Here is a 144,179-nt window from a genome sequence, read left to right as displayed (position 1 = left end):
ATAACCCTATTGATGTCTTTCAAATTGTGGTAAAAAAAAATTTTGTATAAAAATTTATTCTGCGATCAAGTCGCATGGATGTCTCATCCTGATTTTAAAAAATTTCTTATTGATGGATGATGTTCTCTTAGAGATGGTAATCTTATGATCAAATTGTCTTCTCTAAGTACATTTCTTCGAGGTTGGAATTATTTTGACTTTGGCCATCTAAATCAGTTGAAGAATTCTCTGTTTAACAACTATTTCGATTGGGGAATTAACCAGAGATTGAATCTTAATTACTTAGATCATGGAGAAGATATGCAGAGAAGGTATTAGAATGGTTGAGAGAAAACTTTTTGGTTCAAAAAAAAATCTAGGCATTTCTATATTAAGGATGGTGATCAAAATACTAGGTATTACCATGCCATTACCAAGCATAATCTTCGACAGCGTCGAACTAAGTTTTTTTTTTGATGATGTAGGCAATAGAGTGTTTCAACACTAGGAATTGCTAGTGATTTGCTTCTTAATTAAGGAAAATATATAAAATCACAAATCCTTTAGACTCTTCTTTTGTAGAACCTCTATTTTCACCGTCATTAATGCTTCTCTTAACCAATATTTATGTTGTCTACCCTTGTTAGAAGAAGTTAAGGAAGCAGTGTTAGCATTGGAGCTTTTAAAGCTCTTGGGGTAGATGGTTTCTAGGCTTGCTTTTTTCAAATAATAATAAAAAAACTAGGATGTTGTAGGAAGTCATATTGTTCATTTTGTCCTCGATTTTTTCACTTATTAAATCCTTCTATTTGGAGCAGTCATACTTTGTTAGCTATGATCCCTAAGAAGAATGATGCAGTGTATGTTGGGGACTTTCGTCCTATTATTGTGCAATGTATCATATAAGATCATTCCAAAACTTCTCTCTAAGCTCTTCATTCCCATTTCAAACCTATTAATGTCTCCCTCTTAAGTAGCTTTTGTTCCTGGAAGGCAAATTTCAGATAATACAGTCATTGCTCATAAAATCTTTCACTTTCTATCCCATAATAAAGGCAAAGGTAGTTTTATGACACTGAAATTAAATATGTCAAAAGCATATAATAGATTAGAGTGGGGGTTGATTAGAGGGATTTTTTAATTTTGTAGGATTTACTAACAAATGGTCTGATTTATTTGGACATTTGATTTCTTCAGTTTCTTATTCTATTAAATTGGAGGGGAGCAGTTTTGAGAATATTGAGTCATCTAGAGGAATAAGGCAGGGATGCCCTTTAAGCCCCATTCTTTTTATTATTGGAATGGAAGTTCTTTCAATATTATTGAGTATTTATAGAGATCTAGGCTTCTTTCAGGGAATAATAGTATCTAGATATGCTTTTGAGGTGTCACGTTTATTATTTACAGATGATACTTTTATCTTTTATCAGGCAAAGGAAGAGGATGTCTTATCCATTAAAATTGTATTAGATCTCTTTGTAGACTTATCAGAGCAGGATATTAATTTTGCCAAAGTGGAGTCTACTTTAGTCATAATGTATCACGGGAGGATAGGACTAGATTGGATAATTTGTTAGGAGTAAAGCAAATGGATTTGGAGGCAGTGTGTCTTGAAACAAATCTCCTCCACCATCGGTCTAGAGTGAGAGACCTATTGTCGATTGTTAATCGTGTGGATACAATACTAAGTAGCTGGAAAGTTAGACCCCCTAACTTATGCAGATCAAACTATTTTTATTTAGTCAATATTGTCCTCCATTTCATCATATTGAATGTCAGTTTTTGCTTTCTCCCAGAGTGTATCCCAACCACCAAGTTTGAACCAGGTTCTTTGTGTAGAGGTTTTCCAATTGTGCCAGCTTGGAAACTCCACTCGTATGTTTATTCGCTTAGCTAAGTCATCTGTTTTTTTTTTCCCTTGTAATGAGAAATAAGTTCTCTGTTTAAGTCGTCGTAAGTGTAAAATTTTTCAGTGCCTTTGAAGATTAGGAAGATACTCACCATCCAAAGTGCGGAATTAAAGAATGGATGGGCATAGTCCCAAATTAATTCCGTTCAGTGTAAGCAGCAGCTACAATTTTTCTGTTTAAGAATGTCATATCTAGAGGACAGTTGGAAAACTAGGTTTTGACTGAGGCGAGTCATCCAACTCAAGTGAAAAATTTCGAAAACCTGGTCAAGAATCATGTAGACTAAGCCAGGGTAAAAACAACAAGATTTGGTCACAACTTGTCCGAGTCAAATGAGATTCGGTCTTTTCACCCGAGTCACGAACAAAACCGGCGAGTCTAATCATTTTTAAAAATCCCATTAAATTGTTCTACTTGAGTTGAGTAAAATGGTAAAAACCCATGAATCCTCTCATTTGATAGTTTGTTGGGAGAAAATTAAACCTAAGTCTCTCTGCAACTTTTCGACGGATAACAACCGTGAAGCTTCCCTCTTTCTTTCTTTTCTTTTTTTTTTTTTTTTTTTTTTTTTTTTTTTTTTCTAGTTTAACAAATTATTCCTAAATGGAACAGTGTAAAAAAATGGACCCGTACAAAAGCTATACTACAAAAAGAATACATGTCTATTTAACCAATCACATTGGTCCTCATGATTGAAATCCCCATCCCTTTTTTTGGGAGGGGGTGTGAGGATGAGGGAGAAGATTCCATTTCTGTTTTCCGATTGATGAACCACTATTCACTTCTAAACATGAAATTTAGATGAACACTGAATTCGTAATATATGTAATATATACAACAGAAGCTTCAAGAAATTTCTACCACACTTTTCAATGAAAAACAAAAAATTCATGATGTGTTTTTTTTTCTTTCATATTTTTCTGTGATTTTTTCTAATTTATATATTTGTTATATTTAAAAAAAAAAAAAAAAAAAAAAAAAAAAAACATGTCTCACCTTGACTAGGTTTGATCGGGCTGAGTCACCAAATTTTCTAAAAGGCAAGTCGAGTAAGAAAACCTGGTTTTCCAACTACTCCAGAGATGGAGGAAGCCAAGTGAAGACATAAGAGTATGAAACTTAGGCTCTCTTTGGTATGATTTTATGAAATGTTTTATGGGGTCATAAATTGAAATTAAGATGTTTGGTATGATTTTTTCACCTTATTTATGAGATTGAAATCAATTTCATATGAAAAGCTCTTCGAACAATTTCACTTATTTCATTGAAATCACTTCAAATGTATTTTGATCTTTAGTATTTGTCTATTGATTTCTGCATAAGAAGAAGAGGCAGCAGCAGACCCCCAACCCCTCTCTTCTTCAGTGTCAGCCCACCGCTCTCTCCTTCAAAGATAAATTTTTAAAAGGGCGTACCAAGTCCATGAGGCTCCCATCACTGCATGGTTTGGGGAGGGTCATACTGTACACAGCCTTACCCCTCCTTTGCAAAGACACTATTTCCAGACTAGAACCTGTGAGTCTGTGACCATTAGGAGCCTATTCATGGAATTTTTGAAAAAAAATAAAAATTCATGAATTCTCATGAGGGAGAGAATTCTATTTTCAAAAATTAGAGTTACCAAATGAATTTCCTATTCATGAAAAATTTTAATGTTTGCAACCAAACAATTTCAATTTCTTGACCAAAAATCTATTTGTTGACTTATTTCAAAAAATCAATTTAATTTCGAAATTTAAATCACACCATAGAGAGCCTTCATTACAAACATTCAAGAGGAAAGTTTTGTTCAGTACTCCTCGCCAAAAAAGGGAAAAAAGAAAAGAATTTATACAATCCGGTACCACCAGTGTGTCACCATACTTTTTGAAAATAAAAACTCCTCCACCCCTCTCTCTTTTCCTTGCCTCTTCTCTTTTCGTCAAATCAAGACTACACATACATCATTTATCAACAGGAACTGACCCAGCTTATGCCACTTAAAACATTTACTCCTGAATGTCACCATCATCTGCTCGCCGGCCTCGTCCTTGCTCATCTGCAGTGGTTCTCTTGCTCATGTTTGCTCGCTGCACCAGCCTAACAAGTGCTTCCACCACTTCGGACATTGGTGGTCGGAACTCTGGCTCCATCTGTCCAAATCAAGATTTATGATATGAGAAACTCAAAGTGAATAAAACAGGTAGTAATAGGAGCAGCACTAAATAGGTGTTCAAGATCTTTGCTGATATATTACCTGGACACACAGAGCCACCACATCAGCAAAACGTGAGAGGGACTTAACAGGATATAGCCCTTCGAGAGCTGGATCAACCATCTTAGACAAAGCATCAATATCATGAAGCTGAGGTGTTGCCCACCGAACCAACGATTGCTCAGATCTTGGCCTCAAGCTGCCAGAAAAATCCAGATAATATAATAATTAAGAAAAAAAGAAAAGAAAGAGAAACCAGAATATAACTTTGGAGAAAAACTAAGGAGACTATTATGCTTCTGAGATCAGATGGTTACTTTTACCTGTCAAATGGTTTCCGACCAGTAAGAAGCTCCAACATGACCACTCCAAAGCTGTACATGTCACTCTTCGTGGTATACTGACCAGACATTGCAACCTCAGGTGCACTATATCCAGATCCCATGTCATGGTTCAATACCTGAAAATGTGGTGGAAAAGTCAGGGTAGAATGTCACTCCAATTATTGATGAACAGGTTGTAGGAAACATAAAAGTTGTGATGGCTGAAGTCGCACCAAGACGTCAGCCTATGAAATAGGTAGATCATCAGTATCTTTCTACTCTATTTTGTTATAACCAAGACAACCAGTTTCAAAGAGCTCTAATGCCCTATAAAAGGCAAGGATCTAAGGTAAGTATCTGGTAACTTTTTCTTATGCCATCATTGGTTTTCTTTGGACTGAGTATCAACCCACGATCAGTAAAAGAGGTAGGGTGTTAGTCGAGGTACATCCAGATGGAAAGAGTTTGAAAATTGTGGTGTGAGAGAATAGAAGGACTTTCAAAGATTCTTATTGGGATAACCAAGTTATTAATGGCATCCAACCCAAAAGCCTGAGCTTCAAGGTGGAGAGGACCTTCCAAGGTGCCCAACATCTGCACACTACCCGACCAATGTGGGCCTAAAACTCCTCCCATTCCTGGCCATGGAGCACACTCATTGCATCAACTCCCCTCCCCCTCCAACTTTAGGCTATGGGCCCCCACATTGTTGGTGTCCAACCTGCTTTGAAACTACTTCATGGGTCATAAGCCCAAGAGCCGCACTACCCAACCAATGTGGGACTAAAACCCCTCATTCCTGGACACGGAGTGCACTCACTGCATCAACTCCCCCCCCCCCCCGCTTTGGGCCATGGGCCCCACATGGCCGGTGTACAGACAACCTACTCTGATACTACTTAATGACGTTCAACCCAAAAGAACGAGCTTCAGAGTGGGGAAGCCCTTCCAAAGAGACAAGTCCAGCAACAACACACTACCCAACAATGTGGGACTAAAACTCCTCCCATTCCTGGGCCATGGAGTGCACTCATTGCATCAGTTATTGATCGTCACATCCTTGTAAGAGCATCTTGGCAGGCATTAAACTATGGAGAGTTCATCAAGAGATAAGCAAGATTACTAACATCCATTATGAACATCTCACGTAAATGTGGCCTAGATCAAGCAACAAACTTGTAATTAAGATAAGGACACCAGATGGATGGATTAGTGTACATAAGGTCTTGTCCCAATTGCATCATGAAAAGCTGATATAACCACTTTATTGAGACTGTGCTTTCATGTTTCTTGGGTGTTACAACTGCTTATCCTAAAAGGTCAAGCTGTTAAGTAAAGGCAACAACGATGTATATCAACACCCTCCCGGCATATGAAATGCACTCACAGGGATACACCATCAAGTGAAACTGAGGGGAGAAAGTGTCGGGAAACACCGTTGCACTTCCTAGGGATCAAACACTTGAATTCCCTGATCTAATACCATGTTACAACCATTTATCCTAAAAGCTCGAGCTGTTAATTAAAGACAACAACGTATATCAACAGTGGGTTAGTTTTTTTTGTTTTTAAATGCTTGTATACTGATCACGGTGATTTTATTAATGAAAATGTGTTTATCCAACCCCCCCCCCCCCAAGAGAAAAAAAGATTCACAGCATTCATCGGGGCAGAGGTCAGAGTTATGTACTTCATGCTAACACCCTAAATCCTTCCTCTGTCCAACTCATCTGGCAGTATGAGGGGACTAATGATGAGAAGACTTGGGATAAATGCCAAAATAATCATGTAAATTCAGTGTACTTCAGATTTCCTTATGATAAATCACAGTATAGCTTTGTGAATCTCAGGAGTCTCACCTGATCAGCATTCGGTATGAAGTTCGCCAAGCCACAATCTGAAAGGTGAGGACTCAGCTCCATGTCCAGTAAAATGTTGGCAGACTTGAAATTTTTATGAACAACAGATGGCGAGCAAACTTCGTGTAGATACCTGAATAGATTCTTTGTAAGTAAAGGAATGCACCCATAAGAATCATTGCAAAAAGTAGCACTAATTCTTTGAAGGGGAACATAACAATGTTCAGATCAATACAGCATTCGACCGATTCATTTGGTGTGATGATCAGAGGACTACCAAATTTGACACTTTAAGAAGACTTAGCCAGTTAGAGCTCAGTTGAAATTAAAAAAAAAAATAAAGAAAAGAAAGATCACAGGCAGCACTACAGTTTAAAGGTTATGCCCTTTTGAAGGGGGGGGGATTGCTTGGAGTTTTTCTGACCATTTGTCACCTGCCACTGTAGAACAGAAAGATGGCCTAGTCACTGGTGGAGGGAAAGCTTGCAATTTTATGGAGTATGAATCCCTTTTGTAATTGTGTGCAGAAAGGAATGCATGTGCTTCTGAAACAAAGAACCAGCATGCAGAGTAGCAAGGAAAGTTATAAAACTTGTTTCAAATTGCTGTTATATGGTGCCAGATTAGAGGGGCAAATAGCTATAGGATACGATATAATTGGGAGGAATTTATAAATAGGTAGTGTAGGGTTTTTTGGTTGTCTAGGTTCTGATTTAATAATATGGGTGGGGACAAGGGTGCATTTGGTACCTGTCTTTGGAGTGACTCTAAGGTTTCACATGCTTCAACAAAAAATAGTTTCCAGGATTTGTTACAGAAGCAATTAAAAATTGTACAACTTAAATCCAGAAAATATCTTAAATTTCAGGATTCTGTTTCCACAAAGAGGTGGTGGTATCTTAGTGATTGATGCACTTGACACTTTTGGAGGTAAACACCCGCATCACATGGCTGGATTCTTTCCCTCACTCAATGAAGCCCAAATATTTTCCATTGTCAAGTATAACCAGCGGGGAGGGGGGAAGACAAATGGTAGAAAAATACAAAATAAAATTTATCAACCGTAGTTGATTTTCAAGGGAAACATTTTTCGTTGAAACAAACAGAGCCTTGTAGGGGTTTTCCTCCAGGGTTATTTTGACTGACGTCATCTTTGGCACAAATTTAATTCTTCGGGGGTGATCTTTCCCTCCCCCCTCCCCCCCTTTTTCCTCTTTTCTGGAGTGGTTCTTCTGAAGAGAAAATTATTCACATTTATTTTTCACACCACGAATCACATCCTTTATTTTTTATTTTTTTTGGGGGGGGGGGGGGGTGATCATTTATGGAAATATTTGTTTATCAAATCTTTTGATGATAGCATTTGTATAGTATAAGAATACTTGTAAGAATCAAAGAAGTGCTTCCCAAATGAATCATTCGAGCAAATCAGGAGTCATACTAAATTCGGCCTAAATTCCACAATCCTAGAGAACTTGATAGAAGAAAATCATATAAGAGCTCCTGCATGGTGGCCAAAGTGGTCCCTTGCAGGTTTCAAGTGTTGGAGAACCCAAAAATATCGATATTAAGGTAATGCGATGTAGTCAATAGACTTAACCTACATGAAACCAGGTTTCAGACCTGGTTCATAGATTGAATTTACTTAACCTACAACCTAAGACCCCATGAATTTAAAACCCTCCCAACACCAAAGGGGAAAATGAAAAAATTTAAGGGCAAATGAGACCACTTAATGGTTTGGAAGCGCTACCAAATTGTTTCCCCCTGGTACCCTCAAGTATTGGTTTTGACAGAACAAAGATCAATGAAATAAATATTCAACAGCCAAACCTTCATAGACATTATTATTAGGGTGCAAGGAGCCTTTGGTGGGTTCGGGTTCCTGTCCAAATGCCCCAAATTTTGATTTTAAAGCAAAAGCTCTTATATTAGATATAGTATCAAATGTAGAAAAAAATTCTTTGTTTATATACCCTAAATCACTTACTCTAATGCACGTGCAGTCCCCAGAGCAATCTTGACACGGCTGTTCCATGTTAATGGTTTGCTGTATTCATCTGAGAGGTGGAGAAAATCATGGAGTGAACCATTCCTATGAAACTCATAAACTAGCAGGTGCTGCCCATGCTCAGAACAGTATCCCACTAGCTCAGTCACATTTGGGTGATGCAACCGGGAGATGTTAGAAACGACTTCTATGAAATCTTCAGATGATTGGGAAGACAGAACAGACGAATCTATTTTCTTCACAGCAAGAACCTGCAGAGTATCATCAAAATATTGGAAGTCAAGACCAAGAACCAGAGGCATTCAAACAAGGAAATCAATGAAAAGGGCCCTAATCACAGCCTACCAAATACCATATTGGAAACTTAGAGAGCACATGTATGATGAGCACCATTATGCAATGAGTCCCAGCTAGTAGATCTACCACGGATAAATGATCTACACCTTATCAAGAAGAAATCTATACCTTCCCATCATTGAATTGTGCTCGATAAACACGTCCAATAGACCCCTCACCAATAAGGTTTTCCACATTAAAGCTGTCCGTAACCATCTGCAGGTCTGCTATTGAATACATTGTAGCACTTATGGGAGCAGTATTAGCTTTCTTGACAACAATTGGCTTGATTGGAAGGTCGTCTTCGTCGAATGATTTGTGCCGATCAATGGGGGGAGGTCTAAGGTTCATCAATGCAGAAGTTTCCACTGTCTTTGTGTCAATCATGGAGGATGTCTGAATAGACTTCGTTTCTGTCACTTCTGCGGTATGATGAAAATTATGCATTTGAAAATAAATAAAACACCTTGAAATAGTAAAGTAAATTTCACTTAATTTGAGGGCACTTAGCAGTGCTGACCTAGCATGTAAGATATATAAAGCATTTATCAAAATTCTTAGAATTAAAAACTTTTGGATGAAGATATGGTTTCACCAGGTTCTTCCCTGAAATCCCGGGATCCATTTCATTGAAACAGATTCTAGAAACAAAATTAGGTAAAGTTAGGCAATTCACATTTTGTTTGTCAACAGTATCCTAGACTTGAGCAACTCAACTTCAGTAATTCTCTGAAATTCTCAAAACTGCACTCTCACTTCAAGAAAAAATACGTCTTTGAGGGGACCAGCTTCCAAAATTCAAGCTTCTTAATTCTTTGAAAATGAAACAAATGGAAATTCGTGGCTACCCCAAACTTTATCAATCAGTCCTCTTGACAGTCCCATTTAAAACCTAAATTTGATATCAAAATACAGTCAAGTGCCTTCCCCCACCCCCCAAAAAAATAATTGTACAGTCGAGTGCCTAACTCTTCTAGAAAAACAACAAGAACTTATGTGCATTTCAAGGCTTAAGATGGTTTTATATACATAATCCTAACCCAATTTCTCTCCAGAATAACCTGTTTTTCAAGATTACCATAACATTCTTGGTTAGAATCTATTTCAATACTTCTCAAAGTAAATTTTTTGGGGGAAAATCAAGAAATATTGCATTTTAAAGTGTTCTGGTCAACAATAGGCTCAACCAATCAGCTCAGTGATTCATCAGAAAACGTAAATACTTCTTTCAAACTGACTTAATTGTAGATCAAAGGGTCAATCAACGTTTGCCAGGCATTCTACAAACCAATTTTTGTTTCAGAACTGAGAACCTTTCTAATTTTGATCCTAGGTTTTCACTTCGAAATACCTAACTCTGGATTCTAGGGGTGGGGAAAAAACTTTCCAACTATTCTAGTTAGTTAAATCAGTGCTGTCAAGGTGATGCCTAGGGAGGCGTAGAGGATAGACTAGGCAAGGTACACCTACGCAGGCATATTCACGATGAGGCATGTACCTAGATGGCTATCTTGGTTATGCAACCATCCAGTCCATAGAAATATATAGGTACTTGTTTTAGTTTGTCTATTTGTTGTGCCCGTCACAAATGTGTTACACATTATCATTTTTTTTAATATATGAAAAAAACTAATTTAAGTTAGATGTTCTCTTACTACTCTTTATTGCAAGACAAGGATACACATCAGTATCAAGACCAATATGCATTGCCGTGTGTGACAGATATGTTCAAAGATAAAGATTATATAGGTGAAGCAAACTACCTTTAACGTCGTTCAAAACAAGAGGGGTGAAAGGCCGATCATTGTCAAGCTTTTCAACATCCGACGCTGACCTTTTGGATCTCTTTTTCACTAAGAAGAATGCTACTATTGAGCCAACGACCAAAACTGATATTACTATTCCTGCTACACCTCCACCTCCGATACCTGATTTACTACCACTAGGTGGGCTGTTTTGGTTGGAATATCCACTTGGTGGAGGTGTATATGGTGGAGGTGGTGGTGCAGGCCCATATGACCATGGGTTACCTCCAGTCCTGGAGCGAAAATCATAAAGCTCAGATCCAAACAATAAATAGTATCTTTCCACAAAGAGAAACTCAGGGTTGTGTTTCTTACTGCAAACTTCTTATGTTTTTCAACCGGTTAGGAATCCAGCCACTGAATTGGTTATTTGCAACATTTCTGGAAAAAGAAAATAGTGATGATGCATTAAATGGTTTGAAATGGAGAAGTCTACTAGCAAAGAAAGGAAAACATGCAAGTTTTTCAATTACTTGACATAGATCACTCACAAAAATTGAATTTGGGGAAGATTCGCAAGGACATTAATGGATCCTGTAAATTGGTTGTTTTGTAAATACCTGCATGATTATAAATAAGAAAACTAAGAAAGGAAATCCCAGTTACTGAGTATTGATATCCAAAAAGATAACCTATTGTTTTACTTACATGGTAGTCACACTTGAAAGGGAGCTAAAACTCCCAGGAAGGTTACCTGTAAGTCCATTGAAAGAGAAGTCCCTAAAGCACAGAAGGAAGATCATCATTGTCATTATTATTCAGAAGATCTGAGACCTACAGAACAGCTGCAAGGACAAATACCTTTCGCTACAACACAAGAAAAACAAGTTCATATACATAGTTTCTTGATTGTTTTTGTTGTTGCTATCATTATTTGGTTCTGATATCAATTTCTTTTCCTCTTTCTAATATAGTTTTGATATCAGCTTCACCTGGGAGTTCGAATGTACAGGATTAAGAAGAGAAATCCATCCAAAAATGCAAAAATATACTTCCAGGAAGTGTAAACCGTACACTTTGTAGAAAATGGAATACTTGAACTCTATAAGATTATTGCTGTGATTGGTTAGAAGTGAAGTACTACAAAAAGGGAGAAATAGAAACCCAAGGTGAAGCGAAAGAAAGCAAATTTTACATTGGTTGTCCTGATAAGGATAGTGGATAGAGTTTCTACTCTCTCATAGCTGGAAGGAGAGAATCAAACAAGACAGCTGGATGGAGGAGGAAGTCAACCTGTTCCCAATCGGGGATTATTTGAGTGAAGTTCGATGAACTTCTTGCATCACATCCAAACGCATTGGAAGTTATTTGTGAAAGTAAAATGTGCACATTCTACTTTACCTTCATACAAGTTTACTTTATATCTAATCAAACAGTGTCTAAATATGATTAGCAAATTCACATGCCATAACAAGGCCAAACTTTGAAATTTGAACATTAAAATAAGGGAAAATGATCTCCACGCTGCCGGTATCATGTGCACCCTGACACTCTCTGATACACGGAGAAATTGGCTCACAAGCCAAGCCCAACCTTGCGGATAGGCTGGCCAAGACCTGGCCCTGTTGAGTTTATTTTATTTTATTTTATTTTTTTTGGGTCCACTTAGGTCCATTATTTTGGAACAATTGTTGGAGAAGATTTTTGGTATTCGTAGTGTCTTTTAGGATTCTAAGAGTTAGTTTATTTTCTTAGTGTCTTTTAGAATTCCAAGAGTTAGTTAATTTTCTTGGTTTATGTTTCCTATGTATTGGGGGTGGGGTTAATGTTTTGGGTTTAAGGGTCTCTTTAATGTTATTTTGCTGTATTCAAGATTTCCATCTCTATAAAATGCAAGTATTGGCTGCTCTCAAAGGCAACCCAGACTTTTGAAGAAAACATTCCTCTTTTGAGAACCCTTGTGAGAAACAAGAGATGTGAGACTCAGCAACCCAGGTGGGATTCCTGAGGAATGGCCTAGGTGGGACTCCTATGGCTGGTAGATTAGTGGGACTCCAGCTCTACAATCTAGCTATCTATTTTCATACCTACCTATTCTCTTCCAGATTCGATCTTGGCCTGCTTACACTCTCAGGTTTGCATCACTCTCTCTCTTCCCTAACATGTGGACCCCCTGTATATGAACCGTGCGGTGCCCCATCCTGTGTTCCCATTGGCTTGGCATGGGAGATCCATCCCACACCAGCAGTGTATTGATCCCTTGCCCTTAAAATAATTTAACAAAATGATAAAAATAGATGATGCAACATTTTCTTAATGATATTATCCAATATGCAGCAATTATGATAGCTTTCAGAAGTTAGAGAGATATCTCACAATGAGGTAATGGCAGAAAGCTGTCCAAATATGTCACCCACTGGGCCATTAATTTGATTATGACTGATGTTTCTACACTCATCAACAATGCAGTTGTTTAGTTCTGAGTCATCTAAAGCATTTTGCACAGAAAATGAACTAAATGGTTGCTATCAAATGGTACTCACAGGTATGTAAGAGAAGTCATCTGAGAAATTGAATTAGGGATCGCACCATTGAAGGAGTTTGCAGCGAGATTTCTGTGGTTCATAATCAGTTGTTACTCTTTCTCTTTCTTCCTTTATTTTTTTTTTTTTTTTGGGGGGGGGGGGACCAAAAGAATGTAGAGCCATGAAAACTTACAGTTGCTGCACATTCGGAGGGAGTTGATAGGGCATATGGTTTGCAAGATTATTGTTACTCATATCCCTGGATGGATTTTTGCAGGTATAAGTAATCAACCAATCAAAGCTAAGATAAAATGTGGAACAGTTTTAAAAAATATATATAAAATAAAACCACACTCACAGGATTGTTAAAGAAGTTAGACTTGACAGCTGGTACCCCAATGACCCAGAAAGTCCAAGGCCTGATAATTTGCTGAAGGGAAATGGCATAAAAGTATATATACAATTAGGAAAAAGCAGCACTAGGGAATATATAAGCATTTGAATACAAAGGGAAAAGAGGAAGAGATAAGAAAATCACATTTCTGTAACTGCAGAGCCTGAACAAGATACACCTCTCCAGGACTGACCACATGGATCACCACTACTGCTTGAGCTCCAACCCGTTAGCTGAGATGGGGAATTTAGGCTGCTGTACATGACTCTAAGTGCAGAAGCTGTGCCTCAAAGAAGCCAAATTGCTATAGTTAATAAGTAGTCACTTTGAGAGACTCCAAAAAGCACGTTTCTGTCAGAGATTAAACTTTCTTACGACTTCTGACACAGGTTATGGTGTCTTGAATAGGATAATTAAGCTCCTAAAATGTTTAAGGAACAATGTATGACAGTATCCAACCCCTCCTCCCACACCCCACCCAAAGAAAATATGACAGTAGATCTAAAAACAATGTGAATTTTGCTAGAGTTCTTTCAACCGTCCTGTGCTAGCTAATCCAGCAAAATAGTTACATAAGGGGAAATCAATATTATTAAGCAGCAAAATACCATTTCCAAGCTGCTAGAGGAGTTGTTACTAACTGCTACCATAATGAACAAAGAAAAAAATGAACTGCAACAATAACTTCCACGAAGAAACCAAAAGCCCAAACAAAACCAATTCAAAACATCCATAAATTTTAGAGAATGAAATGAGGGAGAGGTATAGCAAGAGGAATAATGTTTGAACCAAGAGGTCATAGCAAGGACAATAATTCAAAAGTGAAAAATAAAAAATATCGACATGATGATAGAGGAGAGAGATATTCATTTATTAGGAGTGCAATACATTGACAACCCATTTTGTATGGGTTAAAAAAATTCCCATTTTCACACATCTAAAACATGCTCATCAAGGTCGGATACAACGGATTTACAATATGACATCCATAACTTCAGTAAGATTTACTTCTAGCCACAAAAATCACCCTTTTCCAGTCAAATGTATATCTTGAAGCCTTAACAAATGCAGTTCAAGATAGAAAAGAAAGAAAGCACCGTCGTTAGAAGGAAACCAGCCTAGGACACACTACAAGGAAGAACACAAGTTTATAGTATTCTGAAAGAAGAAAACCGTCTATTGAATCTCTTTCCTTTTCCCTCTAATCCATAAAAAGAGGAAACTAAAAGAGATTTAAGTAAACATTAAGAAATGAAAATACACTGCAACTACATCCAAATTCCAACCAAAACAAATTGGGTAGACAAAACAGAGTTACTGCCATAACCAGCCATTATATGGGATCAAAGTCTCAAATTCTGGGTATTCACTCAAATTGGAAACAAAAAGACAATAATATCAGAATCTATTTCCATAGTCCAGAAAAGTCAGCAATCATAATTAAACGCACTACTTCTTTTTCATATTTACTCAATATCAATCTACGGACAGCAATCTTTTATTACTTTACCATCAGCATTGTCAAGAAGAGGGAAAAGAACTCACATCCCCTGAGTGTAAATTACACCATCCACACATCTTCTAACCGAAAACAATCGGATGTAGAATGCAAAAAAATAAAGAATAGAAAATCGAAACGAAAACGCAAAAAAAAAAAAAGAACAAAGAAACTCAAGAAGATGAGGTTGCAGAACGATGGTGATCGAAATGCTTACCGTCATTTGTATTTGTGTTGCCATTGACCGAAGCTGAACTCCAGACCGAAATGGTGAGGACGAGCACCCACACCTGCCACATCTCGACCAAAACTTCACAGCAAGAGAAGAGATGGCTCTCAACTCTTTGCCTGCTTTACTTCTTTTCCTCTCTTGTGTATATTTTTTTTTTTTCTCTTTAATCATTACTGGTCCTCCTATACTTTATACCCAGCTTTCAAAGTCTCAAACAGATGAGCTAGAGCTGTCACGAGAAGCTAGAAAGAATCTAAAACTTGAAAAACCTCATCATCAGTAAAATTCCAACACGCTTTAAGAACTACTTATAAGAAAACACTTTTTTTTTTAGTTCTATTGCAGTAAAGCCCCTCACCTTCACTCTCTTTGACTATCTGCTCTATATATGAAAAGACCTCACTGCCCTCTCATGTATCAAATCATTCCGCCTCATCTCATTATGAACTCTATATCCCCATGGTTTTAGTAGGGCACGGTATTGGATTGAGTATCGATACAAATCGTCCATATCGAACAACTTTATCCTTAGATTTCTTTTAAAATAATTTGTTTTTTTTACTATTTTATCCCTTGTTCATACCTTTTCATTGATACGATAGCAACTAGTGTCGCCTGTACCAGCATTGGTCACTTTCAAAATCATGCAGTATCGGCCATATCGGGCAATCAGACACCATTACCTCAAACTATGTACATGCTGCTTGCTTGCACAGAAAACCCTCTTCTATTATTTATTATTGATTTCGCTTTCATTAGCATTTTTCATGGACTGTTTTCACGAGTGTCTTAAGTCTTAACGGCATTATTTCACCAATGGTGACTAACGTACGAAAGCCCTTGAAAATTGTAACTATTTGCTTTCCTTGAAAGAGCATCACCAGTTGGATGAAGAATCATTACATAGGACCCATCTTGGTCGCCCTTCTTGTATTCAAGTTTCAACTTTCTTGTTTTAAAATTTCTTCTTCACATAATTATGAAGAGAGAGGATTCTCCATGACGTTAGTGTGAGCAGGAATTTGCACGCCACACCATTGACAGTGTAAAAAATGGTATCATCCACATGGAGTCAACATAGATTAGAACAAGAGAGAGCATTAGCATGAGGCCCACATCTCATTATGTAAGAGGTTGCATGGTGAAATTTGCACTCCGTTGTACGCTTATTTTCCCAAATCATGAATTATGATCGATCTTTTTCAAATGCAAGGTTAAAAAAAAAAAAAGGGGAGAAAATTCTCTATCCGGGAGTGTGGCCTATGCTAGCACTCCCGTGAATCTATCTCTCTCCTCTTCATATGAAAAGGCACCTTTGCCCTTTTGTTTTGAGAAGGACAGAGATAGACACATGGGAGTGCTGCCATAGGCCACACTCCCAGACAGAGAACTACTTCCCCAAAAAAAGTAGAATAAATCTTATTGTTGCGATCTTACTTTTTTATCCTTTTAATATAACATATTTTTTCTTTCAACGAAGGTAAAATTTGTCATTTCATAAATGTATTCCGAAAACGTGCACAACTCTTGAGAATGACACAATGATAAGCCATTTTCAATTATTTTGAAAACTCTTTTTTACCCTTTAAAATACTTTGGGGGTATTTTTCAACCCTGTCGATGTCGAAAACAGATAGCAAGGGGTTTTCTTCTTTGGTGGTTAATTAATTAATTAGTTTACCCAAAAAAAGAAAAGATTAATTAAATAATTAAATATATCTTAAGCAAGCTCCATGGCCACCCAATTTCCAACCCTCTCTGGATTCCACAAAATTCTACATAATTAAATAAATAGTTATTGAAGACAACTATTATGCAGTTGGTTTGAACCCTTTCAATACTCAATAGCGATAGAAATTATATTTTTGTAAATGAATTTACTTCCCTAATTAATAATAATTTTCTCTTTTTGGGGTGTTAGCATAAAAACCTTCTTATCCATTGATCAACAAATATATATATATATATATATATATATATATATATATATATATATATATATATATATATATATTTGGTATGAAATTGGTCAACAAATATGATGAGAAAGAATAAAAGAGTTCAGATCGTAAAGGATATAATTCATTTGAATACGGTAAGGGGCTGTTTTGTAATTTGCATTCATGTACCTGTTGTGCCCTTCACTTGGTGTCAAAACAGAGCGGCACACAGCACATTGTCTTTATCTCTCTCTTTCTTCTTGCTTGTTGATCTCTCTTACACTACCAATTTTTATTTTTATTTTTTTGGAAAATAAATTGCGAGCTGTATACATGGTTTAATTTAAACCTGATGAAGTCTATTGCAATATGACTGTTGTAATCTAGCTATTATATTATAGCCGTTGGGTTCTCCCCTCTCATCTTGTATATATTGTGTGTGTGTGTTAGTAATAAAGTATGATTTCTATTTACCTGTGGATGTAGGTGTTAACACACCGAACCACGTATCTCTCTGTGCACTCTTTATTTGCTCAAATCTCTATATGGTATCAGAGCAGAAGTTGGAAAGTTTATCTTGCTCAATCTATTGCACAGAAGTTGAAAAGTTTATATTACTTGCTGAAGTGGATCTCTTAATATACTACTTCTTATTCCTTTCTCTCACCGAAGTTGAAAGGATATTGTGAGCAAGGAGGGGTCCTTCTAAAGTCGTTTCACTCTTTCCAATAATAGAGAAGCTGAAGAGTTGGACTTCTTCATTGATTCTTCTAAAAGCCAGCTGTTGGAGACGTTTCTCTCCTCTTTATCAAAGCTAGCAATAAATCTCCAAGCTGAAATATCTGACTTTCTTTTTAGGTAATATCTCCTTCAGAGTTTACTTTTCTCTTTCATCTAGTAATATTAAATTTATCTTTACTATCTCCTCTAACCGTATGTGAGAAAAGCAAATTTTCTCTTCATTCTTCTTCCTCTCTGATTGTGGCTGCCTTGGTGCTCTTCTCCAACTGAGTGACCTTGAGGTCCTCTGAAAAAGAATCGGTTAAAGGCTTATCAAGTAAGTTCTTTTTTTCTTGACTTATTACAATGGGTGACTCATCTATTGTTCAAGATTCATTTACTTCATCTACTTCACATAAAACTAACACTAACATCAAGCTCACTACTACTCTTCTAAATGGATTGAACTACCTACCATGGTCATGGGCTGCCTCTTTAGCCCTCTGTGGTCGTGGGAAGATAGGTCATGTTAACGGACAAATAGCTTCTATATCATCCACTGATCCGAAATTTGAAGAATGGGAAGCTACTGATCGCATGATCATGTCTTGGATTTTGAATTCCATGGAGCATAATATAGCTGACATCTTCATATATGCTGATAATGCCAAGGACCTATGGGATTCAGTCAAAAAAATGTATGGGCAACAAAATAATGCCTCAAGAATTTTTCAAATTAAACATGAATTGTCCCTTATCCCTCAAGGAGATCTGTTATTTCTTGATCTGTTTTGTCTTCTCAAATGGAAATGGGAGGAGTTGCGCATCTATCGCCCTCCCACAACAGACCTAAAAACATTGCAAACCCGAGAAGAACAAGACAAAATATTTCAATTGCTTGCTTGCCTCAAACTAGAATATGATCAACTGCGTAGTCAAATTCTTATGGGTTCCACATTTCCAACCTTGGAAGATGTTTGTGCTATCATTCAACAAGAAGAAACCAGGAAAAAGGTCATGAACCCCTCCACTCATTCTTCTAAAATTTCTCATGAAAAGAATGCCCTTACAGCTCATTCGGATAGCCAAGAACTCTTGCAACCACAAGGGAATGAGAGGAGGATCTTTAGTTCTTCAAGAGGAAGAGGAAGAGGTCGAGGCAACCGACCACCTATGAAATGTGATCACTGCAAAGGCCTTGGGCATCCTAAAGAGAGATGTTGGATCTTATTCCCTCATCTCCGTCCATCTAGAAATAATGGAGAAAAAAGAGCCGCTCAAGCTGCCAACAATAACACTCAAGTTTCCATTGACCTTCTTAACCAACTCCTGCAACAACTGAAAACAACTACTGCTGGTTCTTCTAATTCAACTCATTCTTCCTTGACTCATGATGCTGAAAATGGTATTTCTCCTACTTCTTTTACTTTAAATAATACTAATACTTGGGTTGTTGATTCGGGAGCCACAGATCATATGACCGGTAATCCTAAACATCTCTCAAAATTAACAAATCATTCTCAAATGCAACCTGTGACTGTGGCTAATGGATCTCTTGTTCCTATTAAAGGACAAGGACATACACAACTCCTTTCTACTGAAACTGAAGTTTTATTTCTACCAACATTTTCTTCTAGCTTACTATCTGTTAGTAAAATTACTAATTCCCTAAATTGCAATGTCGTTTTCTCTCCAAAAAATGTATTTTTCCAGGACAGGAAAACGGGGAAGATGATTGGTAAAGGTTATCTTCAACACGGGTTGTACCTTCTTGAACAACCTGCTCATGCCCTTATTTCCCAATCAAAAAAATATGATGACTGTCAGCTTTGGCATAACCGAACAGATCATCCTTCAGACAAAGTTTTAAACTTCTTATTTCCTTTATCTGGTATTAATTTTCATAGTTGTGAAGTCTGTAGATTCGCTAAACAGACCAAACTCCATTTTAAACAATCCTCGCATAAATCTGAATTTTTGTTTGAATTAGTACATTCAGATTTATGGGGATTGGCCCCAATAAACTCTCAAGATGGGTTTAGATATTTTATTACTTTTATTGATGACAAATCACGTGCTACTTGGATATATTTACTAAAACAAAAATCAGAGGCTTTATCTATCTTCAAAGAATTCTCTCACATGGTTCACACCCAATTTGGGACTAATATTAAAATTCTTAGAATCGACAATGGAACCGAGTACATTAATCAACTATTTAGTTCTTATACTAAAGAAGTTGGCATAATTCATCAAACCACTTGTGTTGGAACTCCCCAGCAAAATGGTATTGCAAAACGTAAGAATAAACACTTACTCGAGGTAACTCGATCTCTTCTTTTTCAAAAAAAGGTTCCCAAAGTTTATTAGTCTTATGCCGTATTGACTGCATGCTATTTAATTAATAGAATGCCTAGTAGGGTGCTTGACTATAAGTTTCCAATGGAAATTTTACTTGGAAGACAAATTTGTCTTAATCATCTTCAAATTTTTGGAAACCCCTGTTTTGTTTATGAAGAGGGTAGTGGAAAACTGGATCCTCATGCAACTAAATGTGTGTTCTTGGGCTATTCCTTCACAAAAAAGGGATACAAATGCTTTGACCCTATTCATCACAAACTATATATTTCCCGGCATGTTCATTTCATTGAAAGCGACTTCTATTTTCAGTCCTCTGAAACTAGAAGTCAGGGGGAGAATCTTCATGTTTTTTATTAGGCCCCATTGCCCATTGTAGAGTCAAACCAAAAAAAATCTGGTGAACCTTCCTTGAATGAGCCTTCCTTACCTCAAGAAATTCAAATAAATTTAGAACCACAAGAAGTTCGTAGGTCCTCTCGTATCCCTAAACCTTCATCAAGACTTCAAGACTTTTATACTTATCATACTGTCTCCTTTCCTATTTAAAACTATGTTGGATATAATAAAGTTTGTCTTAAGCATAAAGCCTTTCTCACATCTCTTGAGAATAATAAAGAGCCTACAAAATTTTCTGAAGCCATGACTCAAGAGGTGTGGAGGACAGCAATGCAAGAGGAACTCCAAGCTTTACATAAAAATAATACTTGGAAAATTATCAAAATCCCACAAGGAAAGAAGATAGTAGGATGCAAGTGGGTCTACAAAATTAAATACAATAGTGATGAAACCATTGAAAGGTACAAAGCTAGGCTTGTAGCAAAAGGCTTTACCCAAACCTATGGTGTGGACTACAAGGAAACCTTCGCCCCTGTAGCAAAAATGAATATTGTTCGAGTTTTAATGTCTATTGCTGTAAATCATGGATGGAACTTAATTCAAATGGATGTCAAGAATGCTTTTTTGCATGGGGATCTTGAGGAAGAAGTATATATGAAACTTCCTCCTCGACATCCCCAAGAACATAAGACTGATCTTGTGTGCAAACTCAGAAAGGCCATTTATGGTCTTAAACAATCCCCTCGAGCCTGGTATGCTAAACTTAGCATTGCTCTCATGAGTTTCGGATTTCAAAGAAGTGCCGCTGATTCTTCTATGTTTTCAAAAAGAGGTGCTTCAGGAATTACAATAGTTCTAATATATGTTGATGATATTATCGTCACTGGAGATGATAATGAAAGTATTGCCAGATTAAAAGTTAATTTCATAAAAAAATTTGATATTAAAGATCTTGGGGAGAACAAATATTTTTTGGGAATTGAAGTAGCTTACTCCAGTAAAGGTCTGTTTATTTCTCAAAGAAAGTATGTTATGGATTTATTAAATGAAACTGGCAAGTTGGGAGTTAAACCAGCTAGCACCCTCATTGACCATCAATCCAGACTAAGAACTAATGATGGAGAGCCCCTCACAGATATTGGGCAATTTCAAAGACTCGTAGGAAAGCTAATTTATCTCACCATTACTAGGCCAGATATTGCTTATGCTGTTAGCCTTGTGAGTCAATTTATGCATGCTCCAAAAATGGGTCACCTAGAAGTTGTAAATAGAATTTTAAGTTACCTAAAGTCTTCCCCTGGTAAGGGACTCTGGATGCAAAAGAATGGGAACAATGAAATTCTTGATTTTTCTGATGCCGATTGGGCAGAAAATCCAACTGATAGAAAATCCACAACTGGGTTCTATACCTTCGTGGGAGGAAATCTCGTCACTTGGAAAAGCAAAAAACAAAATGTGGTTGCCCGTTCCAGTGCTGAAGCAAAATATAGAGCCATGGCCTCTACTACTAGTGAATTAATATGGTTAAAATCTCTTCTTCAAGATCTTGGACTTGATCCCGGATCTCCAATTAAATTATTTTGCGACAATCAAGCTGCCATGCATATCGCTTCAAATCCTGTCTTCCATGAGTGAACCAAGCACATTAAAGTTGATTGCCACTTTGTTTGAGAAAAGGTTCAACAAAAGGTCATTGAAACAGTGTACGTCTCAAGCAAGAACCAGTTGGCTGACATATTTACTAAAGCCACGCCTAATGATCACTTTCATCAAATTGTCTCCAAGTTGGGCTTCATCGATATCTTCGCTCCAACTTGAGGGGGAGTATTGCAATATGACCGTTGTAATCTAGCCGTTATATTAAAGCCGTTGGGTTCTCCCCTCTCATCTTGTATATATTGTGTGTGTGTGTGTTAGTAATAAAGTATGATCTCTATTTACCCGTGGATGTAGGTGTTAACACACCGAACCACGTATCTCTCTGTGCACTCTTTATTTGCTCAAATCTCTATAAAATCCTTAACATTACCTTAGTTATATGGAAAGAAAACGCTACCTGATCGCTTGCGGCGCATGACCCTTGCTGCGCTCAAACATAGGATTGCATGAAATGACCACGACATCCTTAAGGATTTCCACTTTTTTATAGAGGTGTGACAGTCATTTTGTGCGGCCCTGTATCTAGTCATATTCTTTCTCCCTTAATTATATTCTAGAAAAATAGTCCTTATCATGGTTTAAAAAATCTATATCCCATGGAGTGTATTGGTCGACTTGTATCAAAATCGAATGTGATATGGGATGGTTGGACGAAAAGGGAATTAGATTGGACCGACTAAGCCATTGACATTAGTTATATTTATTTAGGAAAAATCATTCGTGTCTGTTGGTTCCTACTTTTTTGGCCAAAGCGAGGCTGAAAGATGAAGCCACGTGGCAGGGCATGATGCAAGGGGGCCATGCCCAAAGACCAAGGACACGTGGTGGCAGTGGGCCATGGTTTTGTGGGTATAATGGTCATGACTGCCAAGGAGCCCTTGTGGGTTCCATCTTGTTGGTTTCTATTTCTCAGCCAAGTGAGAGCCAAGTAAGGGCCAAGGAAGGTGGCCACGTGGCAGAGCATACATAGAACCTGGACGGGATATAAAGCCCACTAAAAGCGTAGGAAGGCTGAGGCCCACCATACCCAACAATAGCTCAGGAGAAAGGAAGCGTACGCCGTGATAAGGTGCTCCACTAGGAGTTCGTGTAGGGACACGTGACGACAAGAGACGTGGGTCATGGAAGGAAATGGCAGTTATCGTATTTCCATGTAGGAATCTTTGGAAGTCTCTATCTATAAAAGATAAGAAATCTTTCTCACAAAGGACACACTACTCAACACAAACACTCCAGTTTTTAACTTTATCTTCAGTTATTTGTTTCTATCTTCATGATGTATTTTGCATTGATTAATTCGCCAGTTGTACAGAGTCAAGGGCTCCATTGTCTCTCAACAACGGTATGATTTGGTGCTCTTTTCCTTTGTGTAATCCGTTAGTTATTTTGAAATAGTCATTTTGTTCTCTTCTTCTTCTTCTTCTTCTGTGTTTATCTTTCTTCTTGAAACTACTTGTTGTCACCGCCTTAATTGTGATATATGCTCTCTAGTCTAATCCAAAGGTCCTTAGAGTTACTCAGGCACGAGGGAACCCTAATCCCTTGATTAGAAGTCAGATAAGGCTTACAGCTTCGTTTGAGCCTGCGTCAAAGGTTCTGGCATGCTCACACTTACACCACATCTGTGTCATCTTGTGAGGGGTGTTGGATTTTTCCACCAACAGTATCATTGTTTAAAGATTAGCATCTGATCGGGTGTATCAGTCGATTTGTATAAAAATCAACTGATTCAATACCGATACCTAGGTGATACAGGATGGGGTGTATGGCCTTTACTTCCCCCACCCCCCCCCACCCCCAAAAAAAAAAAAAAAAAAAAAACACGTGGCATTTGCTAAAGAGAGAGAGAGAGGTTTTAGGGTTTTGACAAAAACAAGGGTCTAGGTGAAGCCAGTTATATCCTAGGGATCAAACTCCTTAGAAATTGTCGTAGATGGATGCTGGGCTTGCCACAGTCTATCTATATAGACAAAGTCTTGGCCAAAGTTAGTATGGAGAAATCCAAGAGAGGAAGTGTTCATTTTCGACATGGAGTCAGCCTTTCCAAATCTCAGTGTCCTTAGACTTAGACAGACATTGAAGAGATGAAGAAGATTCCCTATGCCTCAACAGTAGGGAGTCTATGTATGCTATGTTGTGTACGAAGCCAGACATTTGCTATTCAGTAGGTATTGTGAGCCATTACCAGTCTAATCCATGACGAGAATACTGGAATGTTGTGAAGAGTATCTTTAAGTACTTGAGAAGGACTGAGGATTACTTATCGGTTTATGAATGTGATCAATTGTCTGTTATTGGATTACTTATTGGTTCATCAATGATTGAGGTTCTAAGAACCAAAGCTGATGTTCTGGGAATGTGTGAATGTTTTGTGAGTGAAAGACTTACTCATCATGGTTTCCACTGCCCGATTGAGGAACATCAAAGAGAGATTGTCCGTGGATGGTTGAATCAGAATCAGGATCCTATGCCATTTTAGAAATAGTTTGCAAAACTTTTTTTTGGAAAAAGAGAGATTTATATTAATATAAAATAATTTGATACAAGGGGATTACGTTCTGAAAAATTTCTTCTCATTGACATCATCCCATATGAGAGCAAAAATTGTTCTCTGGGAGGCAATTAGGTCTTAGACTGATTTCTTGGCACGAGGGAAGAAGTCCTGCTAAGAAATCAGCACACTTGTTTATCTCTCGAACATGAAATGAGAAACTACAACTTCGAAAACAGTTGCGAAGTCCACGGATGTCTTCAATCAACCCGATGCTGTACCATGGGACCTGGTATATGCCAATTATCATCTAGAAATGGTAAGAGAGGAGCTTTGCACGGGGCTGCTCCGTCCCAGACTTTGATCCCGTTCACGCACAACAGTCGTCATACCGAGTCATGGCCAACTTCAGCTTCTTCTGAATCGTGCTCCACAAGAGCACTGAAACGATTTGTAGTAGACCCAGCCGTGGGTGCGTGTTGGGGTCTCACAACATTAGTTTCCTAAGAAATAGGCTTGGGTGAAGGAGAGGTTGCATGTCACTGAGAATCTCTACTAACAACACAGGAAGGTGATGTGGGTCCCACTCTAGTGGAACCAAGTTGAGAAGCTGACTTAGATGTTGAAGCCCCCACATGAGTGCATGGAGCATGCATCACTAACCGCTCCTTGTTTCTCTCAGAATTCACCTTGGTGCAAGTAGTAAACCTTTCTCCTGCTATCACCTCATTATGTGCCTTGCCATTACCTGTCAAGGTTGTGGTTAGTGCACTAGCATTGGCGGTTATAACTAATTGCACCAAAAGGAGCAAGTTCGCGGGAGTGTGCTGCTGGTTCACCTGTTGGAGTAATGTCAAACTCAGTCGGTAGCGAATGTTTCCTTCTAGAATGTCTTCTATTAGGCCGTTTCCAAGTGTTGTCAATCGCCATCCGATCTTGTCCCTATGATTGAAGCTTCCCCGATTGAACTGCTACAGCATGAGGGCATGGACGATCGGCATGGTTAAACACTTTGGATGAGTTGCAAATGGACAAAGCCCAATGCCCCAATCGCATTCGATCCTTCGTTCCAGAACTGTGCCATCGTCTAGAATAATGTGAATGCTATTTGGCAAGCCATCGGAGGCATTGATAAAAATGTAGAATCTTGGAAAGGATAAATGCTCCCTGTGCGAGGTTCTCCAATCAACCCAAATTGGCTTCCTCGGAATGCTAGGCAATTCTACCCAATGACTGGGATCCCCAGAAGTGTAGGTTAAGGCCATACAGCCTTACCCATAAGGGAAGTTCCGTTTCCTCCTTCTTGGTCAAGGAAATTTCTGGCGACCATGGACGAAGGATTAATGGCCAAGTACCGAGTGTCCAAGGTCCTTCATCTAGGATCTGCCTACTCAATTCCGTGGCCTGGAAATCAAAGATGAAGATCCCACTTTCTAAACAAAAAACTTATACTTCCCCAACATGAGCCCTTTTTTGCTTTGCAAACCGTTCCCTGGTCGAGAAGGACGGTCGAGGTCTAAAGACATATCCAACCAAAGCTGATTCCCACCTATCCTTCTCCTCCACTAATTCTTCAGTGCTATACCGAGCCACTTTCTTCCCATCTACTAATACTGGTTCAATATACGAAATTGAGTCTGATCCATCTCGGAGTTGCCCTCCCGAGAATAGGCTAGCCCACGAACGCAGATTCACTCCGCCTATTATCTATAAGGGGAGTGTTGCTGGCTTTGTGGACCATTGGAGAACCCTCACCGCTGGCCATTGGTTGGCAAATGATCGTCGTAAACTAGAAGAAAAAAATTGTCTATGTTCTCAGCGGCCTCCTACTTGTGTAACCTTCTAGTTTGCAAAACTTATTTTCACATAAAATAATAGATTATATGTATGTTTTGATTGAAATATTTAATCATGTTTTATGGATTCCGATCACATACACAGACATTTTGATATGGATATGTACTATAAAATGGGGTTTGATAATATTAATATACATGCCCTAGATTCCATAACGACGATGCTGATTAGTGGAGGGTTGATACATAATAAAGTGCTATTATGTAAGGGTATTTTTGGGATTTGCTAATTAAATAATTAATTGATTTAACTTTAACTAATATGGTGTAATTATTTAATTGTCCATTTAAATTAAATAATTATTTATTTATTTTCCCTTTAAGATTCTACTTCTTCACTAATTAAAAGCACACCGGGTTTAGAAGTTGGAATTCAAGTCAACTCGGTGGAGAGAGTTAGACTCTCACAAGGATTGCAAGTGGGGCTCAAATTTTAACCAAAAGGGGGGGGGGGGGCAGTCGGCCAAGAAGATTGGCCGAATTTTCTCTCTCTCCTACCCCTTGGCCGAACGTTACTCTCTCTCCTCTCTCTTGTCTCTTCTTGCGCTCTTGCTCTTGAGAGTTAGGGTTTGTTGAAACCTTGGTTAATTTTTGAATTTTTGAAGAGATCTAGTGTTGACTTGGAGAACCTTGGCTGCACCAAGAAGGTTCAAAAACGTCTTGCCTGGTGTGCTTGTTGGGGTAAGGACCATTATCTGGAGGAGGAGCAACACTTGAGGCTTTAGCAAATCTTATTGCTTTATTATCATGCATTAAGGTTTTAATTTATTTGACATCCATGGGATGCGAAAAATCCCGAATCGAGCTTTCCGCTGCACATTCGAGCATGAGATGTTTTCCTTTCTTCATAAGACGAAAGAAAGAGATTGGTTTAATAATTATTTTTATCAAACCAGAAATTTCAATTTATGATCCTATGACCAACAAAATTATCATCCCCAGGTTGAATCCAATCATTATTGAAGGTTAAAGAGTTAAAAAAGAAATCCAAATGTGTCATAAGACCGTGGCAGAATATGCACACACACACACCCATGCATACAGTTTGGGATTCAAGTAAAGGCCAAACAATCCAGAGTACAAATTGTTACACTCTTGAGTCCTTCATCGATTGCCACGGTGACTTGATGTGTGCTTATAAGACTTTGGGCTCTCCCTCCTCTCAATCTAGGACCTAACTTTCCTCCAGCTGTGGTGGGACTTGGAGGATCAAACCCAGCCAAAACAAGGGGGGTTGATGATTTCATAGGGTGGGCCCATTTGTGAAATGACCTAAACACCCCTATATTGGTTGGGCTGGATCCTCCAACTCCCACCATGGCTGGAGGAGAGCCAATTCCTCAAGCTAGCTTTTGAGCTGGGCTCTCCTGAAGTCTTGTAACATTGGTGCTTTCATTGACCCCATCTTCTATAGTTGACTACTCAAAAGGGGCGACCTAGGGGGGAGTAAAAGGGGCTACTTAACAAGAAGGTCAGAGTGGAGCCGTCTCTCTGCATAGTGTGCCACATCGATTGCCTTGGTGACTTGGTGTGTGCTTATAAGACTTTGGACTCTCCCTCCTCTCAAGCTAGCTTTTGGGTTGGGCTCTCCTAAAGTCTTGTAACACAAATCTTGGATTGAGGATAAGGTTTAAACAATTTGGTAAGCCCGGCTAAGTCCCAAAACTGCAGATGCACAAACACAGTTTGAGAAAATGTGAGCAGAATCAACTAACATGGTTGGTTGGACGAAAGCGGCAGCGGATTTGAATGTTAATTCCTCTATCTAAGAGAATGACGACCAAATCTATTATTGAGTTCCTACATATCAAATGTTGAGAATGACCAAATGGTTCCTTCAGTATGGCTCAATGTTTTCTTGATGGATACATAGTAAACAAACCTACAATTGAATATGGCAGCTTTCTATGTTAGCCAAATCTTGGATTCTTGTAGCAAAAATCAACCTCCATCAACTAGGAATGAATCGTTGACCCTCTTCCCTCACAAGATCATGGGAAAAAGAGTGGGGAGGGAAAGGAAAAAACAAAATAATAGGGTGTTAGATATAGAAACATACAATAAGAAATTAGGGAAATTCAAGAAAAAAAAATCAAAGAAACAGTGTTCTACTTAGGTTCAACTTTAGCAGAGAGCATGTATCCACCACTGTAGTCAAAGGCATCACTGTTGTTTACATCCTTCTTCGGCAAAGCATCATCATAGGGATGTCGAGTTTTACCCTTTGTAGTTCCAAATTCTGTAGCAGATGAGGATGCTGAGTTTGAATTTGTGATCTCCCCATCTTGTTGTAATATGCTTTCAATCTCCTTCACAACATCACTCATTGTCGGACGGTCTTCAGCTGATTCTTCTACACATTGCAGGGCCAAATCCACAAATCTCACAAAACCTATGGGATTTTGCAGATTTCTAATTCTTGGATCCAATATCCTCTCTAAGCCATAGTATTCTTTGTCATTTTTATCCATAGCTATTTGCACCTCACGGACAATATACTTCCCCTTCTCTATTGGTTGCTTGGAAGTAACCAATTCAAGCATCACTATGCCAAAGCTGTAAACATCGCTCTTCTCTGTCAATTGTTGAGTCATGTAATACTCAGGATCTAGATAACCCTGTAACAAGATGGCATAGCCAGGTCATCAAATCAAAAATCAATTCTGTAATATTAGAAGCCTAACTGAGTATTTACATTCACAATATAACAGTTTAATTACATGACAACATAGGCAAGGAGGTTAATTACATAAGTTGGGCGATTGGCAACCTCATCGTCTGGAAAGGAAAAATGCCAAGTAAACAACTTAATTTAGACCTATTCATTTTGAGATGATTTTGTTTTACTCGAGCAGATGTGGCTTCACATTCTCACCCACATTGAAACTGAGTCAATTAATATTGTGTTTGGTTTGGCTCTTAATAAATAAATTTAAACAAAAAATGCATTGGGTGTTAACATCATCTAGTACTAAGCTGATATCTTTGACTCTATCTCATAATACCTCTATACACTAGTACCAGATTACTGAAGGGCCCATTAATAACAGTTGTCAAGGGCAGGGGAAGAGGAGTGAGATGTAAAGTTAAAGGAGCTAAAGGACCAAGGAGTAGAAAAAAAAAACTTGGGAAGAAATGGAGGAAAAACGGGAAACAGCATCTCTGCCAAGCGGGGGTAAGGCTGCGTACATTATGACCCTCTCCAAACCCTGCAGTGGCAGGAACCTCGTGCACCGGGTACGCCCTGCCCTTTTTTAAGAAATGGTGGAAAAAGACATGGCTGGATTTGGTTAAGACAACAAACATGGCTTTAACAGCAAAGTTGATTAGTGAAATGGGATCAATGTAGCCTACCCCATTTAGTTAGGAAGAGGCATCCACCATTAATCTCTCGTCTTCAATGGTATCTTCAAGCATCTGTTGCGATATCATTTTTGTTGAAATATATTCTACTCAATTGGCCAAACTAATGTTATATTCTAATATAGGAGAAACAAAGAACAGACGAAAAAATAATTGAATTTACATGGTTCCATGATATGCTAAGTCCATAAGCAAATATTATTAAGGAGAGCTCCCATTGTAAGCAAAGAACATGAGCAGGCCAACTCCTAGTCCTATCAAGTGCATTAGCAGTTTCTAAACCAGAAAATTCTTTATATAATAGCTAATAATACTTACCAACGTGCCTTTAACTTGAGTAGAAATGTGCCCCTTGCCACTATCTGATACTAGTTTTGATAGGCCAAAATCCGCAACCTTTGCAGTTAAATTTTCATCCAATAGAATATTAGTAGACTTGACATCTCTATGAATTATAGGAGGATTAGCCAAGTCATGGAGATAAGCTAATCCTCTAGCTGAGCCAAGAGCAATGCAAAGTCTTCGTTTCCAATCCAAGAGAATGCCTGATTTCCCTACAACAAAAAATTTCTAGCATTATTCTATTATTGCATTCAAGGGACAGACATAAAAATAGAAGCTTTGTATGAACTAAAATTACCAGACAAGCTGTCTCTAAGTGTCCCATTAGGCATAAATTCATAAACCAGCAATTGTTCTCCTTGCTCAAAACAAAATCCAACAAGTCCCACAAGGTTTTTATGATGAACCCGAGAAAGCAACTCGATTTCAGTCTTGAATTCAAGCCCACCCTGCATTGATCCTTGTTGAGCTCTTTTGATTGCCACCACAAGTCCACTTGAGAGCATCCCTCTATAAACCTAAAGACAATAGGAAATAACTCAATGGAGTTACTAAAAAAAGGAAAATCCCCCAGAACTCTAAGTTTCAGCAAATGGACAAGATCACCTTGCCATAGCCCCCAAATCCAATTTCATTGCTTTCAGAAAAATTGTTGGTGCACTTTTTGAGTTCATCATATGAAAACCATCTGGCCCCTTTCAATTGTGGAGGATCACCACTATCTTCACCACTTGGTCCCCAAGATGCTGAAAGGCGGAGAAGAACAGTTAAAATAAACCAAGAATTTTGGCAACAGTGCCATATGCCCACATTCTTCACTTAAAAAGAGAACAAAACACAGTAGCTCCATAACAGTTGTTGCAATACATTACCGAAAGGTTTACTCAACTCAACGGCTCTCTCAGCACGCCATTTTTGTTGAATAGCATAGATTCCAACACCCATGAGTATGAGGATGAGAACACCACAACCAGTTGCTATTCCGACAATTGCACCTAAGCTTAAAGAAGCTCCTCCAAGCTCAACTGAAATATTTTTTGTTTTATTTCATTCAATCATTTGAAAAAGCATAATCAAACAATATTCAAAAGTAAAAATAGGATTGAATTACCTGAGAAAGCATAAGGAGATGCAATGAAATAGTAAGGTCCAAACTCGTGAGGAGGCTTATATGTTTGATTGCTCAGATAAAATCCAATCCTCTGTATTTCTGACCGATTAAAATATTTTCCGACAGACGGAAAAAGTTCTAATTGCACCTGAAGATAGTCATCCATATTGAAGAAGGGGTTCTGAAGAGAGACTGAACCAGGGGTGAGGCCAAGCTTGATCCACAGGCTCATTTCCAATGCATGAAATTTAGTGACGTTGGACAAATCTCGAAAGGAAGGCGCTCTGAAATACAATGTCCCTTCATATGGATAGGCACACTCACAACTCTGAGGACTTAGCCCTTCATCAGAGGGACATGATTTGGTGCCACAATTAGCTAGGCTGGTCGAATAGGGCTTTTTTGTTTGTTCCTGAAGTTGGCAATAGTTTGTATTTGAGAGACCAGTAGTGCAGACCGGGTTACCCATTAGCCTGCATTACATCAACTGAGGAAAATGAGAAGTGGAGAAGGCATAATATATGCACATTCATAAGCATAAAAATTAGAGATAAGTATAATCAGTTTACTGTGGATGCATGTTCTCACATTAGAGTATTTCTATATGCAGAGTTCAGTGTTACAGAGGAAATGTGGTTGTTTTGCAAATCGACAAGCTGCAGTTGCTGGCTAATGCTGTCTCCCATGTCCAAAGTGTTATTCAATGCATTGTTCCTAAGTTTTCTGCACAAGATTGACAAGATACAAATTGATTTCTTTTCCTGTAATGTCAATACTTATTTTTTTTCTGAAATTTTATTATTACTATGACTGCCATTTTCTATCTCAACACTTACACTTCTTGTAGTTCCGGAAAGCTGAAAAGCTTTTGTGGCACTTTTCCTTGAAGTGTTCCATATTCCATAACACTGTCCATCCACCATAAAAGGAGTCCAAAAAATAGGACCATTAGTTCACGGAAGTTTCTTATATCATGTAAGACCATCACGTATTAAGAAAACTTACAGAGTGGTGAGAGATTGTACGGTTGAGAACCAACTTGGAGCTTCTGATTGGTCAAATGAGTTATTGCTCAAGTCCCTGGAGGAGTAAAACCATTCAACCAGGCTTTCATTAGTTTAGGACCAAAACAAATAAGATACATTTTATTTTATAACACAAATTACTCATTATTGGAACTCTGCTGTATTCTTACACGTAATTGAGGGAGTCCATTCCAGTTAGGTCAGGCACTGGGCCTGTCAGTTGATTATGTGCTAAATTCCTGAGAGCAAATATTGGAGAATAAGGGATGGAAGCTGTTTCTGAGCACTGCCAACATGCAACAAAATCACTGCAACTGACAACAGCAAATCAAGAATACTCACAGTTCATTGATGCTTGAGAGGTTGTTGAGGTTGGATGGGACTGGTCCTATTAGAGAATTCCTATCAAGCCGACTGTCGAAAAATGTAAGCAATTTACATGAACCAGTGGTTATAGGGAAAACATGAAGAATAAAATGGTGCAGTTGGCTACAAAACGAGAATTAAACAGATATTGTTGGAGGCCACTCACAGATTCTCAAGTGTTTGAACAAGTCCTAATGTAGATGGGATCCTCCCACTTAGTTGGTTTCCATCAAATAGTCTGTTACCAAGAAACACAAGTGTTGAAAAGAATCACAGAGAAGGAAGATTGAGTGGGCCCTCTTACTTGTAATCATGGTGAAAGTTGTTTTGTTAACCATTCTATTGTTGGCACTTCAGCTAAAGGATTGTCCCAGCTGCCAACCTAAAACAACTTACCTCTTTTACGGTGCTTAAGACCAACAGTGTTAATTAAAAAAAAAAAAAAAGAAATTTTAATTTCAAATAATTGTACGAAGGATACATTTTTGTATCCATTTCAGGCAGATATTACATTGTATGTGTTACAACCGCTTATCCCAAAAGCTCGAGCTGTGAAGTAGGACTACAATAATGTATATCAACACACAACAATACCCCTCTGCACAAGCAGGCCGACACACATACGGCTCTACACGTGACGCCATCCTGTGGCACCAAGAGGCACAAAGCGTAGGGGCCCAACAACACACAACCCTGTGCACATACCAAGGATCGATCACCTGATCTCCTGGCTTTGATACCATGTTACAACCGCTTACCCCCAAAGCTCAAGCTGTTAAGTAAGGGCTACAGTAATGTATATCAACACACAACAACAATACGTTGACCTGGAATCCGATCATTAGAACTATAGTTGCAAAAGTTTAGAATGACAACTACAATCAAGAAAGGATCCAACAAAAGTTGATGGTTCAGAAAACATAAATAATGACAAATTTCCATTTTTTTTAAAATGATAATTCCAACAGTTTAGGTAGAGCTTATAGTTTATATAGCAATAGGAGTCGGACTGGATGAAAGAGGTAACTCAACCAATGTGACGAAGGATGATACGATCCAAGCAAAATTACGTAATTCCATGGAAAATTGAATTCCAGGATCCAAATATAAAATTTCCTACTGGGTAAAACTTATGCTCTTCCTCCTAAGAAACAAGAAAGAAAAACTTCCCAATTTGGGCAAAAATGGAATGGGTCATGTCCGACATCCGCTAGATTTGGATCATTATAAAAAAATCTGGAATAATAATTGGGTTGGTTTCATATTAGACATATTGGGACTCACTAAGATTCTGGATGTATTCCTTTTTAGCGACGCACCTTATTATAAATTACCCTATCGCAAAAAGGCTCGGCTCGGGTTTCTTCTTCGAAAGTTTTCGTTACTGAAAAAATGAGTGCCTATATATCTTCTAGAAAAGTAAAATAAGATTAAGCTTAATAGTTAATAAACAAATTTGATCCATATCCAATCCATATCTAGGAACCATTAAGGTTTTGGATCGGATTTGGATTGCCATCATGGTTTTGCCTTGGCTCTGGATGTGGATCCTTGGCGGTAAAAAAGAATTCAGATCTACATTATGCGGATATAATAACTGGTTCAAGCTCTATGCTCAACTGATCAAGTATGTGAATACTAAGGCCTTCAGCAAGCCTCACCAAAAGAAATACGGGGTGAAGAAAAAAACTGTTTTCACTCCTCACTCCCTACAATCCTATTTTTCAGTTCAAAAATGGAAAAATATAAATGAGCAAGGGGCAGTGGCAGTGGGGATCACAAATTAGATATCATGTTTGTGCATCGGTGTCTATTTGTGTGCGTCTATTTTCTTTTTCTTCTTTTTTTTTTTTTTTTTGACTCTTATTGTTTTGAGGAAAGGAATTTAAGAGATTGACACTGTAGTATCTTGAAGTTCCTTCGTCTCTTCTCTACCTTCCATATCCATAAGTAATTAAAGAATATGATATAACCCATCCGAGAAAAAAAGAACATGAAATTCATTTTAGAAAAAGAAAATCAGATTATATGATAATTAGTTTAATGACCACATGGCTAATAACATTTCTCTTTTTGGAGTGGGTATGTGCACTTGTGTATGTGTGTGTGCATAAGAGTGATTTGCATCTGGAAAATATGATCTAATATCTAATAGTATGTGAAAGTTCTGTTTAAGTGTCATCAGTGAGTAGATATTAGAAAATAAAGCTTAGAAACAATGTTGGTTCCTACAAATGCTGTTAGATAATTGGAGTTACTCACAACAAAATTAATTATAAGGTGATCTAACGGTAAATTCATGGATGGATGTGAACTTACAAATGGATCAAAACCATCTCTGAGCTGAAAAGTTTGGGCGGAATAGGACCAGATAATTGGTTCTTGTTGAAATGGCTGCAAGCAGAATCATTCACTTAACATGGAGAAATAATTTGTATGATATTAGCAGGTAGAATCCCTCCAATTGTTTAAGACTAATGATTTGTATCCCTCTCCCTCTCTCTTTGGGGTGGGGGGCGTATAAAGAAAACGAAAACTCACAAGTGCTTTGCCTTTAAGAGGAGGTCCAAGCCTGGGGTGGTAGAGTTTGAAACAGGAAGAGGTCCTGTCAGTTGATTATCTGCCAGGTCCAGCCAGTAAAGTTTGGAAAGATTGCCTAACAATGGAGGTATACTACCACTAAAATTGTTCGAGTTCAGAGCCCTGAAGAGAAAGTGTTGGAACATAGTAAATTAGAATTTGATTGCATTGACAATTATATAAAGAACAAAGAAACAATAATTTCTTTAAGTAGGCCTCACAAGAAAGACAACTCTCCTAAATTGCCTAATTCTTTTGGGATAGTGCCAGTGAAGCTGCAACCAGCTAGGATCCTGAAAAATGAAAAGAGAAGCCTTAAGGCATTATAGTTGGTGAAACCCAGAAGGAACCAATAAAGATAAGCCACAACTGATGCATAGGTTCTTACAGAATGTTCAGCCTTTGGAGATTTCCTAATTGTGGGGAGAGAGTACCCGTGAGGCCTCTGTTGAATGAAAGATCTCTGCAATGCATAAAATTTCAGTGAAGGGGACATGGGTATTGAGAATTGAGTAAAATAGTAGCCAAGACAATAGAGCTTTTAAAGATGGAGTGAAATTTTCTGCTACTTCACAGTTAAAAATAATGAACTCACTCACAGGGATATTAATTCAGTGAGTTGCCCAATGTCGCCACTACTTAGTGTACCTTTGAGTCCCATAGTTGATAATCCCCTGAGAAACATCAAAGATAAATGGAAAATAAAGGCACTAAAGTTGGGATATAGAAATGCTGCAAATGTCAAGTAGATGAATTGAAGCAAAACAACTCTGAAATCTGAAACTCTGAACAAGACTCACAAGGCGGTGACCCTGGAATTTGTGCAGGTAACTCCTTCCCACTGTGCTCCACAAGGATCGTCTGACTTCTCCCAACTTGGTGGTGTGTTTTGCCATTGTTCTTTTAGAGCTCGTAGTACTGCCGCTGCGTCAGCACCGATTTTCTGTTCTGTTAGAAATTATGCGCTCTCTCTCTCTCTCTCTGTGTGATAGAAAAAGAAAGCTAAAGGAAGCATTACCAAAATAAACACTTTTTTTATCGGCATTTTGGTCTAGGGAGTGTGGTCATTCTTTTGAAACTTCCTTCCCATTAAAAACAAACGGGGGAAGTTTTCATACGCCGTATATCTGTGTAAGCATACACGGTCGTACAAAGAGTTGAAAAAATCATAAACCCTCACCTATTAATTAACTCCTATCCTCTCACATATACGGCTTACATAGCCGTTTACGAAAACTTTCCCCCAAAACAACAAAAAAAGAGTTGATACATAGAGTTTACATCGGCTACGGTTCCCTGATCGATGCGGTTCCCTAGTGCCTCTCACAAGAGGGGGTGGGATCCATTTAGGACATCTGACCCAACACTTTGCCCGGGTGGGGTCCACCCTCCTCTTGTGAGAGGCACTAGGAACCGCACCAGTCAAGGAACCGTATATGAAAAAATTCTTGATACATATGTTCAATTTGATTTTACTGCAATGTAACATTGTAACTGCCAGAGTCAGCTTATGTGTTGGTTCAATATAGTTTCTATCCTTTCTAATAATGGGCACACATTATCTGTCCGGGAATGCATTTGGACGCAAGCTGCATCCAAACACATGAGACAGGTTAGGGTGCAATAATGGATATTCAGAGGGCGGGTTGGTCATTTTGCCCACCCCCATGTGTTTGGCGCACCCTTCGCCCCCAGTGCAAAGAACTTTATCCTTTTAATAATATAGACATTTGTAAAAGTCTTCATAATCGATTTACTATCCAACAAAATAGAAGTTAGGGTGTGCTAGATTATCGATAACTAACTTAGCATTTTGTATATTAGGGGTAAGGGTGTCAACTCATTTCGCATATTGTATACTGACACCAGAATCATACCGTACCAAGTAAAATTGGTATGATATCGATATGAGATACCAGTGTCTTGTATTCGATACAATATCGCTATAGACAAAATGATAAAAATGAATCATATCGTACCGATACCTGTATCGACCTGTACCAAATAGATATGGTACGATATCGATATGAAATACATGTACCGATCAATATGAGATAAATATACAGTGTACCGTACTAATATTGTACCGATTGATACCAATATTAGGGTGGGTCTGGGATTTCAGATACTCGGCCAAGCTCATTCAACCTACACCCAAGTGCGGGTGGCACTATGCCCAAGAAAGGATGTATTTAGGGGTGTAAATGAATAGCCGAAATCCGTTTCCGTATCCATTTAGCACTATCCGAATCCGTCCGAAAGCTAAACGGATGCAGATACGGATAGACTATAGCTATCCGAAAAGCTATATTTACATGTAAATGGATAAGATATCCGACCCGTATCCGTGTCCGTATCCGTTTAGCACTATCCGAATCCGTCCGATAGCTAATCGGATGTGGATATAGCACTATCCGATCCGAATCCGATCCATTTACAACCCTAGATGTATTAGTATCAATGTTTGCATCGTTATCAGCTCATACAGAACAGTGGGAATTGGGCCGTATCAATTTGGTATCGGACGTAATTTAAAAAATTATCCACTTTTTAGCCGATTTAATTGATCCGCATTGGTATCAAAACTTCGACGATATAGACACATATCGACCGATACATCAATACGACACTGATTGTAAATTGATTAACGTTATCCTTATTCAAGAACCCCAAAGGAAAATATTTCAAACATGGGTACCCTGTACATTGTTTTCTTAAACATTTCCTTCTCCTTACCAAAAAAAACAAAAATGTATTTTGTTTTTTAATTTTTATCAAAAAGTAATTTACCTTCGTCTTAAAAGTAAAAAAGTTTTGAAAAAATTACATTATCACCCCCTGAGGTTTGTATTAAATATAGAACGACCTCTTATATTTTTAAATTATACAACCACACCCCTTGAGGTTTGGTTAGTTGTTACAGACAGTTTCCACTCTGTTATATCATTCCCATTAAGTAGTATGGTGTTGATAATTCATGATTTAAAATGATTAATATATCCCTCCACTCCGTTATATCATTCCCCAGTTTCCACTCCGTTATATCATTCCCATTAAGTAGTACGGTGTTGATAATTCATGATTTAAAATGATTAATATACCCCTCCACTCCGTTATATCATTCCCGTTATGTAGTACCGTGTTGATAATTCATGACTTAAAATGACTAATATACCTCTAATTGCTCAATTTTTTTTCTTTTAATTTTACCCTTGAAATAGACTTAACGGGACCCACCCTGTCACCATCCCTTCTTCTTCTTCTCCTTCTCTACAACCCTACTGGTCCCACCACCTGCTGCAACCCAACCCACCCGCCCCTACCCCTGCAACCTAACCCCACCACCACCACCACCACCACCACCACACCCCACCCTCCCTTCCCTCTCCCTTTGTTCCTTCCTCGTCTACAACTCTCCGGCCGTCTCAAATTCAGAGAAAGACACGAGTTTTTTACTGGGTCCGCGTGATCGTCAAATCTCTCATCCTCTACCTCAGTTGGTGTTGTTAATTAATATCATCTGCCTTGAGTTTCTTGTCTTTAACGAATCAGAGACTCTCTCTAACTGAGTCCCCTCTTCCCGTAGCATAAATTCCAAACAGAGACGTGAAGGGTCTGCTGGTTTGATGTACTCTGCGATTTCACAAATTTTATTTGATCAACAAGATTTGCCCTAAAAAGGAAAGGGTAAATTGAAAAAGTTTGTTGTCTCTTCTGGTTTAGTGAGGTAAGAAATGCAGAGGGCGACACGGCTCTTATCCAGATTCATCAACCAATATCCCTATTCTTCAAGACCCATCTCTAAGATCCATCTCAAATGCCAAAATCCAACCTTCCGGATTGTCCTTAGACTTATCTCTCGTAGCCTGTCAAAAGGTTTTTTTCACAACCAACGGCACCAGCAGATCTGAGACAGTCCTTGCACTTTTTGACACCTATGAATTGCCCAAATCCCAAATCTCAAAGCTCATTACCATATATGTACCCATCATTGCTCTTTGCTGATCCTGACAATACCTTACAACCCAAATTAAAAATTTTCTCTAACATGGAGATTTCAGGCACTAATCTTGCAAATATCCTCTGCAGGGACCAAGCATTTTGGATTGCAGCTTGGAAGACCATGTTATCCCTTTGGTCAATTTCCTTAGATTGACCAGATTTGCAAGGAGACCAGAGCAGGCAGAAATCCAGAGGTTGGAGCGGCAGTGCAAGCAGAGATCTGCTCTCGTCTTTGTGCCCTTTACCTTCAGAAAGTTCTTCCCTTGCATATCGCCGGAGAGGATAGTGGAGTTTTTAGAGAAGAAAGAGGGTTTTGTACATAAGGGTAAAAAGGTAAAATTGAAATTTTCCATTGAGCATTAATAGGATATTAGAAAAGGATAAAATTGATATTTAAAATGTATTATTTAATACCGTTCACTTACCGTCCACTCAGAAGGTGTGATTATATAATTTAAAAATACAGAGAGTTATTTTGTATTTAATACAAACTTCAGGAACTAACAATGTAATTTACCCAAGGGTTTTCTACCCACCTAAAAAACCCCTCAAATTATATCGAACTTAGATACAAAAGATGGGTTGAAACAGGCAAAAAAACCCTACTGGCTTACAAGAGAATAAATGCTCATGGAAAACTTCAGCAATTCACAGAAAGATAAGGGGCAGTGGTTTTTGTGGGGGTAGCGTGACATCGGATCCAGATCCTTTACGTCGCAGGCTACCGTGCTGTACAGATACAGGGCCATGCAATGATCGTCTTACTTTTGCTCGAACGTCTTGCCAAAGTGGGGGTAATACGGTCATTATGCATGGCCCTAAGACTGCATAACATGGGTCATTGGAGAAACGTACCATAGAAGATCTGGATTACCGTGACATCTGTTTTCAAATACAAGAGAGGGCAAAATGACCATCCCACCCCTATTAGATGTACTTGACATAAGTACGGACAGTGTAATTGAGAGGATAAAAATTTCACACACAGACACTGGAAACACTTCCAGAAGATAAATAGAAGAGTTTAATAGGAATCTTTACCGTCTCTAGAATCGGTAGGGGAAGAGGCCGCGTGAATTCCTCCTGAACAGCAGCAGCACATCAGAAACAACAGCAGCAATAGGATTTCCATTCTCATATGCATGGGAGGAAATCTCAACCCTCCTCCCCTTAATTGGATCAAAAAACTGAACAAAGGAAGATGGGGGGATTTTCTGGTCAGACGCCCCTGCTCTTCATGACAGAATAACAACAAATTTCCGATCTCATCGGCAACAACGGCAATCTAAATGAACTTGTGATCTGGTGGAGCAAAAGCCTGTAAAGCCTTCTTCGATCTTTCCTCTCTTTCCTTCAACCCTCTCCCCTCTCCTTCTTGTTTGGTTGGATGGATATTGGGTTCTTACTAGTGGAGAGTGTCAGGTGAAGTAGATAATAATGACTCGTACGAAATATTAAAGGGGTGATCATGACTGTTGAAGAGAGAGAGAGAGAGAGAGAGCGTTTGGCTTGTCTTAGAAGTGAATCAAGCTTTGGTGGTGCCGGCGGTTGCCCCTGGATAGGGATAATGTTAGAACGTTCAGTGTTGTTGTGTTTGATTACGCCATGACGTTGGTAACGTTTCCTCGATCTCAGCCAGACCCACCTAGAGAGGATAATGATTTCAATAAATTTCGTAAGATTTAATCATAGTTTAAGAAGATGAAGCAAAAGAAAGAACAAGAATTCTAGAAAGCAGTGTCTTTGAAGTTTGAGTCTTCCAGTTCAAGGAATTGGAACTTATCCGGGTTTGGAAGGCAGTGATTTGGCACGAAAAAAGGTCGTATTGCAGTAATTGCATTCTGAACTACTAATTATCACTTCACCAGCGAGGGCAGCATGCGTGGTTTTCAAGTCAAATGCCCCCACTTCTGAACTCTCACTTTTCCAACTATAAATGCAATGCCCATCGATCAATCTATTCATTTATATAACAATTTAATGCGATTTACGCAAAAGAAAAAAAAAATTATACGCACTTGTTTTATTATTAGTATTTTTTCTTTCTTCTATATAAGGAAAGCAAATCACTTCAACCAGTGGGTAGTACCAGTTTAGCCAATCAGTTTTTCCTTTGTGAAATAATTCATCCAATCAATTTCATGTATAGAGGAAGTATATGTTTTTGTTTGTTTTCTGGTAGATGGAAAATCTGCATATAAAATTCAGTACCAAAAATTAAAATTATAGGGATCTCGATGTTTATCTGTTCACAAAAGAATGGTCCCATCCAAGCTGATATGTGGCAGATTTTGGGTCACACAACTTTTGTAAACAAGCTGCTGTGAAACCCATTTTAATTTAAGTCAGTGTATTTAAAAGAAGAATATATATATTTTAAGGGAACAAGAAGAACACGTCCCTCGTGCCAGACACAAAAGGGAAGTGGAAAAGACCACCCACCATGTAAAATGAAAATCTTGTCCCTGTTGACGGACTTGATGCTCCCGTGTGCTTTACCATTTGGCATGGAACTTGTGATTTTTTGGGGGGCTAAATTGACATCGTGTTTGGTATTAAAATTTTTTTTTTTTTTTTTTTTTTTTTTAGCAACTGCTACCACAATTGGTTGGCACCACTGCAAAATTGTTACGGCTTAGGAAGTCGAGGGATCGTACTTACGTCCCTCCTTTGTAACATATTCCATTTTTCAGTCTTTGGTGTAATATAGTGTAAGACCAATTTTGTGGACAAATAAAACCTAAGATCCTTTACTTACATGTCGAGCTTTAGTCCAAGCAGAGTTTGCCAAGTGATAAAGCATGGCTTTGAAAATCTATTACAAGAGGGTGCATGGACATATATGTGTGGGGATCTGATTGCATTTGTCTTAATTTTGATACGTGGCTATGAGAACTATGGTTGCTAGGGCTCTGCAATCATAATCCATGCAGCAAGACCAACAGCACTCTCCATGTCTCGCCCTAGACCTTGCAGGCATCTTCACTTGCAGGTGAGCATGGATGTAGTAGCCAATCCGTAGGCCGGGAACAACCACTGTTAGCCCACGAGTTGGCCAATTGCTACCCATAGTCAACCCACACAACCCACACACAGGCTGACAACAACTGCTGCTAGCCCAAATGTAGGCCAACTACTGCTCACAACTAGCCCTCAGGTGGCCGATGATCCCTTCCCCTACAACGGCAACTACATTAGCTTGCATGAGGAAAAAGATGTATTGTAGAGTCATTTAGTGGTGCTACTAGGGTTTTCAAAACCCTAAAAGTAATAAACACATCTAGGGGTGTAAGTTTGGCCCTGTCGGCCCGAACCCACCCTGTGCCCGAACAGGGCCTAGGCTAGGATATTTGGCCCTAAGAGTAGGTCAGGGTTGGAAATTTCTGGTCCTGAGTCAGGGTCGGGTTGGGCTAGGGTTGAGGCATCAAGCTGAGCTTAGCCCAACCCGACCTTGTTTAAAGTTATACTATAAAATATATATTGATATACTGTATATATCATAAACTTTAAATGTTACACATATTTTATTATATAATATATGGGCTGATGATCTCTATGCTGCAGCGCAGGTTGTGCCCAAACACATGGGCCTGCCCTTCAGGGGGACAGGGTGGTCATTGCACCCGCCCCCATGTGTCTAGGCGCAGCCTACGCCCCCGGCACAAAGAGCATTCTCCCATAATATATTATATATGAAGATAATAAGTGATAGTATATTTCATTATAGTATCATTTTATATAAAATTGACAGTATTTTTCCCGAGCCCAACTCAGTCCAGTCCATGTATCTCTCCCTTCCCCCACTCCATGATCAGGGCCAATCAGGGCCAGCCCGGCCAGACCTTGAGGGCGGGTCAGGGTTGGATTTTCCAGGCCTTGAGTCAGGGTCGGGTAAGGCCTGGGCCCAGCTAAGGGGACTCAGGGTTGGGTTGGGGTTTTAAAAAGCCCGGTCCAACCCAACCCTGTTGCATCCCTAAACACATCTTTAAGGTCCTTTCATGAGTTTTAAACCCTTATGGGCTTAAGCCCATTATGTAACTTTAAATGGCATTGTTTATGGGTTTTGCTTGCGGGGTTTCTGAAACTCGGCCTGGCCCGGTCCAGCCCGGCCCCGCCCAATCAATTATTTCCTTTTAAAATAAAAAACTACTGAGGCCCATATCGTTTTAAAATTTTGAGCCTGTTTATAAATAGTTTAAGGACTTATATCAGTCCATATTTGGACCATGGCTACCTAGAGTGGTGAGTCCTACCTGTGGGGCCCATCCACATTATTATAACCATGCTTTAAATATTAAAGTGATTAATGAGGGTTTTGTATAGTGGGCTAACAAGTGTAACTTGCTGTTTTAGCTGAACTTGTGGAACCTAACAGTTAATTTTCTAAGAGTTAAAAAATATTTTTAAATCTAAAGAATTTAGAACTAATGTTTAAATATTTTAAATAGCAAGTGTGGCTTGCTGTTTTGTATAATGACCATCTCTCTTTCCCTATCTCTTTCTCTCGCCCTCATATCTTTTGGGCTTTCTCTAAAATTACTTTAATGGATGGAATTTAAGGGTAATAAAAATAACACATTGTTGACATTTGATTCTCGTTGTGCCATGTGGCAACTAAGACGATATTGAAACTTTATGGCCATGTAAACCCCAAGGTCCCCTCGTCAGATGTTAAGGTTCAACCCAAGACCATGTGGCTACACCAACAATTAAAATGCACAGAATACCAATGCAGCACACAGACATTCCATGGCAGGATAGAATTTAAGGCTAAAAATTAAGATATAGCCAATCCAGACACTTTCATAGATATCCAACAGTTGGTTGCAACCCATTATATGTATAAACTCCCATCGAAGATTAACTATTTTGATGGAGCTTTTTTCATACTAAGCAAGCTTCCTTGAACAATAGTTTCCAAATAAAGCCCTTGTCTTGAGTTTTCCAAGGAAAAAATATGCTTGAACAAATCTTTCTGTGGTTGGAATCCTAAACAGGTTGAGAGGTCTTCATGTGCTGAGAATCCTCAACCTGACTGAAATTATTAGTGTATTTTAGATGCAAAGTTTAAAACAAGGATTCCTTCACCGTTGGAGAAGAGGAATCTCTTCCACACTGGTTATTTAACACCATGATTGGAGTCTTGTGCCATCGTTACTAAACCCCCCCCCCCTTCCCATGTGCAAATCCGATGGTACCAATGGGTTGTGGAGAAGATATTCCTTTTCACCACTGGTGAAGAGAAACCTAGTCCTTAAAACCATCACAGACGATGGAAAGTGGTGAACAAGTATGAAACCACAAAAGAATAAAAGGACAAACAGGAAAAAAGAATGAAGAAAACTGGAAAAACAAAAGGAGACCTGCATTTGGGTGTTAGAAACAATAAACCCCCAGCTGTTATATTATACCCCAATTGCACTCCAATAAAAGAGTGGACGACCTTACTCAGTGTGTTTGCTGGATTCTCCCTTAAGGGTTTGCAGATATGGAAATAATCTGGTTGCATGAGGTCCATAATGCATTGAAAATATTTTATCTAATCGATTTATGATTTCCACTACAGTTGACTCACCCAAGGACAATTGAATAGTTGCAAGCTTAACCAACTCATTCCCGATGACAATGTGGTTGGTGGTGTAAAGCTTCTCCAAGATCTGGCAACTCAAACATGTAAATTTAGTCAGACTTGATCACTCTTACATTATATTAAGCCAATAGCTAATGAATTCAAAAGATCACGATAACTCCCATATCCAACCATGAATTAGAAACCACGACATCAACAGCTTAAAACACAAATGAAAGAGGAGAGGTCGACATAGGATAACCAGATATCCAGACATGAATTAGAGACCACGACATCAACAGCTTAAAACACATATGAAAGAGGAGAGGCCGACATTAGGATAACCATTTGCTACTTTTACCAGGGAACAGACCATTAAGATATGAGAAGGAACAGAAGCAAGGATGTTGCGACTGAACAGCTGAAGATATGAGAAGGATTCATATAAGGATATAAGGGTTTCCAGAAAATCCAAATGATGGTAGAAACTTCCAATGAGAAGTTTCCCAATTCTTCAGAAGGTTATTGTAATTGCATCTGAAAATTGATAAATAAATTACAACTTACAAGCAAATTAATGTCATAAAAACATAATTTTGAATGCTTTACCCGTTTAAAATCAACCCGAATTATGCATTGTGTTCTTGGACTGACAAAAAAATGCAAGTTCCAACCAAAATCCTATATCCACCAAACTGAAGTTAATGTAAGACTAGAACCTATATAGGTCTAATCCCAGGCAGGATCAAATAGAAAACCCTCCAATAAATAAGAAATTATATGAGGGAACCAAGAGAACAATGGGAACTAAAATTATAAAAAATTTCCAAAGAACAAGAAAGACAGCAATGGGATCTCAAAATTGGTTGGAGAAGAATGATGAGATCTCAAAAGATAACCAAAAGAAAGAATCTCACAAAATTAATAACCAGTTGAAGCCATTGGAGCTGCAATTGAATGACATTGTAGATGTAAAAAAACTCCCAAAAGCTTGTAGCACTCTAGAACTCAATTTAACAGAAATTAGGATTTTGAATCAAGAACCGATGGAAGGGGATGGGGGAAGGGAATGGCTATCTCAGCCTGGGTATCTCACCCAACCTATCTCAGGATTTTCTCAAAGGCTAAAGCCAGTATTTAATTAATCAAATTCGTGTCTAATGCTGGCCTCCCTTACAAACTTATATAGAAAAAAACTCAAAAATAGACGTAGACACTAAAAAGGAAAGGCCTAACCCTATCCTTAACTAATAAGGTAACCTAAATTGACTAAGAAAGTGAAATAATAAAGAAAATAGACTCAAAATACGACTCTAACTAAACTGAGGAAGTAAATCCCGTTTTCCTACTTTCTACCCCAATTTTAGGCTCATTAAATTGGCCAATTACAAAATAAACCCATGGGACCAAAGTCCCAATACATATGTGACCCAACCCAATAAAATAAGCCCTAAGTGACTTATCTACATCACAAGTGTTGCCCAGTATGTGATTGCATCTCATCCTACTTTGGACAGTAACTTTGTCATATTTGAAATAGATTGATGAAAAGATTACCGAGAATTTTGTATATGATGAACTGTACAACTAGGAAGCAGCAAAGAATGAGAATACTCAGCTCAACTCAATTCAACTCAGCCTTTTCCCAACTAAACAGGGTTGGTTACATGGATCCTTACCCTCCAATCAGCACTATTCAAAGCCATACTTGGTTATAAGGCATACGCTATGCATGTCTTCCCTCACTTCTCCAAGAGTCATTTAGGTCTACCACAGGCTCTGTTAGCTACTTCAACCTGCATCAAATCACTTCTCCATACTGGAGCATGGCCATGCCACTTCAAACGACTTTCTCATAGCTTATCATGTATCGAAACTACTCCCAAATCAGTTCTAATTTGTTCATTTCTTATTTTATCCTTCATAGCTTTACCACACATCCATCTCAACATCCTCATTTCAGCTACAAAGTTTATCTATATGATGTTTCTTAACTGCCCAAGATTCTGCACAATACATCAAGCCGGTCGTATGACTGTCCTATAAATTTTCCTTTAAAGTAACATGTCAATAACACAACACTCCGGACATACCTCTCCACTTTATCCATCCCATAATTTCAAAGTATAACTCATTATGCCTCTATATTTAATACAGATCTAAATATCACGTTTATTTTTATACAACAAAACCAAAATGCTTCTTCTCCATTCATCTGGCATTTTTCTTGTGCTCGTAATATTATTAAACAAATTGGTTAGCCAAGATAAGCCATAGATTCCTAAGTTTCTCCACACTTCTATTGGACCCATCTGGATTTGGGGCCTTGCCTCATATTTTACTTCAAGCATCCTAATTTTTTGTATATATCTACGACATGTGGTGTCCTAATGGGTAATGCAACCTTCTGGGGCACTATTACTCTAAGCCGTATAAATAGTTTTTTCATCTCTCCTTAATGTCCTCATCCCTTATTAGAAGTTTATCCTCTTCACTTTTAAAGCATCTAACATGGTCAAAATCTCTAGTCTTCCTTTCTCTTATCTTAGCTTCATTTCTAGCACATTTATACCTTTTAAATCCTCTACATCCTTAGTCCTTTATTATGTCTTCAAACTAGCTTTCTAAGCCTTAATGGCTGCTTGGACCGCATCATTTCACCACCAATTCTCTTTAGATGAATGATGTTTTCCTTTAGATTCACCTAGGACATCTTTAGCAACCTTCATAATGCAAGTAGTTATCTTGTTTCACATCGTATTAGTGTCTCCATCAAAGTCCAACCTTGTTTGAGCAAATTATCAGTAAATGATTTCAAGTTTTCTGCTTTTAAATTCCACCACCTCATCCAAAGGCAAATTGTTGTAATATGGGTTCAGGGGTAAAATAGTCATAAGGGTATTTCTGTCCTTGTACTCATTCCAAAATGTTCTTCTCTTTATTATAAATAAAGATGGCTGTAGTCACTCTGACTCAAGGCAGTATTCATGGAATTCCACATGGTATTAGAGCAGGCAGGGGTCACGGTATCGAGTTCCTCTGAGAGCGGGCAAGTGTTGAAATTATTTATCCACCCGTGTCCCCCTTTGGATAGTCCGCCGTGTTAGAGCTCCTGCATGATATACATATTGTTTCCTCCCTTTCCTACAAGGTCGGCCTTTTAGAGGAAGTGGTTCCAACATGGCATCAAAGCCAAAAATACTCCAGGAATATGGGAATTGAAATTTTTTCCCCCTCTTTCTCTCTTCTCCTTCGTGCTTCTAACCTAAGTACAGCCACTACCGCCAGCCTCCACCTTCCGCCAACCCTCCGCACCACCACCAACCCTCCTCTACCTTCTGCCAACCCCCGTAGGTCTCTCGACCTCTTCTGCCACCACCGCCAGCCCCCGCAGGGCTTCCCACCCTCTTCCACCACCCCCCCATAGGGCCTTCCACCCTCTTCCACCACCACCGCCAGCCCCTGTAGGGCTCCCACCTCCTTCCGCCTCCACCGCCAGACCCATAGGGCTCTCGCCCTTCCTTTTTTTCTCGTGAGAGGTTCTCTCCCCTCGCCATTAATTTTTCCCCACCCTTGGTGGTGAGTTGACTCCCACCGAGGGTCCTTTTTTCCTCCTTATGATCTAATTTTTTTTGGAGGCCTTGTCTTTGGATTCTGCGATTTATTTCCAGCCAACATGCCTAAAGTTTCAGAGATCACTTCTGCCTCTTCTGGTTCTGATGGTTCGTCGCAACGTGACTTTATTCCGTTTTCAGTGAACACCATCAAGTTAAATGGCAGCAATTATCTTATATGGTCTTGATCATGTTTGTTTGTTATTGGTTCCCGTGGCTTGTCTGGCTACATCACGGGTACCACGGTCAGGCCTACCGAGGCTGGCTCTACACAGGATTGTTGGATGAATTTTAATTTCTTGGTCATGTCGTATCTGGTTAATTCCATGGACCAAGAAATTGTTGGGCGATACCTTCTTGATTCAACTGTAAAAATATGGAAGACAGTCAGATACTAATTCTCAGGTTGGGAATGCTACCCAATACTATGAACTGCATCAAAAAATCCACTCTACAAAACAACTGGAGTTGACACTTTCTCAGTATTACAATACCATGTGTACGATGTGGCAGCAGTTGGATTTTCTGGGCACCTTCACTGCAACCACTGATGTTGACGCCACGGCCTACCGGAAGTGGGAGGATGGTTTACGCGTCTTTGATTTCTTGGCCGGCCTGAATATTGAGTTTGATCATATCCGACCGAATATTTTAAATCGCGAACCTCTCCCAACTCTTGAACAGGCCTATATGATTCTTTCAGCTGAGGACAGTCGACGCACAACCATGGTTTACCCTGTTACTCAGGAGCGCTCGGCTTATATTTCTGGTTCACAGTCTTCCCATGGGGGCTCTTCTCGTTCTAGTACTGATCGGACATCTGGTGATCGCCCTCCCATCAAATGCGATCACTGTGGGAAGGAATGGCATACGAAGGACCGCTGTTGGAAGCTTCATGGTCGCCCTGTAGACACTCGCGGGCATGGGAGGGGTGGTTCCAATCGGCCCAATAGCACCCGTGCTCATCAAGCAACTACTGAGGACCAGCCTGATCCTTCTCTGTCACAGGTTATGGTGGATTTGCAAAATTTACGGGATATGGTGACTCGTTTGAACACATCTTCAACATTTGTATCTCCTTCCTTGGCTGCCTCGACTCTCTCTCTGCCTACTACTCACAATACACCTTCCACACATCTTTCATTTGGTGGGAATTGCACCTCAGTCATGCCCGATTCTTGGGCAATTGACTCAGGGGCAACCGACCATATGACCGGTTCCTCCTCTTTTTATTCCACATATTTTCCTTTATCAGGTCAGAGTAAGGTTCGTGTTGCTGATGGATCTCTTTTTCCTATCTCGGGAAAGGGATCTATGCAGTGTTCTTCCTCTCTTACCCTTTCATCTGTGTTACATGTTCTGAAGTTCACTACTAATTTGCTTTCCATTAGTAGCATAACTAAGGATTTAAACTGCAAGGTAACATATTTTCCAACCCATTGTTAATTTTAGGACTTGGCAACGGACAGTACGATTGCATGTGGTAAGGTGGTTGGTGGTCTGTAAGTGCTTGACGGTTCCCGGGGAACTTTGACATCTCAGCCTGCATCTTCTGATTTTGATTCTGCACTTTTTGAATTGAATAATTGGCATCGTTGTTTGGGCCATCCTCCGATTGGTGTTTTGTCGAATTTATTTCCCAGTTTAGTGAAAAGATGTAACAAACATAATTTTTCTTGTGATGCTTGCACTTTGGCAAAGCAAACTAGAAGCTTGCATCCTTTTGGTTTGATACATTCTGATGTGTGGGGCCCTGCCCGTTGTGTCTCTAGCTCTGGGTTTCGATGATTTGTCACTTTCATTGACTGTTTCAGCCGGACGACTTGGGTGTATTTGATGCATAGTAAAGGTGATGTTTTCACATGTTTTACTTTATTTCATAAGATGGTTGAGACATAGTTCGATACCAAGGTTAAGATACTTCGGTCAGATAATGGGAAGGAGTATATGGATGGTGTCTTTCAGTCATATTTGGACAGCCATGGGATCATTCATCAAACCTCTTATGTTGACACTCCTACTCAAAAGGGGTGGCAGAATGCAAGAACCGACATCTTTTGGAGGTTGGTCGTTCTCTTATATTCACTATGGCTGTTCCTCCTCGTTTTTGGAGTGACGCTGTCCTTACAGCCACATATCTTATCAATCGACTTCCATCTCGTGTTCTGGATGGCCGCTGCCCATTGGATGTGCTCTGTGGGAAATCGACTTTTGTTGTGTCCCCCAAAGTATTTGGTTGTGTTGTGTTTGCCAGGAATCACCATGTACACAACAAGTTTGATCCCAAGGGGCTGCGATGTATATTTCTTGGTTATTCTGCTACCCAGAAGGGGTATAAGTGCTATCATCCTCCTACCCGAAAAGTGTTTGTCACTATGGATTTAGTGTTCCGAGAGTCTGAGGCTTACTTTAAACAGCCGGAACCTCTGCAAGGGGAGATTATAAGTGGTGAAGAGGTTCCGCTGATTGCTCCTCTAGACATTGAGATACCAACTACAGAGGATGTTTCTGTTGAATTTGGAGATGGAGTTACAAGTCAAGAACAAGAAGAGGGACAGCAACAACAGGCAAAGGAAATGTGTACACTCGGGGAACTGATTTTGCTCTGGACGGCCCTTTGTACAAAGAGAGCACCACCACTGATCCTACTCAATCGGCATCTGTTCCTACTCCAAGTCTTGCTCCTAGTCAGATTTCTGGTAAGCCTTCTCTTGATCCCAGTCTTCATTTACCCATTGCTGTTCGAAAATCAAAGAGGAGTTGTACATTGCACCATATTTCTAACTTTGTGTCATACAACTCACTAACTCCTGCTTTCCATGCCTTCGTATCTTCTTTATCCTCTATTTCCATCCCTAACAATTGGTAGGAGGCAATAGCCGAACAGAAATGGAAGGATGCGATGAATGAAGAAATGCATGCCCTTGAGAAAAATCAAACCTGGGATTTGGTGAGTCCTCCACTAGGAAAAAAACCCGTTGGTTGTAAATGGGTATTTGTTGTGAAGCACAAGGCTGATGGCTTAAAAGGTACAAAGCAAGACTTGTTGCCAAAGGGTTTACTCAAACCCAAGGAATTGACTATCAAGAGACCTTTGCTCCTGTACCAAAGATGAATACTGTACGGGTCATTATCTCTTGTGCTGTGAATCAAGGATGGGAACTCCAGCAACTTGCTGTGAAGAATGCCTTCTTGCATGGAGATTTGGAAGATGTCTACATGGAGATACCTCCTGGTTTTACTTCTTCAGAAACTCAGGGAAAGGTATGTAAGCTGAAAAAGACCCTATATGTCTGAAACAATCAGCAAGGGCATGGTTTGGCCGGTTCCATAAGGCTATGATTGCTTATGAGTATAAGCAGAGCAATGCTGATCACACATTGTTTGTTAAGAAGATAGAACAGCAAGTGACAGTGTTGATTGTCTATGTTGATGACATAGTGATCACAGGCAGTGATGCTCAGGAAATCCAAAAGTTGAAGACTTATTTGGGCAATGAATTTGAAGTCAAAGATTTGGGTAGATTAAGGTACTTCCTAAGGATTGAGGTTGCCTATTCAGCTCAGGTCATATCTCTCTCTCAAAGGAAATATACCTTAGATTTATTGAAAGAAACAGGGATGCTTAGGTGTAAACCAACAGATACTCCTCTGGAGCCTAACACACTTTTGAAGAGTAGGAAGGTGACCCGATGGACAAAGGCAGTTATCAGAGGTTAGTTGGATCAACCTCTCACATACCCGGCCAGATATCACATTTGCGGTAAGCCTTGTCAGCCAATACATGCATGATCCTCATTCTTCTCACTTGGAAGCAGCATACAGAATTCTCCGTTACCTCAAGTCATCTCCTGGGAAAGGAGTCTTGTTCTCTCCACATAGCCATCTCCGGATAGAAGCGTACACTGATGCAGATTGGGTTGGGAGTCCTGATGATAAGAAGTCCACATCTGGGTATTGCACATTTGTTGGAGGAAACCTAACTACTTGGAGAAGCAAAAAGCAAGCTGTTGTGGCTCGATCTAGTGCTGAAGCTGAGTTCCGAGCTATGGCGCAAGGTATTTGTGAGCTTATTTGGCTAAAGGGGCTTCTTCAAGATTTGGGGATGCATGCTGATCTGACTATGCAGCTCTGCTGTGACAGCAAGTCCGCAATCAGCATTGCTCATAACCCAGTTCAACATGATCGTACCAAACATGTTGAGATTGATCGGCACTTCATCAAAGAGAAGTTAGAACAAGGAATAATTTGTATCCCATTTATTCAGTCTAGTGAACAGCTGGCTGATGTCCTTACCAAAGGAATCAGTACTAAGTTATTTTTTCCTATAATCAGCAAGTTGGGCATGTTTGATATGTATGCACCAACTTGAGGGGGAGTGTTGTAATATGGGTTCAGGGGTAGAATAGTCATAAGGGTATTTCTGTCCTTGTACTCATTCCAAAATGTTCTTCTCTTTATTATAAATAAAGATGGCTGTAGTCACTCTGACTCAAGCCAGTATTCACGGAATTCCACACAAATAATCTCCCCTTTTTTACAATTTGACATTATGAGACATATCCATGACCACTAATCTCACCTTAATGGCCGCCAGAAATGAATGAGAATGCTGGCAGATAATTTGGCCATGTGCAACAATGACCACTACTAGCACCATTAAGTAATTTGGAGCATGTTGAAAGTCGAAACTGGGATAGTAAGGAAGGATATCACACAATGAATAATGGTTCTCGGTATGGGCAGAAGGTACTATCCTGGCCACAATCTAATACAAATAAAGGTATACAATGTTAAAATAGAACTAAACATCTACTAACATTCCTAACAAGAGTTATACCTCAATTGATGCTTTGCAGTGGTCCATGGCAGCTTGAAAATCTCCAAGCGAACAAAATGCCTCTGCAATAATATCCTCTGCCTGCAATTGCAAACAACATCAGACAGGAGTTCTGTCATTTTTCTCCCCCCCCCCCTTTTTTTTTTCTTCAATGGAGTAACTCCCCATAGTTGTTCATCGACATTACCATTTCTGTTGGTACTGTTATTATCATTATCAGCATTTGTAAGTGTGTTGTAATCACCTCATGAACCACTTCTGTTGCTTACATGAAGGATAGCTAAGATTGCCAAAAATAATATTCTATTTTCCTCGTCCGATTTTCCATTTTTCAAATAATTCACTAAATCCAAATTCATTTTTCAGGAGTTGTTTTGATACAAAATTAGTTAATTATAGGTTGGGTTGAACTCACCTCTGCTATCTCCTTGTTGTATGAATGTATTGTTGATCTCAACAGATCAAGAGATTGCAAAGCATCTGAGAGTACATTTATTGAAACTTGCTTTGAATCTATTGCATCCCGCAATCTGTTAAGAGCAGAATTTTAAATTCTAATATGAGTGTAATCATATTCAAAAAAGAAGAAGCATACACAAATACAGACATAGCATGCTTACATGTATACATGAATGAATAATTACACAAATGAATATGGATGTACACAGTCTAGATGGTGGGCCTTGGTGCAACGGTAAAGGTTGCTCCCAAGGTACTAAAACTCGGGTCTCGGTACCAACTCGACTCTTGGAAAAACCGAGACGAGTCGAGATCTCGCCGAGTTGGTGCATTTTTTTTTTTTTTCAACTCGAAGCCTCAACTTTGGGTCAACCCGAGATCCGAGATCTCACCGAGATATGTCGAGTTTTGTCCAATTAAGTAAGGTATTTAAGTGGTAGGTGGGTTAAAATAATGGGTCGAAACCGATATCCAACCGAGATCTGAGATCTTGCTGATATATTGCACTTTTGAGACTCGTAGGCAGTCTCGTCTCGGCTTTTCCAAAAACCGAGAAACTCGGCGAGATCTCGCGAGTTCTCGAACTATGGTTGCTCCATTGTAACCAAGTGGTCACGGGTTTGAGTCTAGAAACAGCCTCTCTGCAAAAGCAGGGGTAAGGCTGCGTAGACCCCCCCCCCTACTGAGAGGGCGGGCCTTGGTGCAACGGTAAGGCTGCTCCATTGTGACCAAGTGGTCATGGGTCTGAGTCTGAAAACAGCCTCTCTGTGAAAGCAGAGGTAAGGCTGCGTACATTATGACCCTCCCCAGAACCCGTAGTGGCGGGAGCCTTGTGCACTGGGAACTCCCTACAGTCTGCATACACAGTTGACCATATAAATTTTGACCCTAAAATCCTAGAGATAAGCTACTGAAAATATAGGTCAGAAAACTAAACTCAAAATTTAAGTGTATTTAGACCAACCAGAGATAGGAAGCTATGGAGGAGCATAACATGACAAAAAGGGTTATTTGTTTCTATTAAGCATCAAATATGAGACAACAGAGTTTGTAAAGCAATCCCAGACCCCGCAGTGGCGGGAGCCTCGTGCACTGGGAACTCCCTACAGTCTGCATACACAGTTGACCATATAAAATGTGACCCTAAAATCCTAGAGATAAGCTACTGAAAATATAGATCAGAAAACTAAACTCAAAATTTAAGTGTATTTAGACCAACCAGAGATAGGAAGCTATGGAGGAGCATAACATGACACAAAGGGTTATTTGTTTCTATTAAGCATCAAATATGAGACAACACAGTTTGTAAGCAATCCCACAAAGGGATACTATATGTGTCAAGGTACACTTAAATCGCTTACCTATTCTTAAATCTTAATGCAATACATAGAGAAAGGCACTATACCTCTTGACATAAATACGAGCTTGCTTGGCTGTGGCATGTGAAGATTCCAGATCACGTTGAGAACCACAATTCAAACAGTATCCAGGATGAATTCGAAGGGTTCCTTTGTTTTGTTGAAACAACATGTGGGCCACTTTATTGATGTCTTCTACTTTCAGCTTATCAACCTTTAGAGCATGTAAACATTTCAGCAACTATGAAAATAACATTGGATTCTTCATGTTCACACCAAACCAAAAGTACCCCTAGATAAACTATCAGCATGGTTTACCAATGGCTAGAAGTTATTTGATTCACAGGCAGGGGGTTAAACCCACCAGTCCACCACTCAATGGATCCTACATAAGAGACCTGATCAGATGAATAAAGCCCTATTTAAATATGAAAAAGGAAATTTCTTTGAGGTCTTAAATAGCAGTAGCAGAACCAATATTTTTAAAGGTGATGAAAGGCAAGACATTTAGGAAAGCCGACCAGATTCCTGTCCTTCAAGAGTTAAGGCTCAGAACAGTAGTTTAAGGCTTACATTACTTCCCTTCTTATAAGGTCTAGACCTCGGTCTCAGGGTGTCAAGGCTATTCTGAGAGTTGGGCCTATACTAGTCAAGGAAACAACTTTAATATCAATTACTACTTTTAGTTTCAGAGGCATTAACTATGGGAATATGATAATACACAATATTAGTGCATATAAAGGCCAGATGCTTATTCTTAATTCCTCTCTGGTCTCCCCATGCCTCCCCCAAAACGATGTCATTTTGAGTAGTGCAAAAGAACAAGAAGATAAATGACATGGGAAGCCTATGTGTCACAGACAGGCTAACTTGCTTCAGTAGAGTCAATCAAAGTCTCAAGGTTTTGATCCAGCACGACACTTGTTTGTGTGATAGAGGTGAGATAAGATTGGTGTATTTTACATTTTTACATTTCTAATGGTTATTTAAATTGTTTTATATTAATTGTATGCTTGTTACTACTAATTATGCATAGAATAGGGCCTATTAGAGAGTTAGAGACCATGTACGTCGTAGCCTACCAACCTAGGGTCCGAAGTCAAACTCATATTTAGACTTTGATTTTTCAAAATCTGATAGTGCCATTTTGTTTAAATGGCCCAAAATAGGTTGTATACCTAGTTTCATGACCTAACTAGGTCAAAAACCCACCGAAACCAAGCAACGAGTTCAACAAAAAAAAAAAAAGCACCAACTCACCGAGATCTCGGCCCAACTCGGTTTTCTGCCTGGCCGAAACCAGGTCTGAAACTGAGACCTTGAACCATAGTGGAGATGGAGGCCTTCCTTTCTCGTATGACATGGACCTTGGTTGAGCTTCCTCCAAGTAAGGAGGTCGTGTGATGTTGTTGTGTGTATACTATCAAGTATATCTTAAGGGCTCTGTTGAGCAGCTCAAGGTTCGGTTGGTCACAAAAGGGTACATTCAAACGGATGGTGTCGACTATTTTGAGACATTTACCCGTCGCTCAATTGAATTCTGTTCACATACTTATATCCATTGTCGTTAATCTTGATTAGCATTGTATCAGCTCGATATTAAAAATGCTTTCCTTTATGGTGATTTTCTTGAGGAGGTATAGATGGAGCAACCTCCTAGGCATGTTTCTTAGGGGGAGAGTACTGGCAAGGTGTGCAAATTGCATAAAGCTATTTATGGTTTGAAATAATCTCTCGAGCATGGTTTGATAAATTCAGTATGGTTGTTACTTTGTATTGATTTACCCAATGTTACTCTAATCATTCGTTTTTTGTTTGTTGTCGTGATTCCAGGATAGTTGTGCTTGTTGACATCATTATCTCTGGTAAAGACTCTTTTGGCATTGAAGAAGTAAGGTCTTATCTAAGGCACAATTTTCAGATGAAAATTTTAACTGTTCTCATGTATTTTCTGGGAATTGAAATTGTGAGGAGTAGCAAAGGCATTAGCCTTTATCCGAGGATGTATGTGTGATCTTCTGATTGGTACTGGTATGTCAGCTTCTAAACATGTTGATACTCCAATGGATCCATATCAGAAATTTGGGGCAAATGATGGTGAAATATTTGCACATAAACATCAATAAAGGTGACTGAAGCTGAGTACAGAGCTATGGCTCACACTACAGCTAAGTAGTTGTGGGTGAAGTCTCTTCTACAGGAGTTTGGGTTTCTTATTCTCTATATTGCAAGCAATTCAGTATTCCATGAACAAACCAAGCACATTGAGGTCGATTGTCACTTTGTAAGAGATGTTGTTATGAAGCGGTTAATTGCTACAGCGTTTGTTAGTACTGGTAGCCAGTTGGGTATTTGTTCACCAAGGCATTTATTCGGCCTACTTTTCTTGAAGGATACTCCAAGCTAGGCATGGGTGATATATATGCTCTAGCTTGAGGGGGACTGTTGAGATGTGTTATGTGCTACCACAGGGGTATAATGCTTTTCATACCCTGAGGTAGATTTATTTTATTTTTTCTCTCTTTATTCTACCGTAAGTTGCACAACTGTATGCTTGTCCTTGTTCTTGTAATATGTTAAAATGATGTCTTACCCGATAGGGGTCTTTTTTTTCCTCTTCTTAATTTTCCTTCCCTTAGCCGATTCTTATTAGGTATTCCTAATTAGAATCGGCAAACGTAGCTTTCCTAATTTCAATTTGATTGATTGTAACTCTTTGAATATAAATTAAGGGCTTGGTGATCCATATTTATCACTCAAGCATTCAGTTCTACAGGGCTTCTAACATGGTATCAGAGCTAAATCTGATCTAAGAAGAAGTTCTCAAAGTTTTTTTCTGGCTTTTTTTTTTTCTCCCTCCCACGGTTTCTGGTTTCTCCCTTCTCCAGCACTCGCGGCTCCTCTCTCTCACTCAGGGCAGCACCTATGAGGTGATCTAATGAAGATTTAGATGCTGCCCTCACAATCACCTCATTGAAGACTGAAGATTACTGGTGTGGCCTACTGCTGGCAGGTTCCCTCCACCATTGGAGATCGAGTTTTTCCTACAAAGCTGAAGATCGATTTCTGTTTTTTTTTCTTCTTCTGGAGATTGGTTCCTGTTATTCCTGGTACACACCTCTTCCTGTTTGAAGAGTGCAGTATTGGATCAAGCCAAGACAGATTCAGCTCTGCGATCTATCTCCAAACAGTTTTTTGGCCTAATTTTTGCTAAAATTAGGGCTTCCTATCTGCTCATCAGAATCAGCTCATATTTTGAGGACTTGTTCTCTACTACAAGAGGGAAACTCGACCTCAGTTTCAGCCTAGTCTGACGGCTGGAATTTCTGCAAATTCAAAACCCTGTTCTCTGCTCGATTCTGGTAACTGTCCTGCTAGGGTTTTTATTTTCTCATCAGAAGTTACTGATCTTTTGAAGACTTATTTTTCACTACCAGAGAGACTTTCGATCCAAATTTGAGCCTTTTCTGATGGCTAAAATTTTGGGAATCTCAAAACCCATCTATCATACTCTTGACATCATGTCTGATCTTACTACAGCTGACTCAGATGGATCTGCTCGTCCAGAGTACCTTCCTTTTGCTTCTCCCACTAAATTAGATGGGACTAATTACTTGATGTGGTCAAGGTCCACTTACCTCACCATTACTGACCGTGGCTACATAGGACACCTTACTGGCAGCCTTCCCAAACCTGTTGAAGAAGGACATGCCCTGGCTCGATGGTTATCTCATGACTCTATGGTAATGTCATATCTTATCCATTCTATGCATTCTTCCATTGCTCCTGGTTACCTCCACTTAGACACTGCTGCCTAGATATAGAAGGCTGCAAAGGATACATATTCCCAAGTTGGGAATGATGCTCAGGTATATGAATTACGAAAAAAAATTCATGATACTAAATAGAATGAGTTGATTGTCTCTCAATACTATGCTGAACTCCGGAAGTGCTGGCAAGAACTTGATCATTACTCTGATTATCAGCCCACTACTGCTATTGATATTGCTGCATATAGGAAACATGTTGATAAAATTAGGGTTTATGATTTTTTTGGTGGCCTTAATGTTGAATACGATCCGATTAGAGTTCAGGTTCTCAACAAGGATCCTTTCCCTACTCTGGAACAGTCCTATGCATTAGTTCATATTGAAGATCGGCGACGTGCAACTATGCTCCGTACTACACCTCCAGATCGGTCAGCTCTAAACACTGGGATTGCTTCGAATCTTCCAATTGCTGAAACTTTTAAATCTGAAAAGGCAGCCATCAAATATGAACATTGTGGTAAGTTGTGGCACACTAAAGCCATATGTTAGAAGGTGCATGGTAAACCAATCGACTTTGAAGCTAAGCGTGTTGCTTGTGGGAAATCGAAAAACAAAGCCAATCATATTGAGGCTGCCACTACTACTCCTACTACTGACACTGGACTATCCAAGGAGGAACATCAGGCTTTCCGTCGTATGTTACAAGCTTCCGCTCCTACTACATCTACTCCTGCCAGTTCTTCCACCACTCCAGGTTCAAATTTTGCCCACTCAGGTATTTCATTTGCTGGTCATTGTGCATCGGTAGTCTCTTCTCCTTGGATCATTGACTCCGGTGCCACTGATCACATGACTGGATCCTCCAGCCTATTTCATCGTTATTCTCCTACTTCTGGTAAAAATAAAGTTCGAGTGGCTGATGGTTCTCTCTCTTCTGTCTCTGGGAAAGGATCTATCAGTTGTTCTCCATCTCTAACTTTATCCTCAGTTTTACATATACCCAAATTTACCACTAATCTTCTATCCATCAATAGTCTTACCCGTGACTTAAATTGCAAAGTAACTTTTTTCCCTTCACACTGTGTTTTTCAGGATCTGGCAACGGGGGCGACAATTGGATGTGGTAAGATGCATGGTGGATTGTACCTGCTTGATGATGGGAGTCCTACTTCACCACAACTTCCTTCTCCTATTCATCAAAACTCATTAGTCTCTTTTGAACTTCAACAATGGCATAAACGACTAGGTCATCCCCCTTTAGGAATTTTATCTCTTTTATTTTCAGCATTAGATAAACAATGTAATAAGGACGAATTTTTCCGTGAGGCCTGTGTTTTGCCTAAACAACATCGTTCTACTTATTCTATTTCTAATAAAAGAAGTTCTTCTCCTTTTAATCGTGTTCACTCTGATGTATAGGGACCTAATTGTAAACCTTCCCTATCCGACCATTGTTGGTTTATTTCTTTTATTGACTATCATTCTAGGAGTACATGGGTATATTTAATGCATAACAAAAGTGATGTTTTTTCTTGTTTTCAAAATTTTCATAAGATGGTTCAGACCCAATACAATGCCACTCTCAAATTATTGAGAAGTGACAATGGCAAAGAATATATAGATGGTCGGTTCCAAAATTACCTTGCTTCCCATGGGATACTCCATCAGACCAGTTGTGTCGATACCCCAGCCCAAAATGGTGTGGTTGAAAGGAAAAACCGCCACCTCCTAGAGGTGGCTCGGGCTCTTATGTTTGCCCGTTCTGTTACTTCCCAGTATTGGGGAGATAATGTCCTTACTACAGCCTATCTTTTAATAGGTTGCCTACCCGAGTCCTTGACTCACAAACCCCTGCTACTTTATTATAGGGTTCTTCCTCCTTTATAGTTCCCCCGAAAATTTTTGGTTGTCTGTTATGCAAGAGATACCCGATCCCCTAGCAAACTTGAACCCCGTGGCATTCGTTGTATTTTTTTGGGATATTCTCCTTCCCAAAAGGGTTATAAATGTTACCATCCACCCACCCGTCGTACCTTGGTAAGTATGGATGTCTTTTATGAAGCCTTGTCCTATTATACATCTACACCTCTTTGGGGGGAGAATTTCAGTGAAGATGTGTTGGTTGAGCTTCTAGCTCAGAACCGGCCGACTATTAATCCCATCCCTCTTCCCCCTTTTGCTCCTCCCCTACTTCCTAATGAAGCCAAAGAGGATTTTCCGCAGGGGGAGAACCTAGATGCTGAAAATCTTATTGATGAACATCCTATTTAGGGGGAGTTGACTCCAGTCCAACAAACTATTAGGAAATTTTAGAAGAGAATTAATGACTATAACCTCCAAACCTACCAGAGAGGATATTCCAAAAATAAGCAGCTTCCATCCACTGCAGCACCAGTACCCATCCAGTTGTCGGCTCTGGAACCAGATCATTCTCCAGGTAACATCTCTTCTCTCAATTTACCTATTGCTCATCGCAAAGGTATTCGGGCTTGCACTCAGCATCCTATTTCTCATGTAGTATCTTATGATTCTCTTTCTCCATCCTTTCATACATTTGTCTCTTCTCTTTCTTCTGTTCGTATTCCTCAGAATTGGCAGGAAGCTTTTACAGATGGAAAGTGGAAGGCAGCAATGATGGAAGAAATGAAAGCCTTACAAAAGAATGATACATGGGAGCTTGTGGTTCTTCCTCCAGGAAAGAAACTAGTTGGATGTAAGTGGGTATTTGTGGTGAAACAGAAGGTAGATGGTACTGTGGATCGATACAAAGCACGATTGGTGGCAAAGGGAGTTACTCAAACTTATGGGATCGACTACCAGGAGACCTTTGCACCAGTTGCAAAGCTAAACACTGTCAAAGTACTACTATCTTGTGCAGTAAATGTGGGATGGAAATTGCAGCAGTTAGATGTAAAGAATGCCTTTCTCCATGGAGAGCTTGAAGAGGATGTGTATATAGATATTCCACCAGGTTTCTCATGTGATAAGATCAATGGCAAGGTGTGTAAATTGAAGCGTGCTTTATACGGGCTGAAGCAGTCACCCCGTGTATGGTTTGGACGGTTTCACAGGGCCCTATGGTTTCTGTTGGATATAAACAAAGTAATGCTAATCATACTTTGTTTATCAAAGAAATGGTGAAAAAATAACCATTCTCATAGTCTATGTGGATGACATTGTGATTACTGGGAATGATAATAATGAGATCAGCATGTTGAAGACTTTCCTTGGTAAGGAATTTGAAATAAAAGATCTAAGAAACCTCAAGTAATTTCTAGAGATAGAAGTTGCTCTCTCCTCTAAGGGCATCTTTCTTTCTCAAAGAAAGTATATCCTAGATTTGCTGACAGAGACTGGAATGTTAGGGTGTCATCCTTCTGATACACCAATGGATGCTACTACACGGCTCAAAGAAAAGGAGGGTGACTATGTTGACAGAGGTCGTTATCAGCGACTGGTGGGAAAGCTTATTTATCTATCTCATATACGACCAGACATAACCATTGTTGTTAGTATGGTAAGTCAATTCATGCATGATCTTTATTCTTCTCCCATGGATGCCATTCTTCAAATTCTCCGGTATTTGAAGTCAGCCCCTGGAAAAGGAATTCTTTTATCTCCTCATGGCTATCTTCGTGTTGAAGCATATACTGATGCTGATTGGGCTGGATCCTCTAATAGGAAATCCATCTCCGGCTATTGCTCTTTTGTTAGTGGAAACCTTGTCACATGGCGTAGTAAAAAGCAGAACGTAGTGGCAAGGTCTAGTACTGAAGCAGAATTTCGTGCTATGACATAGGGTATTTGTGAACTGTTATGGCTCAAAGGCTTATTGCAAGATCTTGGTGTTCCTGTCCGTCTTCCCATGATGTTGTATTATGACAACAAGGCTGCCATTAGCATTGCTCACAATCTAGTTCAGCATAATCGTACCAAGCATGTGGAGGTTGATAGGCACTTTATCAAAGAGAAGTTGGAAGAAGGGCTGATCTGTGTTCCTTTTGTGAAGTATGTTGACCAATTAGCAAATGTGTTCACTAAGGGATTAAGTGGAAAAGTTTTTCATCCTATTCTAGTCAAGTTGGGCATGTTTGATATTTATGCTCCAACTTGAGGGGGAGTGTTAAAATAATGTCTTACCCAATAGGGGTATTTTTGTCCTCTTTTTATTTTTCTTTCCCTTAGCCGATTCTTATTAGGTATTCCTAATTAGAATCAGCAAAGGTAGCTTTCCTAATTTCAGTTTGATTGATTGTAACTCTTTGAATATAAATAAAGGGCTTGGTGATCCATATTGATCACTCAAGCATTCAGTTCTACAGGGCTTCTAACATAATATTTTACCCTAATATAAATATATATGGGAGAGGACTGACGATAGCTAGACAATTTAATTCTATCATCGCTCTCTTCTCTTCTTCTCTCTCCTCATCTATTTGTCTCTCTCGGCAGTACCCTACTGCCCTTTCTCTTCTTCTTCTTTTCTTCTTCACCATCTACTTTGTTTATTCTTCTTATCAGTTGTTTTAGGTCTGAAACTGCTACACAATGATTAAGAAATGGGATGACACTTAATATTAGATAACTCCTAATGACAGCAAAATTTAACCTAAAAAGACTGAGGCAACATCCATTACATCACTGACTCTTTTAACAGCTCACACTATCCCTTTGATTTTCCAAAAGAGTAAAATAGACTGGATGCTTAAGGCCACACCATTTCATTTTACTTTACATCCGAATCTCTCATATGACAAAGATCCATTGCTGATGGATCTTAACCCCCTGGTTCACTATAAAAATTCTTGAATGAAATGGAAGACCATCATTCAGATCCACCTGATAGGAATCCTAAAGACAACATGGTATCATACATCTAAAACTTGCTAATGCTATGACAAAATTAAAAATAAATAAATAAATGAATTGTGGAATGTAGCATACAGGTAAATGACACTCAAAGCTGCAAATTGTAGAAACACCTTGTACACAGCTAACTTTCTGTTTTTCATGCTTTGCCATACAGATATCTAAGACCGCACCAGAACAGTTTGGTTCCACACACCGAAAAGCATTAGCAGCAAGGTCAGATAGATTAAGTTCTGAACAACCACAGCACTGGCATTTAAATGCATATTGATCTTCCAGTGACTGATGACGATCCATAAGAGTCATTTGCCCAATCTGCAGAATGGAAAAGTATCAAGTTTCAAATTTGGAGGTGGGCACATGCATTAAAATGATAACGACGGTAGAATAAACAAGGTTTATATATGTAGAGGTACAGATAACAGACAAAGGTAGTGTTTGTAATTAATATAAGAGACCAGGGTGGTCAAAGTATTATTAGATGGATGTCAGGTACTCTCGATATTATAAGATAAAGTGTGAAATCCGCAATAAATTTAAACTTTTTGAAACTTGTGTGATTTCAGGTTCCAGCTCTGAGTCTATGGTGGCGTCGATGCTATGGGCTGCATCGGTCGAGGATACAGATGAATCTCTCGACACTCCTATGGAGGATTCCAGGGATTCTTCCCAACTAGCCCTTCTGGAGTTAGAGGACCCCTGTGAAACCCCGCACCAGAGTTACCTATGTCGGATCTGCTGCCTAGAGGCTATGCAAAACCTCTCCCTTAATTAAACTCGATGTAAGTATAGTTTAAATGTATTTTTATAGTGTTATGTACGACCAATTAGAGTTATAGGGGTATTTTGGTCAATTTACCTCTGTGGGACCCACGTCCCCAGTGGGGAATCCTATTCCTAACATTTACCCGTATTCGGATTACCCCTGATGTCATATGACATCATTCTATGGCTAGAACAAGATTATAGGTACGAAATTCTAATTAAAATCTGTTTTAAAAATCTACTTTAGAATCTGATTTTTAACTTAACTAAACAAACAACCCTTAAATAATCCACTATATATGTAAAACTTATTCCTAAAAACCACTATTTACAACTCTAAAGACTTGGGGCTGAAAACGATTTCAGCCTTGGAGAGCAAGGAAAAAAGAAGAAAAGAGAAGAGAAGGAGGGAAAAAGAGAAGGCTGCACTTGGAACTCTGATTCTATACTTAGAATTAAGGCTTGGAACCTCCATTGCAGACTTAGCTGCATAAGGGAAGGCTGCCATCTCCTCTTCTCACTGCTGTACTCAGGTAAGCAGAAATTCCTGCTGTACCCATCTTTTTCTTCTGATTTCTCTATCCCTAATTGATCCTATATCAAAATTCTGCCATTAAACCTTGGTAATTATAGGTTTAATAGACTAAGACCCATCTCTGACCTCTTAAATTGAACCTGTCTATGGTTCAGACCTGAGTTTCAGCTATGAATTTCATGCTGTCTTTCAAATCACAGCTGAACCTCTTATTTTATTTAACCCTAAAATGGTATTTTGGGTTAATTAACTAAAAACCCTCAAATTGAATGTGGTTTTAGAAATTAAACCACAATTTTATGTTGACCTATCCTAAATTAACCCAAATCCTACAATTGGATCCATGCATGTAAGGATCCAAGTTGTAGGAGCAAAAACCCCAAATCTGGCCAAGCAGCCGGATGTTGTTGCAGGCCTAGGGGCGGTCGTCCGGCTCCCTGGAGGTCTGCATCCGGCTGCCTATTTTGGTGCATTAATGACCTAGACCCTATGGGACTTGACCTTGGGCCATCACAGAACCTAATATATGATGTTTTGTGTGTTGTTTAGGGCTGTATCTACTGTTACTTGTCTGTTTTGCTGGGTCTTGGAGGGTAATTTGACTTAGGCTAAGCTACGACTTCAAGTAAGGGAATTTGACTTTAATTTTGGTGTATTTATGACCTTAATTTACTGTTGTTATGATTGCCATGTCATGCATCATCGAAACTACTCAGATGCATTTAGTTTCTTAGCTTGTATTTGTTGCACTAGAATCTGCATGTGAACTAGGCTGCATTGGCATCTTGCATTGCATTGATATTTACTGTTATTGTGAATTTATTTATGGGAAGTACTGTACTCTTTTAATTCAGTTATCCATACATGTGCCATCATGAATAGATTGCACTGGGCTAGGTTGTATGACATCACCCAGTACTACATCCCTTACCAACAGGGGAAGAGGTGTTGGACAACCCGTGGTACAGCCGAAGGGTATGCCGAGGTACCATTCACTGTCCCATGTTAGCGTGTGTACTCCGCTGTGGGAATAAACAGTAGGGTTGGTCTTTGGGGGTTTGCTGGTGTGGTTGCCTGGTGACATGCCTCTACTGATGGGTCCTCACCCTGGTAGAGTGGTTTCGCTCGGATAACCGACGTCTGGTTATGTGTTTCCGGGACCGAGGTTAGCATCTAGCACAGTAGTACTTATACCTCATGAGACTTAGTATCCATGTTAGGAGCATGCTAGATTAGGACATGCATCATAAATTACTATGTTTGTTTGCATGCATTCCCTTGCTGGGCTCAGTGGAGAGCTCACCCCTGTGGTATACCTTATTTTTCAAATGAAGCTACTCTCGTTGGTGCTAGTGTTTCTGTGGGGATTCCTCCTTCTCAGGACTCTCCTGCTGCTCATGGAGCTGATATTCCTCTCCTGGTTGAGCACGATGCTTCGTGTTCCTGTGATGCCTATGCGTTCTCCTGATCCTCCAAAATGATCACGCTCTTTCTTCCTTTTTGATATAACACTTTTGTAGTAGTTATAATATATAGTCTTTTTGGGCCTTTGAGTTACTCTTTTTGTGAATCACTAATGTAACTCACTTGTATATAAATGTTCATATAAATATAACTGTTATCACTAGTTCTTCTTTAATACTGTCTTATTGTCTTATTTAATTGCTTTAGCTGCATTTAAATTCTGATTATTATGAATGAAATTGCGAATAGAGTACTGCACTTGTGATCCTGGTGGGTTGGTTGGGTATCTGAAACATCCAGTCACACTTGGCCCTTAACAACCGTGTCGGGGTGTGGCATAAAGGGTATTCTTGGTATTCTAGAAGACAAGGATATTATTCATATTAGATAAATTAGGTCAGTTTATGGGGGAGTCTTGAGATAATAGATAGAGGAATTCTCAGTATTATATGCCAATTTTATTTTTTTTATGAATAAAAATTCATTGCCAAAAAAGAAGAAATAAAGGGGACCCTAAGAGAGCGGGGAAAACAAAACACAAACAAAAAAAGCACAGCCCTCAACTAGGAGAAGAGGGGGGAGTACAATGAAATGGAGAGATCCCATGATTCAACAATTAGCCTATTTTGAGGGGAATCATAGCACCTCGAAGTGGAGGAAGAAAGCTTGCATCTAATGTCAAAAGCGATGGAGGCTAAAATATGCTGCAAGGTCCTAGATTTGGCAGTTCATCTTCTGAGATTGCAGTCCATCTAAATATGGTCGATGACCACTCCAAATACAAGCTTACAGCCGGAGGTACCACCAAAGGACATGTTCACTCAGTTCCATTCTCAGTACAGGGGCAAAATTCTTCTTCTTGTTGGCCAACATTTGGCAAGGAGGTCTTTCCAAAGCACAGTGGAGAAGGTGCAACTACAGAAAAGGTGATCCACATCTTCCGAATTGTTCCAACAGAGACCACAATTGGGAGAGACTAGAATCTGCCTCTGGAAAAGGAAGGATAGAGTTGGGAGGCAGGGAAGAGGGCACTCCAAACTGTGAAGCTGTGACGGGGAATGTGCCTATTGAACCAGAACAACTTACACCAAGGAATCACTAAGCCTCTAGCCCTGACAAGCTCCCAAGCCGAGTGATGAGGACATCATAACATCCGAGCAAGGATTCCACGTTTACCAGAGGAGACGTCGTAGATCTCAGCCATCCACTGCTTCTCTGTGGATTGACGATGAGTTCCGCGGCTACTGTATTGCTAGAGCGCAGCCTGTGGACCCAACTTGCAGCAGCTTTTATCATTAGCTAGTGTTTCTGATTTATGTTTTCTATTTCTGTTTATTCCTATTCTATTTCTACTTCAATTTATGAGTATGCGAGGAGAGGTGTTTTTTTCATTTCCTTTATTTTTTTTATGTTGTAATTGTCCCATTTCTCCTTTCCCCCGAGTTAGCCCTCTCCTCCCCCACCCCCTTTTTTTTAATTTCATTGTCTTTTATAACCACCCACCCCAGCCCACGGTTTGGCTTATTCCCCCTTTTAATGCCTCTTTGAAAGACTGTAACACAGAAAGATTATTATCGACAAGGAATGAAAAAGGACTGCTCTCTCTCTCTCTCACAGACACACCATGAGTCTCCCCCTCTCTCAATTTCTCTTCTTCTTCTTCTTGTCTCTATTTTCTGCTCTCTTTCTTCTTCTTCTCCTCCTAAATCCTGCTCCTCTATTTCTTCTGTTTCTGTTCTCGCTTTTCTTTTTTTTTTCCCTGTCCACGAATTCTGCTTCCCTCCCCTCCCCCCCAAATGGTATTGCTCCCTTGCTCTTGTAATTTTCTGCTGTACAGTGAATTTAACGGACTGAAGTCACTGAACTAAAACTTTCTGGAAGCAGTTTCCTAACTGTAGCCCTAAGATCTGAATGGTATTTATCTTCTAACAAGTTCTTCAATTCTCCTTTCACCTATGTATGTTATAGTTTCTTTATGTTGAATGTGTTGCTGTCTTAACATGGATGCTGGATGCTGGATGCTGGATGCTACTTTTATTATGCTTAGTCCTATACCTTTAGGATTCTTGAAAGCTCCTGCATGTTAGTATTTGACTAAGTGTTATCTGAGTTCTGACCTCTATAGCATCTAATTGAATATTGTTTAGTTAAATGCCTATAGCCTATGATTTATATTGTTCATTGCTCATTGTTATTGCTGTCCCCCTCATGTATGCGCATCATCTATGTTGCTGCCCTCCCTAACTAGACAGTCCTTAGGAGTGTTTGGTACCTACCTTAGGTTAGCATGTTATAGAGAATCTAGGTTCTAGGTTTTATCCTACATCATCGAGCTGGAGCTAAAGAGGCCCGAAGCGGAAGGAGTACATACAACCAAATCTCCACTACCTTTTCTACTGATAGATGGAACTTGGAAGAGCCCCCAAACTGCCAGAAGAGGGGAGAGGAGGAAAGTAGCAATACCCATCCATCATGAAGAATATCAAACACCAAAGCCATTCTACCGAAACCCAAGCTGTATCTAATTTTGTCACTGATTGAGGGAATAAAAATACCATGGGGGTGCTAGTGATCCAACCAAAGACAAGTAGAAGCACCATCATCAATTAGGGACTTTATAGCCCTAGAAGCAACAACTCTGGGCTTAATAATCTTTCTCCAGACCCAGACGCATCCGAAGAAGTAGGTACAGTCCAAATCGTGTCATACTGAAGAAGTCTAGAATAAACTCAATCAACCCAGATGTTTTTCTTCTTGGCTGCAAGCTTCCAAATCAGATTGAAATTACCTGAGTGTTAGCATCTTTAATTCATCCAAGGCCAAGGCCACCTTCCTCCTTGGGGAGACAAACTGAAACTCAACTGATAGGGTGAAGGAAGTTGGCACAGTCCGAGCCTTTCTCTTTCCAAACGAAGGCACACAACAGGGACTCAATCTTATTGATACAAGACTTGGGCAGCCCAAATATGTCTGACCGGTAAGCATAAGCAGACTGAGCACTGATCTGATCAACTCAAGTCGCCCCGTGTAAAAAAGAAGCTTACCATCCAGGGCTGGAGCCTCTTCCGGATCTGATCCAACATTGAAGTAGCGCGATCTAGCAAGGGTATTTTCATTTCCCAAAGGAAGTATGTTCGGATCTTCTTGATGAGACAGGTATGCTCGGATGTAAGCCTGCAGATTCTCCTATTGAAGTCAATCACCAACTCAATTGTAAAGGGGCTGATTCAGTAGATAAGGAGAGATATTAGCGTCTTGTAGGAAGACTAATATATCTTTCTCATACCCAGTAAGATATTGCCTATGTTGTAGGGGTTGTTAGCTGTTTCCTACAATATCTGAAGTCTATTCATCTCAAGGCAGTATGGTAGATTCTAAGGTACTTAAAATCAGCACCAGGAAAAGGCATTCTATTTTCCAACCACGGTAATCTGAAGTTGGAATCCTTTATTGATGCTAACTAGGCAGGCTCCATTGATGACCAGCGCTCCACTTCAAGGTATTGTACATTTCTTGAAGGAAATCTGGTGACACAGTGAAACAAGTAACAATCAGTAGTATCCAGGTCTAGTGCGGAAGCTGAATACCAAGCAATGGCCCAAGGAGTATGTGAGCTTATCATGCTCAAAATGCTACTTGGTGATCTGGGAGTGACACCTGAGGGACCTATGAGGCTCTATTATGACAACAAGGCAGCAATTAGTATAGCCCATAATCATAGTTCAACAACTCGACGAAATTTCACCGAAATTTCAAATATTTCAGTAATTTCGACCCCCCCCCGGGAGATGAAACATCAAACAAAACGGCGAAACCCAAAAATACAATGTTTCAAACGAAATTTCGAATCAGTCATTTCATTTCAGTCTAAAAATTACACTCTTTTGTTGAAATATTGGTTATTTCAGTCATTTCGTTTCAATATTTCACTCATTTCGGCCTTTTGCACCCCGAAATGGCCAGGCAAAACTCACCAAAAAAAAAACAATGTTTTGGCGATAACTTGGAAGATTCGGTATGGCCGAATAACCCATCCGAGACGAGTTTTCGAACTATGCCCATAATCCAATCCAGCATGACAACACTAAGCACATTGAGATCGACTGACACTTCATCAAAGAGAAGCTTGAAAAGGGTTTGATCTGCATTCCATTTGTTACTACGGAAAACCAATTAGCAGATATATTCACAAAGGTGTTTGACTTCTAAGTCATTTCATCCTATTGTATTCAAGTTGGGCATGAGGAATATCTATGCGCCAACTTGAGGGGGAATGTTAAGGATGAGGGTTATGTATCCATCTAGATTCATTGTATGTGGGCTAAGGACTGTGACTGTGCTGTGACTCAGCCTTAGCTAAGCATACCTTATTTGTAATTATTGTCCACATTATAAATAATAATATCCTCTAATATCTCTGACAACCCAAATCGTTCTCTGGTTTTTCTCTTCTCAACTTATATGCCTTCTTTGTCCAAGAATATACTAATCGGCTCATGCACAGCTAGCAGCTATTAGCCTTATACACCAAAAAAATAACAATTATGAACTAGTAACACAGCAACCCTCCAAACCAACACAAAAGAAGGGATAGAAATTGCATACTATGCATGTCATACCTGTGGGCCATATGATAGCTCCAGGGGTTGACCTGCTGCCACAAACTCTGTTGATCGTATAAAGAGGCTACGTGAAAGGAAATAAGCATGAATGTTCGGTTGACATGAATGGTTAAACAAGCTACCAGTTGCATAAATGGCTTGACCAACTCTGACCTGTAATCACCATACAATCGCAAAGAAGAGATTATCAGACGAAATGCAATATATAACAACTGAAGCTGAATAATGAACATAATTTCCACACAAAAAAAAAGAGGGACTAAAAAAAAGGATAGTCATACAAGAATACCAAGTAATTCATGATGATAGAAAATTCCAAAGGCCACGAAAACTTTACAAGGAAACTAGGTGGTGGTTTATCTAACTGTCCCTCTCAAAGAAAGTATAAGCCATACGAAACATGAGAAGAGAAATCCTAACCTTCAAGGTAATACAAGAGGGTGACTATAACCTAGTCCACGCGAAAGGTAGTACTCGGCTCCCTGAATTCCTTTAAAATCAGTGACCAATCAATCTAACAAATAACTGATGTTAAAGTTTTTGTCTTACGGAGATGTTAAGTATATGTGGTAACATTTGACTATGCTTAACTATACAGGGTGCTGTATATAATTTTTAGTGAAGTTTAAGTTGTACAGTAGAGGAGTTCTAAGAGTATCTACACAAAATGTTCGATAGGGATTTTCTCTACGTCTCTCTTCTTTCTTCTTCTCTTCCTTCTTCGTGTTCAGGTACTGATCTAACCTAGTTTGGTATTCTCACAACTTATTTACACAAAAGTTCTTGGGGAAAGATGGGAAACATAGTCAAAGGGTCCTCTGTTGCACTCTTTCCAAATAACTACACTCTCCCCCCCCCCCCCCACAAAAAAAAAAAAAAAACAGAGGGCTGAAGCACATATCTAATCAACTCAAGACGGGCAACATAAGAAAGCAACGTGCCTTTCCGGACCTGGAGTCTCTTTTTCAAGAGATCCAGAATAGGGGAGCAGTGGTGAGCAGTCAACCTAACAGGGATCAAAGGTAAACCCAAATTCCTAACAGAAACCCAGACTTCTCAATCAGGCAAAACTGAACAACCTCAGAAACTCCAGCTAGGAACAAGATATATCAACTTTTGAGAAAACCATAAGGTCGTCAGCAAAGGCAAGCTGGGAGATCTTAAGGGCCTGACATTCGACATGGGGGAGATGAGCTGTTGATCCATGCAGGATTGAATGCTTCTGGAAAGCACTTCAAGAGCTAACGTGAAGATGTATGGTGAAAGGGGACAACCCTAACGAATATACCAACAGAGTAGGAAAAAAAGCCAGCGGGGCTACCATTGATAAGCATAGAAAAGTAGGGAGAGGAAATGCAATGATAGATTCAATTGACAAAGGCACGGCAAAAGGATATCTTATGCAAGACACTGACAATGAAATCCCACGACAAGGAGTCGAATGCTTTATGAATGTCAATCTTCATGAGAGCAGCACGGGGATGGATTTTCTATCAAAGCCTCTGACAAGCTCATTATAGAGAAGAATGTTGCCAAAGATACTTCTTTCCGAAATGAAAGATGATTGATAGTCACTGACTAGGGAATCAACCACCAACTTCAAATGGTTAGCTAGGACTTTGGCAATAAATTTGTATAGAAGGTTGCAAAGGGAAATGGGCTGAAAATCAGTCAAAGAGGAGGCGCCTTCTTTCGTAGGGATGAGGCAGAAATAGGTTGGGCTGATCCCTATAACCTGGCTAGGGTTGAAGAAGAAACAATGAAGGGCCTTGATGAGGTCCAGTTTGATGATGTCCCAATAGGAGGACAAGAAGCCCATACTAAAATCATCCGGGCCGGGGCTCTGTTAGCTTTATAAGAGAGGACAGCAAAAAGAATTTCCTCCTCAGTGGGGATAGCTTGGAGAGAATCTAAGAGGTAGGAGGGAATGGATTTAAACCATTAGGGATGACAGAGGGGGTAGAAGAGGAGGGCTTAAAAATTTTCGTGAAGAAATTAATTGCCTCAAGCTTAATTTCCTCAACTAAGAAGAGGGAGGAGCCATCACTGCCCAATAGCTTAGTGATGGAGTTGAAAGGTTCTAAAACTCGGGTTTCGACCAGCCAGAAACCGAGATATGGTCGAAACCTGATAAAACCAGTGATTTTTTCCCAGCCAACTTGAGTTGGTGGTTTTGAGGCCCAATAATGCTTTTTTTTATCTGATATTTTGTATACAACCTATTTTTGACATTCTAAACACAATGCACAAACTATTTGCACATAAAAACACTAAAAATGGTACTTGTGGTTTTTTACCCAAGTTTGTTAGTGTATATTGTTCTTGGACATTGGCTGGAAACCAGGACAGACACTTATTGACGCCTAATATCATTTAAGTAAATGATTTCATTTACTTAAAATATTATTCATAAATAAGCAAATGCCCCCTATTTGAATCCAATAAAAATAGTTAAAAAAATAAAATTCCAAAAGGATAAAAAGTCAACCCCCCCTATTCAAGAACAAAAATTGGATTTTCGGCCGTAGGTGAAATTTTCAACTTTCTAATGTTGGGGTTTTTCTCAAATCTAAAAAATCCATAAATTATAATATGGTAAAACAATGCTAATAACCAAAAGTGCGGTAAAATATTCATTTGTTTTTATGTCTAAAAATTATTTTCATTCAAAGCAATTTTGTAATACCCGTGCCCAAAATATAAGGGTAATTTGGACTTTTCACCTTGCGTGCAGAATCTATACCAGTGGACCAATGAAGGGTGGAATCTTGGTTCCTGGCATGCACACTTGAGGTAAGAACCTTGCTGGTATTTTTTTTTTAAAGTGTAAGTGCTTGGTAGGCATACTTGTAATTTTACTATGCATGGTTATAGACAACTGTTATTTAAACATATTTATTTATATGTCTATTAACATCTAAATGAGTTAACTCAGTGGTTATGACTTAATCTATAATTAAAATGGTCTTAAGATTGAATCTTTAAGGAAGCAATCATGGGGTGATTTTATTCTTTTACTTTGAACAGCATGGTGTGCCCCACTTGTTAACTACCAAAGAAGACTTTCGTGGAACTTAAGAGTTAGAGAAAAAGAAGGAAACAAAGAGGCTGTAGTGACTAGGAGAGATAAAAATATATTTATATATAAAAAGAGATATTAAAGGGAGAGAAAATAGGGGATTGGATGAGCTTAAGAGATAAGAAGAAGAAGGAAACAAAGAGAGGGAAAATAGAGGATTGTGCTCCACGCTTAGGGTGATCATGAGATAACAAAAGAAAGGAAAAGTTAAGGAGAAATAAATAAATACAAAAGAAAGAGAGATTGAGTAGAAAAAGGATGAGAAGAGAGAGTTTGATTAAGTTAAAATAGGAAAGAGGGGACATAAATCGTGAGTGAAGAAAGAGAGAAACAGAAAACGTGAAAGAGGAAGGAAGAGAAGGAGAGAAAGAAATCGTGAAAGGAGAAAGAGAGAAGGGGAAAAAAAAAAAAGGAAAAGGAGAAAGGAAGGAGGAACTCATACCTTCTCCTTTGCTCAAGCTTGGTAAGACTAAGTCCTTGTATCTAAAGGTTCGATTGCTTATTTTGGTTCAAGAGCGGTAAGTAAACATCATACTTCTGTATTTTTCCACCTTTCCAACTAGGATTTCCAACTTGATCTTAATCCTCATGTCAATGTTGATTTTAGTTAACCTATGATCTAATTCCTTAATCCATCAATGTTGATTTTTCGTTTAATCTATGATTCAATTCTTAATCCTATCAATGCTGATTTTTGTTTTATCTATGATCTAGTTCTTAATCCTATCAATGCTGATTTTTGTTTAATCTATGATCAAATTCTTAATTATATCAATGCTGATTTTTATCTGATCTATGATCAAATTTTTAACCCTATCAATGCTGAATTTATTTGATCTATGATCCTACTCTCTTATTGATCCTTGTTATATGTTGATTTATCAAAATCCTTTAAATCAAAGCATGATGATTATTTCAATACCATAATTTTCCTAGCATGATTTTTTGTTTTTTTGGTGAATAAAATAATTAAATTACTCAAGGGAAACAAGATTACAAGAGCCCCTTAGGGGCAGCAACAAAACAAGCAGCTCCAAGCCAAGGCCAAAGCTAAGAGGAGGCTGGGCCAACAAAAGAAACAGAAGGGAGACCCCAGGATACAACAATGAGCCTGTTCCTTGGGGTGTCACGACAAGAAGAGGGAAGGGCTGACGACAATTTCGGTTTAATTTTTGAAAGGAATGGAATCTCAAATCTGTTGATAAAACCGAGAGTTGGAGGTCCATTTCCTAATATTACGCTCCATCCAAATATGATTCAGAGTAGCACAAAAAGCCATCTTTCCAACCGTGTCACAGATAGAGGAGCCGGCAAATGTCATATCAACCCAAATCCACTCACGAGAGAAAGGGAGAATTGTTCTAGGGACTGGCCAACATTTGGACAAAATGCCTTTCCAAATGGCAGCCGAGGTAGGGCAGCAGAAGAAGAGGTGATCAGAGTCTTCCACATTGTTCCAGCAGAGGCAGCACGAGGGAGAGACTGAGATCTGGCAATGGCGAAGGAAAGACTGGGTTGGGAGGCAGTTGGTGAAGACCCTCCAGGCCATGAAGCAATGGCGGGGAATCTGATGCTTGAACCAAAGAAGCTTCCTCCAAGTAACCAATTGACCTTTCTGACAAATGAATTCCCACGCTGCTTTAGAGGAGAAAGAGCTTGAGGTGTTAGCCGACCAAGTAACACAATCCTCCCTTCCCATAGGTCTTCTAGAGATGGAGTAGAGGTCATTCCAGATAAAGTTAAGCATAGGAGTAGTAGAAGGGGCGGGGGGAGCCTAGCCAGCCTAATCCAAGATGTCAGACACCAAAGAGAGTCGATGGAGACCAGAGGCATAAATGATTCTAGGGGAGACAGAGTGGAGGAAGACCCCCTTGGATGCCAGTGATCCAGCCAAAGAAAAGAAGAAAGCTCATCCCCAATCTGAGAACAGATGACCTGAAGCACCAAGTGGCGAGTAGCGAGGATCTTGCACCAAACCCAAGAAGCATCTGAAGAGGGCACTGCGGTCCAAATAGAGTCCTGACGAAGGAGACCCAAGGAAATCCAGTCAACCCAGATGCTTTTCTTTTTAAAAACAATTTTTCAAATTAGCTTGATGATGCCAGCCGAGTTCACTTCCTAGCATGAAATTCATTTGAGGTTTTGGCAATATGTATGATATTTTAAGTGATGGGAATAATGTTTTCCTATGGATTCGTATATTTATACAAATGTTTCCTATGACTATGTGATTTTAAAGAATTATATGGTATCTACCGGAATGGGTATGTCATATTGTTTAAGGTTGTATCACGTTACAGGCCATATTACGTTACGGGGCAATATGTCACACTCTTGTAGGTTGTACCAAGAATATTTTTAAAAGAAAGGTTTTGAGTGGAATCTAAATCTGGTTAAAGGTTGTATTACGTTACAAGCCGTATCACATTACGGGGCCATAATTCAGATTGCTCTTTTTATTTTTATTTTCTTTGTGTTGGATTAATACTGTTAAAGGCTGGAATTGAAATGAGATATTTTTATATAACATATGCATGGCATGACATGAAATTGTTCCTTGTCTCGATTCGATTTGTTGTCTTAAATCCTAATTTACTCTTGACTATTGACTTTCGTTTCAAGACCCTTGATTTAATACTTGAAGGGTTATATGCTGTGTACTTGCTAAGCTTTTTCCCAAAAGCTTACCCCTTTATATGATTTCAAATGGTGTGCCTATAGAAATCGAACCTGAAACCCTACTTGGTGGATGGGCGAGTGGAGAAGAGGAGCCCTGTGAAGACATTGATGGACCCTATTATATTTGTTGTTAGAGAATATTAGGGACTGTTATTAGTTTAGAACCTTTTAGAATTAATGTTTTATTTTGAGACTTTATGGAAGAATTTTATTAAGGTTTTACTTTAAGTTTTGGAGATGACTGTAATAAATTAGTTTGATGATTTGAATAAGACTTCCGTTGAATATCTCTGAAAAATGGTTACTAGTGATGATTTTATGAGAAATCATTTTTTTTACCACACTTGTGATTAAATCCGGTTCATTATCCTTAAAAGCGTCGATCCTTGAACCGTTAACGCCATAATTCCCAAACCGGAAGGCAGGACGTTACAAATTTTGACAGCATTCTCACACACGAAATTAACTTTGACCGGAACATATTACCTTCAATATAAATCAGATTTAAGTAATCTTGGATTTGTTACAAACTGATTTATATTGAAGGAGATATGTTCTGGTCAAAGTTAATTTGGTGTGCGTGAATGCTGTCAAAATTGGTCTAAATGAAAATAATTTTTTAGACATCAAAACAAATGAATATTTTACCGCACTTTTGGTTTTTAGCAATGTTTTACCATACTAAGATTTATGGAATTTTTAGATTTGAGAAAAAAACCCAGCATTAGAAAGTTGAAAATTTCACCTGCCGCTTAAAATCCAATTTTTGTTCTTGAACTGGGGGATTGACTTGTTATCCTAATGGAATTTGATTTCTTAACTATTTTTATTGGATTCAAATAGGGGGATATTTGCTTATTTATGAATATTTATGAATAATAACTTAAGTAAATGAAATACTATTTCATTTACTTAAATGATATTTGGCATAAATAAGTGTCTGACCTGGTTTCTGGCATAAATAAGTGTCTGTCCTGGTTTCCAGCCAGGTTTCCTCAACTTTTGATGGGGATAAGTGACACTTATATAAGTATTATGGTCGAAACCAGTCGAAACTATGAACTGTTAAAACGCCTTGCTTAACTCGTCTCGGTTTCTTGCCAAACCGAAATATCTCAGTGGTTTCGGTCGGTTTCGATCGAGTTCTTTTTCCATGTGGAGTTGTAGTTGGTTCTAGCCTTCATAGATCTATGAAAGTAAGCAATATTGAAGTCACCAAGGTCCATTTACTTGACTCTAGATTTCAGATAAAAGAAGCTCCAAGGAAACATATTTCTCATCCTTAGCAAGGGGAAATTGTGAATGTCAGATTGGAGGTTTCTCATCCACAGATTTGTGCTCCAGTCCTCCTACATCTTCGGTTGGGTATTTTTGGGCTCCCCCAATCTACCATCAAGAAGCTTGAGTCCTTGATGTGTGCCATCCTCTAGAAATGCTCTAACTCATCCAACTTTCTTCATCCTCTAGAAATGCTCTAATTCATCCAACTTTCTTCACCCTATAAGTTGGGCTTCAATTTGTCTCCCCAAAGATGGAGGCATTGGCTTGAGAAGAATTAAAGATGTTAATATTTCAAGTATTCTTAAGCTGATATAGAAGCTTGCTGCCAAGAAAAAAGCATTTGGGTTGATTAGGTCTATTCCAGGCTTCTCCATAATGACTCCATTTGGACAGCCCCTCCCCTTCAGATGCTTCCTAGGTTTGGAGAAAGATCTTGAAATTCAGATTCTTTGCCTCTGGGTTCATTAAATCCCATACTAATGATAAAGTTGATCGTTGGCTTTGGTTGGGGACCAATAACACCCTAATGGGATTCTCATCCACTCAGTTAGTGACAGATCCGGATATAGTTCTGGCTACGATAGGCAAGCCATAGTCTCGAACATTCTTTACTTTGATGGTTGGGCCCCTTTTCCTTTTCCCTCCCCCTTGCTGCCTGTCTAGAACGTACTGCCAGACATCAATAGAAGACCCAGATAGAGTGGCAATCTAGTTGTTTGGACTGCTTCCTCGGGTCAACTCTCCTCCAAGTCCGCTTGGGACCTCATCCGTGCTCAGGTCCCTGTTATTCCTTGGTGCAAAATTGTTTGGTTCAAGAGGCATATTCCCCACCACAGCTTAACTGTTTGGCGGACCCTTACACTCTCCCTCCCTACGCAGTCTTCCCTCATTTAGAGGCAGATTCCAACCTCCCTCATTTGCTTCCTTCTCTGGAATTCTCATGAAAATGTGAAGCCCCTCTTCTTCGCTTGCCCCTTCTCCTTTGTTTGGAAGAGGCTTCTCGCCAAATGCTCGTATTCTGATTCTCCGGTTTGACAATGGGAAGGGGTACATGGATGGTTCCTTTCAGTCGTATCTTGCAGACTTGGGCATTATACATCAAACTAGTTATGTTGATACACCGGCCCCGAATGGGGTGGCAGAGCGCAAGAACCGTCATCCTCTTGAGGTGGCTCGTTCCCTTATGTCTGAGAAGCATGTACCGGCCCAATACTGGAGTGAGGCCATTCTTTTTGCTGCTTATTTTATCAATCGGATGCCTTCTCGGATTTTGGCTGCCTGCTGCCCTATTGAAATTATTACTGGGTCTTCCTCTTTTGTTGTGCCCCCAAGGTGTTTAGCTGTGTTTGCTTTGCCCAGAATCATCACACTCATGGGAAGTTTGATCCTCGTGGTCTCCGCTGCATATTTCTTGGTTATTCTGACACTCAGAAGGGGTACAAGTGCTACCGTCCTTCCCATCGCATGCTGGTGACAATAGACATTGTGTTCCACGAGACAGAGGCCTTTTATTCTAGGGTGGCACCTCTTCAGGGGGAGTCTGCTGCTTTACATGAAGATGTGCCACTTGTTGCCCCTATTGAGGCAGGCCGTCCCTTGGTTGAGATGGGGAAGAGAGATAGTGAGCCTCCCATTCAGGGGGAGCCCAAATTGTTACGTGTTTTCTCCCAGAAGAATCTAAAAAGACAACACCAGCCACACCACTCCAACCCCTCAAGAGAAACTACTGCCATTGCACCACTAAAAGTGTTGCCCTCTGATCCTGTGTCTACATCTTTCCCTGGTACTATCTCTTCTTCTCCATCCAATGATGAGATTCTCCCATCTCCTACTCATGATGCATCCCTAGATTTACCTATTGTTGTCCGTAAAGGGACTAGGTCTTGCACACAACATCCCATTTTTCACCATGTGTCATATGAATCCTTATCTCCTTCATATCAATCTTTTATCTCTTTTCCTCGTCCTCTGTTTCTATTCCTTTGAATTGGCAAGAAGCTTTTGCAGACTCTAGATGGAAGAAAGCTATGCTTGAAGAAATGCACGCTCTTGGGAAAAATGACATGGGATCTAATTTCTCTTCCTCCCACTAAAAAATCTGTCGGTTGCAAGTGGGTGTTTACTGTTAAACAGCATACTAATGGGACTGTAGATTGGTACAAGGCGCGCTTGGTTGCCAAGGGTTTTACCCAAACATATGGCATCGACTACCATGAGACCTTTGCTCCTATGGCCAAGATGAACACCATCCGGGTTATAATCTCATGTGTAGTGAATTTTGGATGGGAAATGCAACAACTCGACGTCAAGAATGCCTTCCTCCATGAGGAATTACAAGAAGAGGTGTATATGGATATTCCACCGGGGTTCTCTTCTCTATAGACTCAAGGGAGAGTATGTAAGCCGAAGAAGGCATTATATAGGCTGAAGCAATCTTCTAGTGCCTGATTTGGCCGATTCCATCGAGCTATGGTGTTAGTGGGCTACAAGCATAGCAATGCTGATCACACTCTATTTATTAAATGGGTAGGTGATCATCTTACCATCCCAGTTGTATATGTTTATGACATCGTGGTCACTGGGAATGACCCAGCTGAGATAACTACTTTGAAGGCTTACCTGGGGAAGGAATTTGAGATCAAAGACCTCGAGCAGTTACACTACTTTCTTGGTGTTGAGATGGCTCAATCTACTAAAGGTATATTTTTCTCACAACGGAAATATACTCTAGATCTTCTTTCAGAGACAGGCATGCTCGGTTGTAAGCCTGTAGATACTCCTTTCGAAGCTAACTCCCATTTGAAGGCTAAGGAGGGTGAACTTGTTGATAAGGGGAGATACCAACACCTAGTCGGCCGACTCATTTATTTGTCCCATACCTGGCCGGATATTGCTTTTGTTGTGAGATTGGTGAGCCAGTACATGCACGACTCTCATGCCTCTCATATGGAAGCTGTTTTTCGAATTCTTAGGCACCTAAAATCAGCTCCAGGGAAGGGTATTCTTTTTTCACCTCATGATCACATGCGTGTTGAGGCCTTTACTGATGCAGACTGGGCTGGTTCACCAGATAATAGGAGGTCAACATTTGGATATTGTACCCTTGTTGGCGGCAACCTTGTTACCTGGCGCAATAAAAAGCAAACTGTGGTGGCTCGGTAAAGTGCAAAGGCAGAACTTCGTGCCAGGGTACATGGTGTTTGTGAGCTATTATGGCTACAGGGCCTTCTTTGCGATTTAGGTCTCCCCTGTTCGTGTTCCCATGATGTTATTTTGTGACAAGAAGTCCACAATCAGTATTACTCATAACCCAATCCAGCATGATTGCACCAAACATGTCAAGTTTGATCGTCACTTCATCAAAGAAAAGCTGGAGTTGGGGCTTATCTATACTCCTTTTGTGAAGTCCAATGAGCAGTTAGCAAATGTCCTCACAAAAGGGCTTAGCAGTAAAGTTTTTCACCCTATTTTGTGCAAGTTGGGCATGTGTGATATCTATGCACCAACTTGAGGGGGAGTATTGTAATATTAGTATGGTGTGGTTATAGTTCTACTATCAGTACTATGGTATGGGTGTTACATGGGTACACTGCTACAGGGGTAGTATAGTCTTTTCTTGTTTTTTATTGTAACCCTACTGTAACCCTAGTTCAAAATATTTTATTATAAATAAAGGAGGCTAGTGTCATAATAGACACAAGTCACAATTTCCCAAATCCCAACAGATAAAGAGAAGGGAATTAGGTGAATATGACCTTTGTCGGCAATTTTAGCTGTAACGTAGTGGGTAAGCTCGCCTTTGGCTCTGAGATTTACCATTATCTGGATGGAGCTTAACTTATGGAGAAGGACCTCTAGCACTAGATCCTTCCAACAGAGTTGGGACACAATCCTTTGACATTATAAGCAAGTTATCTGTTGTCTCCTCCCGGTGCATTGACTCCCTAAGGAATATGCTTATTATTGATTCTTGGGGCTCCCCATTCTTGTACCTGCCCAGTTTTCCCTCCCAGCTGAGAGTTTGGCTTTGCTTTGCTTTTTATTGTTTCTCTTCTTCTCCCCTGCCTTTCTTGGGGAGTTCTTGTATTCTTTTCCCCTTCGGAATATAATTTCTTATTCACCCAAAAAAAAATCCCTACCAACCTTTATTAGACAAAAGCCTGGTTGGGTTCGATTTCGTCTGGGTCTGGGTTTCCAGAGCAGGTACATGCTGGTTCAGCCTGATAATGCAACTGCAACAGAATCCTTTCAAGGTATTAGCAGGGTTGAGGCTATGTAAAATACAAGTAAAGATCACATCCAGATACTCTTCAATCATTTAACAAAAATACAGTTCAGCTACATCATTTTCAGTGTTTTCCACTCTCTCCCCAGGCCTTCCTTTTATTCCACTCTTTGAAATAAATTTAAAATGGTGTTAGAATCCTATCTTTGCCTTCTGTACTTTCCACCATGTTAGAACCTGTCTCACCGGAGACACAGCAGGGAGTGCCTTCTTCTTCCTTTCCAATCACTGAAACTGAACTCTCCAACATTCTTCTTCTTTGGTTGCCTAAAATAGAAATCTTGACTATGAAACCTTAAATCATAAAATTTTAGAAGTAAAAAAATGAATCTGAAATTTCAGTGTCACCTGAAACTGATAGAAACCCACTATGAAAAGAACTCATAGAAAGGAAAAAAGTTGCCACACATCACACACACAGAGTAAGAGTCACTGAAGAGATTCAGTGATTTGGAGGGGGAAAGAAGCTCAATCTCATTTGGGTTTCTGTCTGGGAAGTAAAATTGGTTTTTGTCATTTAGATTATCTCCATAAAGAAGGTCGGAAGATTAAAACAAAAAAAAAAAAATCAGGGCATTGATCAGCTGGTGCTACTTTGGTAAATCACAAATGGTTTGAGACCCAAATATATTAATTTGGAATGTGGAAGGGTTCGGTTGAGAATCAGGCAGCTGGGCAGGTTTCCATAGGAACTAAAAGGGTACACTAACCTATTAGGTCTGTTAGAAACATGAAATAAGGGTCTCGGTATTAGCGCCTGAGACTGGTTTAGGATGGTTTAGTAAGGGTGTGTTGGGGTTTTCTCATTCTTGTATTGTGTTTGCCCTATTTTACATATATATATTGGAGAAAGGGGGAGAACTAATCAACCAATTGTCCTCCTCAAAGGATTACAGTCTAACATTGTCTTCTTCCCTCTCTTCCCCTTCTCTCCTTCTCTTTTCTTCTTCAGGTTCATCATTGTTTACATGGTATCAAAGCTTGGCTCTTAGGAATCAATTTAATTTCCTAGGACCTAGTATGTTTCTCTCGCTTCTCATTGGAATTGCGATCTGAAGCTTTTTCCAGGTTTTGAGGTTTTTTGTGGATTTGGTTTGAAGGGGCTGCAGCACCCTATGCTGCGATTTTTGGAGGTTGTTTGAGAATAGTTCATGAAAATATAAGAACTAGGTCTCTATTTTTGTGGTTTATATCGATTCAGGGGTAGTAGTTGAAGTTTGATTGAAGAGAAGTTCAGCTTCAGGTTTCGATTTCTGCCAGCCTTGTTCGAAATTTTTATTTTTCCCTGGATCGATTGCTTTTGGTGTTCAATTTTTCTGGTTTGTGATTTCTGATTTCTTTTCGAAATCAGTATTTATTTTTCTTGTTGGAGGGACATTATTTGCAGCTGCGATTTATTTTGTTTGTTTGAGATGGTTGAAACGAGTGGAGATTCCAAGAAGGTTGTGGCAGAGGTTATTTCGGGCTCTTCCAAATCTATCACAGGGAAGATTGGAAGGTGTTGGTAATTTCCAGCAATTGAAGAAAATTGTCTGGGTGATTCTAACTGGTTGTGGCCAACAGAAACATCTTACCAAGGCCAAACTAGAGGATGATGAAGCATGGGAAATTGCGGATGCACGTATTCTGGGACAGATGCTGAACAGTATGGCTTCCCAGGTCGTTGACTTACTGACCCATATAGATACTGTGAAGGAGTTATGGATTTATTTGCATATTCTGTATTCCGGACAGAATAACTTATCTCGTATTTATGAGCTATCCCAGGAGTTCTATCGGGCTGATAGGAAGGATCGTCCATTGACCCAATATTTTGCTGATTATAAGCGGATGTTTGAGGAATTAAATGCTTTGTTGCCTATTAGTTCTGATGTGAAACAAATGCAAGATCAATGGGAACAACTTGCAGTTATGGGCTTTCGGGAGGTCCGGGTCAGGAATACGACTCAGTATTCTCTACTATTCTTGGAGGTGATAGAGTTGTTTCCCTTGCAGAAACTTTTTCTCACGTTCTTCATGTTTCTCGCAATAGTTCTCATGAACCAGCACCTATTTGTGGTGAAAGTTCATCTCTTGTTGCCTCTAGTCAGGGGCGAGGCACTGGTGGTCGTAGTGGAGGCCGCAATGGTGGCAGTGGTGGCCGTGGAGGTGGAAGAGGCAGTAGTGGTGGTAATAGTGGTTGTAATATTGGTGGTACTGGTGCTGGTTATGGTGGTGAAAATTCTGGTCCTGTGAAGACCTGCAACCATTGTGGTCGACTAGGACATATCCAACATTTTTGTTGGAAGCTTCATGGTAAACCACCACAACAACAATATGCCAACTCAGTGACTAATACTAAGTCTTCTGTTCCATTTTCTAAAGGTAAGATGGTGAGATTGCCGGATGAAGATTATGCTCGATTCAAACAGTTTCAGTTATCTCAGCCCTCTACATCCTCCTCCACAGCTACTTTTGCCCAGAAAGGTAATGCCACTGCAGGTTTTTCATCTTCTCGCCCCTGGATAATTGATTCGGGTGCGTCTGATCATATGTCTAGTATGTCAGGTAATTTTTCTTCCTTTCAGTCTACTGAATTTCCTATTACATTAGCTGATGGTTCCTTTGCCAAAGTCACTGGCACTGGTACTGTCAGTCCCACCAATTCTCTGTCTTTGTCTTCTGTCCTTCAATTACCTGACTTCCCTTATAACTTGCTTTCTGTTAGTAAAATTACTAAAGCCTATAATTGTTCCGTCACTTTCTTTCCTGATTCTTATGTTTTTCAGGATCTTACGACGAAGAAGATGCTTGGTAGGGGACGTGAGAAAGGGGGGCTGTATCTTCTTGATGACTCTCCTTCAATTGCTTGTTCCGGTGTCTGTCTCCAGACCAAGTTCATTGCCAATTGAGTCATCCGCCTTTCAGAGTTTACAAAAGTTGGATTCTCGTTTTCGTTCTATTTGTAGTCTAGAGTGTGAGTCATGTCAGTTTGGAAAACTCCACCGTGTGAGTTATTCCCCTGGAGTCAATAAATGGTCTTTGAACCCTTTTTCTTTAGTGCATTCTGATGTACGGGGACCTTGTCCTGTTACTTCTAAGTTGGGATTTAAATATTTTGTTACCTTTGTTGATGACTATTCTAGAGTCACTTGGGTTTATTTAATGAAGCATTGTTTTGAGTTATTTGCAATTTTCCGTACCTTTGTTAATGAAATTCAGAATCAATTCAATACCAATATTCGTGTTTTGCGTAGTGATAAATGATAATGCACTAGAGTATTTTTCAACACTTTTTACCTCCTTTATGGCTGACCATGGTATGTTACATCAGTCTTCTTGTTCAGCCACGCCCCAACAGAATGGTGTGGCTGAATGGAAGAATAGACATCTCATGGAGGTGACCCGTTCCATCCTTTTTTAAATGAAAGTCCCAAAAATATTTTGGGCTGATGCTGTTTTGACTGCTTGCTTTCTTATAAATCGTATGCCATCTTCTGTTTTGCAAGGGGGGATTCCTCATTCTCTTTTATTTCCCGCTGAACCACTTTTTGTTTTACCACCTCGCATTTTTGGTTGTGTTTGCTTTATTCGTGATCATCGTCCAGGGCTGTCCAAGTTAGATCCCAAGGCCATTAAGTTTATTTTCTTGGGATATTCCCGGACTCAAAAAGGTTATCGGTGTTATTCTCCCATTCTTCAAAATATTTTGTCACTGCCGATGTTTCCTTTTTTTAGCCCACCTCCTATAGTGATGACTCTCTTGTTCTCTCTGAGTTGGACGATGAGATTCCTTCGTATGTGGTTCAGCGGTCTGTCTGAGTTGGAGGATGAATTGTCTGCTTTGGCTGAAAATCACACTTGGGATTTGGTGCCTTTACCTACTGGTGCAGAGGTTGTTGGTTGTCAGTGGGTGTATGTTGTGAAGGGGAATCCAGATGGCTCCTTGGCTCGTTTGAAGGCACGGTTGGTTGCCAAAGGTTATACACAGGTTTATGGGGTTGATTACCTTGATACTTTTTCTCCAGTGGCCAAGCTTGCATCTGTTTGCCTCTTGATTTCCCTTGCGGCCTCTCATCACTGGCCCCTTTTCAGTTGGATGTGAAGAACGCATTTCTTCATGGTGATCTCCACGAGGAAGTTTATACGGAGCAACCTCCGAGGTTTGTTGCTCAGGGGGAGTCTAGTCTGGTTTGCAAACTCAAGAAATCGTTGTATGGTCTGAAGCAATCCCCTAGAGCCTCGTTTGGGAGGTTTTCTGATGTGGTTTTGGAGTTTGGGCTAACTCGATGTGGTAGTGATCATTCAGTGTTCTACCGGCATTGCAAGGCTGGCAGGTTATTTGTGGTTGTATATGTTGATGATATAGTCATCACTGGCAATCACCATTTTCAATCCACCTCTCCTCTACCTCCCCAACCATCCAGAGGGGCTTCTCAACAAAACCATCCCTTCCTCCCTTCTTCCCTCCAACCAAGCAATCCCTATTGAGGAAATCCTCTCTGCAATTCTCTCTCATAAAGCTAACAAATCTCCCAGTCCGAATGGGTTTAGTGTGGGTTTCTTCTCCTCTTCTTGGGATATTATCAAACCTGACCTCATTTCAGCACTACTAGAATGAATTCATGCCCATTAGAAGCTTTCTGGTTTATTTTCCCAATCATATCAATTCCCCAAGTTGAGAAGGGCCAAGGAGTATTCAACGAATGCAGCTCTGTAGGAGGGATGTGTATGATATTGGCAAATATCTGACACATGTAGCATGTCTTGACAAAAGTGATACAATCTGCTTCCATGGTTGCCCAATAATATCCTAACTTGAAGATTTTCTTGGCGAGCATTCTAGCATTCATATGCGGTCCGTAGATCCCCTGATGAATCTCTTCCATGATAGTCTGAGCCTGCTTCTCATCTACACATAGTAGTTGGATGCCATTGTAAGACCTCTTGTACAGCAAAGTAGCCCCAAAATGAGTGGTCGTACCATCCGAATCGACTAGCAGACGCAAAGTTATGGCTTCCGGAAGTTTCCAATTAATTTACCAACTATTGAACATATGAGCAGGTTGTCTATTTCATGCTATCGTTTGAAAGGGCTACAAATGGAATCCGAGACTGAAATTTTGTATTTAAGTACATAATGTTGACGCTGAATTTTCAATTTTGTCACCCCCCAGCGATGACGACGATCGGACGCAGATGACTGGCAATGTCCCCGAAAACCAACACCGTGTCGCCCAGAAAACATCCACACTCGCCCTGTAGAGCGTACATCATACGCACGCCCCCCCAGACGGCCCCGAACAGCCTGCACAACCCTACAAGGCAGAACCACGGCTGCAGCCCTGCCGCACGGCGCCGCAGCCTGCAGCGCCCCCAGGCTAGTGTCTTTGCTATGACGACAGAGGAAGTGGAAGTTGCACCACTTGTTGTGACAGGTACTCTACCTATATCATCTGTACCTACACTCGTTTTGTTTGATTCTGGATCGACGCACTCTTTCGTTTCCCCTTTGTTTGCTATGAAGTTGCCTGTTAAGACTAGGTTGTTACATTCTGCCTTATCTGTTGTTTTACCATCGGGAGAAAATCTAATAGCAGACACAGTAGTTGGACCCTATAGAGTTCAAATTGAGGGTCAAGACCTAGAAGCAAATTTGGTCTTGCTAGAAATGGGGAGAGTTTGAGAGAGAATCAGGATCAGCTTCGAGTGTGTATGAGAGAGAGAGAGAGAGAGAGAGAGAGAGAGAGAAAGAGAGAGAGAAGGGGAGGGTATAGAGGGGAAGAGTTTGAAGGGGGGAGGATGTATTATTGAGCATCATTGACCCTCCAATCGATTGGAGTTTGAGCCCCATCCATGGTGCCAATCGGTTGATATTGCTAGTTGACCAATAGCTTCTGTAACTTTAGTTCTGGTCATCCATTTTGAGAGATAATTTTAGGGCTTCTTATTGTAAACATTACTTACTGTTGGTGATAATATGAAGGTGTTCTCAGATTTCACACTTCCACTTAGTTGACTAGGATCTATCATCCATTTCAATATTAAAAGGATTAAGGATGGGTCTTGTTCCCTAATGCTTATCTATTGCCAAAATATTCTTATTGAGAGACTTTTTTTTTCTGTTGTTGTTGTTGTTTAACCCGAATATTACCTTGGACCCGGGCCAGCCCCTAGAATTTTATTAAAATTAACCAACGAATAAATAATACAAGGGGGGGATGTACCGCCTTACCTGTTTGGCAGGTTATTTTTGGTTTTTTATAGTCATCACTGGTGATGATACGGAAGGCATTAAGCAGCTGAAAATACATTTACAGCATAAGTTTTAGACCAAGAATCTTGGCAAGTTGAATTATTTCCTTGGTGTTGAGGTTGCTCAGTCTAGCAAAGGTATTTCTCTTTCCCAGAGAAAATATGATCTTGACTTGCTTACAGAAACAGGTATGCTTGGGTCAAAACCTTTGGATACTCCAATGGACCCGAATTTGAAGTTGACAGGCGAAAGTGGTGATATTCTTGATGATCCGGAAAAATATCGAAGACTTGAAGTTGAACTATCTCACTGTGACTCAACCGGATATTGCGTTTCCAGTCAGTGTAATGAGTCAGTTTCTGTCCTCTCCAAGGACGTCGCATCGGGATGTTGTGATTCGGATTTTGAGATACCTCAAGAAGGCTCTAGGCCGTGGTCTGCTCTACACTAACCATGGTCATGGGCGTGTTGAGGGGTTTTGTGACGCTGATTGAGCCGGGTCTCCAGTGGATAGGAGATCTACTACTAGATATTGTGTCTTTGTGGGAGGAAATTTGGTGTCTTGGAAGAGCAAGAAACAGCCAATAGTAGCCAGATCTAGTGCAGAGTCAGAATATCGGGCTATGGCCCAAGTTACTTGTGAGTTGATGTGGATGAAGCAGTTGTTGGCTGAGTTGAAGTTTGTAGACAAGTCACCTATACAGCTATGGTGTGACAATCAAGCTGCTATCCACATTGCTTCCAACCCTGTGTTCCATGAAAGGACAAAACACATAGAGGTTGACTGTCATTTTGTTCGAGAGAAGCTACAAGAAGGTCTTATTGCTCCACAGCATGTTCATACAGGAGAGCAACTTGCTGATGTTTTTACCAAGTCTTTGGGGAGTGTGAGAATAGATTATATTTGTAACAAGCTGGGCATGATTAACATATATGCTCCAGCTTGAGGGGAATTATTAGAAACATGGAATAAGGGTCTCAGTATTAGAGCCTGGCGCTAATACCGAGACTGGTTTAGGATGGTTTAGTAAGGGTGTTTTGGGGTTTTCTCATTCTTGTATTGTGTTTACCCTATTTTACATATATATATTGGAGAAAGGGGGAGAACTAATCAACCGATTGTTCTCCCCAAAGGATTACAGTCTAACATTGTCTTCTTCCCTCTCTTCCCCTTCTCTCCTTCTCTTTTCTTCTTCAGGTTCATCATTGTTTACAAGGTCCAAGGCCTAATGTGGAGGCCAATCTATTTGGTGGTTAGGATTTTGAAGGAGCCAAAACTGTAATGGCATGTCTATCAATTTGGCGCCAGACCAAACGTGTAATAGTCTGTTTATCAATTTGGTACTGGGTTTGGTCAGGTTTGAGTGGACTAAGCTAACACAGCTGAGAATTGTCGTGCTACTTAAAATCTGAACCCCATATGTCCAATGGGGTCTTTGATAGTTTTACATTAATTACAAGGAAATAAAATATATATTTTAGATGACTTTGAACACAAGGAGAACAAATGCTGGAATGTAAGCATAGCCACAGACATGGATATACAAGTGCTTACATGGAAAGTGGTCCATGGTGATAAGGAATCAATGGCCGTGAGAACAAACCTGTTCTACATTAGTAACTCTTGACAACTGTGGTCCTGACTGCTTCGATGAACTGTATTCATCTACTGATTTCATATGAACAACAGCCATAGAATTTACCTTGATTTGAGATATAAGTATAACCACCTGCATCCAGAAGAAGTAAACAGGAGTTGAAAAACACTGTGACTAAAACATGATGTAAGCTTTTAACAAAGTGAAACTAAGAATTAGAATCTAGCACTGGTATTCCCTTTTAACTGTAATTTCTATTATAATATAGTTTCCCCTTCCAATAAATAAAGATTTACAACATGAATTGCAAACAATAAGAACCACCAGAAAATAAATTACCATCAAAGCTTGCTTCATAGGTCATTTATCAAGAAAAACATATTACGTATGGTCTGATGAATACTAAAAGAATAATATACAACAACGAAGGTGGAGTTTACTGGTCTAACCCAACTCTCCCTTCTTCCTCTCTACTTCTGGAGTTCTCGTATCTTCTTTACTGATAGTAAAAAAATTCACCAACAAGTTGTCATTTGAACATGACTATTTCCTTGAAGATATCTTTAAGTGCTGAGAAAAGTTTTGGGGGCTCACAGAGCACACCAACCATGCAGCCACTGCTCACAAATGAAAAACTGAAATTAAAGCCTTACAGGTCAGTAGGTTTTTCCGGTTGCAGGGGTGAGGAAGGTTGACTAGGTTGTACATGGATACATTCATCAACTGTAAGTTCTGTAACCATCATTAATTAATTGAAAATTTTCTATTTTGTTGTTGCTCATTAAAAAAAAAAATGTGCAGGTTGGTAGAGAATGATGAACAGAATTTTTTTCTCTGTTTTGGAGCTTTTCCCTGAGATTTGGTCGTGTTCCATTATATTATTAAAAGTGAGTGGAAAATCAGACATGAACCACAGAGTACTGTATTTAACAGCAACCTTTTAGGACTTGAATCTTTGAGGTTCTGAGTTGTCCAAAGTATACTGGTCCCAGTGGTTCAGTCCCATTTAATTTGGTTTGGTGTACAGAACACTGCTGCTCATTTCAGGGCATATTGATTATCCATCAATTGTATGCTTGCCTTTTTCTGGTTCTTCTTGCTTTTGGACCAGTCCTCATTCAAGGGTTTCTACTTTGTTATGTGTTGGACTTCAGAAGTTCTTCCACTCACTGCTTAATGTTGAATCTGAGGCATGATGAGCTGGGTGTATTAATGTCTTGTAGGAACTAACAGTGAATGTTTGAGTAAAGCATTACAAGTTGGTGGCAAAGCCGCCTCCTAGTTCTATAGAAGTTTGGAGCATGGACCCCACTAGACGCTTGTTGAGTGCTTTCAGCAAATTGTGTGGGTGTCTGTGTACCTTTCAACCACACCAAACATATTTTAAGTCAAACCAACCGACAAAATCCTAGACTACAAGAGATGGAAACAGTGGTAACGTGCTTCGCCTGACTCAAGACAGTCTGGGCTTAGAAACTATTACAATTAAGCTGAACGGTGTCAACTGTCAACTACTTATCATCTGCATAATCAACTCGGAAACTTGGTATATGAATGTGATGTAACAAAGCCCATGGAAGATGACTTTTCTTAAGAAAAATGAGAGGCTGAGAATTTTATGCATAGTTGTCAATGCGCTGCCTAAGCGACTAAGTGTCCAGGAGCTTTCTTGGGTCCAAGGCGACAGCATGCCTTGTATGACGAAGGATAGGCGACTGGCCTTGGCAGGCGCCATATTAATTGGTGTGCTTTTTTATTTTTACAATATGTAAAGTTGATTCTAATTGTAATCCTATTATTTGTTTGAGTACACGATCATGAAGTACATGCTATGCATGGAATCATGCTACATGTAAAAATAAAAAAAATAAAAAAACAATGAGAGGAGAATAGTCGACACTACATGCTAACCCTTGTCTAAATCCTCAATGGCTCAATCAACAATTTCAGTGTAAATGTCCACCACTCCGGGGACTCTATGGTAACCGGTATGCATGCTTCTTCCAGTTTTGTACTTTGGATTCCATTTTTAACCCCATCCTTGTCCTCTCCGGTTCCCCTTTCTTTTCTTCTTTTCTTTTTTTGTTCTTCTTCGGTTCTATACTTATTGTTTCTCTTCTTTTTTCACTTTCTTCAATTTCTTCGTGTTGCTTTTTCTTTTTTTCCTTTATTCTTTCCTTTTTCTTATTCTCTCCTCTATTTTCTTCATCACTTCCCTGTTCTTCCACTCTTCTCTGTTTCCATATTCCCACTTACCTGTCACATTTTCTTTTTTCTCTAATAAAGTCCTCTCATTTTTATTTTTTTTAGTGAATAAAATATCATTACCAAAAACCCCCAAAAGAGGGGAAAGAGGGGGGAATATACAAGGCTCAAGCCCTAGGCAAACTGGCCACGAGATCGCAAAAGAGAAACATCTAAACCCCAGAATACAACAATGTGCTTGTTCCTTTAAGTATCAACAAGAGATCTATGGGGAAGCATGTGGAACTTGGAACTGATATCGAAGAAGATGGCTTTCCAAATCATGTCTATAGAGCGAGAATTGGAGGTCCATCTTAAAAGAATCCACTCAATCCAAATGTGAGATATAGCAGCCCCAAACACAAGCTGCCGGCAGTATCACACATCGTACTTCCCGAAAAAACCTACCCAACCAAATCCACTCTCTGGCAAAGGGAAGAGGTCTCCTACTACGGTGCCAAATGGATTCTAAGACTTTCTTCCAAACATAGTGGGCTAAGGGGCAAAAGAAAAAAAGGTGGTCGACATCCACATTACCATTCCAGCAAAGAACACAGGAGGGGGGGACAAGGATGTGGCGGTGGAGGAGAAATGATTGGGTGGGGAGGCAAAGGTTAAGGGTTCTCCAAACGTTAAAGCTATGGCGGGGGATGCGGCCTTTGAACCAAACTATGTTGGACCAGGGGATAGGGGGCATGGTGCCTGACAAAGTCCTAAGCTGAGGAAGAGCTAAAAATCCCTTTAGGAGAGGGTAGCCAAGTAACCTTGTCCGAGAGAGAGGAGTTGGAGGGGAGGGGGGGAAAGATGACCAAACCTGGGTGAGACAGGGGGGACCAAGATCCTAGGGACATGATTGTGGAGAGGAGTAGATTTAGGAATACCAGAGTAAATCGAACGGGCACCAATGATATTGTAAAGGACTTCAAGGGGAGGCCAGGGATCCAGACAAAGGGAGTTAGAAGTCCCATCAGCGACCACTGAGGAGGTAGTTGTAAGGGTTAAGGGGCAGATGAAAAGGATTTTGCATCAAACCCAGGAGGGGTCTGTGGGTTGGGGAAGTGGGAACTGTCCAAATGGAGTCATTTTTAAGGAGATAGGAGTAGACCCAATTGACCAGATAGAGTCATGCTTGGTGGAGAGCTTCCAGATTAGCTTGAGGATGCCAGCAATATTATAGTCGCAGATCCTGTGGATGCCAAGACCTCCTTTAGATTTTGGGAGCCAGATAGCCGCCCAACTAATCGGATGAAGGATTTTGGAAGACTCCTTTCCTTTCCAAAGGAAGGCCCAGAACAGTGATTCCATGGCTTTGATGGTGGATTTTGGAAGTCCATAGATACCACACCAGTACATGTAGGAGGATTGAAGGACTGATCTGATCAACTCAATCCTTAAAAATGATGCTACAACCATAGCATATCTGTGTGGTAGGCTGCGGTTGTAGCACTATCAGGAGTGAATTTTTGGGTTGAAAGGAATGGAGATGATATGAAAAAGAGAGGGAGGGCAATGCATGTAGGAGGATCGAAGGACTGATTCTGCTCCCAAATCTCCAGATATGCTGTGTTGCAATCACAGCACTATCAAGAGGTGAAATTTTTGGTTGAAAGGAATGGAGATGATATGAAAAAGAAAGGAAGGGCAATGCATGTAGGATGATTGACGGACTGATTTTGCTTCCAAAATCCATCATCATTTTTAAGGATAAGGTCCAGCATATCTGGAGTGATTGCAACACAGCATATCTGGAGATTTTGGGAGCAGATTCGGTCCTTCAATCCTCCTACATGCATTGCCCTTCCTCCCTTTTTCATATCATCTCCATTCCTTTCAACTCAAAAATTCACCTCCTGATAATAGTAGCACTAAAGAATGCTTCTAAACCATAGTGTGGAGATTTGAGAATAATGGCTTGTGACTTTATGATCACACCCCCTCTTTATTTATAATAGATGAGAAAACATTCTAGAATAGGTACAAGCATGGCTTAAAGTATCAACCGATACAATATGATACGGACCAATACGTATCGGTATCGGTATCTCTCTTTTTTGTAAAAAAAAACTGGACTGTCTTGAATTGTACGAAATGTATCGGTTGATATGATACGATACAACCGATACATATCGATGGTATCGATACGTCCAGTAAAGGGTTTTGTGGGTGGTTTAATACGTATCGATACATATCGATACGTATCAGTCAAGACGGCTAGATACATATCGATACCATCGATACATTCCATAAAAAAGCCATTTTCACTCACAGACTCAATACAACTCCTAATCTAACGAAAAAATGAAGGAAAACTAACAACCAAGAGTCTAAAATCTTGCATTTAATCTTGGTTTTTCACACTTTAGACTTAGAAACCAATCAAGGAGTGCTACAACATCATCCTTTGCATCATCCAATACTCCTTCATGGCTATAGACGATTACAACATGTAAAAAAACCTCATCTTTTATAACAATTTCAATTTAATGCACTTGTTTGGTTATACATTATTCTCCATTTTAGTGTTTATGCATGACACTTGTTATATATTGCTTATTTATATTGTTTTTTGTTCCAAAAGTGTATTTCCATGTGTATCTTTATTGTTCGATATGTATCTCCGATACGATACGTCCCTTAAAATCACTCGACCGATACGATACCCGATACCGATTCTTTAAACCTTGGGTACAAGGACAGAAATTCCCTTAGCCCTTAGGACAAAAATACCTTGAACCCATTTTACAAAACATATTTATGACAAAAATCCCAGGTATTTCTTACTCTAAACCTCATTCAACAGCGGTGACTTTTGAATGTTTAATGCCGCCAGGACACGTAAGCCGATTAAAGCGACGTTTCAGTTACAGTGATGTCGTGTTGTGCAAAGTATTTGTATATATTACCGGGCATGATAGCTACTCTTACTGAGTTCCCTTCTTTAACCGACCAATGTTTTCTTAGCAGAGGAAAAGACGTGAAAGAGATCATTCAAGGAATTGAAAAAGAAAATTTGAATTGAGATTAAGGATAAATGAAAGTGGGAAAGCCAGTTACAGTACAGAAGATAATGATCCAAGTTCCTCTTTCAGGGATTGATTGTTTTCGTACATGTCAAGCTTCAGCCGTCGAGTGGAGGATACTGCCTTCTTTGTAATATCATGAACAGTTCCAGTAGGTTGAGCACCTTTTTCAAGTAAATATAGAATAAGGGGAACATTTAAATAAGTTTGATTCTTTATCGAGTCATAAAAAACCTACTTTCCGAAAATCTCTTCCTTCTCTTCGGGATCGAACATCCATTGCAACGATTCAATAGATGTATCATTGGGATAGATATAGATAAACAATGTCCCCCCCACCTAGAACCATATAGGAGGCTTTCTCCTCGTACGGCTCGAGAAAGAATGATTCAATATATGTATTTCAGTGTCAATATGATTTGAATCATTTTTTTCTTCTCTAAAAAGAAAAAGAAAATATTCATATATATATATACACATAATTTTTTAATATTTAATTCAATTGCTTTTTTGTTTTTTCAATTCTATTCTTTTCTCAATATTCAGATTGACAATAGTGTATTGAAGAAATATAAGGGGAGAAAAACGAAAGATCGATTGACAAAAGAGAAATAATTTACAAGATATGATCCATCTGTACTTAACATTTAACGTATCTATTTAAAATATTGAACCTAAAAAGAAAAAGAGGAATTCTGTATTCTGAAATATTCTGATATATGTTATACGTGATGAATCCATATTTATTAGATTAGACTTGTTACTAGTATGAAGGAATTGAAGTGATTTCCATACGCATAAAAAATCATTTTGGTGGACAAAAACTGCTTCATTTTATGAGCTTTAGAGTGTTCTCTTGGAAATTCAACACCACTATGCTGTCCAATCAATTCCAAAGCATGCAATGCCTTTGACCCTATAGCCTTAGACCACCACCATTGTTAGTATTATTAAGGTGTGTTCCTCAGCCAGGTCCTTAGACCACCAACATTGTTAGTATTAATAAGGCTTGTTATGATCTTCTTTCTCAATGGTAGTTTGTAAGTGCCAATGTTACCTTAAAAGAATACTACATATTTTTCACCTCCTGCCACTAGCTCTTCCCTTGCCACAGATGTTGTTCGCGCACCTCCTATTCTTACTCTTGTGCCATTTGATGATGCTACAACCACTACCACGTCTGCACCACTGAAAGTGTATCATTGGAATCCGAAGACAGTGCAGCCTGCTCGGTTCTTCCTGCAACACAGCCTACTACACAATCTGATCTTCCGGCTGGAGCTCCTACTTCCTCCTCGTCTCCTAATGACTTACCAGTTGCCCTTCGCAAAGGTACCCATTCTTGCACTCAGATATCCATGACTGCCTAGTACCTATCCTATAGAAAATTTTGTTTCTCTGTCTCACCTTCCATCTCCCTTACATAGCTTTGCATAATCATTATCTACTCACTCCATTCCTAAAACTAATCATAAGGCTTTATCTCATCCTGGGTGGAAAGTGGTTATGGAAACAGAATGATGCCTCGCTTTCTCGTCAGACATGGACCCTGGTGGATCTACCTCCAGATAAGGATCATCTACACCATTAAGTACAATCCAGATGGCTCGATTGAACGGCTTAAGGCTCATTTGGTTGCAAAGGGTTATACTCAGACCTATGGTGTAGATTACTTTGAAACTTTCTCTCTTATTGCTCGTCTTAAGTAGGTTCGTGTGCTTATTTCCTTAGCTGTGAATTTAGACTGGCCTCTATAACAGTTAGACAATCAAGAGTGCTTCGCGATGACCTGTTGAATACCGTGGGATTGGAGTAATTTCTCTTTACTTTAGGGTTTTATTGTTTTACTATTTTTCCCTATTTGACTAGTTTGCCCTTAGACTGTAATTCTCATTATAAATAAAGTGGACCTCTATCATTAATGACATGTCATAATACTCTCCCAACTTTGATTCTGAACATGGTATCAAAGCCCAACACCCTAGGAGATCTTTCTCGTTTTCCGAGTTGTTCTTCACCATCACCGCCTCCGCCTCTCATTGGAGGTCATAGCCTTCTCGACTAGCATGGTAGACGATCACCGCACCATGCACTTTTGATTTTCCAGTTCTACCGCGCCTCAATCACCGTGTGTTCCACCACCCTATTCGCCAGCTTTCCATGCTTGTGTTTTTCCACCGCGCCGCTCTTAGCCTCGACCCACGTCGCCACTCCACCTCGCCGGCCCTCTTTGTCAATGTCGTCGCAACAACCAGTCGCCACGCCACTGTCCAACACGACCCACAGGTCGCCGCACCTCATCTGCCGGCTCCTCTTTGCCAGCATCGCTACCGCCGAGACCCACCGATCACAACAATACCACCACCGGCCCTCTCTCTCTCTCTCTCTCTCTCTCTCTCTCTCTCTCTCTCTCTCAATCGGTGCTGCCACCGCGACCCTAGCTCATCGTGCACTCTCCACCGACCCTCTCTCTCGGCCCGTGTTGTCGCCGTGACCTAGGTTGTCGTGCCTTCTCTCTGCTAACTCCCTCTCTGTTAGTACTGCCGCCACAACCCGCAGGTTGCTATACCGCGATTCACCAGTCATTGTGCTTCTTCCAATCGGCCTCTCTAGATGCGATTGGTCCATTCGGCGTTATCGCTTCGCTGCCTCTTTCAATTGTAGGGTGATCTTCCTACCCTATTGTTACCATGACTGACAAGAACACACGTGTCACTTCCACGGGTACCTCTCCATTACCATCTCTTAGACGTTCTAGTACCTCCACTGGGCATTCAAATACTCACCAACCTGGCCCCATAAAGTTGAATGGCCAGAATTATCTCATATGGTCCCGTGCCTGTCTTTTCACCCTTCGAGGACATAATTATGCAGGACTTGTTACAGGAGATACTCCAAAGTCTACATATCCTATTGCGGCTGCTACATGGTCCTCCAATGATGAGTTGGTAATGTCTTTTCTGATTAATTCCATGGAACCTTTTGTTAGTCCCAGCTTCGTCCTCTTTCATTCCGCCAAAGACCTATGGGATGCAGTCTGTCAGACTTATTCGTAGGCAGGAAATTATGCCCAGATCTATGAGATTCGTCGACAGGTTCCCAATACTTCTCAGAAGCAGCTGTCTCTCACTGCCTATTACGCTGCCCTGACTACACTTTGGCCGCAATTGGATTTCTATCATCCCGTTCCCATGGTTCACCCTAAGGATGTTGGTACTTTCCATAAGGAGAGGGAGATGGAATGTGTGTATGATTTTTTGACTTGTCTCAATCCAGAATATGACCAAGTTCGAGTGCAAATATTAGGGTGTGAGACATTCCCTACTCTCCTTCAAGCTTACAACCTAGTTCAGTGTGAGGAACATCGCCGAACTGTTATGATGTCCTCCACTGTTCCAATCAGGTCTGCTCTACTTACCAAGCCACTTGCATCTCTTCCCACGAATTCCTTGAAGGCTCCTGCACGAGAACCTGTGAAATGTGATTATTGTGGTCAGCCCCGTCATACACTGAAAACTTGTTGGAAGCTTCATGGGCATCCCAAGGGTGGACGTAACCCTAAACCGGCCAGAACTCGATTCTAGGCTCATTTCTCAAAAGTATCTGACATAGGCCCTGCTCCTCTTGCCACGGCTCCTTTTTCTGCGGATCAAATGGTTGCTATCCAAAAATTGGTGACACAACTGACTACTGGTTCTACTTCTTCTCCAGTTTCTAACCTTGCCCAGTCAAGTAATTTTCATGTCATCCATCCAGGTTAATTGACTTTGGTGCTACTGATCATATGACCAAAGTTTAAAGCATCGGTATTGGGTATCATATCGGTCGGCCAATTTTAAGAGACGTATCATATCGTATCGTATCGGAGATACGTATCGATTGGTGCAAAAACTCATGAAAATGATCAAAATACACATGCAAATACATTTTTGGACATAAAAAACAATACAAATAAGCAATATATGTCATATATCATGCATATACACTAAGAATTGTGAATAATGTATAACCAGACAAGTGCGGCGCTTCTAAATTGTCATAAAATATGAGATTTCTTACATGCAGAGTCACTCTATTGCCATGAAGAACGTCGGGATGGATCAAACTCATGTTTGTATGGGTCTTCAAGAATAAGAGCAACTAGGATGATGTTGTGTACTGACCGAACATAAGCACAATACTGACCCTTAAGGAAGCCATTTCGGTTTTGGGTGAAAAATGGTGGATTTGATTTCAAATCTTTGCAAATGTATACAAAGCATGCATCTAATAGTTAGTTGAACCTATTCTCCTTGAATCATAGCAACAAAAAAAAGAACTAAAATGCAAAGATTTAAAGCAAAAGATCAAGTTTTTTGAAAAAACCTACCTTTTTCCCTTCAAGTGTTTTGAGTATGTCATGTATTCCAAGGATTCGAGTGCGATGTGGATCTGACCCGACCCGACACATTTTGTGGCACGACCCGAAGAGAGAAAAAGTTGCGATTTAGTTCATGACACAGAGGGTTGGGCCCAACCTGTAGCAAGCAAACAAATCTCTTTGGGGGGGTATAGCCCCAGAAAAAATTTTAGGGGTTCTGGTTCGTGTTTGGTGTAAAATATTTAAAAAAAAAAGGCATGTGTATCGATATGTATCGACCGATATGTACCGATGCATTTAAAAAAATAATAAAAATTTGAAAACAGTACGTATCGATATGTATTGACCATATCGTATCGTATTGACATGTATCGGTCGATACATATCACTATAGTCGATACATTGCTTTTTTTAAAAAAAATAGTTACGTATCGGTATGTATCGTATCGACACCGACCGATACCGAGTCGCATCGACCGATATGGTACGATACGCACCGATACTTTAAACCCTGCATATGACTAGTGACGCATCGGTTTTTCGTACCTATTCTCCTTGTTCTAGCTGGGATAAGGTACGTGTTGTCGACGGGTCTATGTCATCCATCTCAGGTAAAGGTTCCATTTCTTGGGGTTCCCACCTTCCTCTTTCCTCAGTTTTGCATGTCCCAAAGTTATGTGCCAATCTTTTGTCCATTTATCGTTTAACCAATGAATTAAATTGTTCTGTTCACTTTTTTTCCACCCATTGCTTGTTTCAGGATCTGGTGACGGGCGCAACGATTGGGTATGGTCGGGTCCGTGATGGTCTCCATTACTTGGAGTCTCCTCTAGCTGTCTCGGCACCATCTTCTGCTCACACCCTTCGTTCTAATAGTGCTCTAACAAAGCTTCTTCACTAGCATCGCCATTTGGAGCACCCTTCATTTCATATTTTACGTTCTATGTTTCCTGATTTAGTTAGAATTTGTGGTTTGGAACAATTAAATTATGATGTATGCGAATTTGCTAAACACATGAGAAACACTTACCCTATTAGTGACAGTAAAAGTGATGCTCCTTTTTCAATTATTCATTCTGATATATGGAGTCCCTCTAGGACCGTTGATCGCAATGGTTTCGATGGTTCACCTGGGTTTATCTTCTCCATCACAAATCTGATGCTTTTTCTTATTACAGATCTTTTCATACCATGCTTCGTACTCAATTTAATGCTACTATTAGAATACTTCGTAGTGATAATGATACGGAATATGTTGACCATATTTTTCAAGACTCTCTCCTCCCATGGTATACTCTCCCAGACTTCCTGTGTAAAGACACCAGAGCAAAATGACATCCCTAAAAGGAAGAATCGTCATCTCCTAGATGTGACTTGTGCTTTGATGTTCACCACTGGTGTTCCCAAGATCTATTGAGGAGATGCCGTTCTTACTGCTGTCTATCTCGTCAGTAGGGTTCCCTCCAGTGTCCTTAACTTTAAGACACCTCTCTCCTTTCTTTCGGACCCTACCATTGCCCCTTCCCTTCCTCCCAAAATATTTAGGTGTGTTTGCTTTGCACATAATCCTCTCCTTCTCGGTCCAAATTGGATCCCCGTGCTCTTCGGTGCATTTTCCTTGGTTACTCGGCCACTCAGAAGGGTTACAAATGTTATCACCCTCCTTCCCACCTCCTCTATCACCATGGATGTCACTTTTCATGAATCTGAACCTTATTTCACGACACCTCTTCAGGGGGAGAGTCTTGAGGAAGAGTTGATGACAGGTCCTGGTTCCCTATAGTTGTTGATAACAATTTCCAGTGATTATTCGGAAAATTCTGGTCAGGGGGTAGCCATCTAGTCAGGGAGAGCCTACAATTGACAGCAATGGGAACACAGATGAGAATATTTCTGCACCTTTGGACATAAGAACCTACACTCATAATAGATCCAAGAAACAGAGTACCATGAGCAACCCACCATTTTCCATTGTGGGGCCTCCACCAGATTCGCCCTCACAAATAGGTAATAGTTCTCCTACTTTTGATAATTTACTTGATCTTGTTGACCCTTTGCATGATGACTGCCCTATTGATGCTAGGAAAAGTGTTCGTTCCTGCACACAACATCCGATTTCCCATTTTGTTTCGTATGAATCTTTATCACCCTCCTTTTGGGCCTTTATTTCTTCTTTGTCTTCTGTGTCTATCCCATAAGATTGGAAAGATGCCATTAAAGATCCAAAGTGTAAGGTTGCCATGGTAGAGGAGATGCAGGCATTGGACAAAAATGGTACATGGGAGCTTGTTCCTCTCCCTGAAGGGAAGAAATTGGTTGGATGTAAATGGGTGTTCACAGTCAAGCAGAGGGCATATGGCACTGTTGAAAGATACAAGGTATGTCTGGTTGCAAAGGGCTTCACCCAAACCTATGGGAACGATTATCAAGAAACCTTTGAACCTGAAGCAAAGATGAACCCGGAAAGGGCATTACAGTCTTGTGCTGCAAATTTGGGTTGGGATCTCCAACAATTGGATGTCAAAAATGCATTCCTGATGTTGGCCGTATTTGCAAGCTGAAGAAGTCCTTGTATGGTCTCAAACAATCACCTAGGGCCTGGTTTGGCCGATTCCTAAAAGATATGCAGAAATTTGGATATAGACAGAGTCAGATTGATCACACCTTGTCTGTGAAAAGAATTGGTTCCCAGATAACAGCCCTCATCATGTATGTAGACAATATCGTAATTACTAGGAATAGCAATGATGAAATTTTTTTTATTTTTTTTTTTTTTTATTTTTTTTTTATTTTTTTTTTAATAGCAATGATGAAATTCCCTATCTAAAATCTCTACTTGCAAAGGAATTTGAAACTAAAGACTTGGGATCTCTTCGGTACTTCATTGGGATTGAAGTTGCAAGGACAGACAAGGAAATTTTTATCTCCCAACGGAAATATGTCCTAGACCTTCTGCAGGAAACTGGCATGTTAGGTTGTAAGCCTGCATATTCTCTTATTGAGGTCAATCATCAGTTATGTAGTGGTATGGGTGACCCAGTTGATAGGGAACAGTACCAGAGACTTGTGGGACGACTGATCTATCTATCTATTTTTCCCTATTTAACTAGTTTGCCCTTAGGCTGTAATTCTCATTATAAATAAAGTGGACCTCTGTCATTAATGACATGTCATAATATTCTCCCAACTCTGATTCTGAACTTGACCTAAATGAGGAGGTGTATACAGAGCAACCTCCAGGGTCCTCCAGGGTATGTTGCTCAGGGGCAGAATGCTCACATAGTTTGTAAGTTACACAAGGCAATTTATGGCTTAAAACAGTCACCTAGAGCCCAGTACAATAAGTTCAGCTCGTTTGGTACTCGGTGCGGAATTCGATGTTTATTCGTTGCCGGAATTGTAAGGTGATTGTATTAGTTGTATATGTCGATTACATTATCATATTTGGAAATGATGCATCTGGGATTACAGAGGTGAAAGCTCATATACATCAGCATTTTCAGATGAAAGACTTGGGTACCCTTATGTATTTTTTTGGTATTGAAGTGCTTTGAAGTAAAAAGGGGACGAACGGTCTGTCACAAAGGAAATATGTGTTAGACCTTTTGTCTGCGACCAATATGCTTGCTTCTAAACCAGTTGATACTCCTATGGATCCATAGAAGAAATTTGAGACAAATGATGATGATGAATTTGATGACAAGCATCGGTACAGAAGATTAGTAAGGAAACTCATTAACCTTACTACTACTAGACCTGGCATATCCTTTGTTGTTGTTATTAGTCAGTTTATGGACTCACCTAAGAAGGTTCACTAGTAGGGCAGCACGTCCAACGTCCAATCTTAAGATATCTTAAAGGGGCTCCAGGAAAGGGGCTCATTTACCAACCTAATCAGCATATTGATTTGGCTGGATATTCTGATGCAAATTGGGCTGGTGCTAACGGTGATAGGAGATCTACCACAAGTTACTGTACATTTATTGGTGGCAATCTAGTCACATGGAGAAGCAAGAAGCAAAGGACTGTGGCCAGATCTAATGTTGAAGCTGACTATAGGGCTATGGTTCATACTACAGTTGAATTACTGTGGTTAAAATCATTACTTCAAAGGTCGGGGTTTCTAATTACTAAACATATGAAGATGTTATGTGATAACCAGGCGGCTATCTACATTGCTAGTAATCCGTGTTTCATGATAGGACGAAACGCATTGAAGTTGATTGTCACTTTGTGAGAAACGCAGTAATGAGGAAGTTAATTGATACTCCACATTTGTTTATCAAGCCTCTGTTTAGTGCTACCTTCTGGAAAAGTTGTTCCAAGCTTGGCATGGTTGATTTGTATGCTCCAGCTTAAGGGGAAGTGTTATTCGTGTTACCGCAAGGATAGTTTGGGGAGATAGCTAGATTCTTATTGGTTGCTCTTATTAGTTGCTTATTCTCTCTAGTTAGTTGTCAGTTTAGTCTGAAGGGTATAATTGTAAACATTGTTTATGTTATTATATAAAAGCACATAGAGGCTCACAGTTTGTTCAGAATGTAAGCTAGATTTTTCTCTCCAAAAGTTTGCAGCTCTATCTGTTTCTTCCTTTTTGTTGTTTTGTGTTGCAGATACTAATTTCTCATGCTGGATATTGCTTCAGGCACAATGTTTGAGATTTCACCTAGAGGTGCAATTTCAACCTTTGGAGAAACAAAGACATTTCAATTTTCAACAGATTCTGCTCGGAATTTCTAACACTTTTCAGGCATGAGGCATGGCCCTTAAGCTTCATCACCTTGTGCCTAGTGCTACTTCACCAAGGCACATGCCTCTGTGTGCATTGATCAAAATTCCTGTGCTAGTGCACCTTCACAATTAAGCTGCTCTTTTCAAACAAATAAAAAATAAGCTCTATTCTTTCAACTTTTGCAACCAATTACTATGTTTAAGCAAATAATTTATTTGTCCATACTTTAGCGTGAGGTCTGGAATTATGACAAGGAATTACTGGATGCTTTTTGCTTATTCAAAGGTTTAGATTTGGTGGGAAGAGGGGAAAAAGAGAAACAAAAGAAAAGCCACAATTTAGGACCATAAGATAATTTTAAAATTTTGTTAAAAAAAAAAAAACCATTCAAATCTCATTGTTTTTCTTTATTCATCCTATATCTTATTCTTCACAAGTAATAAGGTTAGACTCAAAAGGTGTTCTCAAACAGTTTCAATGTTCAGAGGTTTAAAATTTAGGCCATTAGCATGAGAATTGACTCTCAAAATGGCCATTTAAAATTAATTTTGTTTTTTATTTCACATTTTTATGGTATTGACTGCCACAGTGGCCTCAACGTCAGGTTTTGGCCCTTACCACCAGTTCATGCTGAAAGAGAAACAAAGAAAATCTTATCCATATCCTTAGTTCATATATTCATCCATCTTCAGTTCAAGAAAAAGAATTACCAGATCTGACAAAGTTATCATAAGATAAAAGAAGATCAAGTACTGATCTAATTGCAAAATTTATTGGGTGTTTAGTAGGCGAAGGGAGCTTTAAACATACCTGTGAAGCAGAAGTGCCTGTTAAAGGAAATACAGAACCATAATCATGCTGAAGACAGTGAGTCAGTACAATTGAATAAATGTGCAACTCCAATTTTCTCTCCGGGGTCATTTGAGCATAATTGTGAAAGAGGTCCTAGGAGAACAGCAATCAATGCCATTAGTATACTCTTGAATCCTTCCACAGGACACCAATATTATAAACAGAAAATGTATTAAGGATGCAAAAGACAAGGTTTGGGAAATACCAAAGATTCAATAGGCTTGGAGGTCCAGCTGGAGTGCTTCCTTTGCTCAATTGACTTAACTAGAACTCGGCCTGCCAAAACGATTTCGGATGGTAATACTACAGGCCAATGTACACCACCACATTCATGCTTGTGTTCAGTGAGATACTCGATGTTTGCATCACCAACAATATATCCAGAATTGCTGGCTACGGTTATTTCTGCCATATATCTTTCAAGATCCTTCGATATTTTCTCAGGGATGGAAGGATTGTTTGGACAGCTTCCAAATTGTCCTCCAGCTTGTACTTGGCAATGCTGGGAGCAGTACAATGGTATTGAACATGATGAACATGGGACAGTATCAGCTGGTAGCGCATTCAAGCAGAAATGACAATGTGTTTCCCGACAATGCTTCAATATGATCTGCAGACACTGAACCAAGTTACAATTGTATCCCACCACATTTTAATCTCTGGTGCCAAAAAAAACAAACAAGCCCTTATATGCTAACATGATAAAAATACATGATAGGTGATGGGTACAACAAACAACAAATCATCCATACCGCAGCATAAGGTTCTTCAGTGTGAACTAAGGTAGCTTTAGCTATGTCAATTATTGAAGCCATACCCCTTCCTTTAGTTGGTGTGGAGACACACTGTAGCACTTTTGGGTGTGGCTCATCTGTCATAAATAAACTAAATTTATCTCAAAAACTATCAGAAAAGGGGTGTCTAACAAGTTACTAAGGAAACAGAAGCTCATAAGAACAAACATCCTGACTAGAAAGGATATAAGATAAAGCAGAGAAAACCAAAAAAAAAAAACAGGTTGAAAGTTGGAAAAAGACTAATGAAATTTCATCAATGGTAATGTCAACGGTAAAGTAACTAATTTACAGATTGTCTAAGTTAAGAAGGGGCAATAAAAAAAGGCTCAATAAGGTTTGACCCATGGAACTAAAACTCGTGAGATCTCACAAATATCTTGCTTTTCAAGACCTCGAGACGAGATGAAGGTCAAATTCTCTTTTTACCCCATCTCGGTCAAGATCTCGACCCGACCGAGATCTCGACCCAAACACATGTATATGAGTGCCAGATCTCGACCGACTAACCAAGAGGCGAGATCTCAGTGGTTTTGGTCATCTCGAGGAAATCTTGGTATACAGACACCTATTCATGCAAACCTTAATATATAGACACTTATTTATGCCAGAAACCAGGACAGACACTTATTTATGACTAACATCATTTAAGTAAATATTTACTTAAGATATTATTCATAAATAAGCAAATACTCCCCCTATTTGAATCCAATAAAAATAGTTTAATAAAATCAAATTCCAAAAGGATAAAAAGTTAACCCCCCCAGTTCAAGAACAAAAACTTGATTTTCGGCGGTAGGTGCAATTTTCAACTTTTTAATGCTGGGATTTTTCTCAAATCTAAAAATTCCATAAATCTTAATATGGTAAAACATTGCTAAAAACCAAAAGTGCGGTAAACAAGTCCAAGATTGCTTAAATCTGATTTATATTGAAGGAGTTATGTACAGATCAAACTTAATTTAGTGTGGGTGAATGCTGTCAAAATCACTTTGAATGAAAATATATTTTTGGACATCAAAACAAATGAATATTTAACAGCATTTTTTGTTTTTAGCAATGTTTTACCATATTATGATTTATGGAATTTTTAGATTTGAGAAAACCCCCACAATTAGAAAATTGAAAATTATTTGTTTATTTATGAATAATATCTTAAATAAATGAAATACATATTTCATTTACTTAAATGATATTAGGCATAAATAAGTGTCTGTCCTGGTTTCCCACTAAGTGAAACTCCTATTTGAACTTTGTTTTTGCAAAATCTGATAGTGTCATTGTGTTTAAATAGCCTAAATTAGGTTGCGTACCAAGTTTCAGCCCCAAAATAGGTCTAAGACCCAGCGAAACCAGCCATCGAGTTGGAAAAAAAAATACCCCAACTCATCAAGATCTCGCCGAGATCTTGACTCACCCAACTCGCTATTTGGCCAGCTTGAAACCTGTACTCAAGACAAATTCTTGATCTATGGTTTGACCGGGACCCCAAGGGGATGGCTCAGTTGGCAAAGAACAACTCCTCGTGATAAAAAGGTTACGAGTTCAACTCTCCTTGGGGCCTACTATCAAAAATAAAAGGTTTGACTGGAACATCACTCCTTCAATATAAATCAGATTTAAGTAATCTTGGATTTGTTGGAAAGCTAATTTTGTGCTCTACCTAATTCAAAAAGTCTCATGTAAAAATTAATCATTTGACCAGTCAAACTTATTAGAGAACAAGAACATTTCATTAAATCGAGAGCAGTTTAATTACTTATAGATAAGATCATATTTTCTAAGAACAGTATAAATCAAATGTGAGACTAGGTATACCAGGACAATGATCATTTCCAAGAACAGTATAAACCAAATGTATGTTGTGATTGTTTCAAACTTTCAATAGTTTGCTTCTTCAGTTCTGTTGTCTTCTAGTTCTATGTTGATTTTTGATGACTTGATGTGGCTTAATGTTGAATTTTTATGACTTGATGTGACGTAATGTTGATTTTTTATGACTTGATGTGGCTAAATGTTGATTTTTTATGATATAAGGTATATATTGTAAGCATACTAAATAATGTCTGAAAAGAGTGGAGATAAAAAATCACACTTGGGCGCCTTGGTTGCCTAGGCAACGCCAAGGGGGTCGCATTGTCGCCTAAGTGCTTAGGCACCAGTCCATCGCCTTGGGTCGCCTTGTCGCCTTGGCAACTATGGGGTGGAATGAGAATGTTGTTTCACAATCCATGGTAGAGATGTTTGTCTAGAACAGATAAGATCATTGTTGAACTAATGGTGATGTTTTCATCGAATTTTCAATTTCTGCCTACTTTGATGGTGCTAGATCTCATGTATTTCCTTCTGCCAAACATGTCATCATAGTTGGTCAATCATGGATAGAAGAACTGAAGGTTGTCCTTGATCGTGAAGGGAACTCATGTATATTAAAGCCATCCCATCTATTACACATTACTATCTTGAAGAGTTGCAGTGTGATAGCTTTTTAAAGTCAGTTGAAGCAGCACCAACAGTGCAGTCACAAGAGGAATTGATTAACATACCGATTGAAGATGTGGAGCCCCAAGAATAGATTCCAATTGGAGAAACCACTTGACATTGTTCGTAACGAGATCGAGATGGTTGATCTTCTTCTTCCGAGATCCTGGACGTTAAAAAGTTAACTTTTGCTGATTTTTATGAGAAGCATTGGAACGCCATCAAATCAAAGCAAGTATTTGACGATGCCAATTGAGAGGCAATGATCCTCCCGTCCTATAAAACTCGAGGGTGAGATTTCGAAAACAAGGGGGAAATGAAGCAGTTAGGTTTGTCCAATTGGGCCTCAGAAGACTTTATTTTGGCTCATGGTTAGGTTCTACGGACCTTGGGCTTCTTATTTTTGAGTTTGTTAATAAAATGTTCCCCTTTTATAAGCCCATATTTGGAGTCTTAATTCTGTACACAGGATTAAGTATATAGATAAGATTGTGTGGGTCCCATATGTTGTTAACTAAATTAGCTTAGTCTAGAAAGAATCCTTTTTAGTTAAGTATTTTTATGTCTTATTGTTTGCCAGTAGTTTATGTTGTTAAGAGTTTTTACAGAAAATATTTGATCCATTTAAGTTAGTATATGATTAGATAACTCGAAGGGATAGCAGTTTAATTAGTTTAGGAGTCCTAATGTCAGTTTATTTGGTTTTATAAATAGGGTTGTAATACTAAACTTGGAATGAAAAATTAGTTTGATTTAGTTAATATTGAGGTTGTTGCCTCTCTCTCTATCCCTTCTCTCTCCTCTCTCTCTCTTCGCCGTGACTTCTCCTTTCCCCTCATCCTTGTGATGCCCTTTCAGTCTCTTTCCTTCTATCTAAAAAGAAAACCCACCAGCAGCAAATCCTCTAATTGAGTTGCATTACATCTTGTAGTTGGAAGTTAAAGAATGTATAAGGACACGGAGAAAGATGAAAATAGAAGGTTGGAGAAGAAGAGAGAAGATGGTGCAAAGTTGTGTGTTAGAGAATCATCTCTACCACACCTATATTACTTCATTAATAAGATGTAAGGAATTACATACACCTCCCTAGGGAGGTAAAAGGTAAAAAAGAGAAAATCTGATATAAGACAACTAGACAACAAACTAGTTCCTAAAATACCCTTGTTACATAAACTCTACCACTCCCCCTCAAGCTGGAGAATAAGTGCCAAACATTCCCAGGTTGCATAATTGGGTACCGAACTGGTGAGAGGTGAGCCCTTTAGTGAAGATGTCTGCCAATTGATCACCTGTCTTCACGAAAGAAATGCAAATGCAGCCAGAGTCTATCTTCTCCTTGACGAAGTGTCGGTCCACTTTGATGTGCTATGTTCTGTCATGTTGCACCAGATTGTGAGCAATGCTTATAACTGCCTTGTTATCACAGTAGAGCCGCATAGGTCCGTTAGTATTAAATCCCAACTCTTGGACTAATTGTCTCAACCATATGAGTTCACAAACTCCATGAGCCATTGCCCTAAATTCTACCTCCGCATTGGATCTAGCTACAACCGGCTTTTTTTTGCTTCTTCATGTGACCAAATTACCACCTACAAATGTGCAATAACCAGATGTAGACCGTCTGTCTGAGATGGATCCAGCCCAATCAGCATCTGTGAAGCCTTCTATCCTCTAGTGGTTGTGCCTAGCATACAATAGTCCTTTCCCTGGAGAGGACTTCAAGTATCTAAGAACGCAATATACAACATCCAAGTGCCCACTCTTGGGAGCATGCATAAACTGGCTCACCACTCCCACTGCATAAGAAATATCTGGGTGGGTCATAGACAAATAAATGAGCTTCCCCACTAGCCTCTGGTACTTCCCGGCATCAACAAGAGAGGGGCCACAGTCTTCTCCTAGCTTGTGGTTATGCTCAATAGGAGAACTTGTTGGTTTGCAACCCAACATCCCTCTCTTTCAACAAATCTAGAACAAATTTCCTTTGACATATGTTGATTCCATTCTTAGACCTTGACACTTCAATTCCCAAGAAATACTTCAAGGGACCCAAATCTTTAATCTCAAACTGTTGAGCCAAGTAGGTCTTCAGCGGCTCAACCTAGCTATCTCAATTCTACCATTTCCCAATCACTACAATGTCATTAACATAGACAATAAGGGTTGTGATGGTACCACTACCTCGTCGGGTAAATAAAGTGTGGTCAACCTCGCCGGGTAAATAAAGTGTGGTCAGCTTGACTCTAAGAATACCCATTCTTCAGAATAGCCTTCCTAAACCGCTCAAACCATGCCTTTGGGGATTGTTTGAGACCATATAGTGCCTTCTTAAGGAGACACACTTTCCCTTCACCTGAGGGAAACTTGAAGCCAGGTGGAGTCTGCATGTACACTTCCTCTTCTAGATCGTCATGGTGGAAAATGTTCTTCACATCCAACTGATACAATGGCCAATCATTGTTAGCCACCAAAGACAAGAGAACTCTTATTGAGTTGTGTTTAGCCACAGGAGCAAATCTCCTGATAACCAATCTCATACACCTGATTGTATCCTTTGGTAACCAACCTGGCCTTGTATCTCTCAATTGTACCATCTGACCGGTACTTAACTATGTAGACCCATCTGCATCAAACTAGAACTCTCCCCCTGGGAAGATCAATCAGTTTCCAAGTGCAGTTCTTTTCAAGTGCCAGCATTTCCTCAGACATGGCTTGCTTCCACTTGGGGTCAGACATGGCCTCAGTGACATTCTTGGGAATGAAAATGGAGAAAGGGCAGCAGTAAAAGGAACATTTATGAGAGATAGAGCATCATAGGAGACAAATTGGGCTATGGGATCAGTACAAACTCTCTTTCCCTTTCGAATAGCAATGGGAAGATCTAACTCAGAGGGAAGAGAAGGAATGTTACCCAACTGAGGAAGGTGGAGCTCAAGATGTGGATCCAAAGAGGAATCTTGGCAGGTCTTTGTCTTCCTTCCCTTTCTTTTGTACACAACTAACTCCTTATTACCAGAACCAACACCTGATTGATCATCAATATCAACAGCCCCTTCTTTAACAACGGTCCCTTCTTCAACAACAGCCCCTTCTTTATGCCTCCCAATATCAAACAGAAATGGAGTAGGCAAAAGTGGGAGCAAAGGGATAACAACAGCCTCTTCATTCCCACTATTCTCCCCCTTAAGAGGTGCTGAAGAGAAGGAGTAAAGATAGGTATAGATTCACTAATAAGATGTAAGGAATTACATAGACCTCCCTAGGGAGGTAAAAGGTAAAAAAGAGAAAATACAATATAAGACAACTAGACAACTAGACAACAAACTAGTTCCTAAAGTACCCTTGTTACATAAACTCTAACACTTATTTAACTCTAGAGTTCTTTTTTGGGCTTGGTTTGAGTTTAAGCTTATACATATTGTATTTTTTGAACCAAGAAAATGCTATAGGGCCCGGCCCCAAAGTAACCTTTAAAATTTTATTGATTATTATTGATAAAAGTAACAGCTTAAATTTTTTCGGTTCTAATTGAAGAGGTGGCTACAGTGGCTTTGGAGACTCTCCATCGTAAAGTGTTATCATTATTAAACATCCTCTAGGCGACCACTTAGGCATTTTTGGCCATAGACACACTGACTAACATAATTCAGGCACTACCAGCAAGCAGGTTGCCTAGGTACAACTAGTCAATAATTGACTAGAGTAGTTAGGTATGACTAGTTGACGAGTTTTATTAGTAAGACTACGTACATTTATGACCCTCCCGACCACGCAGTGGCGGGAGCCTCACGCACTGGATACGTCGTTTTTAGATAATATTTAACCATTTGATTTATGTACTACTTTTTTGGAGTTTTCAAATGAAAACATTTTTGGACTTTCAAAATAAGAGAAAGATTATCTGCAAAATAGTTTTTGTATCATTAATCAAATAGGTGTGTCTTATCATATGCCATTTTATTTCCATCTGGTGCTTCCATTCCCCCAAAAGAGAGAAACCTCGGTTCTGCCCCTAAAGTGGTGACACTTGTACCGGGCTATCTTTAAGGATCATGAACCATATTTTCAGGGGCTATCTCTATCTTTTCTCCAATCCTAACCCCTAATAAAATTTCTCATCCATCAATCACAGGGGGAAGAAAAACAAATACACTCAAAACAGAGAAGGAGAATTGTTTCCACGGCAAGGAAAGCCCAAGAGGAATGCCACTATTTTTTTATTTTTTTTTTTTGGAGGGGGTTGGTGGTGGTGCAACACTCCTATTTCCATCTCTCAGTAAGAAACATTTACCCAATTTTCGAACATCCCATAGCACAAATGCACCCATATAAGAAAATATTGTGGATGGTATTGATGTTCTATATAGATATCAGGTCTGAGAATGCTCAAACTTGCGTATATAGGTAATCTGCAGTAGGGAACAAGAATTAATCATAGTGAAAAATAAGGGGGTTAACCAAAACAATGAACATTGATAGAAACATCAATGCTACAATGTCACAACTTACATTAAATATTTACAGTTACGCATTCCAATGGTATTGATTTTTTATTTTGTCATCTACTGGGTGGTACACTCTTCGAAGTTCGAACATGCATCAGTTTTTACCCGATTTGGAGATGGAATGAAACATAAACACCGAAAATTTTCACTCATCTTAGCAGAAACAAAGACAAAAATTCAAATCTTACCAATCATAGAGATTGAGTTACCACAGGATCCAAAGTTCCGCTCACTAGAACTATCCCAAGAGCTACTGGTCCCCTTAGTCCTCCTGCAGTGGTCGAGAATTGTATCAATCTCACATTTTATCTGGGACTTTCCATGTAAAGAGAGCTCCATGTCCAGAGCAACATTCAAATCACGGATTGCATCTTCATAATTTGCCAAGGAAGCATTCGCCTTACCTCTCCTATACCATGCCTGCAATAAAAATAATTCTAAATCAGATAATAACCAACGGTAAACTAAGAAACAGCTTACATGACCTCCCAAAGGACAATAACATTATTTTAGTAAGTTCATATATTTTTTTTGCCCAAGTTTACTTGATAGCTGTTACCATAATGTTTGTTTATTTAATTCTGGCTGTAGTTATTGTCATGTTGATATATAACTATTATATGTTGTTGTATCAATGCCGACTCCATATCACAAGTCCAGACTCCAGAGAAGATAACACAAACACAAGTAAATGACCGAAATCTCGGAAAAAAAATTTCAGTTTCGACCAAAAACGCCATGGGACTCCGCAGGTATGAAGAGTTTCAACTAAAATTTCAGTACCATTTCGGGTTTCAGTTTTGTACTGCCGACACGGTATAATTGCTTTTTATAGAAGGGAAAAATTCGAATGAATCATTTTGCAGTTTCAACTAAAAATATGAGATTTTGACCGTTTTAAATTTTTGGGCAAAATCACTTGCTAATCTTGGTAGAACAACGTCTTAGAGGTTATTACAACACATCTACAGCAAATATTTGGTGCATTTGAGTGAGAGTTTTTGAAGATTCAGTGTTTGAGAAATACTCCTTTTCCCTAAAGTTAATTTTTACAAAAAATAGGGTAAATATGCAGTGGTTAGCTCATAGTTCAAAATTTCGGCGAGATGGTGAAATTTCGCTAATTTCAGAAGTTTTGGCATCCCAAAGACGAAATAGAAAAGTGTACATATTTTGGTCGAAATTTCGGTATATCGCCGAAATTTCGGACTCTTTCATATCGTTTGGGCAAAACCATACAAACACGCTTACTTAAAAAGCATTGTTTCATGGGTTATGGTGGAAATTTCGGCCAAACCTCTCTATTTTCATTGGTTTCACATGGGAAAAGGAGAAAACACCTCTCTTGGATTTTGGCCACAGCACCTAATCAAACTCTTGGAATATGTTGTTGGGGGGTTGCCACATCATTCCAAAGACATCGGTTGTTGCATATTGGTGGAGATTTGGCCACATTCAACAGATCCAGGTAAAGAACTTTTTTCCCAAAAATGATTTTTTTGCAAATAATATGATATACACCTGTTGGTTGATGATGAATTTTTTATATATTAGACACTGGATCTATAGACTCATGGTGTTGGGTTTTTTTTTTTTTTTTTTTTTTTTATGTATATATATATAATATTCATTTTAAAAAATGGATTTTCCTACAACAAAAATGTGAAAAATTAGGGTTACTATAAAAGAATGGTTGTCAATTTTATATGTTAGACACCACTGTTCGATCTACGGCCTCATGGAGTTGGAATTTTATTTTATTTTATCTTTGCTTCGAATAATCATTTTGTATTTTTAAATAAATAAAATATATTACAAATTCAAAAAATATGGGAAAATAAGGAATAAAATCCTGTGTTGGTTTGAAAGAAAAAAAAATTATGAAAGTAAATTCAATGTGTTTTGAACTGCTTATGAGATTTATTATGCTGTATCATATTTGATTTTGTTGTATTAAGCCAATATTTTTTTAATAAAGAGAAAAATACAAGTGTTGGGGAAAAATAATAAGTAAACGACATAGTTGTTCAGCGGTCTCAGTTGATGTGCCTCAGTTAATAATGGCTTATTTTCGTTATGCAACAGTATGGTGCTGAGATAATGGCCTCCAAGGAGGGATGCAACAGGGGAGGGTGATGCGACAAGATCACAAGAGAGGAAACAAGTGAGGGGGAGGCGACGGGGGAGACATAGCATGGAGCATGGACAACCAATTGATGGTGACAAGAGAAAAACACAATGCAAAAACTGTGGAAAGAAGATCATGGGAGCTTGTGCCCCAAGACTGAAACAACATTTGGCTGGGAATGCCAAAGATGAGCCACATGCCCTATGGTTCCAGTGCAGATTCCTAGAGCCATAGCTGAACACACGAGGGGCCGGCATCAGAGGAAGGCAAGGGTGGAATTTAAGGAAGCAGTTCTACCCACACAGCCAGGATAGGGGGATGATGATGATGACCCTAAGTATGTGCTTGATGATGTGCATAGAGAGGTAGGGGATAGGGATTTTTGGCGGGCACAGGCGAGAAGCGGAGACACTTTTCATGAGGAGCATGATAGACACAGAACCTCTAGGGGAGGAGCTGGTCGGTCTAGAGCAGATGCTAGACGTAGTGGATCTGCACAGCCACAAGGGAGGAGAGGCACGATGGGTTTCTCTTCAGGAGATAACAAAGTACGAGGGCTGTTCACCTCAACCTCTAGTACCACCACAACAGGACCCCGTACTAGAGCAAGATCCTGGCATCTACAAGAAAAAAAGCCACAAGTAGCGTAATCTCCATTCCAGTGGTCACACTTGCACACCGTCAATGTCTACTCATGGAGATGATAGTGGCGATGATGATGATGGTGGTGATGCATATGATGTACTTCGAGAGCAGTATGACCAGGCACAAGAGGAGCAGGGGGCAGCACTGGAGCCGATTCGATTCCCTGAAGAAACCCAGTTTCATCACGGTGCACATCCATCCTCACGTGCAGGCTACACGAGAGGACCTCATCACTGGTTCCAACCAAAAGAGCACGCTTATTGTATGGACAATGATAGCTTGTCTAGCACAGTTTGAGGAACGAGTTTAGGGAACAGCAGAGGTAGTGGGCACTGACGTGCCCCATCCTTTGCTGAAGAGAGCAGATGGTGAAAGTTCAGTGCATAAGGCCATTTCACTGGCGTGGGGAAGCATGCATCTTATTCATCCGTTCCCAGTTTTGAGTACAACGCACTCACAGGGACATACTTGATCATCCTTTGTGGACAGCTTCTCCTACCCAGACCACCATCCGTACATGCTGCCAACACCATCAAGTTATAGTGGCTCTGTAGCTGGGTTCTTCACATTACGGTGACCTCTACTCTAGGATAGGTTACCTCCAGTATGTAGATGAGGCCATTTACAGTGAAGTTGTGGAGGACTGCGAGCGTTTCTTCTCGCACACTATGATGCGGTATGCATTTGTCATACAGTTGGAAGAAAATGCACGACGGCTCCATCGGTCCACAAGTGCGCTTGATCAATAGAATCCATCAGTAGAATAAAGAAATCATCAGTCAAGCATTCTAAGAAGTCTGTTCTTGTGGTGTGAAGGGCATGAGATGAATGCCTCTCTCCAGTGGGGTCTGACATGAATCGTGTAACTGCTTTCGTATACAATTACTTGTCTAGATTGTTAACTGCCACGAGCACTTCTATGGCCTTAGTAATGCCATATTGCAGTTCAACAGCTTGGGTTGATGTACAAGACATACTAGCATCCCTCTCCAACCTTGATCTACTGATGTCTTGAATGGCCTTGCATGCCAGTGAGAAATCAGAGCGTCTGCTCCTTTTTCTCTTTGTATTAGGTGTCCTATCATGCTTGTGAGTTGGAGCTGGTGTGGGGGTAGCTTCAGGTTGATTGTCTCCCAACAGCTTGACTCTCTCAGCATAACTACACTCCCTCACAAGACTTGTTATTATCCCCCATGTCATTTGACTCATTTGTTGATAAAGCATTGTGCTGACTCATTCTGCCATCACCGCTTGCATAAGTAACCCCAAATATCATGCACAGTTCTGGCTACTATGGAAGACCATACTTCTTGAACTTTACACATTTAGGGTTTGCCTAACATACATAAACACCCACAATCAATAAAATACAATTATATTACTGCTCTTTTCCACTTCAACGCAATTATCTAATAAAATCTAAGCTTACTTGTACGTGCGTAGCCCATACAAATTCATCATCAATTGTGCAAGTTCGGGTCAGACTGTTACAACCAAAGCCAGTTGTCTCCAGCAACTTTTAAAACTACGGTAGTCCTGCCTCAGTTTATTCATCTTGTTCCTCAATTGTTCTATATTATAAGAGACACTAATTTTCTCTTTGAACTCATTCATAATGTTTCTCCACCCTGCTTTGTTAAAAGTATCGGTATTTTTGTTGCCCTTCCTAACCTTGTTCAGCATTATCATAACAAAAAGGTCAACATTGGCTTGGCTCCACTTTGGATTCTCATTCACTCCTTGAGAACTCGTCATTTTTAACTATTCCACCAAATAAAAAAGTAAAAACATGAAGGAAAGGAATTCAAGCATAGAGCTACATGCATGCATTCTCATTAACACCTTGTGAACTAGCCATTTTTTCACTATTTACATATTGCATAATATGATGGAATATTACAAAAACTAAAACATCAATTCTTATTCCATGCATTCTCTTTAATTCTTATTTTATAACCTTCATCATAAAAGGGTTACAAAGCAAGTTGAGACCTAATTGAACAACTGAAAATCTATTACCCATCCTCAATTCAACTCAAAGCTTTGTCGACCAACAACAAAGAAACAAAAACAATAACCGATCAAGTTGAGGTTTGCCCAATCAATTCTTGTCACTGCATAATCCAAATTCAATAATTTTGATAATTGATCAAAGTGAATAGGCTGGGTACTAAGGTTTTGTCACCTAAGTGGGTTATGTAGACATTTGAGTAAAGAGAGATGAGCAGACATTACAGACACGTGTCAACTAGACTCCAATGTGTTTGCACCTTTTGTTTTTTCAGCTAACCAATATCTTTACCAAAGGCATTAGTCTCCCACTCTCTAACAGTATCTTGGGTTTTGGTAGCAATGCTCTTGGGCACCTTCTACTTAAAACAACTGGAAAAAAACAAATGCATCTCTTAAAGTAGGTTGCTATCATAGCTATTTCGAGTTCACTCGAGTGTCTTGGATCGAGTCTCTCATCTCAGCCACCATTCACAAGGAATTCTATCCCATTGGAACTAAGGATGACTAGTGGATTTGTCCTACAATGCCAAGGGGAAATACCAAGAAGAAAAATAATAAACATCTTGGGTTCCAGTAACAAGCTGTTGTTGTGGGGATCTCTATTGAAAAGCATCTAACTTAAAGACACGCAATAGTACTAAAACTCGCGAAATTTCGGTCGAGATATCGAATATTTCGAGTATCTCGACCTGTCCGGAACGAAACACAAGTCCGATATGAAAAAATGCAATATTTCGAATATTTCGGAAATTTCGGTCATCTCGTTTCGAAAATTTTGGAAATCTCGGTCATTTTTTGGCATTTTACACCCATAGAAAAATACCATATTTCGACGAAATTTCTTCGAAATTTTGATATCTCGGAAATTTCGGTCAGACCGAAACACCGAAACGAAACGAGATTTAGTACCACACGCAATAGGGATTTACATAAGTGCATCCGGATAAAATTCAGGTTATTCAGGAAAAGAAACAACAGCCATGTGATTTAATATACTAATGGTATAATAAGGCTACAAGATTAGCTTTAGATCTACCTGGAATTTTGTCAGATCCCCAGCCCCGAAAGTCCTTTGGCACAAATTAGTTTGGTTCAAAGGCCACATCCCCCGCCATAGCTTCACAATCTGAAGAACCCTTAACCTTTGCCTCCCCACCCAAGCTTTCCTCCTTCATCGCAACATCCTTGTTTCCCTCTCCTGTATTTTTTGTTGAAATGGCATTGAGGATATCAACCACCTTTTCTTCTCCTGCCCTTTTTACCCCTCAGCTCCCTCTGGCCCAGTCGTAGGAGGCCTCTACCCTTCGCTCGGGAATGGCTTTGGTTGGACATGACTTTTTTTGGTACCTCTATCTATGATACAGTTGGTAAACTTGTGTTCGGGGCTGTTTTATCTCACATTTGGATGGAGAGGAATCTTAGAAGATGGACCTCCAACTCTCGCTCTTTAGACTTGATTTGGAAAGCCATCTTTTTTTGTCTCCTCTAAGCTTCATTCGCTCCCTCATGGTCCCCTCTTTGATTCCCCAATGAACAGGCTCATTGTTGTCTCTTGGGGATTAGATGTCTCTCTTTTTAGGTCTACTAGCCCTCCTTCCTTAGGCTTGAGGCTTGTATTGCTCTCCACCCCCCTTTTCCCCCCTGTATATCCCCCCCCCCCTTTTCCTTCTCTCCCCTTCATGGTTTTGGAAATGGATTTTTTATTCACCAAAAAAAAGGATATACAATTAGTTTACATGAGTGCATTTGGATAGAATTCCAGTTATTCAGGGAAAAAAAACAACCCCTATTATTCGTAAGGATCGATCACATCAGACTTCCACATTACTATTGTAATGGCTGCTCAGCTAGAAAACTTTTTTGTCATTTTTTAGTACAGCACAACACAATGAGAAGGGGAGATACTAACATGGCTCATGATGTAATCATGCAAAACATCCATTCATAAAAGCCCAAACGAATTTGTAGGGTTGGAGAACCCATATATTTTAAGTATAAAAACAACAAAAAAAACACCAATTTCTTCATTAGAACCAAATGAATTTGAGGTAAGAGATTGCAAACCATATATCAATTTGGGAGAATCCATAAATTTCAGGTAAGAGATTGCAAACCATGCATCAATTTGGATACAATTCAAGAGAGATTTGAGAAAATACCTGAAATGCTGGAGATTTAAGGCAAACAAAGGTGGCCACCTTCAATGAAGATGGAGATTGATAGGGCAAACAGATGTGGATACCTACGAACGATTTCCAGGTTGCGCACAGTAGCGATGGGGAGATCAGAGAAGTTCAGCGATTCTGAGATAAGGATTCCGCACAGTAGCGTCGAGGAGTTCAGATGAGTTCCGTGATTCTGAGATGAGGGTTGCGCACAGTAGCAACGAGAAGTTCAGACTTCAGAGGAGTTCAGTTATTCTGAGATGAGGGTTGCACACAGTAGCGTGGAGCAGTTCAGAGGAGTTCAGCGATTCTGATATGAGGGTTGCGGACAGTAGCGATGATGAGATCAGAGACTCTTGAGGTTAGTGACAAAGAGGAGTGAGATGATGGTTGAGACCCTTCCCAGTCGAGAGTCGTAAGTTGAGTCCTTCGGAATGTCGTAAGTTTTGTCTTATGTCGCGTGCTGATCCGCAATTTATGTCTGTTTTTTTCGTACAACTTCTTTATGTTTCTCCAAAGGGCATCAAATATGTTTTTTTTACCCAGTTCTTTTCAAAAAAAAATCAGACCAGACAACACATACAAGATATGTTCCATTTCTATTCCAAAAACACCAGAATTGGTTTTTTTGAACGTTGCCATACAAAGCCTTAGAGTGCTACAAGAGTGCTAAGTGTCGGCACGGTTAGCTCAGCAAAGACTAAGGCCGTGATACGAAGCCAGAGTCATAGCCTATCTGATTCACAAGAGAGACACAATTTGATCATGCTACACAGGATGCCGACCATGGTGCATGTGCCCCCCCCCCCCCAGCCACACGTGCAGGTTACTCCAGCGGCCCGTGCCGCAAGTTCATACTAGATGAGGAGCCTAACAGCTTTGACTTGGAGATAGATGTTTCTTCCTTGTCTAGCACAGTTGGAGGCCTCAATCTGGAGGGTAGTAGTGGATATGGTGGGTATTGATAGCCGGGACAGTGGCGTGCACCATCATTTCCCACAGTGAGATCCAGTATTGGGTATAATGGGTTTGATCAGTACTCTTCGTCATCTTCATTCATCACTACTCATGATGATCAGTCACAAGGACAAGGTGTGGCATCTTTTGTGAATAACATCTTCTCATTCCCAGGCTCCCAACAACCATATCAGCCCAGCCCACCAAGCAGCTATAGTGGCGGCACATTTGCATCATCTTCCCAACCTGGTGATCTATATCCGAGGTTGGGGTCCCTAGAGTATATTGATGATGGGACCTATCAGGCTGATGTGATGGAATTTGAGCATTTCTTCAGAAATAGCATGACATGACCACCTTTTGTGATAGAATCGGAAGAACAGTTTCGTCGGTGGCAGCAATCTTCCTCATCTTTCGAGTCCGCCTAGAACTATATGTGGTATTCACATAGAGTAGGAGCAACGACTTTGTAGGGGTCTTTTGAGTTTCACCTTTGATGCGGTTGACTGTACACTTGTGGAGTTATACTGCTTGTACACTTGAACATGTACTTGTAAGTTGTACATTTTGACATTGAATAATATTAAATAGTTTGTCTTCATTTGTAAATTGTCATTGCATATTTTAGTTGTTTTCATTGAATTTTTTGTATTAGTACTGAATTATGTGTAGTATAGGCTACATTTGAGAAAAATACAGCTAAGGTACACCGTACACTACCAACCTAGGGTACGAAACCAAATTAACATTTTGAATGTGGTTTTCAACAATCTAAAGGTTCCATTATGTTTAGAGATGCTTAACAAGGGTCTCCATAAATTTCGGGCCAAAATATGGCCATTTGACCACCGAAATGTGAACAGTTTCGACTAAGCTTCGGTCGAAACTTGAAAATTTTCGGTTTCAACCTTGAACCTTGTCTAAGTGTCTCTACCAGTTATAACCAACTTATTGCACTCCATTATCCATGAAGAAGACCCAGATTCTTTTCATATCAATATTAGGATGAAACAGAATTAATTAATTAATTTTAAAAAAAAAAAACAAAGAAATACCTTTGTGTAGCTAGGAGAAAGTAGGAGAGCCCGACCGCAGTCCCGTATGCACTCCATCAAAAGGCCCATTTTCTGGCAATTAAGAGAAGGAAAACAGAAGGGGGAAGGAAAACATAAACAAATGGATTAACATTATATGTTCAAATATCATCAATTAGCAACAAAAATCAGCTCTTATGCAGTACCATTCCAAACCCGAATGAGGGATGACGATTGTGCCAGCTTAACATATGGCATAAAAGCTTCGGCCAAGAGCATGTAAAAAATGAATCCAGAAAAATTGAAACCAAATGTATTTTTTCAGGTTTTAGGGCTTCTTTTTTTGGGGGTTCTGAATAATGCTCAAATGTTCCTTAATAAATGAATCGATATACTATACAAATAGGAACTCTGGACCAGGATATTTATAACCAAATCAAGCAACTGGATAAGAAATGAAGAAGTGGTTGAGCTAACTTGTATAAGGCAAAGAAAACAAAAACAAAAACCAGTATCCATGCTTCTACAGTTGCATTAGGCTTGATCTGATAAATTAAAGATAAAGAGCGATCAGATATTCATATTATTTTCTACCAATAGAAGCCATAACATACATAAATTCTCAACATTTTAATCATAGCATGAATGAAATAGTTTCTCAATAGATGAACTAACAAAATATATATGGTTGAGACAGAAAACAATAGTTCACAAATCACAATCAATAATGATGTAACAAACCCAGAATCTGTAACCAGTACCTAGAATGAAGAGAGAGAGAGAGAGAGAGAGAGAGAAAAGAAAGAGAATAGAAGAAGAGAAACTGCTAGGGAGCTTAGCAATCATTACTCTAGCAGTCCCCTTACCCCACTTATATAGTAACCGATGAAGTACAATCAAACAAGGAAAGTAAGTACTTGTGCAACAAGAAAACAGAAAGTAGAAGTCTAGTCTAATTAGGAAATAAAGATCTAGCCTAACTAGGAAAAGAATAAAACCAAAAATAAAAATAACAACTAATCACAATAGGGACAAATCCCCTTATCGTGACACATCATAACAAATGACATAGAAAGTTACAGCCAAAGATACACAGGATTTTAAGAATCAAACTCACATGTAAAGACGAAGCTCGATTTGCATATAGCATTGTGACCAAGCTCTTGTTCGCATCATCAGCATCCATTGGCGCAAAACGTAATCCCTGCTTCTTGGCAGCAAAAATGCATTTCATAAATCATATCAACAATGTTAAAATACAGGATACCTACTGTTGGTATTTTATCACTGATGCATTCATGGATTGTGAAAATCAAATGCTAAAGCGAAAAAGTAGGATTTGGAGAAAAATGTTGTAAGCGCACTCAATTTGAAATTTATGACATGTGTAAAGAATTATGTATTGCAGCAGGGTATTGTACTTCTAGAATAACTTTTATTTACTTGTGTATGTTCACATAAGTGTAAGGATATAAGTCCCAGTGCACGAGGATCCTGCTACTGCAGGGTCTGGGAGGGGCCCTGCAAGCTCCCACTTTGAAATTTAGTTGTTCTTGTTGTTTTACACTACTTTATTCTCTTATTTTAGTTCATTAACAAAATATTTGTCATTATCCCAAAAAACCAAGGAGAAGAGACAAGAGAGGGAGAAGCACGTGAGCACACTTCACACATACAAACACAATTTTATCTCATCATATTCTAGATTCTACACCAAAACTGTTGATTCATGTCCCGAAAAAGAAAACTCCAAACTTTTTTAAGCCCTCTTAGCTCGCCTTTTCTTAAAATTAAAAAGAAACTTTTCAAAATACAACTCCTAGTCCAAGAGAACTGTTAGAATACCTGTTGACCTTATATCTCAGCCCATGGGCCATGACAAGTAAACCCAAAAATAACTCCATGTAATATGAAATGCATCTGCATCACGGAATCTGCTGGGGCCTAAAGTTTACAAAATGTGCAAATCATTTTCCACTTAATCTACCGAACAATTTGGCTTCTTCATATGTCAATATAATGCTTCAGAAATTCCTCGAAGAAGTCCAACATGTGCGGGACTGTTTGAAGAACATAGACCATTAAGAAAAAACAATGGGGAAAAGCGCCACACTTGATGCACAACATCCAGCTAAATCCAAGGCCCCCAACCACAGTTACAATTAATTAAGATACTTCCACTGCAACACAAAACTTACTTTTACTGCATATATTCCTAACCAACAGAACTTGTTAAAGAAACTATTTTAACCACGTATAATACCATAACGTTACTTAATGACACACATAACTGTTGGGGGTACAATGTTGTGTATTCCGTCGCTTCCATTTGTGGGAAAAAAAATGGGGAAATTTACACATACCACCCCTGAGGTTTGACGAAAGGATATTTTCACCCCCCAGTTTTGAAAAATTCTGCGTACCCCACTGAGGTTTGCAAACGGTAACAAATAAGCTCATTCCATCAATTCATGACTAACACTGTTAAAAATTAGACTTGAACTGACGGAATTGCCCTTCTAAGAAGAACCCAAAAAAAAAAAAACAAAAAACAAAACCAAACCTGCAACTCATCTTCCCCAAAATCAATTGGGGAAGATGAGTTGCAACCATCCTAGCGCCCCATTGATTCGTTAAAACGTTTGCCACTCAATCACTCCTCTTCAACCTCTTTGCCTGAACCGAATCATCACCATCTTCACCATCACTCTCTGCTCCACCCTCAAACCCTAACCCTAAACTCTGATTTGTTCACCATCACTCCTGGAAATGGGCATCTGACCATATCCAATTCTGTTAAGAGCAGCAACTAGTGTGTCGTAATTGCCATCAAAAGCATTAGAATACACATTTTGCCCATCTGTGACAGAGTGAGATGTGCCATCAAAAGCACAACTAATGGATCATTTTAATTGCTAATAGACCCTTTTAAATTCATACTCTGTTATTCAACAATGGATTATATGTATTGATTCTTGGGATGTGTATTGAATTCATTCTGACATTTGGGAAAGCATTGAAGAACCAGTTCATTTTCGTACCCTTGCAAATAAAAAATAAAAAAAAACCTGCAACTCATCTTCCCCAAATCGATTGGGGAAGATGAGTTGCAGGTTTCAAAACCCTTTCTTCTATGGGACTGAAACCTGGAGTTTGTTGTGTGAGATCTTTTGCTCTCTCATCTTTTGGGTTTTTGATGTGATGAGTTGTATCTGAATTGAATCTTGCCTTGGATTCAGTGGCGCAGACCCGGACTAAAATTAGGGTTTGTCTGATCAGGTTGAAGGTCAGAGGGGAACCGGATTTTTCTTTGGTTCTTTTCCCTTTTCCCTTCTTTTGGACTGAGCCTTGGTGATCTTGTTAAGGTTCTGGGCGTTAATAGAAGAATCTCTGATTCGGAGTGTTTGAATTATGGGTTGAGAGAGAATCCGAACAAAAGCTTTCGTTTGGTAAATCCTGAGTTTTCTTTTGCCGCCGATGCTTGGTCGGTTGTGCAGGACAGAGAAAGTGAAACAAAATCATCTAAGAACCCATCTAGAAGACGATCTCCAAGAGGAATCCCAAATCCAGCTTCATCGGAGAACAAATAAATCTACAGCAGCATCAACAACCACAAACACCGGAGCTGAAGAAGCCCAAGTCGAGCAAACCCAGTAAAGCTGAGTAGCTTCCCGAGCCAAAACCGGTGAGCTCTGTACCTGATACTACTCCAAAGGAAGATTTTGCGCCTTTTTTCTTTTGGGTTCTTCTTAGAAGGGCAATTCCGTCAGTTCAAGTCTAATTTTTAACAGTGTTAGTCATGAACTGACGGAATAGGCTTATTTGTTACCGTTTGCAAACCTCAGGGGGGTACGCAGAATTTTCCAAAACTGGGGGGTGAAAATATCCTTTCGTCAAACCTCAGGGGTGGTATGTGTAAATTTCCCAAAAAAAATTTAGGGCTACATGGGTATTTCGGTAATATGTGTCTACGTAGGGTTTCGCTATATACTTGTAGCGAGATGGTTTTCTCTGTAATCTGAGAGGGGTGTGACGATGAGCGGCTGTAACATATTCTCCATTGATAGTGAAGCAGGTCTCATCTCACCATGAACCTAGGGAATCTTGCCGAACCACGTAAATCCTCATGTGCATTATGTGGTTGTTCTTTGCGGTTTCCATTCTTTTCTATATCGTTTTAAGCATTCATTTCTACACATAACAACCTAAAAAGTAACCCAAGTGAACCCACTACGGATAAAGGTATAAATTGTAATAATCAGATCAGAAAATCTACTGTGTTGATGTTCTCCTTTGTTCCCCTATCCATTTCTTCTTGTAAGATTATTTCAAGGGGTACAATTAGCCTATATTTGCTTATTCCCATACCCGCTGCATCACAAAAACAACTCACACGATTTGTTGGGGATAAATTTGATGAGTTGATAAGGTGAGTGGTGAAATGATCGCCTAGGGAATTAGAAATTTGTCTTATCATGTCAGGCTATTGGAAAGCTGCAACGAACATCTTCATTTTAGTGTTGGTGCAGTTGTAGGCACCTAACTTAGTAAAACACTGAATGCTCAAGTAAGCAATTAAAGAAAACAGGATAAACAATAAGTTAAAGGTAGCAATTCAGGTTCATTTCAAGAGACTAGAGCATAGTGCAAGCAAGTTCATCTTCAAAGAAAATCTCAGAGTTCATCCATATATCTTCAAAAATCTCCAGAAATCATCCCAAACAGCTCCAACAATGGCAAACTTTTAATAATTCTCAATGAAATTATGAGCATCCAAAAAAAAAAAAAAAGAAAAAAGAACAATTCCTGCATATACGCGCTACATTGAAGGAGGAAGAGGGAAACAGAAGCAGTACCTGGGAGTAAAAACTCAAAGCTTTGACGTAATCTCCGCTAGAAAAACACTCGTTGCCTTTCTGCTTATAATCTAATGCAGCTTTCGTATTCTTACGACAGATAGCCATTTCTGGGTCCGTTAGGTCTTGCAGGACCTAGAGAAAGTAGGAGAAGTTTTATTTTGCAAAATAAGAAAAAAATGAAATGGAAATAAAGAAAACAAGCAGAAATCGGCAGGTTGACAAGGGTCTTTACTTCAGGAGAAACCTTACGCTATGAAACAACGGCAGATGAAGGAAAAAATCCAAAAGAGAACAACATGTCGAAGAAAGATCCTCTGTGGTGCTTTCGAAAATCATTCTCTTAAGGTTGATCGGAATCACACGCTTCAGCTCTTCCATTTCGTTTGCCGGTACCAAAATGCAAATGCTTCTTGCACTTCGTCAGGTAAACAATGTAAGACTACAAGCTTCCATCAGCCACGAAGTAGAATTTGGCCACTGGTGCCAATTGAACAAGTATTACAAACCTCTGTGAATAACCTTATTACAACAAAACCTGTTATTTGTCTTCTCTTTTTTCTTGTTCTTTTTTTTTGTAAATTATTCTCAGTCTTTCTCACAAACACTTCTCTCAATCTTGTTTCCAATATCGGTGTATCATATACACTCACAATCCAAATAGTCGGGAATTATACACACCTCTCCTCTTAACTCATCATCTAAAAAGAATATTTATAGCAGGGATGGACCAACAGTTCAGTGAGGAAATCATGTTACAGTGTTTCATGTGCTTTCATATCAGTGTACAAATATGCATACAACATTTTATTGTATTATGAAATAGCGATTGTGCACATAATAGTTGAGATTAGCCTCCTGGTCACGCATCACCTATTTTACTCAAGTATCCCAGTCACTGCAGTTTGGGGAGAAATGATGCGGTTTTTCTTTGATAGACCACATGACCATGAGGACATGCTCTATCTCAGCAAGTTCGAGTCGACCCAAGTTGCGTGAGATGTGGTGCTCCTTCAGAATCTGGTGATCATGTATTACTTGGCTGCCCTTTCGCTTGAAGTGTCTGGTTTGGATGCCCGCTCAGTTCTCCCCACCTAGAGAAAATCCTAGGCTAGCTGATTGGATTCAAAGCTGGGATGTTTGGTTTCAACAGGACAAGAGGAAAGCCCATGCTGATCTCTCGAGAGCCTCCTTCATTTGCTGGTATCTTTGGCGCGCGAGAAATGAGTTGGTTTTCAACGGTAAGGCGTGGACTCCTACAGAGGTCCTTATTGTTGCTGAGAAGGCTTTTCAGGAGTTTGCAGCGGCTACCTTGATGCCGGGTGGACTACCTCCAGCTTCGTTTGTTGGCACCCCCCAGACTTGCCAACACTGGGAACCCCCACCGGTGGGAGTAATCAAGGTAAACTGTGATGCAGTGTTACCAAAAGGTAAAGCAAAGGGTGGTTTGGGTCTAATTTTTCGAGATCATACTGGAGCTCAATGCATGGCGAGGTCCATCCCTCATAATTTTGGTACTATTATTCAAGGGGAGGTTCTTGCAATTCGTAGTGCTCTGTTGGCAGCATTGGAGTGGGGCTTTGAGAATATTCTCGTTGAGACCGACAGCAGGGATGCAGTCTTGTTTATTGAAGGTGGGAAAAGCCCAGTGGTGGAAGTGGAGGACTTGATAGCTGATGTGGCCAGGCTCTTACCTTCCTTCTCCTCTGTTGCTTTTTCGTTTGTTCCTAGGGCTATGAATGTTGTCTCAAATGCCCTACCAAGGAAGGCCCTGTCTCTTGTGTGTGTGACAGATTGGCCGAATTCCATTCGGTGGCTTCATGATCTTTGTGTTCTTGATGCCACTAGTTGTACACACCCCCATCATCAGTAATATCCCCATTTACCAAAAAAAAAAAAAAAAATCATTAACTTTTTCTAGCTAGACCACATGTCCCATAAGGAACATGCTCTAGAATTATCATCATATAACTGTCTGCACTAAACCTCATATCCAGGAGGAACATGTTCTATAATTACCATTGTATAATGGTATGCACTAGACCACATGTCCAGAAGGAACATGCTCTAAAATTACCATCGTATAATGGTCTGCACCAGACCACATGTCCAGGAGGAACATGCTTTAGGTTACTTAAGTAGTTTTTTTTTTTTAGAATATTAATTGTCAAGTGGGAAACACGTAGCTATAGGACTACAAGCTTCCATCAGCCACAAAGTGGAATTTGGCCAGACTAGTGTGCATTGTTGGACATTTTTTTTCCTCCTTCTTTTTTTTTTTTTTTTGGGTGGTCCCGTTCGTTTTACATTTTGACAATGTGCAAATAAAAAATCAAGCTGGATAAGAATCAGCCAAAATAGAATCCTTTTTCATTTGGTCAGATTTTACCAGTTTTCGTTCAATTTTCATTCTCCAGTTTACATATGATTTGTAGTGTCGGTTTTGGAAAAAGGTTTGCAATACAGTCCAATACAGATTTGTAATGTGTTAATACTGGTTCACATTCGGTTTACATGTGGTTTGTAGTACTAGTTCACATTCGATTTCACCCGTGTACTCTTTTAATTTTATTCATTTTACACGTAATTTGAGAATATGAATAGATAAGTTCATAACAACTAAAGTTTACCATCTCAATATTTGTTGGATTTTGTGTTTTCAAAAGTAGTTTCAAATCTTTCATTTTTTGAAATGTTTTTTTTTTTTTAATATAAGTTTCAAATATGAAAAACCCTTTCCCTCCACTTTGTTTTGAATTTCTTGGAAACAATTGTATATGTATGTGCATGGTGGTTTGAACGAAGGACCTCTTGTGTAAACTTGTAAGGAAACTTGGAAGGGCTTGAGTACCTCTTCAAGTTTAATCTCACATTGCTTATGGACAAGTGGAATGGTGAACTAATAAGAGTTAATGTAACTTACAAGGGACATAGGGTTCTAAGGGAAGTCTTCCTTGTCCCATGTGTGAGGTTGGGGTCCAGCGCGCGTCGAGGCGGGGCGGGGCGGGTGTGGGTGTGGGTGTGGGTTCATATGATGTATTCTTTTAGTAAAATACATGCACCCACATACTTGCACATGCACCTTTATCCGACATGGCATCATACACATGCATTGTAGTATGTATAGGCACATGCATATACATGCACCCATACATAGGGACTTGGTATGTACACATACCTATATGTAGAGGGGTCTGTATATGGGGGTATATATACAAATGGGCTTTGGGCTTCAAAAGACACAATTTCGTGCAAGTGTTTTCCTGTGCTCTTCAAACAATGTGCTCTTTGCATTCTATTTGTTTATTTTTTTCTTCTTCTTCCTTTCTGATTACTGAATAATTACCTTCGGGTACTTCGTATTGTAATCACTCTTGGGTGTTGCCAATTGTGATTAAAGTGGTTTTATCTTGGAGGTAGAACGTCATGGTCAACCCGGATCTGCACGTATAAGGGGCGTTCAACACCTTATAAAGGAAAGTATTCTCTGTACGACTCCACTTCTATGTACACATACCTATACGTAGAGGGGTCTATATATGGGGGTATATATACAAATGGGCTTTGGGCTTCAAAAGACACAATTTTGTGCAAGTGTTTTCCTATGCTCTTCAAACAGTGTGCTCTCTGCATTCTGTTTGTTTCTTTTATTCTTCTTCTTCCTTTATGATTACTAAGTAATTACCTTCGAGTACTTCATATTGTAATAACCCTTGGGTGCTGCCAATTGTGATTGAAGTAGTTTAATCTTGGAGGTAGAACACCAAGGTCAACCCGGATCTGCACGTATAAGTTCAACACCTTAAGGAAAGTACTCTCTGTACGACTCCACTTGTGTTGCTGTTTATTGCTTTGGAAGAAACAAGAAGACAGTCATCGTGGTACTGTAAGTTGTTTTATTTCTGTATTTATTTTGATATTTCATTCGGATTACAAGCAGATTCTGTCAAGTCTTATATCGATTGTCTAGAATCCTATTTCTAACAATATTTAATATGGATTTTCTTACTATACATTCTAATAACGTTAAAATCCAACTTATAAATGAAACCCCTTGAAAACACATAACTAGCCTTTAATTGAATATATGGTGCAGTTCAAAAGATTTAATTTACTGCTGGGGAAGATTAGATGGAATGTTGGGCAATCAACAATGGATTAATATATTCATCCAAAAAAAAAAACCAATGGATTAATATGTTTTCTCATGCTATTGTTACTCATTTAAATAGAACTTGCTTTGATCATTCTCTTTTGTTACTCTCTGCATTTATTAATCACGAGGTTGGGCTCAAGCCCTTTAAATTCCAACAGATGTGTGTCAGCAGGCATTATAATAATGGAACCGATCGACCTGTTATAGCAACATGTCTCTATAAGATGTCTAAAGAATTAAAGCATCTTAAAACTCGTCTTAAAGTTTGGAACAAGGAGGTCTATGGGGATGTTTTTTCAAAATGTGAAGGTGACTGAATCTAATTTTGATCTTGATGGTTCTCCTGCAAATAAGTTGGCATTGAAAGAGTCTAGAGACTAATTGCATGAGGTTTTAATCAACGGATAAATTTTTTGGTGACAAATAGTAAGAGTAAAATGGTTACGAGAGGGAGATAAAAATACTGCTTTATTTCACTCTATCGTCAAAAAATAGAAGAAGACACTCTAATATTTATAATTTTACGAGGAAAATTGGCTTTATGATATCAGTCAAATCCAAGTTGAGGCCATTTCTCGGTTTTCTCTACTCTTTCCTCTGATGGATGCTCAGTTGATATGGATCTCATTGATTGCATCCCTACTTTGATCACAGAGGGAGACAACATAATGCTCACGACCATGCCTCCTTTGGAATAAAATAAACATGCCACTTTCTCTATTTCCAAGGAAGTGCCTTTGGTCCTGATGGTTTTTTTTTTTTTTTTTTTTGGGTGGGGGGGAGAGGATTTTTTCCATAATAATTGGGAAATTATTGAAGGTGATCTTGTTGAATTTGTGCAACTTTTTTTAGGAAAAACAAATCCCTGTTTGGTGGCGTCCCCTACGCCCTCTCACATGGCATTGTGAAATGATGCCCTGCCCCCTGAGTGGATACCAATGTGTTCTCTCTCATTTGCCTAGACGATAGTATAGAGACATGCGACCAAGTAACGATCTCATGCCCATTTTTTTAATGGTGGCAAGCTTCCTCAAGGGTACACATATACTTCCATTACTTTGATTCCTAAATCTGAATTGCCCTCTTCCTTTGTTGAATTCAGTCCTATTGGGCATGCAAGTGTCTATGCAAAATTATTCAAAAAATCATTACTACTAGTTCTGGTAAGTTGTTACCCAAAATTGTTTCCGAAGAGTAGGGGGGTTTCGTAAAAGAAAGAAACATTCTCAACAATGCAGCTCTAGTGAATGATCTTGCTCGTGATATTAACAGGAAGGTCAGAGGAGGAAATATAATTTTTAAGATTGACATGGCAAAAGGTTATGACAAGCTTGAATGGTCTTTCTTATTGAGAAGTTTGGTTTTGCTAGTAACTCGATTAGCCTGATGAAAGAAACAATTTGTAACTGTTGGCTCTCTATCCTATTCAATGGTAGTCCAGTGGGCTATTACAAATCAAGTAGAGGTGTTAGACAGGGTGACCCGTTATCTCCAAGCTTGTTCATTCTTGCAGAAAAGTTCTTAGTAGAGATTTAAGATATCTCTTTAATGAAGGTCGGGCATAGTACTATCATGTTCCAAGGAGATGTCCAAGTATATCTCATAGCTTGTATGCAGATGATACCATTATTTTTGGTAAAGTTTTCAAATCCTCCATAACGCATATAATGGAATTCTTATCTCATTATGGAGTTTGTTCGGGGCATCTCGTCAACAAATCAAAAAACTGTTTCTTTATGTCCTCGAAGACTCCTGATTACAAAATCAAGATGGTTAAAGAAGTTATGGGCTTTATAAGAGGTTCTTTCCCTTTCATTTATTTTGGGGTTCCTATTATTATGGGTAGAGCTAGGACTTGTTATTTTTTGACCGTGTCCTGGACATGATCTCTAGAAAGATAGTGGGTTGAAAGGGAAAATCACTCTCAGCAAGTGGTAAGATTATTCTCAATAAACATGTTTTTTGTTATATCCCAATATAATTACTATCTGTGTCTTCGGTTCCTAGGGGTGTTTGGAATATAATTGAGTGTTTAATTTCCAGATTTCTAAATGGTGGTTCGGATTTATAAAAAAAAAAAACATCATCGGGTGAATTTTAACTCATTTTACTTTCCTGTTGAGGAAGGATAGACATACAATATTGTAAGGACATGGATGTCTACGTTCATTTAAAATCTCTTTGGAGGATTTTAACTAATGATTCTATTTGGTTATCCTATTTCAAAGCAAAATACTTAACAAAGAAATCACTTTTCTATTGCTATGTCCTACTAATGGTGTTAAGACTCAATAAGAGGTCTTTGAACTGAGGGGTATCTTCCATGATAAGACCATATGGCTAGTGGGTGAAGGGAATGTAATTTTTTGGCTGGACAAATGGACAGATTATGGTCCCTTTATTAAGTGGCTTGACAATAGCAATGATATTGTTTTGTCTCTACAAGTGAAGGACGTCATTACCAATAATGGATATTTGAGTAGTGAGTTGTTGCAACAACACAATATTCCAAACAACCTGCTAGTTTTGTTGAATTAAACGAGTATCCCTATTTACATTGAAAAATGATAGAATTATCCGTATGCCCTCCTTATCTGGCAACTTTTCAGTTAAGATTGCTTGGGAAAGTGTTAGAATGAGATCAACAAATATAGATTGGGATAAATGGGTATCGGCTTCTTCAGTTCCCCTTAAGATGTCTTTTTTTGTTTGGAAACTATTAAAAGGTAGAATTCCATTTGACAATATTATTCAGTCTTTTAGGGTGAATCTTGCATCTAAGTGCAATTGTTGTGCAAATCACAAGATAGATGACATCTATCATCTTTTCGTTACCAACGTTCTTGCTGAGAAGGTTGGAGTTTCTTTTTTACCATATTTGGTTTTCATTTCACAACTCACAATCGATTTTTTAGAGAGTTCGGTCCTTACACTGCTTAGCATCGTCAAAGCACAACCAATTGGGCTTCATTATTGGAATAGCTCCTAACTTTATTCTTTGGTAAATATGGAGGGAACGGAATTTCAGATAGTTTGAGCAAAATTCAAATCCTCAAGCTGGGTGATTAAAAATGTTTTGCAATAGTTGTCCATTATCCAAATGCCTAATAATCTCTCGACCGGTTTAAATGTTTTTGTTTTTTGGACTATCATAATCAAGGGCCCTGATACATCCAATATTCACCGGGCCAATCAACGACCGCCACGTGTCACAGACGACCCACTCCATAGCTAAGGGGAAAGAACCGGGGTCCCAGCACCACTCGGGGGCGCGGCCCCGCATCAGGGCGTGGCCTCCTCACCCAGGCGCGGCCTCCTCACCCAGGCGCGGCCTCCTCACCAGGGCGCGGCCTCACCCAGGCGCAGCCTCCTCACCCAGGCGCGGCCTCCTCACCCAGGCGCGGCCTCCTCACCAGGGAACGGCCTCACCCAGGCGCGACCTCCTCACCCAGGCGCGGCCTGCACCCAGGCACAACATCGTGGGCACGTGAGGTGGGGGCCACCCATCTACGATCCGATCGTATCGCTAAGACTCATGTCACTACCAGGACTCTAGACCGCCGCTTAGAGGTCACGTCATCCAGACGGATTCAAGCACCAAGGACGTTATCACCACACGCGGGTATCTATCCACCAAGGATCCTGATGCCACCAGGACACTCCCTCCCACGGGGAGATGGCCAATCAGGATAGAGCCCCGTTACCCAGGGCCTCTATCCACTCAACAGCACAATCGCCATCAAATGGGGACTCTCCACACCGCCATATGCTACTATAAAAGGCAAGGTACGCAACCCCATCAAGGGACATCTAAACTCATACTGAATAATCACTATTCATCTATTTGTGCCAGGAGATCTAACTTTGGCATTGGAGAGCCCTAGGCCGGGACCACACCGATTCTCTCTGTTGACCCCTTTGGTCCACTTGCAGGTGACGGCACTCGCAGGACCGCTCGACGATTTCTTGACGCAACAGATTGGCGCCGTCTGTGGGAACGACGCTAGCCATTACAGCTACTAGCTCGCTTCCATATTCATTCAATGGCACGAAGGAAGATTACCACCACCAACAACAGAGCAAGGAATGGATCACCACCCCCAGAGTGCTCTCGCAGAGCCAACGACCCGGACCATGTCCCTCTGGAGGAAGAGATCCCCCTTAATGACCAGTTCGTGGTCGACGAGCCCAACAATGACGAGGCCGACGATGCGGGGGTAGAGGTGACACCTGACCCCAATGCTCCAGCCACTGTGGGTCAGATCAACGACCTGCAATGACAGATCCTCGATAAACAACGACTCTTTCGAGAATACTTGACGCAGCGTGAGACGTCTCATCGTCGAAGGACTTCACCATCAACAAGGGTGGAGTCCGTACCTCAACAAGAGCCGAACCCTAGGAGATCATCTCCCAGGGGCGTGAGATCAGAGAGACTTGCGCGACAGGCAACCCCCACTCCGCAGCGGGGGGAGCCTTCCCAGCATCCCAGGAGAACAAGAGACCTCTCGCCAAGGTCAGAATGTGGGAGGACCCCAACACCCAAGGCGAGGGTGTCTAGCCCGCAGAGATCGGTCCGGAGGTCTGTGTTCGACGAACGACTGGAAGAAGGTCACATACCACAACGAAGCCGGACCTACAGAGAAGAAAGCCCCTCACCTTCACGACAGGGTTCATCACGGCATGACCATTCACCATCCCGCCAACACTCAAGGCGGGAGGGGACATCCAGGAGAGAGCGTGAACGGGGTCGCAGCGAACGTCCGGCTAGGTGTGGGGGGCAGACACCGGACGAGGAGCTCGATCAAAGACTCCGCGACCTGGATGAGAAGCTGGAAGGGTTGAAGAAGCAGACCAAAGGCGAGACACATTCCATACCTGGACAACACCCCTTCTCGGCAGAGATCATGTCAGCCACACTACCTTCCAGGTTTCGACTACCCACCTTTGAACTCTACAGTGGTACCACTGACCCTAATGACCACATCAACTACTTTAATGGCATGATGACGCTGTATGGGGGGTCGGACGTGGTATCCTGTCGGGCATTCCCTGCGTCCCTCCAGGGAGCAGCCACATCATGGTTCTCCAGGCTACGACCGAGATCTATATGCTCGTTCGCAGAGCTATGCGAACAGTTCGTCACCCGCTTCCAAAGCAGCGTCAAGCAGAAGAAGACCACCGTCAATCTACTAAACGTGGTACAGAACCCTGGGGAATCTCTCAGGGAATACGTTACCAGGTTCACCAAGGAGTCCCTGGAGGTTCGAGACTTGGATGACCAGACACAGCATGCAGCCCTAGCAGGAGGTATTAGGGACCTGGACTTGATCAAGGACCTGGCACGTCATGAGACCAGGACTATGAAAGAGCTCCTGGAGCGGTGCAACGAGTTTGCAAATATGGCCGAGGTACTACAAGCTAGAACAAAAATAATCGAGGCCAAGCCACAGGACAACAAGAGGTCAGCACCTGATGACCGCAACGAGGGTAAGAGGTCGAGGACAGAGCGTCGACAAGAGAAGAGCGACCGCCCATCTAGGAGGACAGACCGCCGCCCAGAGAGAAGCGAGAGGGCAAGCACCCCTGAGTTCACACCACTGAACACCACCAGGTCCCAGATACTCATGCAGATCCAGGACCGTGACCTACTCCATTGGCCACGACCCATGCTAGCAGCGCCAGAGAAGCGAAACCCTAACAAATATTGTCTCTTCCACAAAGAGAATGGGCACGACACAGAGGAGTGCTATCAATTGAAGAGAGAGATAGAACAACTGGTAAGAGCAGGAAGCTTGAACAAGTATGTGAAGGGGAGACGTGACAACCGCTCAGGCCAAGGAGATAGAGGTCACGACGGAGACAGAGTGGAACCGAGACGAGAAGAAAGAAGAACAGATCGAGAGAGAGACCGCCCAGAAGAGCGGAGAGATGCCACAGAACCTAGTGGCACCAAGGGACCTCCTATCCTCACCATACTTAGAGGACCAGGGCAAGAGTCCACCAGAAAAGCTAAAGCTCATGCCAGGTTCGTGGGAGTGGCAGAGAAGCCCAGCAAGATACCCAAGACTGAGGCGGTGATCTCCTTCTCGGATGAAGACCTGGAAGGACTAAACTTCCCGCATGAAGATGCCCTGGTAGTACAGGTGGAGGTAGCCAATCGACCGTGCATACGTGGTATCGATAGACACAGGGCGTCCGTTGATGTACTCTCCTTGGACGCCTATCGACGCATCGGGTTCGGGCGACCAGCTCAAACTAGAGCCCACTTATCTCCATGGATTCTCGGGGCCACCGCCTCCATCGAGGTACCATAGAGCTACCCGTCACCTTCGGGTACACCCTCAACAAGTAACCATCATGGTAAATTTCATGGTAGTCAAGTCCGTGGTGTCCTTCAACGGCCTCTTAGGGCGACCATCACTGACAGCCCTTAGAGGAGTCATATCACCACTTCACCTGAAGATGAAGTTCCCCACCGAGAACGGGGTAGGCGAAGTCCGAGGAGATCAGAAGAAAGCAAGGGAGTGCTACGCCACCTTCATGAAAAAGAATAATGGCAACACCCGTGGAATGGCACTCTGCCTAGAGAGCATGATCAGTGACCAGAGAGATGAACTGACAGAGAGAAGGGGAAAGCCAGTGGAAGACCTCATCCCATGGCCCCTCAGCCAGGATGACCCCTCCAAGGTCGCTCAGGTCGGCTCGCTGCTAAGCAAGGAACAGAAAGAAGGGCTTGGACACCTCCTCCAAGCGAACATGGATGTCTTCGCATGGTCGACCTCCGACATGCCAGGAATACCACGTTCCATAGCGGAACACCGACTACATGTCAACCCAACCAGGAAGCCCGTTCAGCAGAAGCGGCGTAACTTCGCCCTCGACCGACAAGCAGCAATCAAGGAGGAGGTCGAGAAGTTTAGCCGATCAGGGTTCATCAGAAAGGAGAAGTTCCCAACCTGGCTCGCCAACGTGGTCATGGTACCAAAGCCAAGTGGGAAGTGGAGGATGTGTGTCGACTACACCGACCTGAACAAGGCATGCCCAAAAGATGAGTATCCACTGCCCCGGATCGACCTACTGATCGACGCCACCGCCGGCCATAAGATGCTGAGTTTCATGGACGCCTACTCCGGATACAACCAGATCCTCATGTATGAGGATGATGAGTCTTACCCCGCATTTCGGACGGACAAAGAGAACTACTGCTACAACGTCATGCCGTTCGGGTTAAAGATTACAGGGGCCACCTATCAGAGGATGGTCAACAAGATGTTCGAGGAGCAGATCGGGCGCAACATGGAGGTATATGTGGATGACATGCTCGTGAAAAGTGTCCACGCCAACCAACACCTGACCGACCTAGAGGAAGCATTCACAGTACTGAGGAGGAACCAGATGAAGCTAAACCCTGCAAAGTGCGCCTTCGGTGTAACGTCAGGAAAATTCCTGGGGTTCATGGTCTCAGTCCGTGGAATAGAAGCCAACCCATCCAAGATCAAGGCCATCCAAGAGATGGCACCTCCTCGAACGGTCAGGGAAGTGCAGAGGTTAAATGGAAGGGTTGCCGCCCTTTCCAGGTTCGTGTCACGATCAGGTGATAAGTGCTTACCATTCTTCAAAACATTGAAGAACCTCCGAAGCCCTAAGGACTTCACATGGACGGAAGAGTGCCAAAAGGCGTTCGGAGAATTGAAGGAGTACCTAGAGAGCCCACCCCTGCTTGGGCGACCGAAACCTAACGAAGAGTTGCAGCTCTACCTGGCCGCCACCCCTGTCGCGGTCAGCGCAGTACTGCTGAAGGAAGAGGACAAAGTCCAGAGGCCCATCTACTACGTCAGCCATGTCCTGATCGATGCAGAGACCAGGTACACTAGGATCGAGAAGGTAGCCTATGCATTGGTAATGGCAGCCAGGAAGCTACGACCATACTTCCAAGCCCATACCATCATAGTCCTCACAGACCTACCTGAAGAAGATACTGCACAAGCCGAACGTCTCCGGGAGATTGATAGCCTGGGCGGTGGAGTTAAGTGAGCATGACATCAAGTTCCAACCCAGGACTGCCATCAAAGGCCAAGCCTTGGCAGACATCGTCGTTGAATGCACCTTACCAGAGACAGAGCCAGAGAAAAAAAAAAAAGAAAGGAAGAGAGAGAGGCCAAGAGGCCATGGCCAAAAGACCACGACCAAGGGGCCACGGGCAAAGGGCTATGGTCGTCATCAATGGACGTCACCTATCAAAAGAGAGAGGCCAAGTGGCTACGGCCAAGAGGCCACGGCCAAAGGGCTATGGTCGTCACCTATCAAGAGAAAAAAAAAAAAAAATTTTTGGGTGCCATCCGTCAAAGGCCGCTGCCCAAAAGCAAAGAAGAAAAGAGAGAAGAAAGAAAAATAAAAAGGGGGTCTTTGGCCATGGCCAAGGGCCACAATCGACAAACCATGGTAGAAGTTCAAGGTTCGAGGTTCGAGGTTCAAGGTCCGAGGTCAGGAAGTTCGAGATGGTTCGAGTTCTAAGGATCGAGAATGCAACTGTTGATGCACTGTCCAGGCTAGCCAATGATGAACTCAGAAACCTGGCCAATGCAGTGTACGTGGAAATATTACATGAGCTAACATGCCGGGAGAAGCAAGTTAATGAGATTGAGGAGGGCCTAGCTAGATGGACCCTATACTCAACTACCTACAGGACGACGTCTTACCGTAAGACAAGGCCGAGGCAAGGAAGATCGTGGATGAGAGCTGCAGCACACCGTCCCAGACGGGTCGTACAAGCGGGGGCAACAAAGACCACTACTCCGTGCCTAGGACCCAAGGGGGCGAGTACGCCCAGCCGAAGTCCATGAGGGGATATGTGGAAGCCATATGGGGGGACGAGCCCTAGCCTATAAAATCCTCCGCCAGGGACTATACTGGCCACGAATGTAAGAGGAGGCCATCCAATATACCAAGAAGTGCGAGCAATGTCAGTTGTTCGCCCCAGTACCCCATCTACCCGCCACCAAGCTGACATCAATCCTCAACCCCATACCTTTTGCCATGTGGGGACTAGACATCTTAGGCAACTTCACCGCAGCACTAGGAAACAGAAAGTACCTAGTCATCGCGATCGACTACTTCACCAAGTGGGTTGAAGCTAAACCCTTGGCCAAGATAACAAAGACAGAGATGGAGAAGTTCGTCCGCAACGACGTCATCTACAGGTTCGGGGTGCCACGGATCCTCGTCTCAGACAATGGAAAACAATTCAACAACCCTAAATTCCAAGCATTCTGTCACAGCTACAACATCGACTATCGGCCTGTGTCGGTAACATACCCACGGCCAATGGTCGTGGAGGTCACCAATGTAACGCTTCGAAGGAGTCAAGAAAAGGCTAGAAGGAGCCAAAGGCAAGTGGGTAGAAGAGCTACCAAGCGTCCCGTGGGCATACCGAACTATAGTACGGACGCCCACAGAGAGAGCCCATTCCGCCTAGCATATGGCATCAAGCATTGGCGCCGGTAGAGGTCTGCGCTATGTCCCATAGGGTTCTGCACTTTAATGAACGCACCTATGTCGACGGACTGCGGGCGAACCTAGACTTTATAGATGAGGTCCGCGAAAGAGCACTACTAAGGAACGTCGCCTACCAGCAACGTACTGCCAGGTACTTATAATGCCAGGGTCAAGGAAAGGCTATTCCACCAGGGAGATTTAATACTACGGAGGGCAAGTGCATCACGACCACGTAGGGGAGTCACACCCAACGGAAGGACTCTACATAGTCTCCAAGCAAATACGCCCAGAGACCTACCGCTTGAAGACTCCAGGGGGGAAGAAGGTAGACCGTACCTGGAACTCACTATACTTGAAGAAGTACTATCAGCAGAAGTAACAACAACGGAGTTTGGCACCACCAACAGTAGCAGTAGATGGCATTACAGTTTCAAGGATGAATTGAAAAAAAAATTCGGGAATACTTGGCTTCTTCTACTACTCAACTGAGGCTTCACGCCTAAGGCGATATGCCAACATTGAGGCTTCGTGCCTAAGGCGATATGCCAACATTGAGGCTTCGTGCCTAAGGCGATATGCCAACACTGAGGCTTCGTGCCTAAGGCGATATGCCAACACTGAGGCTTTATGCCTAAGGCGATATGCCAACACTGAGGCTTCATGCCTAAGGCGATATGCCAACACTGAGGCTTCGTGCCTAAGGCGACATGCCAATATTGAGGCTTCGTGCCTAAGGCGATATGCCAACACTGAGGCTTTATGCCTAAGGCGACATGCCAACACTGAGGCTTCGTGCCTAAGGCGATATGCCAACACTGAGGCTTTATGCCTAAGGCGATATGCCAACACTGAGGCTTCGTGCCTAAGGCGACATGCCAATATTGAGGCTTCGTGCCTAAGGCAATATGCCAACACTGAGGCTTCATGCCTAAGGCGATATGCCAACATTGAGGCTTTATGCCTAAGGCGACATGCCAACACTGAGGCTTCGTGCCTAAGGCGATATGCCAACACTGAGGCTTTATGCCTAAGGCGACATACCAACATTGAGGCTTCATGCCTAATTAAGGCGACATGCCAACACCGAGGCGTCAAGCCTAAGGCAACATGCCAACACTGAGGCTTCATGCCTAAGGCGTCATGCCACCGCTGAGGCTCTACGCCTAAGGCGTTAACCCCCAAGGTCAGAGGATCACCAAGGCACGACGTCACTACCAAAATCCGAGGACTATCAAAGGTCAGAGAGCATCAACACGCAAACAATCACCAAGAGACAAGGCAATCAAAGAAAAGCAAAAGCGATCACATAGAAAAGGCATAGTAGTTACAACTCAAGTCCAAAAAAAAAAAAGGAAAAAGGTTGAGACGTCTACAGGATCGGGACGACCGTAAGGTCAAGGGATCATAGAGTGGTGGGTCACCTCCGACCCAGCTGGAGACATCATGTCCGCCTCAGGAGGACGCGCAGCAGCACCCCCCCTCAGGCAGGGCAGCCTCCACCTCTAACACCGGAGCGCTCTCCACCACAGCTACACCCGGAAGCGCCACACCCACAGGTGCCTCCTGAAGTCCGGACGCGTATCCACTGCATAGATCGACCAACCAATTAGATGACACATACATTCAAATACCAACATGCCAATCAAGTACAAAAGACAATGCTCTTACCAGGACTCAGCTTCCAGAGAGACAGGAAGGCCTCCGAGTCCAACTCCTGGACGTGGAACGGATCGCGACCCAGGCACAGCTTGAGGGAGTCACCCTCAAAATCACTCAGCTCAAGCCCCTGATTGACCCTCTTGAGGTCAATAACTTCCCTAACAGTTCGTAATGGGCATCGGGGGACCGTGGCAAAAAAGAAGCGATCCCTCCAATACTTCACGTGACTAGTGATCCCCGTGAGAAGCTCCACAGAGGCATAGGGCCCCTTGAGCACGCGGCGAGCAAAGTGATAGCATCCATGGTTCCCCTTCTTCAACAGATAAAAGTGGGAGAAAAGGGGAACAGTGGCGGCACCCCCCAGGCGGGCGAAGAAGACATAGAAACCCAAGATCACCCTCCAAGAGTTGGGCAACACCTGCCCAGGGGTGAGGTGCCAATGCTCTAACACTAACTCGACGAAGCGAGGGATAAGAAGGCGAAGGCCCTGGAGGAAAAATGAACGGTAGAGACAGATCTCCCCCGCACGATGAGAGAAGGCATACTCGCTAGGCCCTGGAGCACGCAACATGACCTCGGCGGGAATATAGAACACCTCACGGAGGGAAACCAAGTCAGAAGGTGACAAGATGCTAGCAACAGGGCCTAACCTATCAGCGGACCGGCGGCCGAGGATGCCGCCCGAGGGTGACGATCCCTACGGGGACCGGAGACACTAGAAGGTCCCACTCCTCCATCGATATCACTAGGGGAGGGTATAGAGGAGGGAGTACCCACGAAGAAGGCGATCCGGGGAACGCTCCTCTAAGATCCAACCCCGACTGAAGCAGGGCCAAGGTCACCCAGGAACGACATGAAGGACAAGAGGGGAACGAACTACTTACTCGAGAAAGCAATCTCCCCGAAGCTGGCAAGAAAAATGAAAGGAATGTCACCTGCAAAATATAAACAACAGATCCATCACATACAAGAGGAAGAACAGGGAAGAAGAGCGAGGGTCCATCACGCCCACGCCGCGGCCACCATAGGCGCGGCATCACCGGCAAGGCGCGGGCCACACCCAGGCGCGGCCACCCTTGCAAGGCGCAGCCACACCCGCAGGCGCGGCTTCACCTAGGCACCGCCTTACAAAAAAAAAAAAAAAAAAAAAAGAGAGCAAAAGGAAGAAAGAGGACCGATTTACCTCAGACAAAAGGTGACCGCGCGGAAAGACAGGCACACGGCGACGACGTGGCCACACCACGAGGCACAATCAAGGGATAGAGGTCACAAGAGGCAAGGCACTCAAGCCAAGCACCACTCAAGCCTTCCAAGCAAACCAAGGCACCAAGATAACACAACCCCAACACAAGGACCCAAAATCAAGCAAAATGGATACTAGTGGAGGTGACCCAAAAACAAGCACATGGTGGGCACCAAAGAGAAGACAAAAGACAAAAAGGAGGAATTAAAGGAGAGCAAAAGGGGAGACAAAAAGTAAGAAAGAGAAATGACAAGTGAAAGAAGAAGGGAGAGGAAGGAACATATACCTACAAAAAACAAAAAGAAAAAGTGTAGGAGGTAAGGTTTGAACCCTCAACCTCTCCTACCTCATTAGTGGATTTACAGGCAAACCCCACAGGAAAGTCTATTCGCAGCGGACCCCTCACTATGCAAAGACACCTACTCTCTTGGACATCCTATCCCAAGAGAGTGGGGGGCAAATGATACATCCAATATTCACCGGGCCAATCAACGACCGCCACGTGTCACAGACGACCCGCTCCATAGCTAAGGGGAAAGAACCGGGGTCCCAGCACCACTCGGGGGCGCGGCCCCGCATCAGGGCATGGCCTCCTCACCCAGGCGCGGCCTCCTCACCCAGGCGCGGCCTCACCCAGGCGCGGCCTCCTCACCAGGGA

The 144,179-nt window shown here is 40.5% G+C and overlaps 4 protein-coding genes across 6 annotated transcripts; 1 reads left to right on the top strand and 3 right to left on the bottom strand.

The window, feature by feature from the left end:
* Positions 1–3,758: 3,758 nt before the first annotated feature.
* On the bottom strand, positions 3,759–15,111 carry LOC122656940 (protein STRUBBELIG-RECEPTOR FAMILY 6-like). The gene is made up of 16 exons (XM_043851646.1): positions 14,992–15,111; positions 13,421–13,556; positions 13,241–13,312; positions 13,076–13,141; positions 12,901–12,972; positions 12,734–12,805; positions 11,066–11,137; positions 10,909–10,977; positions 10,733–10,798; positions 10,376–10,650; positions 8,742–9,025; positions 8,256–8,527; positions 6,266–6,398; positions 4,407–4,543; positions 4,126–4,282; positions 3,759–4,021 (listed from the first exon to the last, which is right to left on the bottom strand). Exons 1-16 carry the CDS (start codon positions 15,071–15,073, stop codon positions 3,878–3,880), a joined length of 2,109 nt encoding a protein of 702 aa, XP_043707581.1. The 5' UTR covers positions 15,074–15,111; the 3' UTR covers positions 3,759–3,877.
* Positions 15,112–28,257: 13,146 nt separating this feature from the next.
* Positions 28,258–40,290, bottom strand: LOC122655070 (leucine-rich repeat receptor protein kinase HPCA1). The gene is made up of 19 exons (XM_043849311.1): positions 40,200–40,290; positions 35,957–36,080; positions 35,756–35,830; positions 35,545–35,619; positions 35,378–35,449; positions 35,118–35,279; positions 34,896–34,970; positions 32,743–32,814; positions 32,553–32,624; positions 32,381–32,449; positions 32,191–32,265; positions 32,022–32,093; positions 31,774–31,908; positions 31,186–31,658; positions 30,947–31,099; positions 30,681–30,820; positions 30,373–30,592; positions 30,051–30,286; positions 28,258–28,987 (listed from the first exon to the last, which is right to left on the bottom strand). The coding sequence occupies exons 1-19, from the start codon at positions 40,288–40,290 to the stop codon at positions 28,478–28,480; spliced, it is 2,901 nt and encodes a 966-aa protein (XP_043705246.1). The 3' UTR covers positions 28,258–28,477.
* Positions 40,291–44,574: 4,284 nt separating this feature from the next.
* Positions 44,575–127,395, bottom strand: LOC122655923 (SET and MYND domain-containing protein 4). 3 transcript variants are annotated; one of them, XM_043850311.1, is made up of 15 exons: positions 127,218–127,395; positions 126,966–127,100; positions 123,227–123,313; positions 122,131–122,202; positions 113,356–113,587; positions 106,140–106,258; positions 105,593–105,997; positions 105,346–105,480; positions 90,186–90,311; positions 71,020–71,175; positions 63,712–63,951; positions 55,045–55,211; positions 53,596–53,710; positions 53,181–53,261; positions 44,575–44,815 (listed from the first exon to the last, which is right to left on the bottom strand). In XM_043850311.1, the coding sequence occupies exons 1-15, from the start codon at positions 127,344–127,346 to the stop codon at positions 44,603–44,605; spliced, it is 2,412 nt and encodes an 803-aa protein (XP_043706246.1). In that variant the 5' UTR covers positions 127,347–127,395; the 3' UTR covers positions 44,575–44,602. The 3 variants fall into 3 exon arrangements, with proteins under 3 accessions (XP_043706246.1, XP_043706247.1, XP_043706248.1); XM_043850312.1 differs by having other exon boundaries at positions 63,757–63,951; XM_043850313.1 differs by having other exon boundaries at positions 127,213–127,334.
* LOC122655069 lies at positions 127,366–128,838 on the top strand. Its single transcript, XM_043849310.1, has 2 exons — positions 127,366–127,392; positions 128,119–128,838. The coding sequence occupies exons 1-2, from the start codon at positions 127,366–127,368 to the stop codon at positions 128,836–128,838; spliced, it is 747 nt and encodes a 248-aa protein (XP_043705245.1).
* The last annotated feature ends 15,341 nt before the right edge of the window (positions 128,839–144,179 follow it).

This window comes from Telopea speciosissima, chromosome 3, assembly GCF_018873765.1.
Source record: "Telopea speciosissima isolate NSW1024214 ecotype Mountain lineage chromosome 3, Tspe_v1, whole genome shotgun sequence".
Classification (NCBI taxonomy): domain Eukaryota; kingdom Viridiplantae; phylum Streptophyta; class Magnoliopsida; order Proteales; family Proteaceae; genus Telopea; species Telopea speciosissima.
Note: the sequence above shows the minus strand (reverse complement) of the source record. Positions and strands in the feature narration are given on the sequence as shown.

What these genes read in the sequence shown, in the direction of transcription:
- LOC122655070 (XM_043849311.1), bottom strand. Translation starts at nt 40,290, where the DNA reads ATGGAAATCCTATTGCTGCTGTTGTTTCTGATGTGCTGCTGCTGTTCA. An exon ending in CTCTCAAGCATCAATGAACT is followed by an intron (nt 32,450 to 32,552) that starts GTGAGTATTCTT and finishes ATTTGCTCTCAG; the next exon opens with GAATTTAGCACATAATCAAC. An exon ending in ACTTAGAGACAGCTTGTCTG is followed by an intron (nt 30,287 to 30,372) that starts GTAATTTTAGTT and finishes TTTTTGTTGTAG; the next exon opens with GGAAATCAGGCATTCTCTTG.
- LOC122655069 (XM_043849310.1), top strand. Translation starts at nt 127,366, where the DNA reads ATGCAAATGCTTCTTGCACTTCGTCAG. An exon ending in TGCTTCTTGCACTTCGTCAG is followed by an intron (nt 127,393 to 128,118) that starts GTAAACAATGTA and finishes TGGTTTCAACAG; the next exon opens with GACAAGAGGAAAGCCCATGC.
- LOC122655923 (XM_043850311.1), bottom strand. Translation starts at nt 127,346, where the DNA reads ATGGAAGAGCTGAAGCGTGTGATTCCGATCAACCTTAAGAGAATGATT. An exon ending in CCAAGCCTATTGAATCTTTG is followed by an intron (nt 105,481 to 105,592) that starts GTATTTCCCAAA and finishes CTGTTCTCCTAG; the next exon opens with GACCTCTTTCACAATTATGC. An exon ending in ACAACAAGGAGATAGCAGAG is followed by an intron (nt 53,262 to 53,595) that starts GTGAGTTCAACC and finishes TTGCAATTGCAG; the next exon opens with GCAGAGGATATTATTGCAGA.
- LOC122656940 (XM_043851646.1), bottom strand. Translation starts at nt 15,073, where the DNA reads ATGTGGCAGGTGTGGGTGCTCGTCCTCACCATTTCGGTCTGGAGTTCA. An exon ending in ATGACTTCTCTTACATACCT is followed by an intron (nt 12,806 to 12,900) that starts GTGAGTACCATT and finishes TGATGAGTGTAG; the next exon opens with AAACATCAGTCATAATCAAA. An exon ending in GGGACTGCACGTGCATTAGA is followed by an intron (nt 6,399 to 8,255) that starts GTAAGTGATTTA and finishes GAATCTATTCAG; the next exon opens with GTATCTACACGAAGTTTGCT.